General features: G+C 33.9%; 1 pseudogene; it reads right to left on the bottom strand.

The window, feature by feature from the left end:
* Positions 1–32,664: 32,664 nt before the first annotated feature.
* On the bottom strand, positions 32,665–96,420 carry LOC110646525 (nucleoside diphosphate kinase III, chloroplastic/mitochondrial-like; annotated as a pseudogene).
* Between the last annotated feature and the right edge of the window lie 47,759 nt (positions 96,421–144,179).

Below are 144,179 nucleotides of genomic sequence, written 5' to 3'. Positions count from 1 at the left end.
TAACAAGCCATAAGTTGAATTGTGTTGCTCCAATTGGTGTGAGGCTTATTGGAGATGAAATTAGGGTCATAATGCTACATTTTTTTTATGAAGAAACCTTGCCCAAAAACTAACCATAAGTTGGTCTAAAATTGGGTTGAATCCGGAATTGGTACCCCGTTTTTGGGCATAATTGACTAAATAAACAGTACATATTCAAATGATTATAATATTGTGTAGAGAGGTCCAAATGACCTGATTTTTGAACCATTGGAAAGCTTAGACATAGTAGAACAACTTTCATGAAGAACATAAACCCAAATTATAACCATAACCTATTCAAATTGCTAATCAAAATTAGGAACCAAAATTTGCCCAGAAAATTTAGAAATAACTAATCCGGCCAGTTATGGTAAAAATGCCATAACTTGAGCTACAAAACTCCAAATGGAGTTATTCAAAAAGGGAATTAAATTAGACACATTAAGGAACAACTTTGATTTAGAAAGTTTAGTCAAATTTTCACTGTAGATTGATCCAATGGAATAGTAAATATTGATGACCAAATCTGAAATTTTGAGATTAATTCTAATAGGCTTTGAATTGTAATCGGCAACCAACGCCAACAAATTTGAGACCCAAAATGTGCTATGACCATGTGTTTAGAAATGATATACCTATTAATTATGAAAAAGTCAAAATTTTGAATAAATAGTAATGTGAATAGTAACCACAAATATACCAAATACAAAGAACTTAACTCTTAGGAGAATTTATAAATAAAATTAAGTATGCAAAAATTGAATTGTTGGATTTATTATTAGAAATGGTTCGAAAGGGTATTAAAACACTTTAATTATGTGTTTTAGTTGGAAAGGAGCCCTCCGAGGAAGCAGGAAGAGTGGACTAAGTCAAAGCAACCATAAGAGGTTTGTGCACAACAAACTTAAATTCTTTGTTTCTACTTAAAATTTCTTGAAATAAATGTTGTGAATAATTTTGTTTGTTATGACTTTGAAAATTTTATTTCAAAAATAGTGTGTTGCCTACTTTGTAAATGAAAAATTGGAATGAAATATGATTTGTGAATTGTATGAAATATTTGAATAAAATGATTTGTATTGGATTTTGAATTCACACTTGGCATGGAAAATCTATTGTGTTCTTCCTCCATCTATGGAGTTGAGATTGAATATATTCTTCCCTCTCTAGCTTGTCAGTTGAGGTTGAGATCGAATGAGTACTCATATAGCTAGCTAGCCACCTCCCTCATTAATTTCGGTTAGTGAGGTTATATATTGCTTTATCGTGGTGTACAATACGGCATTGATTGTGAAATTTTGTGTCATGACCTAAGTTGTGTATTTATTGACAACACTATTATTTATCATTTGTTTTGATAAATTGTTGCGAAAAATCTTGACTTCAACTTGAAAACTGTGGTTGTGAAAATTTTTAAATTTTTGTTATTAATGAATGATTATATTTTTGTGACTTTTAAATTTATTGTTATGCGCTACTGAGTAAAATTTACTCAGCGATAGCTTTTCTTGCTGTCGCAGATAGGGAGAAGGATAAAGCAGCAGAGTGAGCTGCTATAGCTGCAGGGAACATATTTTGGGATCTTTTACGGGTATAATATTTATACCCTTGTGCTGTCACACCTTACCCCTCTGTAAGGCATAATATGATCCCGTAGAATACCTAATGAACTACTAAACTTCATCTACTGATAATTTATTAAGTACACTACAAGGGATTTTAAAACCATTTTCTTATATTTTGAAAGTGGTGAACATTTTGGTAGGAATTAAAATCATTTATTCAAAGCTTAAAAACTAGTAAAAATTTTTATCCATTTTTATTTTTCCGCAAGTTTTATAAAAATTTCGGCAGAGTGCCGTCTGTATTTTGAGAAAACAGTTCTTCAAATACCTGAGAAAAACACTTCCAATAAATTTTCCACAACTCCCAACCTCCAAATAATCTCAAGTCAACACAATTCAATTCATTCCACAATTCAACAAAAAATTTATCAACTTAAAATGTTTCATAACTTCATTCACAGTGCATATAGTATGAAATTCACAAATACAAATCTTAATTTATCAAAAAAAAAATCCAAAAATAATATCATTACAATTTATTATACAATTGCTCAACTTTACATTGATACATAAAGCATTACAATGTTTACATCAAATAATTACAAGGGTATAAATAAATACCCATACAAAAGATCAGCGAAGGTTTTTCCAGTTCAGCAGCTCACTCTGCTGCTTTTTCCTTGCTCTTATCTGCGACAGCAAAATAAGCTATCGCTGAGTATAAAAATACTCAGTGGTGCACAATAAAAATTTGAAATACAATACATAAAATATTCATTGATAAAACACAAGTTAAATATTGCACAATTACATTTCACAAATTATCAAAACTCATTATAGCACAATTTTGGTCAAATAATTTAATAAACATAGTGTTGCCAATTCATACACAACTTAAGCGATGACACAAAATTTCTGATCAATGCCGTGTTGTACACCATGACAAAGCGATCTACATCCCCACTAATTGAAATTAATGAGAGAGGTGGCTAGCTAGCTAATGAGTACTCATCCGATCTACAACCTCAACTGGTAAACCAGAGAGGGAAGAAAAATAATCGATCTCAAACCCATAAATGGGGGAATAATATGGTACTGTCATGCTAAGTGTGAATTCGAAATTAATTTGAACAAATTTATTCAAATATTGCATACAAAAATCAAATCAATTTCCAAAGTTACATTTTCATTCACAAAGTGGCAACACAAAAGTTCTTAAACTCATAATGCATACTAAATCCATTTTTCAATGATAAAATGCTTAAATAGGGTTTATTGTGCACAAACCTGACGTGAGTCGCCTCTAGGCCTTGACTCAGTCTCTTAGACTGATCGAGCCTTTTTCAGCTGAAACACACAGTTTCACAGTGTTTCAGTACCATAACTTAGCATAAATCCAAAAATAAATTCAAATTCACTTTTATTTAGCTTATATATGCTAAACTTGACGTTCTTTAAAATTTGTGTTTTGGGGTTACTATTCACTACACTATTCAAGTCAATTTATTTACTTTCTAAGGCTTAATAGGTATGGGAATTCCAACTTCACCCACATACCACATTTTGGTCACTAAATTTGTTGGTTTTGGTTGTTTTCTCAAAACTTAGGTCTTTTAGTCAAAATTACAATTTTTCAGTTTTGGTGTCTTATGTTGCACTGTTCTATTGGTCAATTTGCTGTTAGAATTTGGCAAAATTTTCTTCATAGAAAATGTTCCCTATTGTCTTAAATTTATTCTCCTTTTTGAATCACTCCAATTAGAGTTTTGTAGCTCAAGTTATAGCCATTTGAATCATGGCTGCCGGATTGGACTTAACCCAGATTTCTGGGCACCAAATTGGTTCTGGCAGTTTTAGGTCACCAATTTTGGGTGGCCAAATGACTTAGTTAAGGGCATAATTTGGGTTTGTGTTCTTCATGAAAGTTTTAGGTCTATATCTCAACTGTTCACTAGTAAAATTTCAGGTCATTTAGACCTGCCTAGCCCAAGTTATGGCTAAATGAATAAACACTGTTCATTTGATCATTTTTGTACAGGTCAGACTGCAAAAATCCAGATTTGGTCAATTTGTTCACTAGGTTTTGATCACTTTTTGGGCATGATTCCTAAATGAAAATTGTGTCATTTTGTGTCTATTTTTATTCCCAATTGGTCTCATACCAATTGGAATTGTAAATTTTCAGTTTTGGTCCCTCAAAGGGACCTTGGTCCTACTACCTGTAGCATGACCATTTTCAATCCGAATTCAAACTCACTTCCAACACTTCCAACACATCTCAATTGGTCACAAATGACCATTTTTCATCTAAAACAAAGTCAATTACACCATTTGACCAATTCTCACATTTTTTTCTTCCAAACCCTAGGTGCCAAAACCCTAACTACACTAATTGTTACATTTAATTAAATCAAAGCCTACCTACATCATTCCTCAACTCAATTAAGCTTCCATACACTTTTAATTCCATAAAATTCATACATTACCATGGAAAAACCTAGTTGACTAAAATCTCTACCTAGGCCTCCAATACTTGTTTTCATTTCATTTTAATCATATTTCTAAGTTAATGCAACTATAAACACAATAATTAAACAAAAAAAATTGAAGTTTGAATTACTAACCTTATGCAGAATTTTCTCTCCCTTCAAATCTCTTCCTTTCTTTTTTCTTTCTTCTTCAAGCTTCTTTTTTAGTTGAGATAGCAAGTTTTTTTAAGGTTTAGGGTTAAACTTATGGGGCAAAACTAAGTTTTTCAAGCTTTAAAAGCATGTTAATGGTGGAACAATAGAGAAAGAGAGAGGTAGGGAGAGATGGACGTTTTTTAACTTTGAAGAAGAAGAATGAATTTTATTTTTTTTTCTTTTCTTTTATGTGTATTAGGAAGACCACAATTAAATTAAATAAATTTTTAATTATAATATTTATGGCATCATGCATGATGTCATCTCTTTTCACTTTTTCATTTTCTTTTTATTTATTTATTTATTTTTCAATTAATTATTTAATTTAATTCCCAATTCCTAATTTTTCTTTTCTCCAATTTTATTTGACAGTTAGGTCAGGATTCAGCTCTTGGGGTCAATTGACCAAATTGCCCCTCGCCAGTTCGACCCGGTTTGTAAATAATTCAATATTTCTTCTGGATCCCTGACCTAATTATTTGACTGGCTTAACAATTCTTTTTCGTGATTTTCTCTTTTCCACTGTGTTCACAATGGTCCTAAGGACTGCAGCATCACATTTTACGGTTCGAAATTTGAGTTTAAATTGACTTCACAACCCTTCCCGAGAAGGTCACCCATCGTTGTGACTTTCAGCTCGTTTAACTTCTTATGTTCTGTTTTTCTTATTTATACTTAACTAATTGACAATTACTAATTATTTGTGTTTATGGCTTATCTAGTTTTCTTAAGTGTGGTTCTAATCCCCATACTTGTTTGGATCGACACCGATCACCAGAACAGTGAAATTTACCAGGCTATGTAAATAGGGTGTTACATGTGCATTCCTTTTTGATGTAAAATATTTGTACATATCTGTTTATAGAACTAGTTGAGCAGTTGTACAATCAAAATTGTAATAATATTATTTTATTCTTTTTTTCTTGAATTGAGATTTTATTTTGTGAAATGATCTACACTCAATGATATTGAGATTGCTAGAAGTTGTGTTGGTTTGTATTGGATTGTGTTGAGATAATTGGAGTTGTGGATTTATTACATATTGGGAGTGTTTTTAATAGGTTTTGAAGAACTGTTTTCTCAGATTTTGGTCAGCACTCTGCCAAAATTTTTGTAAAATTTTCAAAATTCTAGATAAATCAAAATTTGAATTTGTGATATAACCTTTAATTAAAGGCTTTTTATCGATTATGCAACATTACCTTTCACTTTAAAATGAATAGAAATTTGTTTAAAATCCCTTGTAATATATTTAATGGGTTATCGATAGGCGAAGTTCGATAATTCATTAGGTATACTACGGAATTATGTTATGCCTTACAGAGGGGTAGGGTGTGACAATTGTAAAATTGCTTCTAAATCAAGATTGAATAAAAGCAACGAATTGAAGCAAAGATCATGAGAGACTCTACAATATAATTTTTATTTTCTTTATACTTTGTGAATCTCAATTCGTTGATTATGTTGGCTCAAGTTTAGGTATTTCTAAAATTTCTTAGTGTCTTTATTTTTACCTATTCTTGATCAAGGGAGAGTAAAATAAAATTTTTATTTTTGTGAAATGTAAAATTTGGTTTTAAAAATGTTTTTGTTGAAAAGTTTATTGAATTTGCTTTTCAATGATTCAAACAGATCTAAAATCTAAGTTTGAGACAAAAAGTTATGAGTTCGTTAAGTGTTTCTTGCCTTTTTATCCAGAAAGGACCTCGACAATCAAAGTAGAGGACTTTCGCAACCAAACTAAAACATTAGTTTTGGCACCCCAATGGAAGCCGAAGTAAGGGACTTCGGTAGCAATTTTGGGTTTTTATAAAATTGTAACACCCCAACATGCATAGTTCACTATATTTCACTGTTCTGGTGACCGATGTCAATTAGGATAATTAAGAGGATTAGAATCGTATTTAAGTCACCTAAAAAAGTCCTGAATAAAAATTAATAGTGATTACCAGAAGGTAAAGTATAAATAAGAAAAACAAAGCATAAAAGGTTAAATGAGCTGGGGGTCACAGCGATGGGTGACTGTACGGGGAAGTGACTGCGAGGTCAGCTGTAACCCTAATTTTGTACGGGGCATTGTGACACCGTAGTCCTAAGAATTATTGTGAAGCTAGTGGAAATGAGAAAACCACAGAAAAGAGTTGAAAATCAGGTCAAATAATTAGACTAGGGTTCCGGAAGAAATACATAATTATTGGTAAACCGGATCAGACCGTCGAGGGGCAAATTGATCAATTCACCCCTAGAGGTGATTCTTAGTCTAACTGTCCAATAAAATGTAAGAAATTAAAATTTTGAAATATAGATTTAAATTGAAGAAGTATGGAGAAAACAAAGAAAAAAGAAAAGAAAATAAAATAAGATTAATGACATCATCATGATGATGCCAAAATGAGATCATAAATAATTACCATTTACTTAATTATTTGACTAAGTCAAAATAAAGATAAATACACATAAAATAAAGAAAGAAAAAAATAATTTCATTTTGTCTTCTTCAACTCAAATTGCCGTCCCTCTCTCTTGGCTCTCTCTCTCTCTATACTTAAATTTTCACCATTGATGAGTAAGTTTAAGCTTTTAGAACTTGAATTTCTCCCACAATCCCTAAACTTGAACCTTAGAGAACTTCTAATTTACCCTAGAAAAGAAGAATTGAAGGAAGAAAATTGAAAGAATTGGAGGAAAAAGTGAGGATTCAAGAGCTTCATTTAAGGTTAGTGATTTAGCTTTCAATTGTATATTCAAATTCATGTTTAAGTAGTTGAATTACATTAGAATTTGAAGAAAATGAAACAAAATCAAGCATGTTAGAACCCTAAGGAATTTCGGCTGCCATGGTGGTTGTAGGAGTTGATGTCTTTTGGTTTGATAAAACATGTATACAAGTTTAAATAAGTGTGTAGGTATGAATTATGTACTTTAATTTCATCAATTAAACCAAGTAGAGAAATTAGGGTTCTTGGCCATTGTAAATTGGGAGAAAATTTGGAGATTTACGAAATTGAGACAAATTGACCTAATTGAGACTCAAAATGGTCAATTGGGATAAATTAGAGAGTGTTGGAATGGTGAGAAGTGAAATTAAATTCGGATTGGTAAGGGTCCAATTCTGGACAGCCAGACCAAGGTCAACTTAAAGGACCAAAATTGTAATTCTGCTACTCCAATTGGTGTGAGGCCAATTGGAGATGAAATTAGACACATAATGCCACAATTTTCATGTAGAAACCCTGTGACACCCCTTACCCGTGTACAGTATACCCGAGTAAGTAATGCCACACGGTGTACTGGCACACTCTAATATACCTTAATTAATTTATACCATGCTTGTGAATATAATTTATGAAATATAGTTTATTCTAGCCATTTATCAAAAGTATTATTTATTTGAGGTTCCGAAGATTTTAAAGAAAATCCGGCGGAGTACCGGCTAAAAATGGAGAAAACAGTTCTTCGGAACCTGTTAAAAACACTTCCAATATTTGTATTCCATCATCTCAAACTCCAATATCCAAAATCTCAACAATATTTCTTAATTTCGCTCAATAACCTTTTCATTTCTCAAACATCCATTTCTCATAATACTCATATACAAGCAATAAATAAATGCTCAAATTTTGCATTCATAGTCATGACTTTCATTATTTACATGAACATCAAAATATATTACATAAGTTCAAATACATATGAGAAAGTAAAAATTTGCTACACAATATCAAAATGACACCTAGTGTCCTACCAATGCAATCGCAGTTGAGGTGACAAGGACATTGTGCAGAGTGCAGGATGGACTCACCCACCGTGGTCTCTTGGGCTCTCGATCGGGATCTCGGAACCTCCGCGTGGCAAAAGCAACGCGCTAAGCAATAATGCTTAGTGGTGCAATAATATAATAAAAGAAAATAGCAAGAAAATAAATGTGTATAGAATGTGTATGCTTTCTTTGTTTGGTGTTGGTATATTCATTATTTCATTAACTTTGTTCACTTTTATTCATTTGTTTGCCCCAAGTAACCTACACTAGACGACTGGACTGGATAACGGTAACCGCACTGGGTACCTAGTACCTCGGCGTCACACCATCGGTCACATATACATCTCCGGTGCAAATGTAATAGCTAACAAGTCAGAATAGTATCAGGCACAAGGCCAAGTCTCAATACAAAGTCAGAATGGCTAAAAGCCATGAAATCACAGAATGGTATATCGCCATGTGCAGTACTGCTAACTGAACCCTATTGGCATGCCAAACTATCCAAACCAATCATGTTAGGTATACTAGGGCATTGGAAACTTTTAAATTCTTCAATTTGTGAATTTCATGTTTTGGTGTTACTATTCACCTCATTGGTCAATAAAAATGTTGACTTTTGGATAGAAAATATGTACATTGACTTTGGCACTCCCAACATACCACATTTTGTATTTAAAACTTGTTGGCATTAAGCGTTAATACCATTTCTAAACATTAAACCAAAGGAGCAGATTTTTCAGATTTTGTACCATAATTTTACTGTTCCATTTGGAACTGTTACAGTGAAAATTTGAGGAATTGGTAAACATAAAAGTTGTTCCTTATTTTGTCTAGTTGAATTTCCTTTTTTGAATCACTCCATTTGGAGTTTTGTAGCTCCAGATATGGTCCAAAAACCACAACTGGCCAGATTACCATTCTGCAGAAATTACCATATCTACAGTAACATGAACAGTGACTTCCACTACCATTTGGGTTAGGTTCTGGCCATAATTTGGGGTAGGTTCCTTCATGAAAGTTGTTTGTCTATGTCTTAACTTGTTGCTGTAAAAATTTCAGGTCAATTGACCATATCTACAGTGAGTTATGGCCAAATGAATAGTTACTGTTCATTTGGTCAATTCTGCAGAATCAGTTACAGGGTATCTGGATTGGGGCCAAGTTTTGGTCCTCTTGCTTTGGTCTTTTAGGCATGGTTTCTTCAGCAAAAATGTGCCATTATAAGCCTAGTTTCATGTCCAATTGGCCAAACACCAATTGGACTAACACAGCCAAAGTTATGGCTGTGTAATTGGACTGAAATTTCAGTCCATTGCTGCTGTCCTAGGGCAGCCTGCAACTTCACTTTGCAATCCTATTTTTCAGTCCATTTTATGGTCAACTTACCTAAAATGGTCATTAATTGACCATTAACATGTTCTCTAATAATTTCCTAAACCAAGTTTACATTTTGCTCACAAAACCCTAATTCAAATTCATGTTTTATACAATTTACCTTAGTTAGCTTTTAATTCATTATTCTTGTGTTTATAAACTTCCAACATAATTCTAGTTCACTTCAAGCTCATCAAAAACACTCCCTCCTATTCCATAGCTAGGGCAGCCGAAATTTATGTACTCATACACATGAGTTTTTGTTCATTTAAATTACAATTCTTACTAAGTTTCAAGTCCCAAACCATGAAAATAAAGAGTTTTGAGGATATAGATGCACTAACCTCTTGTAGGCAGATTTTTCCCAAGTTAAATCTTCACTTTCCTTCACTTTCTAGGCTGCCAAACACTTCCCCAAGAGGTGTGGTTAAGTTTTAATGAAGGGGTTTAGGGTTTAGTGATGGAAACAAAGGAGAAAGGGAGCTTGCTTGATTGAACATCAATGGAGGGAGGAAGGAAGAAGTTTCGGCTGCACTTGAGGAAAGAGGGATGGCTACTGGTTTTTTTGATGAATTTAGTCTTCATTTAGTCTTTTTATTAGTTAGTCAAATAATAGCTCAATTGTGATTGGTCATAATTTATAAATGACATCATCAAGATGTCATAAATGAGCTTTTCTTTGATTTTTCTTTTCTTTCCTCCACTACTCATTTTCAATTTAATTTCTAGTAATGTTTATTCATATTTTATGTCATATTAATTATTTACTCAACTGGACAAGTTGGCCAAAAATCACCTCTGAAGGCGAAATGACCAAAATGCCCTCCGTTTGGCTGAACGGGTCAAAATTGTCTGTACCGATTGAAAAAATTTTCTAGGTATTTTCTTGGCATTCTAATGCCATGGGAACCTCAATAACCCTTCTATGGAATCCCAAAAATTATTTTATAATTTTTCCCCCGGGTCTAAGGCTCCTCGTTGCGAGAACCGCAACTTCCCTCTGGTTACCCATCTCTTGTTAACATGCTATTTTAACTTGGTTGTATTTTATTTCTAAAATTTTTACTAAATTTTTCTTATTAATATTTGAGTTAATTATGATTCCCGACTTTAGTTTAAATATTTTTCCGGACGTTCTAGCTGTCCGGACCGACACCGGTCACCGGAACAGTAGAATGTACGGAGTTGGTACAGGGAGGGTGTTACAAACCCTACCCTAAAAATGACTTTAAGTTAGTGAACAATTAGGCCAAACCCGAATTAGGCACACTGCCACTGTACAGAAATGACTAAATAAACAGTGTTTGTTAATTTGGCCATAACTTGGTATAGGAAGGTCCAAATGATCTGAATTTTATACCGATGGAAAGATGAGACATAGCACTACAAATTTTATGAAGAACACAAACCTAATTTATGACCATAACCCATCTAAAAAGTGAGCCATAATCGGCATACCAAAACTGCTAGAATAGAATTGGTACCCAGAATTCTGGGTTAAAACCAATCTGGCTAGCCACTTTTAAATTAACATAACTTGAGCTACAAAACTCCAAATTGAGTGATTCAAAAAGAGAATTAAATCTAAGACAATAAGGAACAACTTTGATGAAGGAAGGTTGGCCAAATTCCCACTGTAACCAGAACAATGAAACAGTAGAAAACAGTGATCCAAAACTGAAAATTTAAAATTTCTCTTAGGATGCTTAGAAATTGAAATGACAACTAATGCCAACAAATTTGACACTCAAAATATGGTATATGAGTGTAATTGGAATTCACATACCTATTAAGAATGAAAAAGTCAACATTTTGACTTGAATAGTGCAATAAATAGTAACTCCAAATTTACCAAATTCAAAGAATTCCATTTTAAACAAGTTTAGGTGTACATCCAAGTATGCATGAAATTAACTGTTGGATTAATTATGAAACCTGATACTGAAATACTGTAAATTATGTGTTTCAATTGAAAAAGAGACTGAGAAGGAAGATAAGGAAAAGTGAGTCAAGGCCTAGAGGCGTCTCATTACAGGTTTGTGCACAATAAACTTTAATTTATCATTTTCTAATTGAAAACTTATTTAGCTATGCATTGTGAATTAATTGTACTAATTATGAGTTTCGAGAAATGCTGTGTTGCCATTTTATGAATGGAAATTTGAATTGGAAATTGATTTGTGTTTTGTGTGAAATGTTTGAATAACTTGATTTAAATTGGTTTTAGATTCACACTTAGCATGACAATATCATTATATTCCTCCTTCATTTACGGGGTTGAGATCGACTATATTCCTCCCTCTCTGGCTTGCCAGTTAAGGTTGAGATCGGATGAGTACTCATATAGCTAGCTAGCCACCTCCCTCATTGATTTCTATTAGTGGGGTTGAGATTGCTTTGTCGTGGTGTACAATACAGCATTGATCGAAAATTTTGTGTCATGACCTAAATTGTGTATGGATTAACAACACTATGATTTGTAAATTATTTGGCAAATGATATTATGAATGTTGATTTTAAATTTGTGAAATGTGATTGTGAAAGGTTTTGAATTGCTATTTATCAATGAATATTTTATTTCCAGCATCTTTAAATTTTTATTGTGCACCACTGAATAAATAATACTTAGCGATAGCTTTTATTTGCTATCGTAGATAAGGGAAAGGACAAAGTAGTAGAGTGAGCTGCTCTAGTGACCGGAGGACAATTTGAGGATTTTTGTACTAGTATTTGTTTATACCCTTGTAAATTAATTGATGTTAAATTTTGGTCATATGTATCATTTATTTTAATTGAGCAGTTGTACACTTAAGTCTGTAATAATATTATTTTTTGATTTTCTTTCTGTAAATTAAGACTTGCGTGTATAAATTAAATTCAATACAATGTTGATGAGTTTATTAAACTGTTTTAACAATGTTTGAATTGTGTATTTTGAATTGAGACTTAGTTGAACTGTGTGGATTTGAGACTATATTGGAGGTTGGGGTTGAGAAATAAAATTATTGGGAGTGCTTTCACAGGTTTTGAAAAACTGGTTTTTCCCAATTACAGACGGCACTCTGTCGAAATTTTTATAAAATTTGCGAAAACTTCAAAATTGATTGAAAATTTGATATGTGGTTTAACTTAAATTAAAAGTTTTTAATACCTGTCAAAATTGTTCACCACCTTTAAAAGGAAATAGAATCGTTTTAAAATCCCTTGTAGTATATTTAATGGGTTATCGGTCGGCGAAGCTAGGTAATTCATTAAGTATACTACGGGATCATGTTATGCCTTACGATGGGGTAAGGTGTAACATGTTTTTGTGGTATCAGAGCCTGGTTTTGAAATGAGCTTTGACTGTGAATTTGATTATTTCTTTGATAAGTACAACTGCAAAAGTGTCCTTAATTGATACATATGAGATATTTACATCATGAATGTGAACTAACGGAGGTAAACCTCCTTGTGTTTGTTATCAGGGAGTAGATAAATCAATTGAAATCAGAATGGAAGAAGGAGATCATTCCGTTGAACAATCTACTAAGGCTGAGGCACAAGGGGAAGCCCCAGCTCTCCAAAATGTGAGTGGGTCAGCCACTCCAACTCCTCCAATGCTGCAGTTTCCTGCTCAATTTGCTCAGCAGATGGCTACATTATTCCAATAAATGGCTGGCAATGTATCTACTCAAGCACTTGCAGCACAACCACAGCCCCCAGCTAGACAATATAAAAAATTAATGAAATTTGGGGGTACAGAATTCAAAGAAATTGTGGAACCACTGGAAACTGAGCAGTGGTTGAAAAGGATGGAACGGGTATTTAGGAAGCTGTAGTGTACAGAAGAACTTAAATTTGAATGGTGGAACTTAAATTCCTTGTTGCAAGGGGATGCCTATGAATGGTGGAAGACCATCCCCCACAGTCTGGTTGAACCTCTAGTCTTTACCTGGTCAGATTTCTTAAGGGAGTTTCGACAGAAATGGGTCCCTGACGCATATGTCGACATTAAACTATAAGAGTTTTTAAGTCTAAAGCAAGGGGACAGAACAATAGCAGAATATGAGAGAGACTTCTCTCAGCTGAGCCATTATACTGGAAGCCTGACTGCCACCCCCAGAGATCTATATAAGCGGTTTGAGGCCAGGTTAAGGCCTAACCTAAGAATGCAAGTTGTGGGGTTCCGACATCAGAACTTCTTAGAGTTGATCTCATACGCTCTGCAACTGGAAAGGATAGAAAAGGAAGGATCAGTTAAAAAGAGTACAAAAGAGAAAGAGAAAACCGAGAAGTCTACTAGTCAAGCACCTGATAGTGGTTCAGGAAAAAGGAAATATTTTAGGGGATCTAATTCACGCAAGTCGGGTAGAGGCAGATCTTCCGGATAGAGACTACCCCGATCTAGTCAGCAGACTCAGCAGACACCCAGAGGGGCATTATCGGTCTGTGTATGTGAGACCTATGGCAGAACACACAGTGGAGTATGCGATAGAGCCACAGGCGCATGTTTTAACTGTGGAGGGACTGGTCACTTCGCAAAGGATTGTACGAGTGCACGCCATTCTGGTCCATCTACTACATCTGAGGGATCAGCCCAAGCTTCTACACCGAGGAGTTCATCAGCAGTTTGCAGAGGCAGAGGCAGAGGTAGAGGTAGGGTTAGTACCCTAGGAAGTCAGAGTATAGTGAATCAACCAGAACAAGGTAGTGCACCAGCCAGAGTCTACACAATGAGACAGAAAGAAAAGGCTGAGACATTTGATATTGTGGCTGGTATATTCTCTATCTCTGATCAAGATGTATTTGTACTGTTTGATCCGAGTTCTACCCATTCGTATGTTAGTGCTAGTATCGTTGATTCTCTTGCTGTTCCTTGTGTAAAAATGGATTTTGAGGTGCTAGTAACTAGTCCACTCGTACATGAGGTCAGGGTCAACAGAATGTATAGGGATTGTCCTTTGGTGATCCAATTACACACCTTTCTGTCCAATTTGATAGAAATGCCCTTCAGAGATTATGATATTATCTTAGGCATGGATTAGTTAGCTAGGCATCATACCATGATTGACTGTAGACTGAAGACAGTCACTTTTGGTCTTCCTCAGTATGATGATGTGGTAATACATGGGGAGAGGCAGTTGTTGCCATCAAACCTTATTTCTGCTACACTTGCTAGAAAAATAATCAGAAAGGGGTGTGAAGCTTACTTAGCTCATGTGATAGACACCCAAGTAGAGAGTCCCGCAGTGAGGGATATTCCTACAATATGCGACTTTCCGAATGTGTTTCCTGAAGAATTACCAGGGTTCCCTCCGGAAAGGGAAGTACAGTTTGAAATAGAGGTTATGCCTAGTGTGGACCCAATCTCCATTACTCCATACAAAATGACACCTACTGAACTAAAGGAGTTGAAGGTGCAGTTGCAAGAGTTGCTTGATAAGGGCTTTATTCACCCTAGTGTGTCACCTTGGAGAGTACCAGTGTTGTTTATTAAGAAGAAAGATGGTACTCTCCGTCTGTGTATCAACTACAGGCAGTTGAATAAGGTAACAATAAAGAATAGATATCCATTGGCCCGCATAGATGATTTGTTTGATCAATTAAAGGGTGCAACTGTATTCTCCAAAATTGATTTGAGATCGGGCTATTACCAGTTGAGGGTGCAAGAGCAAGGTATTCCAAAAACTGCTTTTAGAACTCGATATGGCCACTATGAGTTTCTAGTTATGCCATTCGAGTTAACTAATACTCTAGTTGCTTTTATAGATCTGATGAATACTATCTTCAGACCATACCTTGACCAATTTGTGGTTGTGTTTATTGATGATATTTTAGTGTATTCAAGGAATGCAGAGGAGCATGATAGGCACTTGAGGATTGTTCTACAGTCCTTAAGTGAGAAACATCTGTATGCCAAATTGTCGAAATGTGAATTTTGGCTGAAAGAAATTGCTTTCTTGGAGCATATAGTATCAGTAGAGGGCATTAAGGTAGATCCTAGCAAGATTGAAACTATCCTTAATTAGAAGCCACCCCAGAATGTTACAGAAGTCCACAGTTTTTTGGGTTTAACTGGATACTACTGCCAGTTTGTAAAGGGATTGTATATGTTGGCATCTCCACTGACCAGACTACTTCGGAAAGATGTGAAATTTCAATGGACTGATAAATATCAGCAAAGTTTTGATGAATTGAAGAGATGCTTGACTGAAGCTCTAATCCTTACTTTACCTACACCGGGTAAAGAATATACAGTTTATAGTGATGCTTCTCACAATGGGTTAGGCTGTGTACTGATGCAAGATCGAAATGTCATTGCATATGCATCACGCCAGCTGAAACCACATGAGAGAAACTAGCCTACATATGACTTGGAGCTTGCTGCCATTGTTTTTGCTCTGAAGATCTAAAACATTATTTGTATGGAGAGAAGTGTTATATCTATATAGATCACAAGAGCTTAAAATATCTGGGCACTCAGAAAGAGCTAAATTTGAGACAGAGAAGGTGGTTAGAACTGATAAAGGATTATGACTGCTTAATAGATTATCAACCAAGGAAAGCTAATGTGGTTGCTGATGCTTTGAGCCATAAAACCATGACTAGTTTGAGAATTTCTCCTTTATCCATGGTGCATGAATTGAGGACTTTGCATGCTAGTTTGGTGGTTAATGATGAGGAACAAACAATAGTTATATGGCAGGTACAACTAGTGTTGATTGATCATATTAGAATGGCTGCACAAAATAATGAGAAATATCAAAAATTGATGAAGGAAGCTCGGGATGGCAAGAAACCTAAATTTTCTATGAAAGATGATGGCTTATTGCTACACCAGGGTAAAATGTGCATTCTTAATGATGTTGAATTGAGACAAATCATTATGAAGGAAGCACATGAGTCTCCTTTTGGTATGCACCCTGGTGGTGCTAGGATGTATAGGGGGGTAAAAGAACATTATTGGTGGAATGGAATGAAGAAGTATATAGTTGAGTACGAATCTAAATGCCTAACTGGTCAGCAAGTGAAGGCAAAACATCAAGTGCTAGTTGGTTTGCTACATCCATTGCTAGTGCCTGAGTGGAAATGGGAAAGGATAACAATGGATTTTGTGATGGGACTTCCGTGAACACAGAAGAACCATGATGCAGTATGGGTCATAGTGGACAGATTAAACAAATCTACTCACTTTCTACCAGTAAGGATGGACTACAGTCTGGACAGATTGGCTAAGTTGTATATTGATGAGATTGTGAGACTTCATGGGGTGCTAGTATCTATTGTGTCAGACAGAGATCCAAGGTTCACTTCTAAATTCTGGGGTAGTCTTCAGAGAGCCCTAAGAACTTCAATACAACATTTCACCCACAGACAGATGGCTAGTTTGAAAGGGTATTTCAGATACTGGAGGATATGCTGCAGGCTTGTGTAATTGAGTTTGAAGGTAGTTGGGATACACACTTGCCTTTGATTGAGTTTGCTTATAACAACAGCTACCAATCAAGCATTGGGATGCCTTCATATGAAGCTTTGTATGGCAGAAAGTGCAGAACTCCTCTGTGTTGTGATGAAGTGGGTAAAAGAAAAATGATTGGCCTAGAGATTATTCAGTAGATAGAGGAAAAGATCAGATTGATTAGAGATCGACTCAAGGCTGCATCAGACTGGCAGAGGTCCTATATTAACTTGAAAAGGAGAGACATTGAATACACAGTGGGTGATAAGGTACTCCTCAAGGTTTTCCCTTGGAAGAAAATTATGAGATTTGGCAGAAAGGGGAAACTAAGTCCTCATTTCATCGAACCATATGAGGTTCTGGAAAGAGTAGGTCCTTTGGTATATCGATTAGCACTATCTCCGAAGCTGAAAAAGATACATAATGTCTTTCATGTATCTATGTTGAGGAGGTATAGATCAAACCCCTTTCATGTGCTACTAATAGAAGAGATTGAGGTAAATCCAGACCTCACATATGAAGAAGAGCTTATTGAAATTCTGGCATATGAGGTGAAGCAACTGAGGAACAAGCAGATACCCCTAGCTAAGGTGTTGTAGAACCATCATTTAGGCCAAGAGGCTACTTGGGAACGAGAAGAGGATATGAGGAGGCAGCACCCACAGTTGTTCAGAGACTGATACCAGGTAAAATTTCAAGATGAAATTTATTTTAAGGGAGGAAGGGAAGGGGGGGGGGGGGGAGGAGAATTGTAACACCCCTACATGCATAGTTTAGTATATTTCACTGTTCCGGTGACCAGTGTCGGTCCAGACAATTAAGAGGATTAGAACCGTATTTAAGTCACCTAGAAAAGCCTTGAACAAAAATTAATAGTGATTACCAAAAGGTAAAGTATAAATAAGAAAAATAAAGCATAAAAGGTTAAATGAGCCGAGGGTCAAAGCGATAAGTGACCGTACTGGGAAGTGACTATGAGGTCAATTGTAACCCTAATTTCATATGGGGCATTGTGACACCGCAGTCCTAAAAATTATTACGAAGCTAGTGAAAATGAGAAAACCATAGAAAAGAGTTTAAAATAAGGTCAAATAATTAGATCAGGGCTCTGGAAGAAATACATAATTATTGGTAAACCGGATCAGACTGACGAGGGGTAAATTGGTCAATTCACCCCTAGAGGTGACTCTTGGCCTAACTATCCAATAAAATGTAAGAAATTAAAATTTTGAAATATAGATTTAAATTGAAAAAGTATGGAGAAAACAAAGGAAAAAGAAAAGAAAATAAAATAAGATTAATGACATCATCATGATGATGCCAAAATGAGATCATAAATAATTACCATTTACTTAATTATTTGAATAAGTCAAAATAAAGATAAATACACATAAAATAAAAAAAGATAAAAACAATTACATTTTGTCTTCTTCAACTCAAATTGCCGTCCCTCTCTCTTGGCTCTTTCTCTCTCTATACTCAAATTTCCACCATTGATGAGTAAGTTCAAGCTTTTAGAACTTGAATTTCTCCCACAATCCCTAACCTTGAACCTTAGAGAACTTCTAATTTACACTAGAAAAGAAGAATTGAAGGAAAAAAATTGAAAGAATTAGAGGAAAAAGTGAGGATTCAAGAGCTTCATTTAAGGTTAGCGATTTAGCTTTCAATTGTCTATTTAAATTCATGTTTAAGTAGTTGAATTACATTAGAATTTGAAAAAAATGAAACAAAATCAAGCATGTTAGAACCCTAAGGAATTTCGACTGCCATGGTGGTTGTAGGAGTTGATGTGTTTTGGTTTGATAAAACATGTATACAAGTTCAATTAAGTGTGTAGGTATGAATTATGTACTTTAATTTCATCAATTGAACTAAGTAGAGAAATTAGGGTTCTTGGCCATTGCAAACTAGGGGAAAATTTGGGGCTTTATGAAATTGAGACAAATTGACCTAATTGAGACTCAAAATGGTCAATTAGGATAAATTAGACAGTGTTGGAATGGTGAAAAGTGAAATTAAATTTGGATTGGTAAGGGTCCAATTCTGGATAGCTAGACCAAGGTCCACTTAAAGGACCAAAACTGTAATTCTGCTACTCTAATTGGTGTAAGGCTAATTGGAGATGAAATTAGACACATAATTCCACAATTATCATGCAGAAATCCTGCCCTAAAAATGACTTTAAGTTAGTGAACAATTAGGTCAAACTCGGATTAGGCACACTGCCACTTTACAGAAATGACTAAATAAATAGTGTTTGTTAATTTAGCCATAACTTGGTGTAGGAAGGTCCAAATGACCTAAATTTTATACCGATGGAAAGCTGAGACATAGCACTACAACGTTTATGAAGAACACAAACCCAAATTGTCACACCTTACCCCTCTATAAGGCATAACATGATCCCGTAGAATACCTAATGAACTACCGAACTTCACCTACCGATAACTCATTAAGTACCCTACAAGGGATTTTAAAACAATTTTCTTATTTTTGATAAGTGGTGAGCATTTCTAATAAGTATTTTAAACATGTAATTAAGTTGAAAGCTACTTGGAAATTTTAGCCCATTTTATTTTTCCACAAATTTTATAAAAATTTTGACAGAGTTCCCTCTGTATTTTGAGAAAATAGTTCTTCAAATACCTATAAAAAGCACTTCTAAAAATTTTCTCAACAGCTGCTTCAATTTCATACGCAATCTCAATCAAATTCTCAACACATTTTGTAACACCCTCCCTGTAGCAACTCCGTACATTCTACTGTTCCGGTGACCAGTGTCGGTCCAGACAGCTAGAATGTTCGGAAAAATATTTAAACTAAAGTGAGGAACCATAATTGACTCAAATATTAATAAAAAAAATTTAGAAAAAATTTTAGAAATAAAATACAACTAAGTTAAATGAGCCGGTGCCCTAGCGATGGGTAACCCAGAGGGAAGTTGCGGTTCTCGCAACTAGGAGCCCTAGACCCGGGGAAAAATTCATAAAATAATTTTTGGGACTCCAGAGAAGGGTCATTGAGGTTCCTATGGCATTAGAATGCCAAGAAAATATTTAGAAAAAATTTTCAATCAGTACAGATAATTTTGACCCGTTAAGCCAAACGGAGGGCATTTTGGTCATTTCGCCTTCAGAGGTGATTTTTGGCCGACTTGTCCAGTTAAGTAAATAATTAATATGACATAAAATATGAATAAACATTACTAAAAATTAAATTGAAATTGAGTAGTGATGAAAAGAAAAGAAAAATAAAAAAAGGCTCATTTATGACATAATGTGATGTCATTTAAAAAGCTACCACCAATCATATGTAAACAACGAAGTAACTAACTAATAAAAGAGATAAATGAAGACCAAAAAAATTAAAAAAACACAGCAGCCATCATCCTCCCCAACCAGCTGAAAACCTTGCCCTAGCCAAACCTCCATTAAAACCATCAAAAAGCTTCATTTCTCTCTTGTTTCCACTACTAAACCCTAAACCCCTTTCATTAAAACTAGTCCACTTATCTTGGGAAAGTGTTTGGCAGCCTAGAAAAGGAAAGAAAGTGAAGATTAAACTTGGAAAATTCTGCCCTACAAAAGGTTAGTGCATCTATATACCTAAAACTCTTTAATTTCATGATTAGGGACTTGAATTTAGTAAGAAATTGTAATTTAAATGGACAAAAACTCATGTGTATGTGTACATGAATTTCGGAAGCCCTAAGGAAGGAATGAGTTTGATTGTTTTAATGGATTTAGAATGAATTAGAGATTATGTTTAAGGTGTATATACACATATATAATGAATGAAAGTGTTTAATTAGGTGTATGGGTGAATTGAAATGGGAAATTAGGGTTTTGGGAGTGAAAAATTGGACTTGGCTTATGAAATGATTAATGGACATTCTAATGGTAAATTAGTGACAATTTGAGGCAAGTTAATCATAATTTGAAGTGAACTAAAGTGTTACAAACCCAATTGGTAGGCTGCCTAGTGACAGCAGCAATGAGGCTGTGAGTCCATCCTGTTTGGACTGCCATATCTTTGGCTGTGTAGGTCCAATTGGTGTTTGGCAAATTGGACATAAAACTAGACTTATAATGGCACAATTTTTCTGAAGAAACCATGTCCAAAAGACCAAAGCAAGTGGACCAAAAATTGGCCCCAATCCGGATACCCTGCAAACAGGTTCTGCAGAATGACCAAATGAACAGTAACTGTTCATTTGGCCATAACTCACTGTAGATATGGTCAATTGACCTGAAATTTTTACAGCAACAAGATAAGACATAGAAAAACAACTTTCATGAAGAAACCTACCCCAAATTATGGCCAGAAACCATCCAACAAGGCAGTGGCAATCACTGTTCATGGTACTGTAGATTTGGTAAATTCTGCAGATTTGAAATCCGGCCAGCTGTGGTTTTTGGACCATATCTGAAGCTACAAAACTCCAAATAGAGTGATTTAAAAAAAAGAAATTCAACTAGACAAAATAAGGAACAACTTTCATGTTTACCATTTCCTCAAATTCCCACTGCAACAGTGCCCAATGGAACAGTAAGTTGTTGGGCTACAAAAACTGAAAATTCTGCTTCCCTTGGTTTAAGCTTAGAAATGGTATTAATGCTTAATACCAACAAGTTTTGAATGCAAAATGTGGTATGTTGGGAGTGCCAAAACCAATGTACCTATTTTCTATCCAAAAGTCAACATTTTTGTTGACCAATGAGGTGAATAGTGACACCAAAACTTGAAATTCAAAAATTGAAGAATTTAAAAGTGTCAAATGCCCTAGTATACCTAACAAGATTGGTTTGGATAGTTTGGCATGCCAATAGGGTTCAGTTAGCAGTACTGCACATGGCATTATGCCATTCTGTGATTTTATGGCTTTTAGCCATTTTGATATTGTGTTGAGACTTGGCCTCGTGCCTAATATTATTTACAGCTTGTTAGCTATTCTGTTGCACACCGGGAGATGCATATGTGACCGATGGTGTGACGGCCCGAGGTACTAGATACCCGATGCGGTTACCCGTTTATCCGATCGTTCAAAGATAGGTTACTTGGGCAACCAAATGAATGAAAATGGACAAAGTTAAAGAAATAAATGAATATAACAGATACAAAACAAATAAGACATATACATTAAATACATATTTATTTTCTGCTATTTTCTTTTATTTTATTATTGCACCACTAAGCATCATTGCTTAGCGCGTTGCTTTGCCACGCGTAGGTTCCGAGATACCGATCGTGAGCCCGTGAGACCGCAGATCGGGTGAGTCCGTCCTGCAGCTCTGCGATGTCCGTGTCACCTCACCTTCTACAGTGCATTGGTAGGACACTAGGTTTCATTTTGGTGTTTTGTAACTAAATTTTTATTTTCTCATATGTATTTGGATTTATGTAATGTATTTTGATGTTCATGTAAATAATGAAAATGGTGTTGGTGAATGAAAAAAAATGACTGTGAACCTCTGGGAGCAGGACTCTGAATAGATCCCTCGGTAGTAGTAGGAACTGGACTATATCTCGGAGCACTAGTACAGTCTTTAGCTATATGGCCCTTGCTTCCGCAGTTAAAGCAGGCTCCAGTGGCCCAGTAGCACTCCCCCCCATGAATCTTGCCACAAGTCTCACAGGGCGGCAATGTGAACCCCTCGCCGATCACGACTGCACCTAGGGGGTCTCTTTCCGGAGAATCGGCCCCTACCAAATCTTCCACCTCGACACCTGCTGGGTCTGCTAAATTTCTTCTTTTTCCCAGAAGTCCCACCAGAACTCGGCTCTACAGACTTTTCCCCCTTGTCTTTCTCTGATTTCTCAGCTTTCTCTGATTTTTCTTTCACTGGAGTTGCTTCTGATTCTATTCTTTCCAACTCAAGTGCTTGAGACATGAGCTCTGAAAAATTGCTGTGTTGGAATCCCACAACTTGCATCCTTATGCTGGGCTTCAAACCCGTCTCAAATCTCTTGCATCTTGCCTTGCTGGTAGTAAGGAGACTCCCCGCATAGTGACTCAGGCAGGAGAACTCCGTCTCATACTCTGCCACCGATCGGTTCCCTTGTTTCAGACTAAAAAATTATTGCAGTTTCTGGTCAACATATGTATCTGGGATGTATTTCTGTCTGAATTCTCTGATGAAGTCATCCCAGGTCAACACTGGTGATTCAGCCAAGCTGTGGGGGATGGTCTTCCACCAATCATGTGCATCCCCTTCCAGTAGCGACATAGAGTACTCAAACTTCAGTTCATCTTGGCAATGTAGCTTCTTAAATACTCTGTCCATTCTTTCAAGCCATTGCCCTGCCTCTAAAGGGTCCACTGTACCCTTAAATTCTGCAACCCCATACTTCAGTAATTTATCATATTGTCTGGCTAGAGGCAGTGGTTGTGCCACAGGTGGTTGGGGTGGAGCTTGAACAGGCATACCCCCAGCCATTTGCTGAAACATTACAGCCATTTGCTGTGCGAATTATGCAAGGAACTGCGGCATTTGTGGGGCTGGTGCTGCTGACCCACTGACATTCTGCAAAGCTGGGGCTTCCCCTTGTGCCTCAGCTTCAACAGACTGCTCAACTGAGCGACCCCCTTCTTCCATAACAGTCTGGAGTAGGGTATCTCCTGAACAAATAACACATGGAGATTTCCCTCCGTTAGTTCATATTCATGATGTAATTCACTGTATGTAACAATTATGGACATTGAGTAGTTATACTTAACAAAGAAAAGACACAAATTCATAGGTTAAAACATACTTCAAAAACTTGCTCTAATACCACTAAAACATGTCACACCTTACCCCTCTATAAGGCATAACATGATCCCGTAGAATACCTAATGAACCACCGAACTTCACCTACTGATAACTCATTAAGTACCCTACAAGGGATTTTAAAACAATTTTCTTATTTTTGATAAGTGGTGAGCATTTCTAATAAGTATTTTAAACATGTAATTAAGTTAAAAGCTAGTTGGAAATTTTAGCCCATTTTATTTTTTCGTAAATTTTATAAAAATTTTGACAGAGTTCCCTCTGTATTTTGAGAAAACAGTTCTTCAAATACCTGTAAAAAGCACTTTTAAAAATTTTCTCAACAACTGCTTCAATTTCATACCAATCTCAATCAAGTTCTCAACACATTTATCAACTTTCAATTTCAAATCCACTATCCAATGATCATCAAAATATTAACAATCCATTTCATTCAAATTAAATAAAATAGATCCATTCATATTTCGTTAGAAACAAAACAATTTAAATAGATCATTACAAAATTTGCATTAAGAGAATTTCAAACTACAATATATATTACAACTTTATACAAATTTTATACAACTGCTCAAGACCCGTTTTTATATGTCCATACATTTATGTGCAATATATACATCAAAAGAAATATTTACAATTAGGGTATAAATTATACCCGAAGACTTTAGGCTGAATGATCCTCAATCATTAGCAGCTCAGTCTGCTGCTCCTCTAGTCTCTCAGACCATAAAGAATAAAGCTATCACGAGTACTAGGACTCAGTGGTGCACAACATACTAAAATAATCTTTATGCAAAAACAAAATTATATTTATTCAAAAATTTGACTAAACATGAGCATTAAACACAAAACATGAATTATGAGATTTTAATGCAAACCACGTTCATTTCGAAGTATCAAAACACATTTCATAAAACCCACAGTTAGATCATGCCATTCGAAACAAATAGAATCTCAATAGCCAGAGGCTAAAGAGAAATCACATCACAAGGCTAGCTAGCTCAAATATATGGATATCCATTCACATCCTCTTCTACTGGCACACCTCAACACTTCTCCAGAGAAGGAATCAAAATTCGAAACTAATTACCCCCACTAGTCGTGCTAGTGAGGTGTTCAAATATATGGTCATGACACTGTGGTTTCAAAACTTATCTTAACGATTTGCTAAACATTGCTATTTCAAATATACACAATAACTTTCACAGTTTAAATCAAAACATCATAAATAATGTCACAAATAAACTTTCAACAATTCCAAATCACAAGTAAAATACATATTTCGTTCACTTTATCAATGAATTTTAAAGCTTGGAGATGTTGTGCACAAATCTCAAGCGAGTCGTCCCTTAGCCTCGACTTGGTTCCTCGGGTTCCTTCCCGATATTCTTTTCAACTGAAACACAAAATTTTACAATGTTTCAGTACTAGAACTTAACACAAATCCAAAATAAATTTAGCTTCACATTTACTTAGTTCTAACGTGTTAAATTCGACGTTCTCGAAATTTTTGTGTTTCGAGTTACTATTCACTACACTATTCAAGTCAAATAGTTGACTTTCTAAGGCTTAATAGGTATGGGAACTCCAACTTCACCCACATACCACATTTTGGTCATTAAATTTGTTGGTTTTGGTCATTTTCTCAAAGCTTAGGTCTTTTAGGCAAAATTGCCAATTTTCAGTTTTGGAGTCCTAAGTTGCACTGTTTCATTGGCCCTTTTACTGTTGAAATTTGGCAAAATTTCCTTCATAGAAAATGTTCCTTATTGTCTTAAGTGTATTCTCATTTTTGAATCACGCCAATTAGAGTTTTGTAACTCAAGTTATAGCCAAAATACAATTACTGTTCACGTGCACTATTCATGCTGCAATTTAGGTTCTGGCAGATTTTTGATCCAACTTCATTCAATAATTTGATCAAGTTAAGTCCATAATTTGGTCTAATTTCCTTCATATGAAATTTTCTAATATGTCTTAGGTTTCCATCGGTTCAAGAATCGCCTAAATTGGAGTTTTCTAGAGAGAGTTATAGCCATTGGAACTTTACTGTTCAAATGGAAATATGCAGTTTTGCAGGTTCAGTAACTCAACTTTGCTCAATCATTTGATTAGGTTATTGGCATAATTTGGGTTGGTGTTCTTCATGAAAGTTTTAGATCTATATCTTATCTAATTACTGGTAAAATTTCAGGTCAGTTTGACCTTCCTAGCTCGAGTTATGACCAAATGAACAATTACTGTTCATTTGGTCAGTTTGCAATCTTGATGTACCGCTCTCATTTCACTTTGGTCAATTGGTTCACTAAGTTTTGGTCAGTTTTTGGCCATGCTTCCTTAATGAAAATTGTGCTATTTATGTCTATTTTCATCCCCAATTAGTGGAATATCAATTGGACTTGTAAAATTTCCGTTTTGATCCTTTAAAGTTGGCTTGGTCATGCTGCCAGCAGCATACCATTTGCCCTACGAATTTAACTTTCATTCTTACAATTTCCACACATCTCTTTTGGTCATTATTGACCATTTTTCATCTCACAATAGACCAAAGTCATCATTTAAGCATTTCTCCAAAATTTAGTTCACAAACCCTAACATTCAAACCCTAACTCATTCATCTCATGCATTTAACTACATTTAATGGTTTTAATGCTAATCATTCAACTAAGTAAGGTTTCTTAACTCATTCAAAACCCTCAAGCCATACAATTGATGTCCCCTCTTCAAGCTAGCCAAATTTCAGCAATGGTCCTTCCCCCATATTTTTATTTCATTTCATAAATTCTAAGCTCATTTCAACCACTAATTATGCATTTAAATGGAAAAATAAGGAGTTTAATATACTAACCTCAACTTAAAGCTTCAAATCTCTCTCTTAGCCCTTCTTTCCTCTTTTAGTCTTCTTCTCAAATTATAATAACAAGATCTAGGGAGTATTTTAAGGGAGTTATTAGGATCAAGTGGAGAAATTAAAGCTTGAGTGCAAGCTTTAATGGAAAATTTCCATGGAGGGAATATGGGGAAGATGGGGCGGCAAGATGGAAGGAAGAAGAAGTGATTTTTACTTTTTTTTTCTTTTATTTTCTCTATTTATTTTAGTTATGGAAGACCACAAAATTTCTAATTAATTAATTAAATTAATTAGTTTAGTTATGGCATCATGCATGAGGTCATGCATGATGTCATCACCTTTTTACTTTTTGATTTTTCCTTTTTTTTTTCTATTTTTCTATTAGTTCTTTAATTTAATTCTCGATTCCGAAATTTTCTTTTCTCCAATTTTATTTGACAGTTAGGTCAGGAGTCAGCTCTCGGGGTCAATTGACCAAATTGCCCCTCGCCGGTTCATCCTGGTTTGCAAATAATTCTATATTTCTTTCGGTTCCCTAACCTAATTATTTGACTGACTTAACAGTTCTTTTTCGTGATTTTCTCTTTTCCACTGTGTCCATAAGGGTCCTAAGGACCGCAACATCACTTTTTACGGTTCGAAATTTGAGTTTAAAATGACTTCGCAGTCGTTCCCGAGGAGGTCACCCATCGCTGTGACTCTCGGCTCGTTTAACTTCTAATGTTCTATTTTTCTTGTTTATACTTAACTAATTGAACATTACTAATTATTTGTGTTTATGGCTTCTCTAATTGTCTTAAGTGTGGTTCTAATCCCCTTAATTATCCGGACCGACACCGGTCACCGGAACAGTGAAATCTACCAGGCTATGCAAACGGGGTGTTACACAAATTCTGACCATAACCCATCCAAAAAGTGAGCCACAGTAGGCACACCAAAACTGCCAGAACAGAATTGGTACCCAGAATTTTGGGTTAAAACCAATCCAGCCAGCCACTTTTAAATTAACATAACTTGAGCTACAAAACTCTAAATAGAGTGATTCAAAAGAAATTAAAGCTAAGACAATAAGAAACAACTTTTTTGAAGGAAGGTTGGCCAAATTCCCATTGTAACCAGACCAATGGAACAGTAGAAAACAGTGATCAAAAACTGAAAATTTAAAATTTCTCTTAGGAGGCTTAGAAATTGAAATGGCAACTAATGCCAACAAATTTGACACTCAAAATGTGGTATGTGGGTGTAATTGGAATTCACATACCTATTAAGAATGAAAAAGTCAACATTTTGACTTGAATAGTATAATGAATAGTAACCCCAAATTTACCAAATTCAAAGAATTCCATTTTAAGCAAGTTTAGGTGTACATCTTAGTATGTATGAAATTAATAGTTGGATTAATTATGAAACGTGATATTGAAACATTGTAAATTGTGTGTTTCAGTTGAAAAAGAGACTAAGAAGAAAGATAAGGAAAAGTGAGTCAAGGCCTAGAGGTGACTCATTCCAGGTTTGTGCACAATAAACTTTAATTTATCGTTTTCTAATTGAAAACTTATTTAGCTATGCATTGTGAATTAATTGTACTAATTATGGGTTTCGAGAAATGTCGTGTTGCCATTTTATGAATGGAAATTTGAATTGGAAATTGATTTGTGTTTTGCGTGAAATGTTTAAATAACTTGATTTAAATTGGTTTCGGATTCACACTTAGCATGACAGTATCATTATATTCCTCCTCTGTTTACGGGGTTGAGATCGACTATATTCCTCCTTCTCTGGCTTGCCAGTTTAGGTTAAGATCGGATGAGTACTCATATAGCTAGCTAGCCACCTCCCTCATTAATTTCGATTAGTGGGGTTGAGATTGCTTTATCATGGTGTACAACACGGCATTGATCAGAAATTTTGTGTCATGACCTAAGTTATGTATGGATTGGCAACACTATGATTGATAAATTATTTGGCAAATGATATTATAAATGTTGATTTTAAATTAGTGAAATGTGATTGTGAAAGGTTTTGAATTGCTGTTTATCGATGAATAATTCATTAAGTATACTACGGGATCATGTTATGCCTTACGAAGGGGTAAGGTGTGACAACAATGGGGTTTTTAAGTGGTTAAATGGCTATAATTGCATTTAATGCACTCCTAATGATCATTTTCTTGACAAAACTATAAATAGAGATCATTTATGACTAAAAAGAAGTTATAACAACTAATTATTTAAGAATTTATTGAGTTTCAAAGGTTTCTTGAGAGCCTATTTTAAGCTGTATTTATTGTGTTCGAAGAGTGAGATTGAAGTTATTGAGTGCTTTTATTGTATCTAGAGTGTATTAGAGCATTAAATTGCTCGTGTGAAAAGGGATTTGTAAAAGAGCAAGGGTTTGCTCTAATGACTTGTAAGGGGTTTATTCATCACCCAAAGAAGAAGGATTGGTTGGGTTAACTCTTAAAGAGAGCCTTAAGGAGAGGACGTAGGCTTAGGATAATTGAACTTCTATAAATCGATTGTGTCTTCATTCTTTCCCTTCTTTCTTTCTTATGCTTATTTTTCATTAATCTCTCTTAGTCTCTAAAAATTTTAATTAGTACCCAATTCACCCCTCTTTTGGGTTGCTTAAGGGACAATAATAGGGAAATTGAAAGGGTATTAGGAATGAAAAAGAGTGTAAAAAATAATTATTTAGAGAATTTGAGAAAAATTGGAAGAGTATTGAGAATTAAAGTGTAGAGAATAATTGTGTAGAGAATTTGAGGTTTATATAAATAAATTAGGAGTAGGGTGAGGTATTTATTGATTTCTTTATATTTAAACTGTCTATTTGGTTCAATTCATAACCATTGGTGTAATCTGGTTTGGAACCATCAGTTCACGGTTCCTGAAAAATATGAACCTGAACCAAACTGTAAAAGGGCAATCTCAGTCCAGTTCGAAGCCGATTTCGGTTTGAAACTAAACTATGGCCATCCCTACATATATCCACCTGCCTTCAGGTCTGATCACTCGCCTGGCCAACCTTAGGCATTTATTTACCTGCCTACTAGGCTGATCACACGCCCGCCAACCTAAGGTGTATATTCATTGCCTCCCAGGTTGATCACTCACCCCACCAACCTAAGGAGTACATCTGCCTGGCTATAGGGTTGATCACTCGCCTAATCAACTTAAGGCGTATATCAGCCTCTCAAGAAGACTAAAGCATTTACCTACTTGCCTACTAGGCTGATTACTTACTGACCCAACTTAAGGCTTCTATTTGTCTGCCAAAGTGAGATCGCTCACCCATTCTTAAGGTGCATGTTTGCTACTCAAAGACAATCACTCGCCCATCCTTAAGGCACCTATCTACCTATCCAAAGATGATCATTCGCACTATTAATGACGTCTATATCTGCCTGCCCAATGGGCAAACTAATCACCCACTCAACCAAAGGCGTATATCGGCGTAAAAATTCAAGGCATTCATCCGCTAAATATTTTAAGGCATTAATCAGCTCCAAATTTCTAAGGCAATTATTCATCCAAAATTTCTAATGCGATCATTCAACCAAATTTTTTAAGGCATTTCACATTGTATAAAGGCTCTATCACATGGCCAAAGCTCTATCATATAGCGCACTGTTTAACATTGAACCTAAATATTCACATTCAAGCGGACTAATGATACAATATTAGCCCAAAATACTTGAATAATAGAATCCTAATCCAATACAAACATTATCTATTAAGGATAAGTTTCCCACTTTATTAGCGATTACAAATTCCATTCTAATTGGACTTCCTATAAGATAGGAGTCTACCTGATGCTTATATAAGGAGTTCAAGCCTCTACTGTTAGGTATTTTATTTTATCTAATCAATTCTATATTGTGCTTAGTACTATCATTGACTTAAGCATTGGAGAGGTTGCCCAAGCCAACCCATTTGGTATTCTCTCTCTTATCTTGCAAGTCTAGACTCACCACAAACAACTTCAGTTATCGTTAATTCTAACAAAAATGACTAAAATGCCTTTAACTCTATTTTCAATATGAAAACAATTTAGTATTTGAAGTTTTTTTTTATTAACAATTTTATCCCTGAGATTTCATTAGACTTACAACTTAGTCCCTCTAATTTTAAAAGTAAGCAATTTAGTTATTAAAATTTTAATAAACCAACAATTTGGTCTTTACTGTTAGAATCACCGTTAATCCCCTGTTAAATTTAGCAAAAATGACCAAATACCTTTAACTCTATTTTTAGTCCAAAAACAATTAAATTACTAAAGTTTTAGTTTATTAATTAACAATTTGCATCTAGATTTATATTTTATTTTATTTTTTATAAATATAACAATATAATATAATATATGAAAATATTATTTAAAATGATAAAGGAATAAATGGAATATTATTTGTACATGGTTATAATATTTAAGGATCAATTTGTAATATATATGGTAGATTTTATACTTAACCAATATTTTAAAGGACCTTAAGGTAATTAATTCATATTTTAATAATTATAAGTTAAATTAAAATTTTATAATTTAATGGAACCACATTCTAAAAATACATGAACTAAATTGTTAATAAAATTAAACCATAAGGACTAAATTATTTTCAAATTGAAAATAGAGTTAAAGGTGTTTTGATCAATTTTCTAAAATTAAAGCCAGCTTTATTGAATTCTAATAATGGTAACTAACTTGTAAGTTTATTAAAATGTCAAAAACTAAGTTCTTTCGTGCCTTTTTGCAGGAGGTGGTGGGAGGTTGCCTTGTATGCAGTGAAGGATGAGATTCATGTCTTTTTTTGCTTTGCCCTAAAGCAAAAAAAGACATGAATCTCATAAAGCACGTGAATGTTGGGACCTGCTTAATGTTTATTTCAGTGTTTCTTTTTCTACTTTTGCATATTTCCTTTCACAAGTGCTGAATTCTAGAGATGTTGATTTTGTGGCATTGATAAGTGTTGTCTTATGGAGCTTATGGAATAATAGAAACAAAAATTTTATGGCAAAGCAAAGAGAGTTATACCATGGAGATTGTTGCGTTAGCTAGTAGCTTTCTTGATGACTGGAAATTGGCTTGTGAGGATGTAATCCATTCATCATCGATTTTTGGGTTGGGTTCAAATTCAGTTGGTTGGAAGTTGCCACATGTTGGGAGACTCAAGTACAATATAGATGCTGCAACTTTTAGGAAGGAGGCGAAAGTTTCTTATGGTGTAGTCTAATATGATTCCTTGGGAGGTTTATCATGGGAATCTGTGGCTATTTCTTTGGGTTTTCTCATATGAGGGTAGCTTAAGCTCACAGTCTGCAGGAAGTCCTCTCATGGCTTTCATCTTCTCAGTGTCAAAATGTAGATTTGGAGATTGATTCAAAAGAAGTGTTTGATGTTGTGTCTTTGAGTGAGTAAAATTTGACAGAGTATGGTTAAGTTTTAGTTGATTGTAGGATTTTTATGAGACAAATTTAGAATGTGTCTCTGGGTTGGGTTAGAAGATTGCTCATTTTTTAGCTAGGGTGGCTTTGTTATATGCTAGTTCTTTGTGTTGGGAAGAGCCTTCGAGCTCTTTAATTTCTATTCTCGATTCTGATGTATTTCCAAGTTTTTCACTTGGCATTTTTGGTCCTAGATAAACTTTGATGTATTGGGTGACTAGCTGGCCTAGGTTTAGAGTGAACTTTTATGCTAAGTTTTTTCTTAATTTTTTAATAAAATTACTTTAAAAAAAAAAAAAGGTTTCAAACAATAGAGATGAACTTTGTTTAACTTTTTATAAAATATCCAAAATTTTATCCAAATTATTTTCATGGAAAATATATAAGGAGATTGGAACCAACTCACCATGCCATAATCACCAACTAAATCTGTAGAAATTATATCACTAACTAATTCAAAATATACTGTGAAATTTCATAAATCATTGTCATGCAACTCAAGCCTAATTTATTATTGTAAGGGAGCCCTGGTCCAAGATATTGAACAATATGGAGGTAGAGTAGTCATATGCTCTGAGTTAATGACAAAATGAGGTCAAATATATTATTAAATTTCAATTTTAGCCAATCGTTTGTAGCTAAGCAACATTTTTCTATCACCTCAGCAGAAACAATCTTATTTTAACAGTTATGATTCTCTCCCTCCCCACATGTGGCACCTAAATTGCTGAAGAAAAGTGAGAAAAAAACAATATGTTCATCAGTTGACTCCATAGATCCATTTCTCAGCATTGCTTGAATAACTAACCAATTCCCTCGGTTTGAACCACAAATTAATCTCATCCTTGGCAGTTTCAGGGCGATCACTTCCATGGATGATATTTTTACATGGAAAAAGAATAATAAGCTTACAGCGGTGGTACATAGACACAACACAGATAAAGCAAATATGGAATGTAATAACACAATTATAGGATAAAGTCAATTGCTAGATGGTAGATGCAGTTCAAGGTATGAAACTGCCTTCCTAGAGTCAATATCTAATCAACAAATAGACAAAACAAAAGCCAAGCAATGTAAGGAGGATTTCATATCATAAATTAAAGCAAAATAATGATTTTGATTAAATCCAAATTAATACCTTTTAACAACAATGGCTAGATAACCTCTGATAGTTCCAGGTTTTGATTTCTTGGGATCTGTGGCTCTAATGAGTTTCCTACCATATTTAATCACCCCTTCTCCTTCCCAGACCTACTTGAGTTAGATCAGTTCATAACTCAAAAGCACAAGCTAATAATTAAAATGAGAATTTAGGCTTTTCATACCATGGCAACAATAGGGCCTGAACTAAGGAAGTCACATAGACCATTGAAGAAGGGTCTTTCCTTCAGATCATGATAATGCTTCTTAGGAAAATCCTTTGAAGGAACAACTATCTTAATTACCACAAGCTTGAAACCTTTACATTGAAACTGAGATATGATTTCTGAAATCTGGAATAAAAGGTCACATCACATAAGATATGTCAAACAACACACTTGGTTAAAAATGAAATCTACAAGATATTAATATTAAAAGCCATCTAAACAACAAGTGATGATTATATGTGTGTGTGTGTGTGTGTATATATATATATAATTAAATTTTATTGTCTCCAATAAGCTAGACAATGGAGAAATGCTAAGGAAAGTAAAGGCCTCTCAAGTAATAAGTACAATTGAGATGCTTGTCCTACTAGCCCTCTCTGTACTCCATTAAGCTTGATTGCAATGAAAATGATCTCCATTTGAATAAAGAATAAAATATATTTTTTAACAAGAAGAAAATAAAAGAACTCCGCCTAAGTAGTTTGGGCTTAGTCAGTCTCAAGCCCCGGATAAAAGAGGAGGGTTGCGGTAGGTGACAACCAGCATAAAAAATTTCATCACATCTTATGATATGGATTCAAATGATATAAACGTTGGGGCGTCCTCTACTTACGACGATCTACATTGGAGCCCGAGTGTAGTGAGAAATATGTAAGGGTGTAGAGCGTTCACCGAAAGCGACGCGCCATACCGACACCTGGGTATGGTGTTAAATGAACAAGGCTTCCCGCATCATGGACAGGTGTGGATAAAGAAGTTAGTCCATAGGACAGATAGTAGCACAGATAGTAGAATAGAATACCAGATAGGCATAGAGAACAATAGAAGATATCATAGAAGGAAATCAATTAGGAAGGAACACGATAGGAGGGGAATCTGGGTTGGAACTTGGAATATTGGATCACTTACAGGAAAATTAATGGAGCTTGTGGATACCTTAGCAAGGAGAAGGGTAAATATTGCTTGCATTCAGGAGACTAAATGGGTAGGAGAGAAAAGTAAGAAAGTGGGTAATTCAGAGTACAAACTGTGGTTTACCGAAAAGGAGAGAAATAAGAACGGTGTGGGAATAATCATAGAAAGGACGTTGAAAGATACTGCAATAGCTGTGAAAAGAGTAAGAGATAGAATTATACTAGTAAAGCTAGTACTAGAAGGAGAAACAATAAATGTAGTTAGTGCTTATGCCCCACAAATATGACTAGATAGTGAGAGTAAACAAAGGTTTTGAGAAGATATGGATGATCTAATGCAAAGCATATCGAATGAAGAGAATGTTTTCATTGGTAGAGATTTGAATGGACATGCAGGAAGTGATAGGCAAGGCTATGAGAATGTTCATAGAGGTTTTGGATTTGGCAACCGAAATGAGAAGGGAAAAAGCATTCTGGATTTTGCTATGGCATACGACCTGATACTAACAAATACCTACTTTATAAAAAGATAGTCACATTTAGTGACTTTCAAAAGTGGCCAACATAGAAGCTAAATTGACTTCCTCTTAACCAGGAAGACAAATAGAGCTCTATGCAAGGATTGTAAGGTCATTCCAGGTAAGGCTTTAACAAGTCAACATCGGTTAGTGGTCTTGGATGTCAAGTTTAGGAACAATTCAAGTAAGGTTAGAAGAAATAGTGTAGCTCGAACAAAGTGATGGGAGTTCAAAAGAGTAAAGCAAGTGAAGTTTAAAAATGAGCTTTTCGAGTCCGAAGCATGGAAGCTGGATATGGAGGCCAATGATATATGGATACAGATGGCATCAAAGATTAGAGAAGTAGTTAGAAAAGTACTTGGAGAGTCTAGAGGACATGGACCACCCTCAAAAGAGAGATGGTGGTGGAATGAGAAAGTACAAAAGGCAGTGGAGAGAAAGAGAGAATGGTATACGAAATTACCTAAGTGTGATAATAATGAGGCATATGAATAGTACAAGATAGCAAAGAAAGAAGCAAAAAAGGCAATTAGTCAAGCAAGAGCGTACGCTTTGAAAAGTTATATGAGAAACTTGGAACTAAAGAAGGGGAGAAAGATATTTATAGATTAGCAAGGAGGAGAGAAAAGAAATGTCAAGATCTCAATCAAGTTAGGTGTATTAAGGATAAAGAAGGAAAAGTATTGGTGAAAGATGAGGACATTAAAGAAAGATGGAGAAATTATTTTCATGATCTCTTTAATAATAGTCAAAATGGTAATAGCATGAATATAGACTACAGAACAATAGAAAAGAATGTGAATTATAATAGAAGGATTAGATCTTTAGAAATAAAGGGAGCACTTAAGAGAACGAAAGTGGGTAAAGCCTGTGGACCCGATGGAATACCAATTGAAGTGTGGAAGTATTTGGGAGATATGGGAGTGGCATGGTTAACTAAATTATTTAATAAGATTCTAATTTCAAAGAAAATGCCTGATAAATGGAGGAGGAGTATTTTAGTACCTATTTTAAAAAATAAGGGAGACATACAGAGTTGCTCAAACTATAGGGGAATTAAACTCATGAGCCATACTATGAAGTTGTTGGAGAGACTTGTGGAACATTGACTACATCATGATACTTCTATCTCTCTCAATCAATTTGGCTTCATGCCTGGTCATTCAACTATGGAAGAGATTTTTCTCTTCAGAAGCTTAATGGAGAAATATAGAGATGCGAGGAAAGATTTACACATGATTTTTATCGATTTGGAGAAGGCTTATTTTAGTGTTCCAAGAGATATCTTATGGAGAGTGTTAGAACAAAATGGGGGTATCTATTAGGTACATACAAGTGTTAAAAGACATGTATGAAGGAGAAACTACTATTGTGCGCACAGTGGGAGGGAACACAAGAGATTTTCCTATCTCAGTTGGATTGCACCAAGGTTCAGCTGTAAGCCCTTACCTTTTTACATTAGTTTTAGATGAATTAATGAAACATATACAAGAGAGTATCACTTGGTGCATGATGTTTGCAAATGATATAGTTCTGATAGATGAGACGCAAAAAGGAATTAATAGAAAGCTAGAGCTTTGGAGAAGTACTCTAGAGTCAAAGGGCTTTAAGTTAAGTAGAACGAAGACAGAATACATGCATTGCAAGTTCAGTGATGTAACATCCCTAAGTGTATAGCCTGGTATATTTCACTATTCCAATGACTGATGTCGGTCTGGATAATTAACAAGATTAGAACTACATCTAAGACAACTAGATAAGCTCTGAACACAAATAATTGGTAATTGTCAATTAGTTAAGTATAAATAAGAAAAACAGAACATAATAAGTTAAATGAGCTGAGAGTCACAACGATGGGTGACCTTCTCAAGAAGGATTGCGAAGTTGATTTAAACTCAAATTTCGAATCGTAAAATGTGACGCTACGATCCTTAGGACTATTGTGAACACAGTGAAAAAGAGAAAATCATAAAAAAGAAATGTTAAGCTGGTCAAATAATTATGTCAGAGATCCGGAAGAAATATTAAATTATTTATAAACCGGGTCAAACTGGCAATTTGGTCAATTGACCCCTAGAGCTGAATTCTGACCTAACTGTCAAATAAAATCAGAGAAAAGAAAATTTCGAAATCGGGAATTAAATTAAAGAACTAATGGAAAAATAGAAAAAAAAGGAAAAAGAAAAAGTGGAAAAGTGATGACATCATGCATGACATCATGCATGATGCAATAAATATTATAATTAAAAAATTAATTTTGGATAATTGTGGTCGTCCTAAAGGATTAAAAATGCATAAAAGAAAGAAAAGAAAAAAAAAACAAAAAGTCTCCTTCCTCATCCATTCTTGCCGTCCCTCTCCCTTGGTCTCTCTCTCATTTTTCTTTCTTGAAACGTCCATGGAAGCTTAACTCAAGCTTCATAAACCCTAATCTAGCCATAATTTCCCTAAGGTTTCTTAAGTAAATCTTGTCCTTGAACCTTGATTCACCTATTGATAATAAAAAGGAAGAAGAAAGGAAGAAGTTTTGAAGGGAAAAAAATTCTGCATAAAGGTTAGTTGATTTCTCTTTTTGTATCTTTACATATATACTTAGACAACTTGATGGAGTGATGATTTGTTGAAAAAGGAAAAAAAATATCTTTAAGAACTATATGAAATTCGATCAGCTATGAGTGGTTAGGTTTGGTGTGCTTTAACCTAATTGAATATGAATTCTATGGTTAGTGAAGCCATATGTATGTTTAAAGTATTGAAATTGCTTGAATTGAAATAATTGTGTAATTAGGGTTTGGACTTAGGGTTTTGGAAGACAAAAATTAGAGAAATGGTAAAATGGTGTGTTTGACCTTGTTTGATCTGAAAAATGGTCATATGTGACCAATTGTGTTGTGTAGGAAGTGTTGGAATTGAGTTTAAATTTTGATTGGTTATGGGCATTCTACGCGCAGTAGGACCAAGGTCCCTTTCAGGGACCAAAAATGAAAATCTACCAACCCAATTGGTGTGAGGCCAATTGGGAATGAAACTAGACACAAAATGACACATTTTTCAATTAGGAATCATGCTCAGAAAGTGACTAAAACCTAGTTAACAAATTGACCAAATCCGGACTTAGGTATTTTGCCCTGTACAAAAATGACCAAATGAATAGTATTTGTTCATTTGGCCATAACTTGGGCTAAGTAGGTCTAAATGACCTGCAATTTTACCAGTAGAAAGCTGAGATATAGACCTAAAACTTTCATGAAGAACACAAACTCAAATTATGCCCTTAACCAAGTCATTTAGCCACCCAACATTGCTGACCTAAAGCGCGAACCAGTTTGGTGCCCGTAAAATCAGGTTAGGCCAATCCGGCAGCCATGTTCAAATGGCTATAACTTGAGCTACAAAACTCCAAATGGAGTGATTCAAAAAGGAGAATAAATTTAAGACAATAAGGAACAATTTCTATGAAGAAAACTTAGCCAAATTCTAACAGCAACATAACCAATGGAACAGTGTAATATAGGACACCAAAATTGAAAATTTGCAATTTTGCCTAAAGGACTTAAAATTTTAGAAAACAATCAAAACCAACAAGTTAGGTGACTAAAATGTGGTATGTGGGTAAAATTAGAATTTCCATACCTATTAAGCCTTAGAAAGTTAACAAATTGACTTGAATAGTGTAGTGAATAGTAACCCCGAAACGTAAATTTTAAAGAATGCCAAATTTAGCATATTAAAGCTAGGTAAAAGTAAATTTGAATTTATTTTTGGATTTATGATAAGTTATGATACTGAAGCACTGTGAAATTGTGTGTTTCAGTTGAAAAGAATACCGGGAAAGAACCCGAGGGATCGAGTCAAGGCCAAGAGGCGACTCGTATAAGGTTTGTGCACAACATAGAATTTCTGTAAATTTTCTTCTGCACATCGTTTTGAATGAATTGAAATATTGAATTGTGATATCATTGTCTTGAAATATTTATTATACGTTTAATTTAAATTATTGAAAGTTTAATTGTATATATTTGAAATGGCATCAAATTTTTGGTAAATTGTTAAGACAGTTTTGAAATCATAGTGTCATGACCATATATTTGAATACCTGACTAGCATGACTAGTGGGGGAAATTAGTTTCGAATTTTAATTCCTTCTCTGACTGAAGTGTTGAGGTGTGTGCCAGTAGAAGAATAAAAAGAATGGGTTCCCATATATTTGAGCTAGCTAGCCTTGTGATGCGACTTATCCTTAGCCTCTAGCTACTGAGATGATATTTGTTTCGAATGGCATGATATAACTATGTGTTTTTATAAAATTTGTTTTGAGACTTTTGAAATGAAATTGTTTGGATTAAAATCTTATAAATCATGGTTTGAATTTATATTTCATGTTCAGTTTAATTTTTGAATAAATATGATTTAAATTTCGTATAAAGATTATTTTAGTATGTTGTCCACTACTGAGTCCTAATACCCAGCGATGGCTATTATTATTGTCACAGATATAGAGACTAGAGGAGCAACAGAGTGAGCTGCTGAGGATTGAGGAGCTACCTACTCTGAAGTTTATCGAGTATATTTTATACCCTAATTGTAAAAATTATTTTGATGTATGTAATGTATGTAAATGTACGAAATGGTCATGAGCAGTTGTATAAAACTTGTAATAAATTTTAGTTTGGATTTTTCCTAATGTAAATTTTGGAATGATGTATGTAAATTATTTTATCTTTAATGAAATATGAATGGAAGTATTTTGTTTTAATTTGATGAAATTACTTAGTAGTATTTTTGATGATGTTGAATTTTGGAATTTGAGAAATGATGTTGAAATTGGTTGGGATGGATGTTGATTTGATGAAGTTGATGAGATAAATCATTGGAAGTGTTTTTTTACAGGTATTTGAAGAACTGTTTTCTCAAAGTACAGACAGCACTCTGCCAAAATATTTATAAAATTTGCAGAAAAATAAAATGGGACAAAAATCTTAACTAGTTTTCAAACTCTAATCAAATGTTTTAATACCAATTAGAAAATGCTCACCACTTATAAAAGTAAGAAAATTGTTTTAAAATCCCTTGTAGGGTACTTAATGAGTTATCGGTAGGTAAAGTTCGGTAGTTTATTAGGTATTCTACGGGATCATGTTATGCCTTACAGAGGGGTAAGGTGTGATAAGTGAAGGCCGAACTGGTGATAGGGAAGGGGTTAGTTTGAATGGAGTGATACTGTCCCAAAGTAATCACTTTAAATATCTCGGCTTAGTCCTTCAAGTAGATGGAGGATGTGAGGAGGATGTTAGTCATAGGATTAAAGCTGGATGGTTGAAGTGAAGACGTGCCATGGGAGTTTTATGTGATCGCAAGATTCCCAATAAGTTAAAAGGAAAATTTTACCATACAGCCATATGACCGACCATGTTATATGGTAGTGAGTGTTGGGCACTGAATGAGTCATATGTGTCTAAGATAAGAGTTGCAAAGATGAGAATGTTAAGGTGGATGAGTGACCATACTAGACTAGATAAAGTCCATAATGAGAGTATTAGAGAAAAGGTAGGAGTGGTACCAATTGAGGACAAGTTGAGAGAAGGGAGATTGAGGTGGTTTGATCATGTTAAGCGTAGACATACGGAGACTCTAGTTAGATAAGTAGAGCACATTAGGATAGAGAATAGAGAGAAAAGAAGGGGTAGACCTAAACTGAATTGGAGAAGAGTAGTACAACATGACCTAAAAGCATTACATATTCTCGAGGATTTAACCCAAAATCATTTAGAGTGGAGAAAGAGAATCCATATAGGTGACCCCAAATTTTTGAGATAAAGGCTTAGTTGAGTTGAGTTGTAGAACAACAAGAAAATAAAGGAAGAGAAGATGAATAGGGTTTGTTAATAGATCCAGAATCAAATGCTGATTAAAGTACCTTTGCAGCATGTGCCTCCTATTCTTGGAGCATATAAACTACAAAAATATAGAATAGGAAGAAAGGAAGAGTTAACATTAGAGATTTAAAAGCAAAAAATAAATAGATCCATCCACACTATTATATGGTCACTCCCCTCCACCCTATTTTATTATCACTGTATTCAAGAGATTTAGACACAATTATTTGTAAATCTAAACTAGGAATGGGGTTCTTTTATCATTATGGTAATCTTCAAAAGAAACATAAGATATTTAGAACCAATGCTAAAATTGGTCTAGAAGTTTCACAAGATTTTTGGGGATTCATGTGCAATGTTTCAAACAAATTTTGGGAAGCAAACAGAGATATTAACCGTATAAGTGTACTGTTCCAAACAATGTACCATAAAAGTGTTTTGTTTGATTTAATTACCAAAATGGTGCGAATGTTGCTGATGTGGAAAGGGATAGTAGAAAACTACACCAAAATGCTCGTATAACTAGCGTCAGAAAAGTGGATGCCAGTATAAGCAGCGTGTGGAGTGGTTTTGCAAAGAATCTCTGTGTCCTATCATGTCATCACCTAGGGATGCTATTATAAATAGCGAGTAGATCTAGGGGTGAGGTGCACTGACAGAATATCCTATCACATCATCAGCATGTAGAGGGCAGGAAGCCATTCATACTAGCGTCCGGCATGGAGAGGCGCGACATGCCATTCATACTAGCATTCGAAGTTCATTTCAAAATTATTCCCTTAGCCACATTCATTTTTCCTCACTAACCCTCAGCTCTCTCATTAACAGCAGGAAGAAATTTTTGAAAACCTTCAGTCTCTCATCCCTCTCTTCTCTCATCTTGGTGGAGCATCCTTCTCAAGGTCAAGCAGTTGGCGTGGAGCAGCCTTCCTGCTCGGTGGACCAGTAATGAGACAAGGATGTGTAATGTGGGCCAATAAGGAGAACTTCTAGTGTGGACCAGTGAGGGAAAAGGTGAAGTTTGTCTTTGGTTTAAAGAGCACAGAAATAGTTTGAAGAAGTGATTTTTAGTGTCAACTGTTCTAGGTACGTATTACACTTATTTAAAAAATTTTGCATGTAATATGCTAGTATGTTTTGAGTGTTTAATGTGTTATGTCTTATGAGGAAGGTTTTGTGAAACTTTTGTAGAGTGTAGTGTAATGTTTTCTAGTGTAATATTTTCATGTAGTAGAGGAAAAAATAATTATGTATTGTTAATATTTTCATATCAATTAATGTTATAATATTTATTTTATTGTTATAATATTTTATTAGGTTATAGGACATCATAGATACTGCTTAAGACACATCCTCAACAATTATAACACAAAGTTTAAAAATATTGATATGAAATAAGCTCTCCGAAAAGCAGGTTAGTTATGTAAGTTTAATAGTTATCGTAACTTTACTTGAACTTATCATTGTCAGATAATGTACAGAATTGACAGTGTTTTTTGTAACAGCCCACCAAATGTAGAAATTTTTTTTTTTTATGAGGCCATGAACACAATAAAGAGCAAGCATCCAGACATGTTTGAATGGGCCATAAAGATACCTTTGGACAAATGGACACGTTCTCATGATGGAGGGAAATGGTATGGCTCCATGATAACCAATACCATTGAGTCGATTAATAGAATGCTCAATGGGATCCGTGCATTACCAATAACTATAATGGTAGAGAATTTTTTTCTAGTGTGTTGAATATTTTGACATATGTAGGATGACGTTCTGTGAGCAATTGCAACTGGGCTTCAAATTTACATTGGCATGTCATAAACTTTTAATTGAAATTTTAAATGCAGCAAACTCACTTAATGTCTGGTTGTTTAACTATGATTGTGGTGAATTTGAAGTTTGGAATGGTGGATCTAGAAAGAAGCATATTATGAAACTTAATGACTGGATGTGCATGTGCGGGAAGTTTCAAGAGATATGCATTCCATGTTCTCATGTCATAATAGCATGCCAATCAATGTCAATTAATTATGAGCAATACATTTCAAATTATTGTACATTGGATTGAACACTTAAGCATTATGAGTGGCAATTTCATGCACTACGACATCATGATGATTGGCCGATAAATAATGATCCAATTCTTGTACCTGATCCTATACAGAAAAGGTCTAAAGGAAGACCAAAATTGTCAAGGAAGAAGAATGCAATGGATTGGAGGGTGAATGGAAAAGTTGGGGAGATGTCTACAATCCATTGTTCACTCTGTCGTGAACAAGAACACATAAAAACGAGTTGTCTCGTGTGAAAGACAACCATGAAATAATTATGTTAATCTTATCAAATACATTCTATTGAACAAATCCTCTAATTATTTTTAAATTACCATATATTGTTGCAAACTACTTTTATTTTTAATTATTCATTTTATGTGTATAAATGTAATAGAGATTAATGCATAGGAAGATGAATTGTGTCTCATCACATAAGAGTCATCCAAACACTTCAAATGAAAAAACCAATGAAAATATAGTAGACAAATATAGAGACCCTAATGGATGTGCATGGTATGGTCATAAAAGGGCATTTGTCAATTTAAAGTATTATGCATGTCTGTAACAAGAATTTGCAAACCACATATTTATAACTAAGCATTCAAAAAATACTTTAGATTTTAAAAAAGTTACAATTGCTCAACAGCATGAATGGGATATATTATGGGAGACACGTTGTGAATTAGAAGCATACTGTAGATTCACCATTTACCTATCCCAAAGGTTTGATCAATTGAGGTAGAAAGGAATTCAATCAAAGGTATCTAGAAACTTAAAGCACTATTGTGTGCTGAGAATGAGATAATGAATAATCGTCTTGAACTATTTCACAAACAATGAATGTCATTTATAAATATGGATGAAGTTAATAGAGTACCTGAAGCTACCTTAAAATTGAAAGATGATGAGATTTTTTATTTTAGTGATAGTGATGAGAGTGATTTTATGCATTATCTCCCACATTGTTTACCGCTTTGTTGCTAGTTTTAGTACAGTTCATGTTAACTTAATCTTTATATATTATCAGTGTAAGATAAATGTAATGCAATTTTAAATATGAATTGTTACCTTTTGATGTGTTTATTTTGCAATTATATTTTTTAGAATTAAAAGGAGTTCTTTACTATAAGGATGAATTAAAATAAAACAATTAACGAAAGGGGGGTGAAGGGTGAGAGAATTGACAAGTTGCTTGGGACAAGTAGTGTCCATCTATCATTTTTATTTTAATTTATCCTTATGATAAATAGCTCCATTTATTGCATAATTGAACACATTAGTTGCATTATTATGTGTTTCTTATTTATTTATTTGCGCTTCCTTTTGTTTTTGTGTTTGATAAAATCATGGCTTGTATAATGCTCACTCCAAAGAGGATTGTCAATCGATAACAATGGGAAAGAGTACATGCTGTGATTAAGAATTTGGTTAATCAACCAATGGAAGTAACAATCTCAATTACAAGGGATTACCTACTTTCCCTTATGAGGCATATGATAAGGGTTAACGGGCTAATTCAACAGATTATATGGGAAGGAGAGCTATTAACAAATAAAACTAGATATTTGGCTTTGAGATCAGCTTTTAGTTTTGTTCAAAACAAGGGTATACTCAATCGCGTCTGGCGAAAATTAGAAGCTAATCGTACCCCATCATATTTACTATTTCTTAAAGACTTTGTGAAATAGTATGCTAGTTGGGTCACCAGGAGGACTATGTGTCAGTCGACTCGTATACATATGCATGATAGTATTAGACATTCTCTAGTGAAGGCAATGTTACCTAAAATTGACTTCAAATTGGAGAAAGACCTTTTTGATGAGCTAATTAGATCATGTCCAGTAAATAAAATAGTCAGGATGACTTAGTTAATTATAATGCTATGAACAATATGTATTTATTTTGTTTATGTACTAAACAATGTTTTGCTTATATCTTTGTATTTACTATGTATTACAGACTTATAATTAATGCATGAATGAAAAAAATGTTAATTAATATAATTACTATATTACTTATTTTTATTGCAACTCATGTATTAATTCATGTACAAGAGATATATGTGTATTGTTTTAGTTGTGAAAATACACTTTAAAAATGTATATTTGCCATAATGAATAGGTACGACTAGACAACAACAATAAAGAAGATATTACATAATACTAGGGCTGATTGATCCACAGCTCCTGCGACTCTAGCCACAATACCATTTTGAAGGGATTTGGAATGGTACAATTGAGCATGAAGTGCTTACCTGCAGGAGGTAGGAGAACATCTTGCATTCTAGCATTGACGATCGAATAGTTCCTCATCTCCGAGAGTATAGATTTATTGGCATTGCCCAACTTGGATTTTTTTTCACTTGACTGGCACTTAATTAATGCCTTTATAGAGCGATGGTGATCAGAGACCCATACATCTATGATGCCAATTGGTGAGTGTACAATCACTCTCCAGGATGTTGGCATTATTTCGGTTTGCCAATAGATAGTTTTCCTATAACTGGGATGTCAAGGGCCAATTGGCCTGCACTTTGTGAGATATTATTGGGAGTTAGACCACCCTAGGGTATTATAAGAGGACATAAACTAAAATTATCATGGCTAGCTGATGAGTTTGGAGATATTCCACATCATGCAGATGACTTAACAGTGTTACGCCATGCACGAATTGAATTTTATTACATTACATCCAAATTTTTCTTTTCAACTAATAGGTGGAGTAAAGCTCAACAGATTACTAAAGTAACAACTCATGTACTACCATAACTTCAATACAACCTTGACCGGATGCGCCCTCAAGGTATAAACCATACTTCCATAATCATAGTTAAAATAATAATATGTTATATTTTCCTTATATTTATCCTCACTTAATGTTTAGTTGCAATTAACTTGCAGATTACATGGGAACCATATACTGATGAGTTATTGAATGAGCTTCTAGAAATCTATGTTCAAGGCCATCCAATTTGGAAGGCCCTTATGCCATTAGTTTACTTCCATATTGTTGAATGGCACCAGCCTGATAGGGTGCTTAGGCAGTTTGAATTGGTTCAATCTATTTCATCCCCACCGATGCAAATAGACGAGTTACTTGAGGTTACTTTTTGACTAAGTGAGAGTAAATGGAAGCACCATCATGCAACATATATTAATCATTGGAATAGGCAACAACAGTTTATTATTCAAGGACAACAAATGGTACAGGCACTCCACCATCATTCTGAATGTATGGAGTGGTACTGTCAAGTTGCGAGACGTTAGATCTCAATCAGTGGTGCTGCTATTGGTTCTGTGGTAATGATTTATAACATCTGTTATGTTATGCCCCAAATTTATAGATCGTATTCAATATATATTAGTAAGAAATTCAAATATTGAATATGGTATGTAAATTAGATTAAATGAGGGGTTAAATTAAAAGGAGGTAAAAGACACCTAAATATTGAAGTTTAGGGGAAAATTTGAAAATTTTCCAACTTAGCATATAATTGAGTTTAATTAAGATCCTTAAGTGTGATTACTTAAGTTAATTAGTCACTAAGTGAGGATAAATTACAAAGTCACATATGGTAAGATAAGATAAATATCTTAGATCACTTAAGTTAAAAAAAAAAAAAGAAATTTGTGTCTTCTTCTTCCCTTATCCAGTCGAACCACTTCTCTCTCTTTTCCTCTATTTTCTTTTATCCAAGCTCATATACAAACTCTAATTCATGAATCTAAGATAATGTTTTGTGATGGAATTGAAGGAATTAATGATTAACACATGAAATCAAAGTGAAAGAAAAGGAAGAGGTGAGCTGAATTCAAGTGGGCAGAATTATTGGTGTGGATACCCAAGACCATACGCTGAATTGGCTTGGGATTTTTGATAAAAAGTTATCGCAATTGGGAGTAAATTACTAGAACTAGGTTGAGGTATGTGCTTGTCTAAGCTTATTAGCCAAATTGTTACTTTATGAATCATTGAATGGTGACTGCCATGATTAGTGAATTCAGTGAGTAGTCTATACTAAATTATCTATAAGTTGAGTTATAGAGCTCTAATTGAGATGCAATTTAAACTAAAATTTTCGACTTACAATTTTTATATTTTGACCTGGACCTAATTTTTAGGTTAAGGTGGTTGAAATTTTAGAGCAATTTGGTATTTCAAAACTGGAATTTCAGGAATTCTAGCAAATCCAGTCCTGTGACCTTTGTGTAGTTAACAAGGTATAACTTCCTCCGTACACCTCTAATTGAGGTGCTACAGGATGCATTAAAAACTTAAGACATAGGCCTAAAATTTTGTTTTGAAGACCCTACACAAATTCTGGGTGTAAAGTGCTTGAATGTTGAGTGCAAACTTGAGTTGACAATCTGAAAACCTAGAATTTTCGGGATAATGCATCTATGAACAGTAGTTGGTAATTTAGCTATAACTCATACTATAGGCCTCCAAATTAGGTGATTCTTAAACTGTTGAAAACTTAAAACATGTAGGAATATATCTTATGAAGACTACTTTGATTGAATCTATCTTTAAAATGATCAAATTGGCCTATAAATAGGAACCATGAATCCTATCTATAGCCAGAACTAGTCAAGTAAAAATTGGATAATATGTAGAAATTAGAGCATAATGATCAAATTGGCCTACAAATAGAAACCATGAATCCTGTTCGTAGCCAGAACTGGTCAGGTAAAAACTGGACAGTATGTAGAAATTAGAACATAACTTGAGATCTAGACCTTGGAATGAGGTGATTCTTGATTTAAATGAAAGGTAAGACATTAGACCATAAATTGTATGAAGACCATATAAGCTAATTCTACGTTTAGAGTACCCAAAAATTTAATAGAAAATAGGGTACCAATGTAAGTGATCCTCCCAAAATGATAACTTGTCTTTTTGAATAGCTTGTAAATGAAGGGTTATAAATGAACTCCTACTCTAAATTGGATCAAACTAATTTTTAATGAAAGTTAAGACATAAATTGACATGTTTTTATGAAAGGAATTGGTCTTGAAAATGTCTTTCTCTAGGTCTAATTGTGGTTGCAAAATGAGTTAGGAAATTTGCCTTATTTGAAAGTGATTTGATTGATTCTAAATGCTATGTAATGGGGTGCTACTACTTTGCTAAATGAAATGATAAGTTATATAATTATGTTTTTGTTTGGAATATGCAAATGATTATGTGATGATAAGAATTGATGTTATGATAATGAGTGTCAATTATTTCTTGATATAAGAATATTGGAAATATGCATGACCATGTTATGAGATTGATAAGGCCCAAAATTCTATCTAGCTTGAAAATAGAAACCAGATAGTTTGGCATGCTAAATGGGAAGTAAGTTAGCAGATCTGCAAAATGAATTGAACCTATATCTTTGATGATTTAAAGACGGCATTTAAAAAACGGTGTCGCAATATACGCACTGATTCTAAAAAGGGCATGTAAGATGACACCTGAGAGAAGGTGTTACAGTAGTGAAAAGGACACGTAAGACAACATCCAAAAGAAGATGTTGCAGTACTAAAGAGAAAATATAAAACGACATCTGAAAGAAGGTGTCGTATTAAAATCCTAGTATCTAGTATAAGGAAAGTTATACTAAGAAAGAATTGGCTATTAAATGGAAATAATAAAATGACAAATATTCATGTCAAACAAGTTTCTCATTTATTTGTAAATTTGAATCTTACCTTGGTTAATAAATAACTTGTTTCTATATGCATATCTCATGAGCAAGATCAGTTGATTTCAATTAAATAGTTACAGTGGAATGCCTTATTCATTTTTGCAAAGTGGTTATGAATTGTTACTTGCTTGAAAATATTGTAATCCATTATTAAATGCATACAGTACGTATAGTTATAGATGACTATAGACGACTATTAAATGAGTCGTTTAAAGCTAGACATGCACCACTAAGCTATATGCTTAGCACGATGGGTTTTTACCTCGTGTAGGTACTGAAACCAAAGGTCCACAAAGAGTAGATCACTAGAGTCTGCATCAGAGAAGCAATATTTTGTCAAGAGTTTAATTAGAGTTTTCTTTCTTTACTTGTAAATGATTCTTTTTGTATAAGTTGTATAAGTAATTAATGATGAAAAGTTATATATGAGTAAATGACTTTGTTGTAAATATTGTATTTTGCTTAAACCACTTGTGAGAAATTTTTTTTTCTTAGTAAATGTGGATTGTTCATATGAAATCAAGATATAGTCCTTTTTATAGGTTGTGGAAATTAAAGGTAACGCTCCTACTTCAACTGTTATGTTACCAGATCGAGGGTGTTACAATTTTTGCTATAAGAGCCTAGGTTTAAGCAATTCTGGAACTAGATAAAGGAGATGTTAATAAGTCACATAGGGTATAATAAATCGGATTTGTGTGACTCTGATGCAAATCTACTCTCTTATTTATTGTATGGGATTAGGTATGGATCCCGCCTCGCAACGAGCCACACATGATGCTACTGAAAGTAATAGCCACACCAATGTGGGCAATAGAAACCCAGAAAATGTTCCTCCATAAGGCTTGGCTGGCCTATCTAATCGAGGCCAGAATGCTTTATTTCAATAAATGACTGACTTCTTTAGACACATGAAAGGGGCTATCCGATAGGCTCCACAGAGAAGCCATCCAAAAAAACTTAGGAAGTACGGGGTAGCGGATTTCTATGGCAAAAATGATGATGATCCCTCCACTACTAAATTCTGGTTGGAAAGGACAAAAAGAGTTCTACATTAGCTCCACTGCACACTATATCAGAGTTTAGAGTGTGCAATATCTCTGTTACAAGAAGAGGCATACCAGTAGTGGTTAACAGGGATTGATCATGCAGAGAAGGCATAGCCTCTATGGGACATTGTTGGGTTTCTTTTCTTAACTGAATTTAGAAAGAAATACATTAGTTGATAGTATTTGAAAAGTAAGAGGAGGGAGTTTATTCAGTTGAGGCGAAGATAATTATCAGTCACTGAGTATGAGAGAGAATTTATCAGACTCAGTAGATATGTTAAAGAGATAGTTACCACTGAGAAGATCAGGTGTAGGAGGTTTGAGGATGACTTGAATGATTACCCCAGACTCTAGCTCACTGGGATGTAGATAGATGACTTTTCTAGATTGGTGTCAGCTGCCTTAAACATTGAAAGAGTTAAGGCTGAAGAACAAAGCAGAAAGAATAAAGATTGGAAGAGGGGACAATCAAGCAACATCTCCTCCAGTAATAAGAAGATAAAGGGACCTCAGAGTCAGACAATAGCTTACAGTACTAGGCAGGGGATCCCATTTAGGCTTAACTCACAACAACAGGGTTCCACTGCTAGTTCACCAGCTGTTTCCTCTAGGAGACCAGCATTACTACAATGTGAGTATTGTGGCCATCCTTACCCAAGCAGTTGTAGGAAAATGACGAAGGCCTGTTTTAAATATGGGGCCACTGATCATTTCAAGAAGGATTGTCCTCAGTTAAAGGGTACTGATGCACCATGGACTCAGACACAAACATCCATGCATGGTACTTAGAGAGGCAGGAAGCCAGGCAGATCAAAACCAGCTGGGATGAGTTAGAGAAAGATATTAGAGATAGTTAACAGACCCCAGAAAAATAGAGCCCCAACCAGAGCATATGTAATGAAAGCTAGAGAGGATCAAGATGCTCCTGATGTGATAGTTGGTAAATTTCTATTATTTAATACTGAAGTGTATGCATTGATTGATTTGAGATCTACATATTCTTATATAAGCACCACTACAACAAGTGAAAAGGGTTTACATGCTGAATTATTGTCACATGATATATTGGTAACTCATCCTATAGGACATATTGTGACAATAAACAAGGTGTTTAGAGATTGCCCAATTAGGGTGCATGATAGGGAATTTCCTGCAGACTTTATATAATTGCCTTTCCATGAATTTGATGTTATCATGGGTATGGATTGGTTAGCTAAACATCAGGCTATGGTTGATTGCAAATTAAAAAGGATTGTGTTAAAAGCTTATGATAATTTTAATGTGGCTGTATATGGTGAGAGACAGAATTTATTATCAAATGTAATCTCGGCTATTACAGCCAATAAGCTAATTAGACAAGGGTGTGAGGCATTTTTAGTACATGTCATAGACACTAGAAAGGAGGGTTTGAATATTCAGGATATTTCTATAATCAATGAATTTCAAGATGTATTTCTTGAAGAATTACCTAGGCTACCACTAGATAGGGAGGTAGAATTCTCAATTGATGTGCTCCCTAGTATGGTACCAATATCAATAGCACCCTATAGAATGGCTCCCATTGAGTTGAAGGAGTTGAAATTGTAGCTTCAAGACTTACGTAACAAGGGGTTTATACGCCCTAGTGTGTCATCTTGGGGAGTGCCAGTACTGTTTATCAAAAAGAAAGATGGGACCCTTAGGTTGTGCATTGACTACAGGCAGTTAAATAAGGTGACAGTCAAGAATAAATATCCTTTACCCTGGATTGATGATTTATTTGATTAGTTAAAAAGGGCCAGGGTCTTCTCCAAAAATTGATTTGAGATCCAGGTATTACCAGTTGAAGGTTAAGGAACCTGATCCTAAGACTACATTCAGAACCAGATATGGCCACTATGAATTTTTAGTGATGCCATTTGGGCTAACGAGTGCCCTAGCTGCCTTCATGGACTTAATGAACCAAATTTTCAGACCCTATTTAGATCAGTTTACAGTTATTTTCATTGATGACATACTGGTCTATTCTAAAACAAAGGAAGAACATGCTCAACACTTTAGAATTATGTTATAGATTCTAAGGGACAAGCAGTTGTATGCTAAGTTAAGCAAGTATGATTTTTGGCTGAATGAAGTTTCCTTCCTAGGCCACATTGTATCCTCAGAGGGCATAAGGGTAGATCCTAAAGAGATAGAAGCTATTTTGGAATGGAAGACACCTAAGAATGTGACAAAAATCAAAAGTTTTCTGGGATTGGCTGGATACTACAGAAGATTTGTGAAGGGGTTTTCCATGATAGATTTACCAATGACCAAATTGCTATATAAAACTATCAAGTTTGAATGGGCAGATAAGTGTCAGGCTAGCTTTGATAAATTAAAAGCTATGCTTACAGAAGCTCCTGTGTTAATACAGCCTACATCGGGAAAGGATTTTGTGATTTATTGTAATGCCTCGTTAAATGGACTTGGCTGTGTGTTGATGCAAGAAGGAAAGGTGATAGCTTATGCTTCCAAAAGCCACATAAAAGAAATTATCCTACTCATGATTTGAAGCTAGTAGCCATCGTCTTCGCTTTGAAAATATAAAGGCATTACTTATATGAGGAAAATGCTACATTTATATAGATCATAAAAGTCTGAAATACCTACCTTCACAAAAAGAATTAAATCTGAGACAGAGGAGATGGATGGAATTACTTAAAGACTATGATTGTATTATAGATTACCATCCAGGAAAAGCCAATATAGTAGCTGATGCCCTCAGTTGGAAGTCATTGGTAGTTTTAAAGGTAATGAATGCTCATCTAAAGTTGACAAATGATGGTGTGAATGTGGCTGAACTGAGCATTAAATCCAGTTTGATTTAACAAGTGCAAGATACACAGAAAACAGATGAGAAGTTAATGACAATAGTTAGTAAATGGTCAGATGATAAGGAAGGTGGATATGTGATAAAAAGAGATGGTTATTTATATTACAAAGACAGGCTCTGTGTGCCGAATGTAAGTGATTTAAAGTAGAGCATCCTTAGAAAAGCACACACTGTTGCTTATGCTATACATTCGGGTAGTAACAAGTTGTATAAGGATCTGACGCTACATTACTGGTGGCCTGGTATGAAGGAAGACATAGCAGAGTATGTGTCTAAGTGCCTAACATGTTAGTAAGTGAAGGCTGAACATCAAATACCATCTGGTTTACTACAACAAATCTTTATACTAGAATGGAAATGGGAAAGGATTACCATAAACTTTGTTATAGGCCTCCCTCATACACAGAAAAAGCATGATTCAATATGGGTTATTGTGGATAGATTAACCAAGTCAGCTCATTTTCTTCTAGTTAGACAAGACTATTCACTAGATCGGCTTACTGAATTATACATCAGTGAGATAGTCAGATTGCATAAAGTGCCCATGTCTATCGTATCATATCAAGACCCATGGTTTACATCAAGATTTTGAAAAAGTTTTCATAAGGCCTTAGGTACTTGACTCCACTTCAGTACAATCTTCATCCTCAGACAGATAGATAATACGAAAGAGTTATAAAGGTGCTAGAGGATATGTTGAGAAGCTGTATTATTGAATTTGAAGAAAGTTGGGATAAATGCCTCCCACTGATAGAATTTGCTTATAACAATAGTTATCAGTTTAGCATCCATATGGAACCTTATGAAGCCTTATATGGTAGGAAGTGTAGAACTCCTTTATGTTGAACAAAATTGGGTGAAAAGAAGTTAGTGGGACCAGAACTTATGAAATAGACAGAGGATAAAGTAAAACTGATAAAGGATAGGCTAAAAGTAGTAATGGACAAACAAAAATCTTATGCTGATTTAAAGAGAAGGGATATAAAATATGAAGTGGGTGATAAAGTCTTCTTAAAAGTCTCACCATGGAAGAAAATTTTGAGATTTGGCAATAAGGGCAAGTTAAGTCCTAGGTTTATTGGTCCATATGAAATAATTGAACGTGCAGGTCTGGTAGCCTATAGACTAGCCTTACCACCAAAACTATCAAAGACACACAATGTCTTCCACGTCTTGATGTTAAGGAGATACAGATCATACCCAACCCATGTCATTCCTATGGAAACAATTCAAGTGCAAGTAGATTTAACCTATGAAGAGGAATCGATGGCAATTATAGCTCGTGAAGTGAAGGAATTGAGGAATAAGCAAGTTCCACTGGTTAAAAGTGCTATGGAGGAATTATGCAATTGAAAAAGCTACTTGGGAAAGCGAGGAAGTGATGAAACAACAGTATCCCCACTGTTTAATTAAGGTACAATCTCTAATTTTGAGGAAGAAATATCCTAAGAGGGGAAGAATTGTAATGCCCTAAATTTACAGATCGTATTCAGTATATTTTAGTAAGAAATTCAAATATTGAATATGGTATATAAATTATATTAAATGAGGGATTAAATTAAAATGTGGTTAAAGACACCTATGGACTTTGATACGAAGTTAATGAAGTTTGGTTAATTAAGATCCTTAAGTGTGATTAATTAAGTTAATTAGTCACTAAGTGAGGACAAATGGCATAGTTACATATGGCAAGATAAGATAAATATCTTAGAGCACTTAAGTTAAAAAAAAAAAAAAGAAATTTGTGTCTTCTTCTTCCCTCATCCAGCTGAACCACTTCTCTCTCTTTTCCTCCATTTTCTTTCATCTAACCTCATATGAAAATCCTAATTCATGAATCTAAGATGATGTTTTGTGATGGAATTGAAGGAATTGATGATCAACACATGAAATCAAAGTGAAAGAGAAGGAAGAATCAAGGATTGGTGAGCTGAATTTAAGTGGGCAGAATTATTGGTGTGGATAACCAAGACCATACACTGAATTGGCTTAGGATTTTTGATGAAAGCTTATTACAATTGGGAGAAAATTACTAGAACTAGATTGAGGTAAGTGCTTGTCTAAGCTTGTTAGTAAAATTATTACTTTATGAATCATTGAATGGTAATTGCCAGGATTATTGAATCCAGTGAGCAGTCTATACTGAATTTTCTATAAGTTGAGTTATAGAGCTCTAATTGAGATGTAATTTAATCCAAAATTTTCTTAAGACATAGACCTACAATTTTTATGTTTTGATCTAGACCTAATTTTTAGGGTAAAGTAGTTGAAATTTTAGAGTAAATTGGTATTGCAAAACTGGAATTTTAGGAATTCTAGCAAATCCAGTCCTGTGACATTTGTGTAGTAAATAGGGCATAACTTCCTCCGCACACCTCCAATTGAGGTGCTAGAAGATGCATTGAAAACTTAAGAAATAGGCCTAAATTTTACTTTAAAGACTCTGTATAAATTCTGGGAGTAAAGTACTTGATCATTGAGTGTAATCCTGAATTGAAAATCTGAAAACCTAGAACTTTCAGGACAATGCATTCATGAACAGTAGTTGGTAATTTAGCGATAACTCATAATATAGACCTCCAAATTAGGTGATTCTTAAACTGTTGAAAACTTAAAACATGTAGGAAGATATCTTATGAACATTACTTTGATTGAATCTATAACACTCTAACCCTATCTCCAGCTAGAGTAGTGTGTATATGCCCTCGAGACACACTGAAGAGTATATCTCAAGGGTTAACTTTCCCCTTAATAACACCTACTTTGATTAGCTTAGTTCCAATTTTGTATTAATTTAGAGAAAATAGTGGAGAATTTCAAGTTTCAAATTTTCTTTAAATCATAGGGAGTTTAAATTTGAGGTTTTTCCCCTTTATTTAGTATTTTTCAAATAGGGAAACCAAATTTCAAATTTCAAGACGAAATTTTGATAGAGTTTCCTTTAAAATTTTGAGGAATAAAAATTGACCTGTTAAATACCTGTCACGATCAACATATTATTCCAATACACATATGAAACCTAGGTGGTTTCATTCACATCCCATCTCACAACAGGCATAAGTCTTACAAATATCCCACAATTTAAAATACATCTCCTCTGCCTCAAGTCAAGCCCTTATGATCTATAAATATGTGACACCTCTCACTATAAAGATAGTGCCTCCAAATTTTAAGTGTGAATACTATTGCTACAAGCTCTAAATCATGAGTGGGATAATTGAGCTCATGTGGCTTGAGCTGTCTAGAGGCATATACTATCACCCTGCCATTCTGCATAAGTACACACCCTAGCCCATTGTGTTAAGCATCACTATATATTTCATAATCTACCCCTTCTGTAGCTAATGTAAGAATAGGGGCTTCAGTCAACAAGGCCTTTAACTTTTCAAAACTCTTCTGACATTTATCATTCCACACAAATTTTTTATTCTTCTTAAGTAACTTAGTGAGGGGTGAAGCAATGATTGAAAATCCGTTCACAAATCGCCTATAATATCCCACCAATCCTAAAAAGCGTCTAATCTCTATTGCATTCTTTGGTGGCTTCCACTCCAATATTGCCTTTATTTTGTCTGAGTCCACCTTTATTCCCTCAACTGATACAATATGCCTAAGGAATGCCACTTGCTTATGCCAAAATTCACATTTGGAGAATTTGGCATAAAACTTCTTTTCCCTCAAAGTTTGCAAAACAATTCTTAAATGTCGATCATGCACTCCTTAGACTTAGAATATACAAGAATATCATCAATAAACACCACCACAAATGAATTTAAGTAAGGTTGGAAAATCCTATTCATCAAGTCCATAAATGCAGCAGGTGCATTAGTCAACCTAAATGGCATGACAAGGAATTCATAGTGACCATATTATGTTATAAAAGAAATCTTTGCTACCTCCTGGTCCTTGACTCTCAATTGATAATACCTCGATCTTATATCAATTTTGGAGAAGACACTTGCACCCTTGAGTTGATCAAACAAATCATCAATTCTAGGTAAGGGATACCTATTCTTAACTGTGACTTTATTTAACTGCCGGTAATTGATGCATAATCTGAGACTACCGTCTTTCTTTTTAACAAAAAGAACACGTGCTCCCTAAGGTGAGGAGCTAGGCTTAATAAAGCCTTTATCAAGTAGCTCCTGTAATTGCACCTTCAACTCCTTCAGTTCTATGGGTGCCATTCTATAGGGTGTCATAGAAATGGGATTTATCCTAGGTAGAACTTCTATCTCAAATTCTACTTCCCGCTCTAGCGGTAGCCAAGGTAAGTCTTCTAGGAAAACATCCTCAAAATCACACATAGTGGGAATATCCTTGATGCTAGGACTTTCCACCTGTGTATCAACTGCATGAGCCAAATAAGCCATACATCCACTTTTCATCATCCGTTTAGCCTTAGCTGCGGAGATTACATTGAATGCCATATCATATCTCTGTCTAAACTCCTTTTGATCATCCCTTCTGCTATTGATCTCTTCCAATTCCTTTTTGTGATTCACCATTTCAGCAAAGGTGGCATTCTTTTCTGTAGCAATTAACTTCTGATGTTCCTTATCCAATCCATCCCTGAATCTTTTCATACATTTCTCCTCTGTATCAATCAGACTCCCACCATATCTACTCAGCCTAAGGAAGTCTTGTTCATATTCAGCTACAGTATGTCCCCTCTATTTTAAATCGATGAACTCCTTTAATTTGGCATCAACATATTCTGAAGAAACATAGTTTGCATAAAATGTAGTAAGAAAGTCATTCCAGGTGAGGACTGGTAATCTCACACCGCTGTTAGGAAGTGTCTTCCACCAATCATATGCTTCCCTTTGAAGCAGGTAAATAGCAAAATCAAATTTTTGTCTATCATCGCAATGCATAATGTCAAATACCCTTTCTAGTCTTTCAAGCCACCGCTCTTTTCTTAGGAATCTATCATGCCATGGAATTCTGGCACCTCATGTTGTCTAAACTCCTTATAACCTTTCTTTTCACGATCCTGAATTTGAGTGGCAAGCCTTCTTAGAAGTTCTATAATAGGATCAGTCGGGATTCCTTGTTGACCCTGATTGTTACCCTCTGGGTAGGGAGGTGCTACACTCTCTACCTCCTCATTCAGCTCATTCCGATCATTGCTAGCCATTGTGTTTGTTTAAGTACCTTTATTAAGAGAAGGACACACTCATTAGGTTCATTCAACCATAAATGAGTAAATATGGATGTAAACAAGTCTTTCAATTTCAAAGCAAATCAAATATTCAAATACTTTTACAAACATTCAATTTAATATCCCAACCTATTCCCAAGACATCTCCATATGTCTTGCCCTAGGACTTTATAACCTAAACTCTGATACCACTTTAGCATGTAACACCCTAACCCTATCTGCAGTTAGAGTAGTGTGTACATGCCCCCGAAACACACCCAAGAGTATATCTTAAGGGTTAACTTTCCCCTTAATATCACCTACTTTGATTAGCTTAGTTCTAATTATGTGTTAATTTAGAGAAAATAGTGGAGAATTTCAAGTTTCAAATTTTATTTAAATCATAGGGAATTTAAATTTGAGGTTTTTCCCATTTATTTAGTATTTCTTAAATAGGGAAACCAAATTTCGAATTTAAGATGAAATTTTGATAGAGTTTCCTTTAAAATTTTGAGAAATGAAAATTGACCTATTAAATACCTCTCACAATCAACATATTATTCCAATACACATATGAAACCTAGGAGGTTTCGTTCACATCCCATCTCATAATAGGCATAAGTCTTATAAATATCCCATAATTTAAAATACATCACATGCTTGAAATTTTCTAATGTTGGCATATGAAAACTTTAATTACATACAAGACTTGTTTTGTAACATCCATGTGCTTTATAACATTGTGATTTACATATTTAAAGGATTACATTACAACAAAAAATATCCTAGTACAATGTAATCATCTAAATGTGTACAAAAGAATGTGTATTCTCAAAACATGAACAAAAGTCTTCATTTGTCTCTACTCTCGGACCGAACCCTTATACTTGCTTGTATTACCTATGGAAAGTCCAAATAACTCTCCGCTAAGCAAACTTGCTTAGAGGTGCTATAATTTAAAGATAACACATCATGCCATAAGTGCTAAACATACATAGTCTCATAAAAATGTTTCTACTAGCTTTAGTTCAATGGTACTAAATGCACTTCCACACAAATAATGGAATATGACATAGTAATTAATCACATAAAACATTTATAACTATAATCCATAGTGTGTAATGAACAATTCTTTTTACATGCCTCTTTTCATTTATTTCATTAGCTCAATTAAAATGCCTAGATGATTCAAGTGACAAGTGATCATGTCATGCCATAAAACCAAGTAATCATATCATGGCATGAGGCCAAGTAATCATATCATGGCATGAAGCCAAGTAATCTTATCATGCTATGAAGCGAAGTAATTGTGCACAATTTCAAGCATTAACTAGTTAAGTTCCTCATTAAGCCACCTAGCTTTAAGCTTATAATGGGCATACATATTATGAATATTACATGAAATTCATTCAATCAAATCATGCTCACCAATTCCCTTTTTTGTTCACCACTCATATAGAATAACTATCTTAAAAATCACAAATTTCCCAACTCCAGTCAACTGGACAGCAGGAGCAGTCACTTTGAAATTTCATTAAAAATCATAGAAATAAGGTATCATCATCATATTCTCCAAAATTCAACTTTCACATGTTTTTTTCAATTTCCAATTTGAATCATCTCAAAATCAGGCTAAAACTCAAGTTATGAATGAAAATGTGCAAACTATTGTGGACTCCAGTCACAGTCAGAGTAGTAATAGGAAATGCTAGAATTTCACCATTCAGCCAACAAAATCAATTTTTTGTCATAACTACAAAGTTTTAGAGCATTCAATAAGCTTTCCAATGGTTCAAGAATCACCCTATTTCAAGTTCTGTAGCTCAAGTCATGAATTTTTAAAATCATGTATCCTGTTCTGGAAAATTTTCAGGTTAGTTTTTCACTTTTGGGCAACAAAAAGTTTTGCCCTAAAATCTCATTTTAATAGAGGAATTAGGGTTTTCACGAAACTACAAAGTTTTAGAGGATTCATCAAAGTTTTCATAGACATTAAGATCACCCAAATCCAAATTTCCTAGCTCAAGTTATTAATTTTCCAAATTGACTGTCCTGCAAACCCTAGTAGTAGTTTCAGCTTTCCAGCACTCCTTACAAGTTCCTAGCTACTTCTAATTTAGTATGACCAAGAAATCTCTACTTGACCAAGTTGACTGTCCTGCAAACCCTAGTAGTAGTTTCAGCTTTCTAGCACTCCTTACAAGTTCCTAGCTACTTCTAATTTAGCATGACCAAGAAATCTCTAATTGAACATGGCAAAAGACATGAGATATAACACTAACCTTGATGAAAACCAGCTACTACCCTTTCCTCTTCCAGTCTCCACAAAATTCCTCAAGCAATTGACTTCTTCAAGCTTGAATCTTCAAGTCCTCCTACTTCCCTTTGCTTATGCCTTCAAAATTTGTAGGATTTAGGGTCTTTGCTTGGGGGTTGTCTCTTCAAAATAAAGAGAATTGGCTATTAAAGAAGTAAGAAAAGAAGGAAGGAAAATGAGGGAAAGTGGTAGGCCAAGGTAAGGGATAAAGAAGATATATTTTTGTTTCTTTCTTTAAAAGCTTTGATGTGTTTTCAACCTTTGATTGGCTGCCCTCTTTTTTTTTTTTCATTTCCAATTTTCCCCTCAACTTAGTAATTTATTCAAGTCACTCCTTCCATCATTTACCTCAACTTATTAATTTGTTTCAAGCAAGTCCATTGGTCCATTCTTTCCTAATTTTCTCCTCATCTTTCTAACTTATTGGATTTAGTCTCCATAATTAAGTTCTAAATTCCACATAATTAATTATGCCATATTTTTATGATTATCCTTTTAAGGTAGATTTGAGGATGTTACAGAATCTGTCTTTAAAATGGTCAAATTGGCTTATAAATAGGAACCATGAATCCTATCTGTAGCCAGAACTGGTCAAGTAAAAATTGGACAGTATGTAGAAATTAGAGCATAACTTGAGATTTAAACCTTGGAATGGGGTGATTCTTGATTTAAATGAAAGGTAAGATAGTAGGCTATAAATTATATGGAGACCATAGGAGCTAATTCTACCTTCAGAGTACCCAAAAAATTAATAGAAAGTAAGGTACCAATATAGGTGTTCCTCCCGAAATGATAACTTATCTTTTTGAATAGTTTGTAAATGAAGGGTTATAAATGAACTCCTACATGTCTAAATTGGATCTAACTAATTTCTAATGAAAGTTAAGACATAAATTGACATATTTTATAAAAGGAATTGGTCTTGGGAATATCTTTCTCTAGGTCTAATTGTGGTTGCAAAATGAGTTGGGAAATCGCCCTATTTAAAAGTGATTTGATTGATTCTAAATGCTATGTAATGGGGTGCTACTATTTTGCTACATAAAATGATAAGTTATATAATTATATTCTTGTTTGGAATATGCAAATGATTATGTGATGATAAGAATTGATTTTATGATAATGAGTGTCAATTATTTCCTTATATAAGAATGTTGGAAATATGCATGATCATGTTATGAGATTGTTAAGGCCCAAAATTCCATCTAGCTTGAAAATAGAAACTAGATAGTTTGGCATGCCAAATAGGGAAGTAAGTTAGCAGATCTGCAAAACAAATTGAACCTATATCTTTGATGATTTAAAGACAGCATCTGAAAGATAGTGTCACAATATACATACAGATTCTAAAATGGGCATGTAAGATGATACTTGAGAGAAGGTATTGCAGTGATGAAACGGACACGTAAGACAACATCCAAAAGAAGATGTTATAGTAGTAAAGAGAAATTATAAGATGACATCTAAAAGAAGGTGTCGCATTAAAATCCCAATATCTGGTATAAGAAAAGTTATACTAGGAAGGAATTGGGCTATTAAATGGAAATAACAAAATGATCAATGTTCATGTTAAACAAGTTGCTCATTTGTTTGTAAATTTGGATCTTATCTTGGTTATTGAATAACTTGTTTCTATATGCATATCTCATGAGCAAGATTAGTTGATTTCAATTAAATAGTTATAGTGGAATGCCTTATTCATTTTTGCAAAGTGGTTATGAATTGTTACTTGCTTGAAATTATTATAATCAATTGTTAAATGCATATAGTATGTATAGTTATAGACGACTATTAAATGAGTTGTCTAAAGCTAGACATGCACCACTAAGCTACATACTTAGCACGATGGGTTTTTACCTCGTGCAGGTGCTGAAGCCGAGGGTCCACAGAGAGTAGATCACTAAAGTCTGCATCAGAGAAGCAGCATTTTGTCAAGATTTTAATTAGGGTTGGCTTTCTTTACTTATAAATGATTCTTTTTGTATAAGTTGTATAAGTAATTAATGATGAAAAGTTATATCTGAGTAAATGACTTTGTTGTAAATATTGTATTTTGCTTAAACCACTTGTGAGAATTTTTTTTTTCCTAAGTAAATGTGGTTTGTTCATATGAAATCAAGATATAGTCCTTATTATAGGTTGTGGAAATTATAGGTAACGCTCCCGGTTCAGCTGTTATGTTGCTGGATCGGGGGTTATTACATGTTACTTATTGTTATTCATATTATATAATTTTTAACATTAAGTATAATTTAATACATGTATGTTTATATTTACAGGAGGACAAAATCGAGGATTGTTTGCTAAAATTAGAGAACCTATTAACTAAAAATGTGCGCAAGATAAGCGTACATTGAAGAATATGATGAATGCTCTAGAGCAAGAAAGTCGGCTTTGCCAGATGCCACCTCTTCAACCTACTCCTCAGCCAGCAACTTTTATAGATGAATTAGAAGAGGACCAACTCGTTGAGCAGCCTAAGCCCTCACATATACGACATCGATCACGTCCTGCTCGACGTCGACAACAGCCACATCATCCACCCTTGCTGCTTGGTGATGTTTTGCCCCTACCTATTGCATTCCACCCTTACTGCCCATTTCTGAGCCTAATCCTTTTGTTCCAGTTCCCTCGCTGCCTGCACCATCTGATCCTGGTTCGTCCACAATATTCTAACCATATTCAGAGACTATCCCAACACAGTACACTGGTTAGGTGTTTGGACCGTCAATGCTTGGCCCAACAGCAACATGGATGCCCTTTCAATCTCAAATGCAGAGTGGTACCACGTTCGACTTCATTAAAAGTCAATAGCCGCAAACACCATTTAGCTGCTTTTTTGCTTCTTTTAGCAGACCATCTAGTATTGGGCCATCACACTATTTTTTCATTTAATTTCGTGGATATAGTTCAGAATAATACTTTGGACCATATCAGTCTGGTGCCTTCGGCTATATTCCTTCTGGTGTGGGACTATTTGGACACTATGACCAAAGTACTATGCATTATACTGTAGGTGGGGAATCATTAAGATGACAAGAAGGACAACCTACCAAACCACAAGATACACAAGGTGTCACACCTTACCCCTATGTAAGGCATAATATGATCCTGTAGTATACCCAATGAATTACCGAACTTCATTTACCGATAACCCATTAAATACACTACAAGGGATTTTAAAATAATTTTCTTACTTTTTGAAGGAGGTAAGCATTTTTAGCGGGTATTAAAACGTTTAATTGAAGTTTCAAAGTAAGGTAAAAATTTTGACCATTTGGATTTTTTCGTAAATTTTGTAAAAATTTCAGCAGAGTGCCGATTGAAATTGAGAAAAACCAAAAATTTAGACTTGTAGAAAAGCACTTCCAAAGGTTTTTCAATCACACCCCAACCTCCAAATATCTCAAACCAACATCAATAGCAACAATTCAATTCAAAATTCACAATTTCAAAATTATAAAATTGTCATCTCAAAACATTTCATAAATTCATGTACATTGCATTTTAAATATTTAATTTATATTCACAAGTTTAATTTTCAGACATAAAATCTCAAAAAAAAAAAAAGTATGATTACACATTTTGTAACACCCCTCACCCGATTACAGTGTAGCCGAGCGAAGTGTGCTACATTCGGTGCCGGAGCACCCTTCTTATCTTTATTATTTTAATATTTGATCTCGTTATATTTTAATATCAATTATTTTTCTACGGAGAAACCAGTGGAGTTTCCCCTATCTTATTATCACTTGACGTATTTCATTATTCACCTATTTAAAATTTTCAATAATATTTTACAATAAAAATATAATTCATGCTCATCATATTCATCTCACATTCAATTCTTGTAATTCAAATACTCATTTGTACAAATCTATTCATACTTAATTCATATGTAAACATTCTCAAATTACATAAGCAAAATTTTCAAATTTCCTTAATTTACATAATTTACAAAATAATTACATAATTTCATAATTTACATGATCTACAAATTAATTACAGTTCCATAATCTATATTTCAACATATAATTCATAGTTTACATTGCAAATAATAACTAATTATAATGTATAAAATACATAATATGATCTATATGGGCCCTATCTACATACATTGCTGAGGAGGTGGCAACCATGAACACTCTGCAGATTAGACTCCAAAATCTTTGTTTAGTATTTGCTGGGCTTTAACTTCAGTACCTGCGCGAGGAAACAAATCCATTGCTCTAAGCATTGCTGCTTAGTAGTACAATAATATAACAAGAAATAATGTATACAAATAAAAATAATTAGAGCATATTTTCTATACTCAAGAATTTTACTGGGTTCAAGTGAAATTTGCCATACAGTAAATTTTTCATCATTTATGTTGCTCTCTAGAATCTCTTCTGTCATAAGTTTACAATAATCATTTATATAATGTACAAATAAATCTAAATATTTAGTTTATATTTATTTTATTATGGAGGATGCATTTCTAATAATTACTTACGTTATGCTTATTTTGCTAGTCTTCCATTTACTCTCTTAATATTTTCTATGTGTTGTGGATCATTTCGTAATAATTAAATTCTTAATACTAGTTTAATACCTTTCGAATTTTTTTCACTGATTTATTTAGTTTCTAATATTTTTAACTTATTTCAATAATTTTTTTTTAATTCTCTACCCAGGTAACCTATGACAGGCTGACTAAACTGGATAACGGGTCGTTGGCACTGAACACCGCGGTGCCTCGGGCCGTCATACCATGGGACGCAGAATGTCAACCACGTATGCAGTCAGTATGGCTAAAAAGCCATGATAACACATAATCGGGCATAAAAGCCATGAATGTTGGCATAAAGCCATGAATGCGGGCATAAAGCCATAAGTGCGGGTATAAAGCCTTTCACAGTACTGCTAAAATAATACCCTATTGGCATGCCAATCTATCCAATCTAACACACGTGTCTAGGCAATACATAGGCACATAGTACCATTAAGAGTTTATATGTTTTATCATTTCATTATATTTTTTGGTTTTATTTTTATAGCATTCTAATTTTTTTTTATAATGGAAACATAATTTCTAAATTCACATTTCTAGGTAATTTATGCATTCATCGTAATATTCATACTAATTATAATTCACATTCATTTAATCTCATATACCATTCACATTCAAAACATCTTTCCTTTCTCTCTTGATGGAAACCTAAATCCCAAATGACAATTTTATCTCATTTATTCATTCAACAATCTATTCATGTAAAGTACATTTCATACTTCAAGTTGTATTGCTAATATAGTATAAACTCCATTGGTGTTGGGAGCATAAGTCTCAAAAATCCATCTAGGTTAATTTCATTTCATATTCAAGTGGTACCACTCATGTTTTATTAGACCTACTAGTAATGGGAATATAAATCTTAATTATATATTCACATAACTTAAATGTTCATTAAGTCATTTAGGTAAATTACTATTTCTATTCCAAGTATTCCATGAACATTTCATGGGTTCTAAACTTCATATCTTAATTTCTTCTACCAATTTAGTTCTTACACTTTGTGCCTTTGTATTACTATTCACATTACTATTCACTCAAATTATTGACTTTTTAATACATAATAAATTTATTGAACCTAAGTTCTCCAAGATACCAAATTTTGCATTTTATTTTTGTTGTTATTGATTTCCAATACCATCCCAAAGCTTATCTTATGTTATTCAAAATTTCAGATTTCATGCCCTAGGTTTACTGTTCCATTGGTCATTTGTACAGTAGGAATTTAATAAAATTTTCTTCAAGAAAGTTGTTCCTTATTGTGTCTAGTTACATTTATTTTTTTGAATCACCCCATTTGGAGTTTTGTAGCTCAAGTTATGGTCATTTTACCATAATTGGCCGAATTGACCTGTACCCATAATTTCTGGGCAATTTGGTTCTGCCAGATTTGGTGACCTAAGTTTAGTTGGCAATTTGACTTGGTTATGGTCAGAATTTGGATTTGTTTTCTTCATAAAAGTTGTAGGTCTATGTCTCAGCTTTCTTCTGGTAAAAGTTTAGACCAATTGAGCTTTTCTATACTGAGTTATGACCATTTGAATAAATACTGTTCATTTGGTCATTTTCCAGGGACAGCATGTTGGTCACCCGGATTAGGGTAATTTTTAGGTCAATTTGATTTGGTTTTCTGGGCAAAGTTTCTTCACCAAAGTTGTGCCATTATGTGTCTAGTTTCATGACCAATTGGCCTTACACCAATTGAACCTATACAACTCCAGTTATAGCTCAAAAAATACATTGGATTCAAAGGTCCGAATTTCCTGCATAAGAATCAACACTCCCAAATTCAATTCTCCCAACTCCACAAACTTCATTTGACATTTTTGGCACTTCTAATGGTCATTAAATCATCTCAACATCATCAAATTCCAAGCAATAATACAAAAACTAAGTTAGGTCAAAACCCTAACTTATAATTTTAATCCCAATCATACATCCATGCAATTTGATTTCTAATGCCTTAAACTCCATTAATCAACTTTACTAAATAAAAAAAAATCATCAAAACCATCAAATTCATTTACTTCCTAGGGCTGCCACAAATTGGAACTTCAACATATTCAAAATTCTCTTTTCTTTTCACGCCATTTCAACTTAATCAAGCATGCTTTTTATGCTTAGGAAAGATAAAGGGTATGGTTAGTGCACTAACCTCTTTAACCACTTTCTTGGCTTGTTGAAACCTTAGAATTTTTTTCACTTTCTTCAAATTCTTAGTAGCCAAACACTTCTCCTTGGTGTGGGTGTAATTTTTAGTGAAGGTGGTTAGGGCTTTTAGGGTGAGGAAGGGTGGAAATTCAAGCTTGAAAGCTTAAAAAATAGAAGAGGAACTCTTCCATGGTGGTGCGGCAACTTTGAGGAAGAAAGGAGCAAAATTTTTTTTTCAATTTTTGGTCTCATTTATCCTCTTTTATTACTTAATTAAGTGGTACTTAATTATGATTGGTGGATAGGTTTTTAATGACATCATATGATGTCATGATTAGGTATTTTCTTTCATTTTCTTTTCTTCTTTTCTTTACTCATTTTCAATTCAATTTTTAGCAATATTTATTCATATTTTAGATTATAATAATTATTTACTTAACTGGACAAGTCGGCAAAAAATTCTCTGATGGCGAAATGACCAAAATGCCCTCCATTTAGCTTAATAGACTAAAATTGTCTGTACCGATCTAAACATTTTTCTAAGTCTTTTCTTGGCATTCTAATGCTATAGAAATCTCAATAACTCTTCTCTGGAGTTTCAAAAATTATTTCATGAAATTTCTCCCGGGTTTAGGGCTTCTAGTTGCGAAGACCGTAACTTCCCACTGGGTTACTCATCGCTAGGGCACCGACTCATTTAACTTGGTTGTTTTTATTTCTAAAATTTTTCCTAAATTTTTCTTATTAATATTTGAGTTATTTATCATTCTTCACTCTAGTCTAAATATTTTTCCAAATGTTCTAGCTATTCAGACCGACACCGATCACCGGAGCAGTAGAATGTACGGAATAGCTAAAGTGAGGGTGTTACAATTCTTCCCCTCTAACAAAAATTTCGTCCTCGAAATTTACTGGATGTAGGTATCTGAGATTATTCCTTTAACTTTCTATTGCTCCCTCTGTCTACTCCTTTTATATATATACGGTATTACTTAGTCTTTTCGAATCTATCATTATACACTTAGACATATCATAAAGGAAGGATACTTTACCTCAATTTCACATTTGGGGCTTCTTGCTCCTCTCCGGCTTGGATGACAGTTGAAAGTGGTGTTACTGTTGCACTTGGTCCTTCCACGACCTCTGTTTGGGTCCGTGGTAAATTCCTCTTAGGATAATCTTTCAGACGATGGTCTATGGCCCCACATCTATAACAGGCTCCAGTCAATCCCCTACATTCACCTTTATGCCACTTGTTACAATGGCCACATTTTCTTGCTATTCCTGGTGCACTCACTATTAATGTTTCTGGTTGATCTCTTCTGGGTATAGGCCTGGGTCTAGATCTCCTACTTTGATCAGATGTCTGACTAAACTGTTCTCTCAGCCTCTTATTATTAGACTATCCAAATTTCCTCTTTTGCTGATCACCACTCCTCTTCTGTTCCTCTTCATGAACACAACTAATATATTTCTTTCTGAACTCTATTAGAAAGAATTTCTAAGTTACGTCGGCTGGTGGCACTACCTTGGTTATAACATCCCACCATCGATATGCAGCTTTTTGTACTAATGAAATTGCACACTCCAAACTTTGTTTTGGTGTGCAATGGAGCTACTGCAAGACTCTTTCAGTCCTTTCTAACTAATACTCAACCGCTGAAGAATCGTCTTCCTTTCTACCATTGAAATCTATAACCTCATACTTCCTAATTTTTCCTAGAGGTGATTTCCTCTAAGGCGGAGGTGGAATAACCCCAGTCATCTGTCGAAAGAATTCAGTCATCTGCTCAAACAAAACCTGTTGGGATTGTACAGGCACCTCTTGCACTGGTGGAGCAGGATCTCCCTGATTTCCATTATCACTCCTAGTCGAGATACGGCTTACTACTTCTTCTTCCACTGCCCTCTGCGATTCTGAATCCATACCTTAACCTAAAATAACAAAGAAAATAGATCTGCATTAGTGTCACCTCGACTCATTTGAATGCAATGCATGTTATGCACACTATCTCACTCTATCTATCTATGCCTAGGAATGCCTAAACCGTGCTCTGATACCAATAAATGTAACACTCCTCACCTGACTACAGTGTAGCCGAGCGAAGTGTGCTACATTCGATGCCAGAGCACCCTATCTTGTCTTACTTTATTATTTTAATAATTTGATCTCGTTATATTTTAATATCAATTATTTTTCTACAGAGAAACCAGCGGAGTTTCTCCTATCTTATTATCAGTTCACGTATTTCACTATTCACCTGCTTGAAATTTTCAATAATATTTTACAATAAAAATATTGTTCATGCTCATCATATTTATCTCATATTCAATTCTTGTAATTCACATACTCATTTGTACAAATCTATTCATACTCAATTCATATGTAAACATTCTCAAATTACATAAGCAAAATTTTCAAATTTCTTTGATTTACATAATTTACAAAATAATTACATAATTTCATAATTTACATGATCTACAAATTAATTACAGTTCCATAATCTATATTTCGACATACAATTCATAGTTTACATTACAAATAATAACTAATTATAATGTACAAAATACATAATATGATCTATATGGGCCCTATCTACATGCATCACTGAGGAGGTGACAACCTTGAACACTCTGTAGATCAGACTCCAAAATCTCTGTTTAGTATTCGCTGGGCTTTAACTTCAGCACCTGCACGAGGAAACAAATCCATCGCGCTAAGCATTGCTGCTTAGTGGTGCAATAATATAATAAGAAATAATGTATACAAATAAAAATAATTGGAGCATATTTTCTATACTCAAGAATTTTACTTGGTTCAAATGAAATTTGCCATACAGTATATTTTTTGTCATTTATGTTGCTCTCTAGAATCTCTTCTGTCATAAGTTTACAATAATTATTTATATAATGTACAAATAAATCTAAATGTTTAGTTTATGTTTATTTTATTATGGAGGATGCATTTCTAATAATTACTTACGTTATGCTTATTTTGCTAATCTTCCATTTACTCTCTTAATATTTTCTATGTATTGTGGATCATTTCGTAATAATTAAATTCTTAATACTAGTTTAATACCTTTCGGATTTTTCTCACTGATTTATTTAGTTTCTAATATTTTTAACTTATTTCAATAATTTTTTTTTTTATTCTCTGACCAGGTAACCTATGACAGGCTGACTAAACTGGATAACGGGTCGTTGGCACTGGACACCGCGGTGCCTTGGGCCGTCATACCATGGGACGTAGAACGTCAACCACGTATGCAGTCAGTATGGCTAAAAAGCCATGATAACACATAATCAGACATAAAAGCCATGAATGTTGGCATAAAGCCATGAATGCGGGCATAAAGTCATGAGTGCGAGCATAAAGCCTTTCGCAGTACTGCTAAAACAATACCCTATTGGCATACCAATCTATCCAATCTAACACACGTGTCTAGGCAATACATGGGCACATAGTATCATTAAGAGTTTATATGTTTCATCATTTTATTATATTTTTCGTTTTATTTTTATAGCATTCTAATTTTGTTTATAATGGAAACATAATTTCTAAATTCATATTTCTAGGTAATTTATGCATTCATCGTAATATTCATACTAATTACAATTCACATGCATTTAATCTCATGTACCATTCACATTCAAAACATCTTTCCTTTCTCTCTTGATGGGAACCTAAATCCCAAATGACACTTTTATCACATTTATTCATTCAACAATCTATTCATGTATAATACATTTCATACTTCAAGTTGTATCGCTAATATATTATGAACTCTATTGGTGTTGGAAGTATAAGTCTCAACAATCCATCTGGGTTAATTTCATTTAATATTCAAGTGGTATCACTCATGTTTTATTATACCTACTGAAAGAATGGAAGCATGAAAAACACAAGTTTATACCATTGAATTCAAAAATTTCACCTAAGGTCACATGCATCATGCAAGATTTATTTTTATCTATTTGATTTCAATGATAAACAACATATTAAAACTCTTTTAATATGTTTATGGATCTGTATTTGCCATTTAAGATTTTAAAATTAATCAGATTAATTTTAGAACCCTAGATTAAATCAAGAACGATTACACTAACCTCTTGATGCACTGCAGCGTATTTGCGCCTTTGAGATTCGTCTTCAGGACATCAAATGTTGTCCCTCTAGCTTGTCTACACCAAGAACACCTATGGCAGCCCTTGAACAGCTTCTAAAGCTTTTTCTATTAATTAGAAATTCAAGTTCTTCCTTTTAAGAGATTAGATATGTAAACAGGATACTAGAAATAATTTCTAGTATTTTTAATTCAAGAGATTGATGGCTAATCTCTTTGAATTGATGAGAGATGAAGAGGAAGAGAGGGAGAGCTTCAAAATGGCGTGACAAAGGAGTGTGGCTGCTGGTTGTGTTTTATTTTTCTCATAACAACACTTATATAGCTAGGTTAACACATTAAACCCTTGCCACATGTCAACCTTTGATTAGCTCTAGGTTTAAGTGATCCAATCACACTGTGCCAAGTGTCAAACCTATATTTAATCTTAATTTTAATCATCTTTCATGATTAAAAGACATTTGGCAAGCTTATGTGTAATGCCATGTGTCACCATCTCATGGTGCCACGTGTCACACTACGAAATGACCAAAATGCCATTATGCCTTAATTTTGAGTTCTTAACCCAAAATAATTATTTCTCTTCTTCTAATTAATTTATATCAAATATAAATTAATTAATTAATCTCTATTAATTAATTTCTCATTAATTAAAATCATATTTAAACACTTTAAATATAAATTTAACTTATACTATACATCAAATAATCTAGATTTGATTTCAAGTCATGCTAGGGACTTTGCAATCTAATTGCAAACCAAACCTATTTAATTAATCAATTAAACTCTTTAATTAATTAATTACATCATATTTAATTAGGTGATAACTTGTGTATGTGTGTGACTTACTAGGCTCATCACTAATTGGCAATGAGACATGATATCAACTCTTAATATCATCAGAACTCTTTCTTACCATAAATGATTTCTCTAAATCATTTTATGCACCTCATAGACCATGGTTAACACCTAGCATAGTATGCCATGGACACCTAATTAGTAATAAGGTTTACCTTAAATGAACCTATAATCATATGTTACCATGCACTAGAATCTCTCTGTTACAAAATCCCAACTCAAGCTGGAGTCATGGTTTATGTCAAACTCCATTTGCTATGAATATTATGTTCTCTTTTAATTCTAGTTCTTGATTAAAAAGATTTTCTCATCAGAAACTCTTTTCTGATTAAATCTATCTGTCCTGGCCAGGAACTTGAAACATCAAGAATAATTAAATGAACATAGGATTTTATCTCTATTTACTTAGAGGAACATATTCTATCTTGATTAATACCTACCTCCATATATAACTAGTAGGAGCCAACACATGCCCATATACCCATACACAGTACAAGTATGAAATCAGTATCAAACTCAAACTACTTATATACAAGATAACTGTGCTATCTCAAGTCTAAAGATTATATGCACTGATATGATTTATGACAAAACATTGACAAGAGTAAACTCCATGTGCTTGTCATAAGTGTCACTAGTTCGGCCTACTTATCATTTATAAGTGCCTATCATGTTTGCTATATGGCATTAGACTCACCATTCCATCTTATTTATATCTCATATAAATAACTTGGTAACAAATATGAATATAATCTTTCCGGATAAGTCATATCCTTATTATGAAGTATCCTTGATTGTGAACCTAGTTATGATACTTTGTACTAGAAATGCTGTCACTCATATTCTTAACAACTTAAGAATAGAATTTCTAACAAAATATCAATAGACCTTTTTTTATTACACATAAATATATTATGTAAATAAAAAAGTGAAAATGCCTTTTATTAATAAAAATATGTACAAGATACATACTAAATGATATGCTCTAGGGCATACTACTAACAATCTCCCACTAGCATTAGAGCCATTCATTACAATATCTTAGACCCATCTTCTTAAGATAACGGTCTAGCTGAGTCTGTGACATAGGCTTCGTGAATGGATCAACTGGATTTTCAGCTGATGCTATTTTCTGCATGGCTACATTGCCTTGCCCAACTATTTCTCTGATAATATGGTAGCGCCTTTCTATGTGTTTGGATTTTTGGTGAGACCTTAGTTCCTTAGCCTGTATGACTACTCTATTATTGTCACAGTGCAGTGGAACTGCTGACTCAACAGAAGGAACTACTGTAAGTTCTATCACGAACTTCTTTATCCAAACAACTTCCTTTGCAGCATCTGATGCAGCAATATACTCAGCCTCTGTAGTGGAATCTGCAGTCGTGCTCTGTTTGGAACTCTTTCAACTGACCACACCTCCATTACAAATGAACACATATCCAGAGGTAGACTTTCTATAATCGATATCTGATTGGAAATCAGAATTAGTATAACCATCCAATTGCAAGTCTCCACCTCCATAGATCAAGAATAAATCTTAGTTCTTCTCAAGTACTTAAGGATATTCTTGACAGCTATCCAGTGTTCCAAACCTGGATTGGATTGATACTTGCTAGTCAAACTAACAGCATATGCGATATCCGGCCTAGTACACAACATTGCATACATTAAACTTCCAATAGTCGAAGCATATGTAATCCTGGCCATCTTATCTCTTTCTTCAGGTGTCTTTGGAGACATCTCTTTAGAAAGATGGATACCATGTCTCATTGGTAACAATCCTCTCTTGGAATCAAGCATGTTAATCCAAGTATAGACTTTGGGATAAACCAATTATTCTTTTCGCTCTATCTCTATAGATGCGAATCCCAAGAATATAGGTTACCTCTCCTAAGTCTTTCATGGAGAATGTATTTAACAACCATACCTTTACAGTTGTCAACAAACCTGTGTCATTACTCATTAACAGTGTGTCATCCACATATAAGACAAGGAAAGTGATAGCACTGTCATTAACCTTCTTATATACACATGGCTCATCCTCATTTTTTATAAAACCAAGGGATTTAATGGCTTCATCAAAACGGATGTTCCAACTCCTAGAAGCTTGCTTCAACCCATAAATGGATCCCTTTAGCTTGCATACCTTGGAACCATCTTGGGATTCAAAACCCCTAGGTTGTTCCATAAAAATGTTTTCTTCAATGTATCCATTGAGAAAAGCTGTTTTGACATTCATCTGCCAAATCTCATAATCATAGTATGCAACTATTGCTTATAGAATCCTAATTGATTTAAGCATGGCAACAGGCGAGAAAGTCTCCTCATAGTCGATTCCTTGCCTTTGGCGAAACCCTTTCGCTACTAGCCTTGCCTTATAGGTCTCTACCTTTCCATCAGAACCGATTTTCTTCTTGAAAACCCATTTATTCCCTATAGGTACAATACCTTCAGGTGGGTCAATAAGATCCCAAACTTGATTCTTATACATGGAATCAATTTCAGATTTTATAGCATCAATCCATTTTGAAGAATCTTTATCTGATATAGCTTCTTCATAGGTAAGTGGATCATCTCCATGATCTACTTCTTCATGAGTAGACAAATCTTGTTCTTCTTCATGAAGGAAACCATATCTCACTGGTGGGTGAGATACCCTGGTTGTTCTACTAGGAACAGCTGTAGATGTTTCATCAACGGGTATAGGTTGACTAGATGGATCTATATCCATCTGATCTATTGATTGGTCAGAATTCTCCAATTCCAACTCTATTTGCCTTCCTTTGCCTCTTTCTTGAACAAATTGTTGTTCAAGAAATGTGGCATCTCTACTAATCACAACCTTTTGTGAAGTAGGCAAATAAAAATAATATCCAAAACTATCTTTTGGATATCCAACAAATCGACCTTTTTCTGATCTGGTTTCCAATTTATCAATGTTCAGCTTTTGATATAAGCTGGACAACCCTAAATCTTAACATGCTTAAAACTTGGTTTTCTTCCATGCCATATCTCATAAGGTGTGGAAGAAACTGATTTTGATATAATCCTATTCAGAATATACAAAGCTGATTCTAATGCAAATCCCCAAAAGGAGATTGGCATATCAGTATAGCTCATCATACTATGTACCATATCCAATAGGGTACGATTTCTCCTTTCAAATACGCCATTCAACTGTGGTGTTCCTGGAGGAGTCAGTTGGAAACAATGCCATGCTCTCTCAAGTATTCATCAAATTCAGTACTCAAATATTCTCCTCCACGATCTGATAGAAGAGCTTTAATACTCTTTCTGTTTGATTTTCTATTTCAGATTTAAATTCTTTGAACTTTTCAAAGGATTCATATTTGTATTTCATCAAATACAAATACCCAAACCTTGATTTATCATCAATAAAGGTAATAAAGTAATGAAAATCTCCTTTAACCATTTCCTTAAATGGATCACATACATCACTATGTATTAGCTCCAAAATATTTTCAGCCCTTAGCCCTTGTCCAACAAAGGGTGATCTAGTCATTTTTCCCTGAAGGCAAGATTCACAAGTTGGAGTAGGTTCAGAGCCCAATGAGGATAAAATCCCCATTTTCTCTAATTTTTGCAATCCTATCTTCTGCAACATGACCTAATCTTATGTGCCAATTATATTTTGAATTTTAAGTTGATTTTTCATCATGGCATTGCATTCTTTTAGATTGCTATACTCTAGACAGTGGAAACACTTTCCTGCTGGCAGTGGAAACACTTTCCTGCTGATAGTGGAAACACTTTCCTTTACCTTTGTCAACTTTGATCTTTGTTTTTCTGTTTGGCTATCTTCTTGGAAGGACCAGGAATCTGGGGTTTCTTTTTCTTATTGCGTTTTTCCTTGTTGAACTTTCCAGTAGAAGAAGATGCAATCAAAGATACCTCTTTTCCTTTATTGCCTGGCATATTCTTTTGGGCAATAACTAGCATGTTGAGTAAACCAGCTAAGGTGCATTCCTATTTAGTCATATGGAAATTTGTCACAAAATTCCCAAAAGACTCAAGAAGAGACTGAAGGATCAAATCCATCTGTAGTTGGAAATCCATGTTGAAGTCAAGATGTTCCAACTGCTCAATAAGCCAAATCATCTTGTGGACATGATCCCCAACATTCTGTCCCTCAGACATATTCATGCGGAACAGCTGCCTAGATATCTCATACCTAGCATTCCTACTGTGCTCACCATATAACTCTTGTAGGTGAAGGAGGACCTCACTTGCACTCTGCATGCTCTCATGCTGCTTCTGTAACTCATTACTCATGGAAGCAAGCATGTAACACTTAGCTCTCATATCATGCTCCTTCTAGTTGTTCAAAGTTTCATGTTCCTCTTGAGTGGCCTCTGGAGATAAGGGACCAGGAATATTTGAATGTAGAACATATCCTATATGTTCAAGGTTCAGGACAAGTTTCAAATTTCTTAGCCAATCAGAGAGATTAGGTCCTATCAACCTATTGCGATGAAGTATGCTTGCAAGGATATTGGATGGTGGTGGTTTTTCTATGCTCATTATTATCAGAAAATTAACTGTAGAAAATAACAAGATTAATTAGTAAATGTATCAAGTAATTAACCAAAATGATTATGGTCTTTTAATCAAATTGGTCCTCCCACTAACTTAGCGAATCCTACACTTCCAAAGTAGAAAACGGAAATCTTAGTTGGATGGATTTCTAGTAGGTGATTGAATTCTTATAATTCTATTGATCATCCTCAAGTATATCCATTATTGGAATTACAATAAACTATAAGTGAGCAACTCCTTACCCATCACATCTCATGTGAGGTTCAATCCTTTACCTAGCCCCTAATGCTCGAAATCTCAGGTACATCCATTATTGACTTATCTTGCGTTAGTTAAGTTGATCCCATTGAGCCAGTAATTATGCAAATAATTTTAATGTCCTCAGGTACATCCAATATTGGCCACCAAACCATTTATATATTTACAACATCTCATGCTTAACAATTATTCTTAAGAAAATCTCTTAAATTAATTGCATCTCATGCAACTATTTAAAATTTCTTAAAATAATTGCCCCAATGGAGGGCCCATGTTATAATTACTTTAATTATAGTATTTGCAACTTAATCATTTGTTTGGAAGATTTTATAGTCATCCTAATTACTATTTAAGTCTCACTTTGCACATTATCCATTTAGCATGCATATATCATATAATTGCATGCATTCCCATACATCTTATGCATTCATGGATAAGCAGTAAATATGGTATGATCATGGACTTTCTAAGGGATTCAATTCTGAGCCACCAAGAATTGAATCAGGGCATTCCTAGGTGCATTTCATTCATTCATTTTACAAGAGTTGCTGAAGGAGTACATAATCAACACTTGATCTTGAATTCCTCCCACTGGTCCCACCAATGCTCTTGACCTCCTTGAACTTCTTGCAATCTATTATTACATAGTAATCCTTGGCATACCAAGGCGAATTTACAAGAACTTAAATAAATGAAATTACAACAAAAAAATTATTACAAACTTAATAATACATGCCCAAAATAAATTAAAATAAATTAATTAATTTACAATCCCAAAGAAACATAAAAGAAATAAATCCAATCACATTGGTCTTTTATAGTCCATGATCATCCATCATGCATATAATTATTTAACAATTAAATAAAACATACATACTTATATTAAATTGAATATATCATATTCAACTTAAAAATCTAGATTTGAATATGATTTAAATAAATTTAAAAATTCAGATTTGAATCTCATTCAAATAAATTTAAAAATTCAGATTTGAATCACATTCAAACAACTTTAAAAATTCAGATTTGAATCACATTCAAACATTTCTTAAAAAATCAGATTTGAATCACATTCAAACATTTTTTAAAAAATTAGATCTGAATATTATTCAATCAACTTTAAAAATTCAGATTTGAATATGATTCAAACAACTTTAAAAATTCAAATTTGAATCACATTCAAACAACTTTTAAAATTCAGATTTGAATCACATTCAAATAATTTTTAAAATTCTGATTTGAATCATAATTTAATTGTGTGATTAAAATTACTAATTAAACACTTTAATTAGTCAAAGAATAGGCCTTAGATCATACAAAAATTGCAGAATTAAAAGCCAAACCTTGAACCACCCATGGAAGCCAAACCATGCGCACCATTGATGGTGTTTTTCAAGCATGCCGCCACACCTCCATTGCAACCAGCAATGGATAAATCATCTCATGATCAAAACACACAATTAAATCATATAATCAACAATCTAAATGGCAAATATAGTGGCTCTGATACCAATTAAAAGAACGGAAGCATGAAAAACACAAGTTTATATCATTAAATTCAAAAATTTCACCTAGGGTCACATGCATCATGCAAGATTTATTTTTATCTATTTGATTTCAATGATAAACAACATATTAAAACTCTTTTAATATGTTTTTGGATCTTTATTTACCATTTAAGATTTTAAAATTAATCAGATTAATTTTAGAACCCTAGATTAAATCAAAAACGATTACACTAACCTCTTGATGCACTGCAGCGTATTTGCGCCTTTGAGATTCATCTTCAGGACACCAAATGTTATCCCTCTAGTTGTCCACGCCAAGAAAACCTATGGCAGCCCTTGAACAGCTTCTAAAGCTTTTTCTATTAATTAGAAATTCAAGTTCTGCCTTTTAAGAGATTAGAGATGTAAATAGGACACTAGAAACAATTTCTAGTATTTTTAATTCAAGAGATTGATGGCTAATCTCTTTGAATTGATGAGAGATGAAGAGGAAGAGAGGGAGAGCTTCAAAATGGCATGACAAAGGAGTGTGGCTGCTAGTTGTTTTTTATTTTTCTCATAACAACACTTATATAGCTAGGTTAACACATTAAACCCTTGCCACATGTCACCCTTTGATTAGCTCTAGGTTTAAGTAACCTAATCACATTGTGCCAAGTGTCAAACCTATATTTAATCTTAATTTTAATCATCTTACATGATTAAAAGACATTTGGCAAACTTATGTGTAATGCCACGTGTCACAATCTCATGGTACCATGTGTCACACTGCGAAATGACCAAAATGCCCCTGTGCCTTAATTTTGAGTTCTTAACCCAAAATAATTGTTTCTCTTCTTCTAATTAATTTATATCAAATATAAATTAATTAATTAATCTTTATTAATTAATTTCTCATTAATTAAATTCATATTTAAACACTTTAAATATAAATTTAACTTATACTATACATCCAATAATCTAGATTTGGTTTCAAGTCATGATAGGGACTTTACAATCTAGTTGCAAACCAAACCTATTTAATTAATCAATTAAACTCTTTAATTAATTAATTAAATCATATTTAATTAGGTGATAACTTGTGTATGTGTGTGACTTACTAGGCTCATCACTAATTGGCAATGAGACATGATATCAACTCTTAATAGCATCAGAACTCTTTCTTACCATAAATGATTTCTCTAAATCATTTTATGCACCTCATAGACCATGGTTAACACCTAGGATAGCATGCCATGGACACCCAATTAGTAATAAGGTTTACCTTAAATGAACCTATAATCATATGTTACCATGCACTAGAATCTCTCTGTTACAAAATCCCAACTCAAGCTGGAGTCATGGTTTATGTCAAACTCCATTTGCTATGAATATTATGTTCTCTTTTAATTCCAGTTCTTGATTAAACAGATTTTCTCATCAGAAACTCTTTTCTGATTAAATTTATCTGTCCTGGCCAGGAACTTGAAACATCAAGAACAATTAAATAAACATAGGATTTTATCTCTATTTACTTAGAGGAACAGATTCCATCTTGATCAACACCTACCTCCATATATAACTAGTAGGAGACAACATATGCCCATATACCTATACACAGTACAAGTATAAAAGCAGTATCAAACTCAAACTACCGCTATACAAGATAACTGTGCTATCTAAAGTCTAAAGATTATATGTACTGATATGATTTATGACAAAACATTGACAAGAGTAAACTCCATGTGCTTGTCATAAGTGTCACTGGTTCGGCCTACTTATCATTTATAAGTGCCTATCATGTTTGCTATATAGCATGAGACTCACCATTCCATCTTATTTATATCTCATATAAATAACTTGGTAACAAACATGAATACAATCTTTCTGGATAAGTCATGTCCTTATTATGAAGTATACTCGATTGTGAACCTATTTATGATGCTTTGTACTAGAAATACTGTCACTCATATTTTTAACAACTTAAGAATAGAATTTCTAACAAAATATCAATGGACCTTTTCTATTACACATAAATATATTATGTAAACGAAAAAGTGGAAATGCCTTTTATTAATAAAAATATGTACAAGATATATACTAAATGATATGCTCTAGGGCATACTACTAACACCTACTAGTAATGGGAATACAAATCTTAATTATATATTCACATAACTTAAATGTTCATTAAGTCATTTAGGTAAATTACTATTTCTATTCCAAGTAATCCATGAACATTTCATGGATTCTAAATTTCATACCTTAATTTCCTCTACCAATTTAGTTCTTACACTTTGTGTCTTTGTACTACTATTGACATTATTATTCACTCAAATTATTGACTTTTTAATACATAATAAATTTATTAAACCTAAGTTCTCCAAGATACCACATTTTGCATTTTATTTTTGTTGGTATTTATTTCCAATACCATTCCAAAGCTTATCTTATGTTATTCAAAATTTTCAGGTTTCATACCCTAGGTTTACCGTTCCATTGATCATTTGTACAGTAGGAATTTGATAAAATTGTCTTCATGAAAGTTGTTCCTTATTGTGTCTAGTTACATTTCTTTTTTTGAATTACTCCATTTGGAGTTTTATAGCTCAAGTTATGTTCATTCTACCATAACTAGCCGAATTGACCTGTACCCATAATTTCTGGGCAATTTGGTTCTGCCAGATTTGGTGACCTAAGTTTAGTTGGCAATTTGACTTGGTTATGGTCAGAATTTGGATTTGTTTTCTTCATAAAAGTTGTAGGGCTATGTCTCAGCTTTCTTCTGGTAAAAGTTTAGACCAATTGAGCTTTTCTATACTGAGTTATGACCATTTGAATAAATACTGTTCATTTGGTCATTTTCCAGGGACAGCATGTTGGTCACCCGGATTAGGGTAATTTTTAGGTCAATTTGATTTGGTTTTCTGGGCAAAGTTTCTTCACCAAAGTTGTGCCATTATGTGTCTAGTTTCATGACCAATTGGCCTTGCACCAATTGAACCTATACAACTCCAGTTATAGCTCAAAAAATACATTGGATTCAAAGGTCCGAATTTCCTGCATAAGAATCAACACTCCCAAATTCAATTCTCCCAACTCCACAAACTTCATTTGACATTTTTGGCACTTCTAATGGTCATTAAATCATCTCAACATCATCAAATTCCAAGCAATAATACAAAAACTAAGTTAGGTCAAAACCCTAACTTATAATTTTAATCCCAATCATACATCCATGCAATTTGATTTCTAATGCCTTAAACTCCATTAATCAACTTTACTAAATAAAACAAAATCATCAAAACCATCAAATTCATTTACTTCCTAGGGCTGCCACAAATTGGAACTTCAACATATTCAAAATTCTCTTTTCTTTTCATGCCATTTCAACTTAATCAAGCATGCTTTTTATGCTTAGGAAAGATAAAGGGTATGGTTAGTGCACTAACCTCTTTAACCACTTTCTTGGCTTGTTGAAACCTTAGAATTTTTTTCACTTTCTTCAAATTCTTAGTAGCCAAACACTTCTCCTTGGTGTGGGTGTAATTTTTAGTGAAGGTGGTTAGGGCTTTTAGGGTGAGGAAGGGTGGAAATTCAAGCTTGAAAGCTTAAAAAATGGAAGAGGAACTCTTCCATGGTGGTGCGGCAACTTTGAGGAAGAAAGGAGCATAATATTTTTTTTCAATTTTTGGCCTCATTTATCCTCTTTTATTACTTAATTAAGTGGTACTTAATTGTGATTGGTGGATAGGTTTTTAATGACATCATATGATGTCATAATTAAGTATTTTCTTTCATTTTCTTTTCTTCTTTTCTCTACTCATTTTCAATTCAATTTTTAGCAATATTTATTCATATTTTAGATCATAATAATTATTTATTTAACTGGACAAGTCGGCCAAAAATCATCTCTGAAGGTGAAATGACCAAAATGCCCTCCGTTTGGCTTAATAGACTAAAATTGTCTGTACTAATCTAAAGATTTTTCTAAGGTTTTTCTTGGCATTCTAATGCCATAGAAATCTCAATGACTCTTCTCTGGAGTCTTAAAAATTATTTCATGAATTTTCTCCCTGGTTTAGGGCTTCTAGTTGAGAAGACCGTAACTTCCCACTAGGTTAGCCATCGCTAGAGCACCGGCTCATTTAACTTGGTTGTATTTTATTTCTAAAATTTTTCTTAAATTTTTCTTATTAATATTTGAGTTATTTATGATTCCTCACTCTAGTCTAAATATTTTTCCAAATGTTCTAGCTGTCCAGACTTACACCGGTCACCGGAATAGTAGAATGTACAGAATAGCTAAAGTGAGGGTGTTACACATTTAATGTACAACTGCTCAAACTACATATATACACATGAACAATATCATATTTATATCAACCAAATCACAAGGGGTATAAATATTATACCCATACAAAAATCTTCAAACTACGCTCCCCTATTACTGTAGCAGCTCACTCTACTACTATCCTTTTCCCTATTTGCGACAGCAAAATAAAGCCATCGTTGAGTAAATTTTACTCAGTAGTGCACAATAAAAATTTAAAGATATTTTACATAAAACATTCATTAACAAATCATAATTTAAATATTTCACAATTTCATTTCACAATTTCCAAAGCTCATTATAACACAAATTTTAGTCAAATAATTTAATAAACACAATGTTGCCAATCAATAACAAAACTTAGGCCATGACACAAAATTTTTTATCATGCCGTGTTGTACACCACGATAATGCAAACTCACCCCATTAATGGAAATCAATGAGGGAGGTGGCTAGCTAGCTATATGAGTACTCATCCAAACTCACTTTAGACTGGTAATCAAGAGAGGGAGAAAAATGATAAAATATCAAACTCAACCCCACAAGTGGAGGAGGAACCTAGTAAGGGACTGTCATGAAAAGTGTGAATAAAAAATAATTTTAAATCACAATATTTAAGTATTTCATGCAAACCACAAATCACATTTTATCTCAAATTTTCCATTTATAAAGGAGGCAACACAATAATTTTCAAATGAAATTCCCAAAGCCAAAACAATTAAAAACTATTCATATTACATACTAAATCAAATTTCAATAAGAAATACTTAAATAATTTTATTGTGCACAAACCTCGTAATTAGTCTTTCTTTATTTCACTCATGTCGATTCCTTTCCTCGGAAGGCCCTTTTTCCACTGAAGCACACAATTAAGATGTTTCAATATTTATCCAAATTATGTTTAACCATAATTTTAGCAATTGAAATTTGCATTTAAACTTTACTTATATAATCCCATAAATTGAGTTCTTTGTGTTCTTAATTATGATGGTTACTATTTATTTGACCATCGGGTCAAAATATTGACTTTTCCATACTAAATAGGTATAACAATTCTCACTACACGCACATACGACATTTTGAGTGCCTAATTTGTTAGTCTTGATTGTCATTTCAATTTCTAAGTCTCTTAAGAGAAAATTCAATTTTTCAGTTTTGGTGCCTTGTTTTGCACTATTCCATTGGTCTAGTTACTATGGAAATTTGGCTAAGTGTTTTTCATAAAAGTTGTTCCTTATTGTCTTAACTTTAATTCCCTTTTTGAATCACTCCATGTGGAGTTTTGTAGCCCAAGATATGGGCATTTTACTAAGGCTGGCCGGATAGGTTCAACCCAGACTTTCTGGGCATTTTATTGATTCTGGCAATTTCAGTGACCCAAAATTGGGTGGCAAAATGACTTTGTTATGGGCTGAATTAGGGTTGGTGTTCTTCATGAAAGTTGTAGTGCTATACCATAGCTTTCTAATGCCACAAAAATCAAGTCATTTGGACCTACCTTGGCCAAGTTATGGCCAAATAAACAAACACTGTTCATTTGGACATTTTTATACAGTAGCAGTGCATAATATTCGAATTTAACCTAATTGTTTACTATCTTAATGTCATTTTCTGGGCATGGTCTCCAAATGAAAATTGTGTCTTTATATGTCTAATTTCATTCTCAATTGGCCTCAAACCAATTGGGTTGGTAAAATTTTAGTTTTGGTCCCTGAAAAGGACCTAGGTCAAACTACCAAATTGGGACCCTTCACAAATCCAAATTGCATTTCATTTCTATTCATTCAAACACATCACAATTGGTCACAATTGACCATTTCTGACCTCAGTTAAGGTCATTTGCATCAATTGACCATTTTCTCCAATTTTTCCTCCAACTTTAAGAACTCAAGAACCCTAATTCACACAATTTGTTTCAAACTATAAAATTAAAGTATATAAACATTGTTTACACATTAAATCCATTTTATCTACATCTTTAAGTGCATCAAAATCCTGCAATTTCTACTCCCATAAGGACTGGCCGAAATTCACAATTGGTCCCCCATAATTGTTTTTGTTTGGATTTCACTTTCATTTTAAGTTTAACTCATATACATAAGCATAATTTAACTACAATTTACAAGTTTAAATTACTAACCTTTACTTTGAAGTTCCAACTCTCAATTCTTCCACTTTTCTTCCTTCTTTTCTTGATCAAACTTCTTTTCAAGTTGCCAAAGTGAGGTTTATGTAGAGAATTTGAGGGATTTATGGTTAATTTGAGGGTTTAGAAAGCTTGAAATCAAGCTTTAATGGAGGAACAAAAACTAAAGAGAGAGATGTGGGAGTGGGAGTGGACGGCACAAGATGAAGAAGATGATATACCCATTTTTTTTTCTTTTAATTTGATATTTATCTAGCATTTTGACTTAGTCAAAAATTAGAGAAATTAAATTCCATTTTTGACATCATGGGTGATGTCATTAAGGTGATGTAATAAACCTATTTTCATTTCTTTTTCTTTTTCTTTTATTTTTCCATAGTTTTTTAATTTAATTCTAAATTCCAAAATTTTATTTCTCCGATTTTGTTGGACAGTTAGGTCAGGAGTCACCTCTAGGGGTGAATTGACCAATTTGCCCCTCACCGATTTGATCCGGTTTACAAATAATCCGGTATTTCTTTCGGAATTCTAACCTAATTATTTGACCTACTTATCAGCTCTTTTCTGTGATTTTCTCTTTTTCACTAGATTCGCAATAGTTAGGACCACGGTGTCACAATTTCCCGCTCAAAATTTGAGTTGGGAGTGACCTCACAGTCACTTCCCGGTAAGGTCACACATCGCTGTGACCATTGGCTCATTTAACTTTTTATGCTTTGTTTTTGTTATTTATGCTTAATTAACTGGTAATCACTATAAATTTTCATTAAGGATTTTTTTAGGTTTCTTAATTGTGATTCTAATCCCCTTAATTATCCTGACCTATACCGGTCACCGGAACAGTAAATTATACATAGCCATGCATATAGAGGTGTTACAATTCTCCCCCCTTTAAAAGAAATTTCGTCCGCAAAATTTTTCCCAATATCCATCCTAAAATAGTCATACATTTATTTTCTCATGTCTTTCATATATTTTCATGTAGCTTCATAATCTAAATAATGGTCTATAACACCTTAACTAAATGTATACATTTATTTCTCAGCTACTTCACCTCATGTGCTAAGATCTTTATGAGTTTCCCCATCATACGTTGAATTTAAATTCATTTCACTTTTTAGAGGTAAGCAATTCTGTGTGCTAATGAATCTACTCTTTCTAGGACTTTATGTGGTCCTATGGAGTGAGAACTTAATTTTTTTCCTTTCTATATAATCGTATAATCTTCTTTCCTTTAAGTTTATGTAAGACTTTTAACAATCTAATACAACATTTAATTTGTTTGTATAACACTAATCTTCTCTTACTATTATTCTGTCTAATATTTCAATTCATGTTTTCTTATAGAATGACCATTGTGGTCATATTAGAATTATTTATCTAATCATGGGTCCTTTGACCATTCTAGTCAATAATCTTGCTAATTTTCGTAACATTTCTTTATTACCTCTGAACCAACTGTTCAAATTTTTACTTTCATAATTCTTTTATCTATCGATATTCAATAATTTATCGTATTCTAGGAGATATCTTTCGCTAACAAACTCTTTCAAAACTAATTCTAAAAAGACTAGTCACTAACATATTAAAATTGATTTTTATACAAGGGATAGCAGGAAAGTAAGCAATGCTGGCACTAACATAAAAGTGTGCAGACCTCGGGTCAACCAATATATATATGTCTTAGTAAAACAAATTAAGAAAGTACCAATAACAATATCAGAAATCTCATCCTCTTCCCTCTACCGTATAGTGTATACTCTAGCCGAAGCATCACCTTGTTTTGGTTGATTCACAGTACTCTGACTTTTAGGTGTACTACCCCTACCTCTGCCTCTGACTCTACTAATTGATGGTGAACTCTTTAGAGTAGAAACTTAGGCTGATCCCTCTGAAGTAGTAAATGATCTAGAATGGCGTGACTTATACAATCCTTAGCAAAATGACCAGTCCCTCCACAATTAAAATATGCTCTTACGGCTCTATAACATACCCTATTATGTGGTTTACCACAAGTTTCACAAAGTCGATCCGACATCTTATTTCTGGGTGTCTGCTGAGTTTGCTGATCCGATCGGGGTGGTTTCTATCCAGAAGATCTACCTCTACCCGATTCACGTGAGCTAGATCCTCTAAAATGTTTTCTCTTTCCTGACCCACTATCAGGAACTTGATCAATAGTCTTTCTAGTCTTCTCTTTCTCTTCTATACCATTTTTAACTGTTCTTTCATTCTCAATTCTTTCTAGTTCCAGGGCTTACGATATTAGCTCTGAGAAATTCTGGTGTCGGAACCCCACAACTTGTATTCTTAGACTATGCCTTAACCCGGCCTCAAAACATTTACATATGTCTCTAGGAGTGGCAAGCAGGCTTCCTGCATAATGACTCAATCGAGAGAAGTCTCTTTCGTACTCTACTACTATTTTATCCTTTTGCTTTAAACTCAAAAACTCTTGCAGTTTCATGTCCACATATGTGTCGAGGACCCACTTTTGCCGAAATTCCCTAAAAAAATTTGACCATGTGAGGACTGAAAGGGACCTAGGTCAAACTGCCAGATTGGGACCCTTCACAAATCCGAATTGCATTTCATTTCTATTCATTCAAACACATCACAATTAGTCACAATTGACAATTTCTAACCTCAATTAAGGTCATTTGCATCAATTGACCATTTCCTCCAACTTCAAGAACTCATGAACCCTAATTCACACAATTTGTTTCAAACTATAAAATTAATGTCACACCTTACTCCTCTGTAAGACATAACATGATCCCGTAGAATACATAATGAACTACCGAACTTCACTTACCGATAACTCATTAAGTACCCTACAAGGGATTTTAAAATAATTTTCTTCTTTTTGATAAGTGGTGAGCATTTTCTAATAAGTATTTAAAACATTTAATTGAAATTAAAAACTAGTTAAAACTTTTGGCCCATTTTATTTTTCTGCAAATTTTATAAAAATTATGATAGAGTTCCGTTTATACTTCGAGAAAACAGTTCTTCAAATACCTGTAAAAAGCACTTCTAAAAATGTTTTCTCAACAACTGCTTTAATTTCTCAATCATTTCAATCAATTTCTTAAGTTCAAAATTCAATAATCCTCAAAATACTAGCAATACATTTCATTCAAATTAAATAAAATAGTTTCACTCATATTTCATTAAAGACAAAATAATTTATACATATCCTTACAAATTTACATCAAAAGAAACACAAACTAAACTTTATTACAAACTTCATACAAAATTTTGTACAAGCTGCTCAAGACCCATTTTACATGTCCATACATTTATGTATAATACATACATCAAAATAAATATTTACAGGCAGGATATAAATTATACCCGATAACTTCAAGCTGAATGATCTTTAATCCTTAGTAGCTCAGTCTGCTGCTCTTCTAGTCTCTGTATCTACGGCAGCAATAGAAGCTATCGCTGAGTACTAGGACTCAGTGGTGCACAACATACTAAAATAATCTTTATGCAAAATATAAATCACATTTATTCAAAAATTTGACTAAACATGAGCATTAAACACAAAACATGAATTATGAGATTTTAATGCAAACCAAGTTCATTTCGAAGTATCAAAACACATTTCATAAAACCCACAGTTAGATCATGCTATTCGAAACAAATAGAATCTCAATAGCCAGAGGCTAAAAAGAAATCACATCATAAGGCTAGCTAGCTCAAATATATGGATATCCATTCACATCCTCTTCTACTGGCACACCTCAACACTTCTCCAGAGAAGGAATCAAAATTCGAAACTAATTACCCCCACTAGTCGTGCTAGTGAGGTGTTCAAATATATGGTCATGACACTGTGGTTTCAAAACTTATCTTAACAATTTGCTAAACATTGTCATTTCAATATACATAATAACTTTCAACAATTTAAATCGAACATCATAAGAATGCCATAATCCAATATTTCACATTATTCAAAACAGTATGCAAAAGATGATTATAAAAAGTATACGTTGTGCACAAACCTCAAGCGAGTCGCCTCTTAGCCTTGACTCGGTTCCTCGGGTTCTTTCTCGGTATTCTTTTCAACTAAAACACATAATTTTACAGTGTTTCAGTACCATAACTTAGCATAAATCCAAAAATAAATTTAACTTCACTTTTACCTAGCTCTAACGTATTAAACTCGACGTTCCTTAAATTTTTGTGTTTTGAGTTACTATTCACTACACTATTCAAGTCAAATTGTTGACTTTCTAAGGCTTAATAGGTATGGGAATTCCAACTTCACTCACATACCACATTTTGGTCACTAAATTTGTTGGTTTTGGTTGTTTATTCAAATTCTAAGTCTTTAAGGCAAAATTGAAAATTTTCAGTTTTGGAGTCCTAATTTGCACTGTTCCATTGGTCACTTTACTATTGGAATTTGGCAAAACTTTCTTCATAGAAAATGTTCCCTAATGTCTTAAGTTTATTTTCCTTTTTGAATCACCTAAATTGGAGTTTTGTAGCTCATGTTATGAGCCCAAACACGATTACTGTTCATGTGTACTGTTCATACTGCATATTTTCAAGTTTGGTTAGTTTGTTCACTAGGTTTTGGTCACTTTTTGGGCATGCTTCCTAAATGAAAATTGTGTCATTTAGTGCCTATTTTCAGTCCCAATTGGTCCCATACCAATTGGACTTGTAAAATTTCATTTTTGGTCCCTCAAAGTTAATTTTTGGTCATGCTTCATACCCAATCCGAATTTGGCTTTGATTTAAACACTTCTAACACACTTAATTAGGTCACAAATGACCATTTCTTCCCTTAAACTATGTCAAAGACATCATTTAGTACTTCTTCACATTTTTGGTCTCTAAACCCTAATGTTCAAAACCCTAATTCACACTATCTTTGCATTTACTTGATTCCATGCCTTTAACCATAGTCATTCAACTAACTAAGGTTTATATACCCAATTAAATCCATCAAACCATGCAAATGTACTCCCATATACATGCTGGCTGAAAATCATTCATGGTCCCTCAACAAATTTTTATTTCATTTTAAGCATTTTTCTAAGTTAACTAAGTTATAAACACAAGTAATAAACTCATTTGCAACTTAAATCACTAACCTTTGTGTAGCAACTTCTAACTCCCCTTTTCTCCAATTTTCTTTCTTCTTTTCTTCTTTCTTTGATGACTAATCTTCTTCTTAAGTGATTAAATTTAGTTTTTATGGGAGAATTTGGGGTAAGGTAGAGTCAAATGGGTGTTTAAAAGCTTGTATTCAAGCTTTTATGGAGGAGTCAATGGTGGAATTTGGGAGAGCCATGGCTGCCGATTTTTTTGAGGTAGTAGAAGACCATTTTCTTTTTTAATTTTTATGTCTTTTAAGTCTTACTTTATGTATTTGAATGGGTCAAAAATTGTGGGAATTAAAATAATTAATTTTGACATCATTTTGATGTCATAAAGTGATGTAATTAGCTTTTTCTTTTCTTTTTTTTTCTTTTTTTATTTTTCTATTAGTTCTTTAATTTAATTTCCAACTCCGAAATTTTCTTTTCTCCGATTTTATTTGACAGTTAGGTTAGGAGTCAGCTCTCGGGGTCAATTGATCAAATTGCCCCTCGCCGGTTCAACCCGGTTTGCAAATAATTTAATATTTCTTCCAGCTCCCTGACCTAATTATTTGACTTGCTTAACAGTTCTTTTTCTTAATTTTCTCTTTTCCACTGTGTTCGTAATGGTCTTAAGGACCGCAGCGTCACATTTTACGGTTCAAAATTTGAGTTTAAATTGACTTCGCAGTCGTTCCCGAGAAGGTCGGCTCGTTTAACTTCTTATGTTCTGTTTTTCTTATTTATACTTAACTAATTGACAATTACTAATTATTTGTGTTTATGACTTCTCTAGTTGTCTTAAGTATGATTCTAATCCCCTTAATTATTCGGACCGACACCGGTCATCGAAATAGTGAAATATACCAGGCTATGCAATTAGGGGTGTTACAATTAAAGCATATAAACATTGTTTACACATTAAATCCATCTTATCTACATCTTTAAGTGCATCAAAATCATGCAATTTCTATGTAACACCCTCCCGGTAGCAACTCCATACATTCTACTGTTCCGGTGACTGGTGTCGGTCCGGACAGCTAGAACGTTCGGAAAAATATTTAAATTGAAGTGAGGAACCATAATTAACTCAAATATTAATAAGAAAAAATTTAGGAAAAATTTTAGAAATAAAATACAACCAAGTTAAATGAGCCGGTGCCCAAGCGATGGGTAACCCAGAGGGAAGTTGCGGTTCTCGCAACTAGGAGCCCTAGACCCGAGAGAAATTCATAAAATAATTTTTGGACTCCAGAGAAGGATCATTGAGGTTCCTATGGCATTAGAATGCCAAGAAAATATTTAGAAAAATTTTTCAATCAGTACAGACAATTTTGACCCGTTAAGCCAAACGGAGGGCATTTTGGTCATTTCGCCTTCAGAGGTGATTTTTGGCCGACTTGTCCAGTTAAGTAAATAATTAATATGACATAAAATATGAATAAACATTACTAAAAATTAAATTGAAAATGAGTAGTGAAGAAAAGAAAAGAAAATGAGAAAAAAGGCTCATTTATGACATCATGATGATGTTATTTAAAAGCTACAACCAATCACAATTGAACAACCATTTAACTAACTAATAAAAAGAGATAAACAAGACCAGAAAAAGACCAAAAGCTAGCAGCCATCTCCTTCCTACCAAACCAGCCGAAACCCATCCTTAGCCAAACCTCCATTGTTGCTCAAATTGAGCTTGAAATCTCCCAAAAACCAACCTTAAAATCCTAATATCCTTTCACAAAAAGTCATCCCCACATCACAAGGGAACTCTAGGCAGCCATAAGAAGTAGGAATTCTAAGGAGAATACAAGTCCAAGAAGTGCCACTTAAAGGTTAGTGCACCTATCTACTTAAAACCCTTATTTTCCATGTTAGGGACTTGAAATCAACATGAATTTGTGAATTAAATGAACCAAATTTGTGTGTATGCCTACCATGAATTTCGGCAGCCCTAAGGAAGGAACAATGATGGAGTGTTTTGATGGACTTAAAGTGGATTAGAGATCATGTTTAAAGCATGTATGCATGTGGTTAGTGAATGAGTTAGTAATTAAGGTATGTTGTGAAAATTTATAATGGAAACTAGGGTTTTGAGAGTAAAATGTGGACTTGGCTTATGAAATTGTTAAAGAACATTCTAATGGTCAATTAGTGACCATTTGAGGAAATTTGACCATAATTTGGACTGAAATATAGCATGGCAAAGTGAATGAGTATGCTGCCCAGTGAGTGCAGCAGGGTGGCTGTGATTCCAGCCCACTTGGACTGCCATATCTTTGGCTGTGTTGGTCCAATTGGTGTTTGGCCAATTGGACATGAAACTAAACTTATAATGGCACATTTTTGCTGAAGAAACCATACCCAAAAGACCAAAGCAAGAGGACCAAAAGTTGGCCCCAATCCGGGTACCTTGCAAGCCAATTCTGCAGAATGGCCAAATGAACAGTAACTGTTCATTTGGCCATAACTCGCTGTAGAAATGGTCAATTGACCTGAAATTTTTACAGCAACAAGTTAAGACATAGACAAACAACTTTTATGAAGAAACCTACCCCAAATTATGACCAGAACCTATCCAACAAGACAGTGGCAGTCACTGTTCATGGTACTATAGATTTGGTAATTCTGCAGTTTTTTCAATCCGGCCAGCTGTGGTTTTTGCACCATATCTGGAGCTAAAAAACTCCAAATGGAGTGATTCAAAAAAGGAAATTCAACTAGACAAAATAAGGAACAACTTTCATGTTTACCATTTCCTCAAATTCCCACTGCAACAGTGCTTAATGGAACAGTAAAGTTAGGCTTCAAAAACCGAAAATTCTGCCCTCTTGGTTTTAAGTTTAGAAATGGTATGGGTGCTCAATTCCAACAAGTTTTAAATGTAAAATGTGGTACATTGGGAGTGTTAAAACCAATGTACCTATTTTCTATCCAAAAGTCAACATTTTTGTTGACCAATGAAGTGAATAGTGACACCAAAACTTGAAATTCAAAAATTGAAGAATTCAAAAGTATCAAATGCCCTAGTATACCTAACAAGATTGGTTTGGATAGTTTGGCATGCCAATAGGATTCAATTAGCAGTACTGCATATGGCATTATGTCATTCTGTGATTTTATGGCTTTTAGCCATTTTGATATTGTGTTGAGACTTGGCCTCGTGCCTAATACTATTTACAGCTTGTTAGCTGTTCTGTTGCACACCGGGAGATGCATATGTGACCGATGGTGTGACGGCCCGAGGTACTAGATACCCAGTGCCAGTTTACCCGTTTATCCAGTCCAGTCGTCTAGTATAGGTTACTTGGGCAACCAAATGAATGAAAATGGACAAAGTTAAAGAAATAAATGAATATAAGAGATACAAAACAAATAAGACATATACATATTTATTTTCTGCTACTTTCTTTTATTTTATTATTGCAACACTAAGCATTATTGCTTAGCGCGTTGCTTTTGCCACGCGTAGGTTCTAGAGATACAGATCGTGAGCCCAGTAGACCGCAGACTGGGTGAGTCCATCCTGCAGTTCTGCACAGTGTCCGTGTCACCTCAACTTCTGCAGTGCATTGGTAGGACACTAGGTGTCATTTTGGTATTTTGTAACTAAATTTTTATTTTCTCATATGTAGTTGAACTTATGAAATGTATTTTGATGATCATGTAAATAATGAGAATTGTGTTTGTGAATGGAAAAGAGAATGTTTATTTGTGATTTATACTTGATTATCACATGTGATGGATGATTGAGAACTTAAATTGAAAATTGTTGAGATTATGATATTGAAGTTTGAGAATGATTGAATATGAATATTGGAAGTGTTTTTCACAGGTTCCGAAGAACTGTTTTCTCCATTTTTAGCCGATACTCTGCCGGATTTTCTACAAAATTTTCGGAACCTCAAATAAATAATAATTTTGATAAATGGCTTAAATAAATTATATTTCATAAATTATATTCAAAATTACGACAAAAATTAATTAAGGTAAAATAGAGTGTGCCGGTACACCGTGTGACATATCTTACCCGGATATACTGTAGACGGGTAAGGGGTGTCACATTCTACTCCCTTAAGGGCTAGCCGAAATTCACAATTGGTCCCCCATAATTGTTTTTGTTCGGATTTCACTTTCATTCTAAGTTTAATTCACATACATAAGCTTAATTTAACTATAATTTATAAGTTTAAATTACTAACCTTTACTTTGAAGTTCCAACTCTCAATTCTTCCACTTTTCTTCCTTTTTTTCTTGATCAAAATTCTTTTCAAGTTGCCAAAGTGAGGTTTATATGGAGAATTTTGGGGATTTATGGTTAATTTGAGGGTTTAGAAAGCTTGAAATCAAGCTTTAACGGAGGAACAAAAACTAAAGAGAGAGAAGTGGGAGTGGGAGTGGACAGCACAAGATGAAGAAGATGACACACCCTTTTTTTTTCTTTTAATTTGATATTTATCTAGCATTTTGACTTAGTAAAAAATTAGAGAAATTAAATTCCATTTTAGACATCATAGGTGATGTCATTAAGGTGATGTTATAAACCTATTTTCATTTCATTTTCTTTTTCCTTTATTTTTCCATAGTTCTTTAATTTAATTCTAAATTCTGAAATTTTCATTTCTCCGATTTTATTGGACAGTTAGGTCAGGAGTCACCTCTACAGGTGAATTGACCAATTTGCCCCTCACCGATTTGATCCAGTTTGCAAATAATCTGGTATTTCTTTCGGAGTCCTGACCTAGTTATTTGACCTACTTATCAGCTCTTTTCTGTGATTTTCTCTTTTCAACTAGATTCGGAATAGTTCTTAGGACTGCGGTGTCACAATTTCCCATTCAAAATTTGAGTTGGGAGTGACCTCGTAGTCACTTCCCGGTAAAGTCATTCATCACTGTGACCATCGGCTCATTTAACTTTTTATGCTTTGTTTTTCTTGTTTATACTTAATTAACTGGTAATCACTATAAATTTTCATTCAGGGTTTTCTAGGTGTCTTAATTTTGATTATAATCCCCCTTAATTGTCAAGACCGACACCGGTCACCGGAACAGTAAATTATATATAGTTATGCATATAGGGGTGTTACACAAGGTGATCCACAAGATTAGAAGGAAGGGGTATAACATCGAATTCTTCGACCGAGGCAATATATAAGGAGACTTGGCTGTGGCACTTAACTTTTTTTAATATTTGCCTTATTTTATATTTTTTATGTTCCAACTTTCAATTTTTTTTTTGTTATATTACATTTTTAATTGTTATGCTAATTTATATACTTGTCTCAACTTATATCTTCCCTTTTGCATTTTATATCTATAATTTTTGTTTATTGCTCATGCAATATGATGATGAAAATATTATAATTTAGTTTTTTTTTATCTATCAAACTAACATTTTTTTTAAAAAAATTACAATATAAATTTTATACTTTAATATTTTGTAATGTATAAAACTAACATATTTTTAAATGTACAAATTAAAAAATATGTTTTAAAAAAATAAACCAAAAAAAGTCCCAAGTAAGATGAATAAAACATAGTCATTCAAATATCATACATTAATATTTTTAATTTATAAACTAAGAATTTTTTTAATTTATAAAAAAAACATATTTTACAAAATAAATATAAAATTTCCAATACATTAATAAGCAATTAATCCTTTTAACATAATTTTTTTAAATCTTTAAATCTATTTTTTCTTTTTTTGCAATTTATAGACACAATTACATTTTACAAATGTTATATTACTACTCAAAAAATAAATGGATATTAAAAAATAAATGGGTATTAAAAAACAAATTCAAATACATATTTTTACAAAATAAACAAAAAGTTTTCAATAGGATAATACGTCTTTATTATTTTTAACATAAATATATTTTAATATGTTAATCTATAATTTTTTTTACAATGTATAAACATAATTACATTTCACAAATGTTATATTACTGCTAAAAAAATATATGGGTATTAAAAAAAAATAAATAGATATTAAAAAAATTCAAATTCAGCAGGATGCTATTATCATTAGCGTTTTGCTGGTAGGGACAGGAAAGAATTTTTCGAAACACTAAGATGCTATTTATATTCGCGTCCTGACGTTGGGACGCTGGTCATAATAGCGTCCCAGTGCACTAGCTTTCCCGGCCAGCTTTATTCGCACCATTTTGGTAATTAACTGAATCAAAATGTATATTGTTTGATACGGTCAATATCTCAAGCAAACAAGTCCATATTCTTTTCCTTGCCCAAAATTTATCCCATTACCTTATTGTAGAAGATGTCCTGGAAGCCACATTGCCGAAAACTTGAGCAAGGGAAAGGCTCCTCTTCGTTTTCCAATCCCAAATTCACAGATAAACTTTTATCTTTTCTCTGCTCAGATTTTACACTTAAATTAATGTCTCTCTTTCTCTCTCTCTCTCTCTCTCTCTCTCTCTCTCTCTCTCTCTCTCTCTCCTCTATGTTTCTCTCATAAAATGAAATGAAATACATACGCACATTGCCTTATATATTGCAATCTCAAGTGTCTGGAAGAATGATGAAAAAGATGCACAGAATCCACATGAAAGCAGAAAAAGAGAAGCTTTTGCTTTTAAAATAATCAAACCAGCAGCAGGAATTGCAAGAACTCCAGAAATCCATTGCCTAGAAGCATTAGCAGAAACAGTCCTTCCAAAAGCCGAAGCTAGACAAGGCGCTTTTCCACTGAATGCAACTGCCGCTGCTGCAGCTACAGTTCGCCCTTCTACAAATCAATAAGATACTCATTATTAGATCAAGATTCAAGACCAAAGTTCTGCAACATTAACTTCAACAACTAAAACCCAAAGAAACACAAATTCAAGCGCTGATGCTATCATTGGCCCAAAAGAACATTGATTTGAAAAAGAAAAGAAATCGAATTGTAAATAATTATAGATTATCAAATTCTAAATGGGGAAGCAAAAGGGAAAAAAGTGATTGAAAGACATAGAATTTCATAGTTCAGGAACCTCAAAAGTCACATCAAAGCTTAAACAAAAACAAATGAATCGCAAATGATTGAAAAGTAACAGCAGAGAAGAAGTGGGAGGTATTAGAAGCAGGGAGAAGAGACTAGACTGCTTTAGAGGCAGATCTGAAAATCTGAGAGCTCATGTTTTTGGAAGAAGAAAATTGAGGTGTGGAGATAGGGAGAGGTATATATATGAAAGTTGAGGAGCAAGAGCAACAGCTGATAAGAGCGAGAGACAGTGAACAGTGATCAGTTAAAGATATGCGTGCATGTTTTGTTTTACGGTCAGGTCAAACCCCATCCGAAATGTTAGAGATGATCCGTCAAATCTAACTAAAGACATGCGGCTCTCATTCAACGTGTATTTTTTTTTTTTAATTTAATAAAGGGCGCTGAATAATATTTTTTTTTACCCGTATAAATAAATAGTTTTAAATTATATAGATGAGACGACTTTAATTGCATATATCCCACACTCTATATTTTGAAGGTGAAAAATGACCGATCAATTTTTCCTTGATTGAATTTAAGCTGTGATTTGATAATTTGTAAAATATAAAATTTAATTATATTATATTGAATTATAGTCTATTAAATATAATTTTAAATTAAAACAATTTAATATTTGAGGATTTTTCTTATTATAAATAAAAATAAATAAAAAATTACAATTGTTATTATATTTCAAAATTAGATATATAATGAATAAATTTAATCATTTATTTTCCTTGGGTTCAAATTATTATAATTTTTTTTTCACTATTTATTTTTTTTAAGGTTTAGATATGTTTTTATAAAAAGAACTATTTTAACTTAAATATTAATTAAATTTCTTTAAAATATTTTGTAAAAAAAATTATAAAATAAAAAAATGATTGAGTGTAACCATAATCATAAGTATTATGTTCTGATTTTAGTCATTAATTAGAAGGGGTAACATGGACCTAGTGTTGCCTAGCCTGCTTTGGTCAATGGTTAACGATATCATTTATTTAGTATGTGTCATATTTAAATCCTTACTCTCTCAATCTCTCTTTTGAAAAAAAAGAAAAAAAAAACACGGGCCTAGTTTTGTGAAAAGAGGATGCTTCGCTTTGCTCTTTATCATGTAAAGTAATGGGGAAACATCCCCTTCTTCAACGCTTGATCTTGACGTGCTTGCTACTACTAATAGCAGTAGTTCCTTTGCCTTAGCAAGAATCCATTTGCTGTAAGAGAGAAACACATCGAGTTGATGAGAATACTAGATATTGCATTAAGAAAGGAGATGCATGAGACCTTCTTTACATTGTATCAAGTTCAAGATTATTAGATACCTTTTCTATTTTGTTTGATTTGTAAAATCTACCTACTATAAGGTGGAGATTTGAAGGATCATGAAATAATTTTACCCAATAATTTTTCTCTCAATAAAATTACTCAAGGGAATTGGTAATTGGCACTTGATTCATTGGGCCTTTTGCCTTTCCTTGTGTCTGATTTTCACTTTAGAAAAAGAAGAATTAACCAACTATGTTTTGCCCTTTTGACTCTAGCTTTATACTAAGCCATGATTTGAAAGTGTTATGCACCAGTTGCAAGACCAATTCATCAATAGGTGCAATAATTAGCAATTTGAAATTTTTTCTTAACCTAGAGTTTTATGCATCATTAAGCTATTAAAAAATGCATCATTTAGTTATATTAAATCATGCTTTAAATGCCAATCAAGCCTAATTGCCATTAGAAAATAATTTGCCCAAATTATACGAAGCTACGGTTTTGAAGATTAACTCACTCTTGAGATTCCCACCAAATCTGGGTAGTGAAGACTATCAATTGCTAGTCCTCCAGCTTGTCCACATAAACACTCGATCAAAGCTCCTTGATCAACCAAGAAACTCTTCTAAGTTCTTCAAATGGGGCAGCTAAGAAGAACGGAGAAAGTATATGTTGTATTTCAAGTTATTTCTAATTGGAAGTAAGGAGAAACAATTTCTCAAGGCTTAATTCAAGAGCAGTAACACTTAGTGCTCTTGATTTTGGTTTCAAGGATGAAGATGAAACTTAAGAAAGGGAAAGGAGAAGGTGGCTGGCTCACTTGGGAACAAGAAGACCAAATTAATTTTCTTCTTATCCCTTCGATAAATATCTCAATTTTTTGTTTAATACAAGTTAACAAATGGTAACTTCTAATCGGTTAATCAAAAGCTTTGTCCCAATCTCATTGATCCATTTGTCAACACTTAGTATTAATCAAGAAATTAAGATTTAATTAATCATCATTAATCATGCCATTTAATTAATTAATTAATCCTTAATTAATTAAATTTCTCCCAAGGTTGACTAAGTCAAACTTAATCCAAGTAAACATTTGACCAAGTCAACATGGTCAATATTCTTACTTTGACAAGTCAAATTTCATTTCTTCTTTAATTTAATTTCCAAGTTCATATTTCAACATTTTAAATAATAACTTGAATACTTCTAAGAATGAATTTAGTTTCAAGTCATGCTAGAAACTTTGTAATCTAATTGCAAACTAAAATTTATTAATTCAATTAATTAATTAAACTCTTTAATCAATTAATTAACTTAATTATACTTTGATCAATTGCTTTTATGTATGTGACTTATTATGCTCATTACTAATTAGCAATGAGAATAATATTAACTCCTTAATATTATTGGAATAATTTCAAACTCAAAAATGAAATTATGATTTCATTCAAATTCTCATAAACCATAGTTGACATCCAACATAATGTGCTATGACTATCCAATTAGTTGTAAATTATTTCTTCAATTCATGAACCTTGATCATACATGCCATACACTAGAATTCTTCCGTTACAAAGTCCTAATTCTAGCTAAAGTCATGGCTTATGTCAAACTCTAATTGCATCGAATCTTATGTTCTCTTTTAATTCTATATCACACTTTACCCCTTCGTAAGACATAACATGATCCCGTAGCATATCTAATAGATTACCGAACTTCATCTACCGTTAACCCATTAAATATACTACAAGGAATTTTAAACCCTTTTTCCTTTTAATTTAAAATGGTGGGTCATATTTCTTAATTATTAAAATCCTCAAATTGGAATTTATCTAAAAATCAAAATTATTGATTAATTTAAAATCTCCGCAATTTTTGTAAAAATTTTGGCAGAGTGCCGTCTATAATTTGGAAAAACAGTTCTTCCAAAAACCTGTAAAAGCACTCCCAATATTTTTATCTCAACCCTAAACTCCAATATAGTTCAATTCAACTCAATTTCAACAACACAATTCAAATTCAATTCAATACCATTCCTAGCAATTTATAAAACAAACCTCAACATAACTGAGCATTTCATAAATTGAAATAAGAGGTTTATATTACAACATTTTTACAGATCAAAATAATTTATAAACTTTATTATACAACTGCTCAAGACCAATTACAGTACATACATACAGTTCATGTACATTAAAATAAAAAGTTTACAAGGGGTATAATCTGTATACCCGCCAAAATCCAAAAGTACAGTCACTTCTAACCACAAGCAACCTATTCTGCTGCTTTATCTGTATCTTTACCTGTGACAGCAATGAAAAGCCATCGCTGAGCCAATGTCTCAGTGGTGCACAACATTAAGAGAATGATGATTTAAACAATAAATAAATGACAAGTAAACCAATTGATGTGTTAACACATAAAATCATGCTTAATTTCGAAAGATAGAAAATTTCTTAAAGAAATCAATTTTCACTTCATAATTCACCAAATAATATTTTTAACAAGTCACACAGCTTAAACATGACACCAATGTTCAATTCATCCCAATAGCCAATAGCTAATGAGGAATACCATAGCTAGCTAGCAAAATATATGAGTACTCATCTTATTCGTCCTCAACTGGCACACACCTCAACACTTCAGCCAGAGAGGGAATTTAAAACCAATTCATCCTACTAGGCAAGCTAGTGAGGAATTCAATCAATTAATCATGATCGTTGTGGTTTCAAATCATTTGAACAATTCCCAAGCATCAAAGCATTCAGCAATTGGCATTCAAATAAATTTCTCAACATTTAGGCCAACAGTACACAATTGGTTTTATTTACAATTCTCGATAGAAATAAAGTCATAATTTAATTTCATAGTTTGCTCAAAATAAAATTTCAATTGAAAATCAACAAGAAATTAATTGTTGTGCACAAACCTTTTATGAGTCGCCTCTTAGTCTTAACTCACTTTCTCTTTGTCCTTCCCATTGTCTTTTTCTACTGAAACACGCAATTTACAGTGTTTTCAGTACTTATCTAAATCATTTCTAATAAGAAATTTCAACAAATAAATTTTTGTAGAATTATTCAATCCACTACGATTTATAAATTCGGGTCCTTTACATTTTTGTTTATGGAAGTACTATTCACTGCACTATTCAAGTCAAAATGTTAACTTTTTCACCTTTAATAGGTATGTTAGTTCTAAATGCACTCATGTACCACATTTTGAGTGTCAAATTTGTTTGCATTGATTGCCACTCTAAATTCAAAGTTTCCTAAGAGAATTTGTAAATTTTCAGTTTTGGGTCACTCAATTTTATTGTTACATTAGACCCTCTAGAATAGAAATTTGGCTAACTTTCCTTCAATAAAGTTGTTCTTTAATGTCTTAACTTCAATTCCCTTTTTGAGTCACTCCATTTGGAGTTTTGTAGCTTAAGTTATGGCCATTTAACCATAACTGGCCGGATTGACCAATTCCATAATTCTGGGCAAAATTCTGGGTTCTGGCAGTTTTAATAACTCAAGTTTGGGTGGCAAATTGATTTGGTTTTGGTCAAAATTTGGGATTGTGTTCTTCATGAAAGTTATTCTACTATGTCATAGCTTTCCAATGATATAAAAATCAGGTCATTTGGACCTATCTACACCAAGTTATGACCATTTGAACAAGTACTGTTCATATGATCAGTTTTGTACAGGGGCAGTATGCCTAATCCGAATTTAACCTAATTTTACACTAGCTTATGGTCATTTTCAGGGTAGGGTATCTGCATAAAAATTGTTGCATTATATCTTAATTTTCATCTCCAATTGGCATCACACCAATTGCAGTAACAGAATTTCAATTTTGATCCTTTAAGTGGACCATGGTCAGGCTGTCCAGATTGGGCAGCACCACATTCATCTTTTCTACTCAATTCTAACCATTCAACACACCCCAAATGACAACAATTGGCCATTTTAAACCTCAATTAGGTCATTTGGCAGCAATTCTCAAAATCCCTAATTTTCTCCCCCCCCCCCCCCCCCCCCGCAATTTCCCTCAGTCAAGAACCCTAATTCCTCAAGTGTTTCCATTTATGAATTTAAAGTATACCAATCATGTTTAATTACTTAATTGAACTTGTATATAAGATTAAATGCATTAAAACACAACATTGCCCTCATGTCCTCATGGCTACCGAATTCCCACTATGTCCCTAACATGTTGTTTTTGTTTCATTTTCCTCAATTTTAATTTAATTCAAGTGCATATTCATGAATATGAAGGGAAATTAGGTAATTCATGACTAACCTCTTTGTGTAGCTCTTCCTTCTTCCAAATTTCTACCTTGTTCTTGAGTTTTTCCTTCTTCAATCTTCTTTCTGAGGTTCAATTTGAAGTTTTCTATACTTATTCTAAAGGATAGAGGGTGAAATTTAAGGTTTAAGAAGCTTGTAAAGGAGCTTTAATGGAGGAAAAATGAAAAATTTTTGAGAGAGAGGAGAGAGGAGATTTTGGCCCAAAGGAAGAAAAAGACTAACTAATTATTATTTTTTTTCTTTTTGTCTCTTTAAGTCATTAATTATCTCTAAGATTAATTAATGAAAAATTAAAATGATTTATTGAGTCATGCTTACCTCACATTGATGATGTCATAAAGTTTTATTTCTAATTTCTTTTCTTTTTCTTTTCATACATCTTCCCTCTTTTATTCTATATTTCAAAATCTTAATTTCCTATATTTTATTGGACATTTAGGTCATGAGTCACCCCTAAGGGTGAATTGTCCAAATTGCCCCTCACTAGTCTGATCCAATTTTTCAATAACATTGTATTTCTTCCTGAACTCTGACCTAGTTATTAATTCTTTTATGTGATTCTATCATTTTTCCTAGCTTCGCAATTATCCCTAGGCCTGCGGTGTCATAATGTCCCATACAAATTTAGGGTTTTGACTGAGCTCGCAGACACTTCCCGGTATGGCTCGGCTCATTTAACCTTTTATGCTTTGTTTTTTTTATTTGTATTTTACCTTCTGGTAATTACTATTAATTTTTGTTCAGGGCTTTTCTAGGTGCTATAAACATATGTCTAGACATCCTAACTGTCTAGACAGATATCGATCACCAGAACAGTAGAATGCATAGACTGCTTAATATAGGGGTGTTACAATTCTCTCCCCCTTAAAAGAAATTTTGTCGCGAAATTTTACCTGATTTTAGTCTCTGAATAGTTGTGGGTGTTGTCTCCTCATGTCCTCCTCACACTTCCAAGTAGCCTCCTGGCCTAAATGATGGTTCCACAGCACTTACATCAGAGGTATCTGCTTGTTTCTTAGCTGCTTCACCTCATATGCCAGAATTTTTATAGGTTCTTCCTCATATGTGAGGTATGTATTGACCTCAATCTCCTCAACAGGTAGAATATGAGATAGGTATGATCTATACCTCCTCAACATGGACACATAAAAGACATTATGTATCCTTTCTAGCTTTGGATGTAATGCCAATTGATATGTTAGAGGACCCACTCTTTCCAGAACTTCATATGGTCCATTGAAATGAGGACTTAGTTTCCCCTTTCTGCCAAATCTCATAATCCTCTTCCAAGGGAAAACCTTGAGAAATGCCTTATCACCCACTGTGTACTAAATGTCTGTAACACCCCTATTTGCATAGCCTGGTATATTTCACTGTTCCGGTGACCGGTGTCGATCCGGACAATTAAGGGGATTAGAACCACACTTAAGACAACTAGAGAAGCCATAAACACAAATAATTAGTAATGTTCAATTAGTTAAGTATAAATAAGAAAAACATAACAGAAGAAGTTAAACGAGCCGAGAGTCACAGCGATAGGTGACCTTCTCGAGAAGGACTGCAAAGTCTTTTTAAACTCAAATTTCGAATCATAAAATGTGATGCCGCGGTCCTTAGGACCCTTATAAACACAGTGAAAAAGAGAAAATCACGAAAAAGAACTGTTAAGCCAGTTAAATAATTAGGTCAGGGAGCCAGAAGAAATATGGAATTATTTACAAACCGGGTTGAACAGGCGAAGGGCAATTTGGTCAATTGACCCCGAGAGCTGACTCCTGACCTAATTGTCAAATAAAATCAGAGAAAAGAAAATTTCAGAATCGAGAATTAAATTAAAGAACTAATAAAAAAAAAAGAGAAAATGAAAAAGTTAAAAAGGTGTAGGAAGATGACATCATGCATGATATCATGCATGATGCCATAAGTCATATAATTAATAAATTAATTAAATGGATTTTTGAGTCTTCCATAAGGATAAAAAAAAAAAAGAAAAGAAAAGAAAAAAAAAAGTAAAAAGCCTCATCTTCCTCACCACTTACGTTTCTCTCTCCCTCACCATTGTAAACCTCCATTAAAGCTTGCTTCAAGCTTTCAAACCACCATTAAACCCCAAATCCTCCCATACTTGCTTCACAAAAACTTGATTTAATCACTTGAGAGGAAGATTGGTCATCAAAGAATTGAAGAAAATTGAGAGGAAGTGAAAGTTTAAAGACACCTAACAAGGTAAGTAATGCAAACTTCAAGTTTTTAGTTTAATTAGTGTATGTATAGCATCAAGAGCATAGAAATAAAATTAAAATAAAAAAAATATGTGTGAGGGACTAAACTGAAATTCGTCCAGCAGGGAGGGGAGAGTGATTTGCATGAGTTTGATTGAGTTAAACATGTTAAGATGCTTGAATGAGTTGAAAGATTGTGTTTATATGCTTTGAATTAATTAATTGCAATGGATTAGAGTGGTTAGGGTTTGAGACCTAGGGTTTTAAGGCAAAAGTTTGGAGAAATTTGTAAATGGTGTCTTTGACCTAATGTGAAGTGAAAAATGATCATTTGTGACCAAATGAGGTGTGTTAGAAGTGTTGGAATTAAAAGCCAATTCGGATTGGATAAGGTCATGTGCTGGCAGCATGATCAAAATGATCAAAATTCCCTTTGAGGGACAAAAATGAAATTTTACAAATCCAATGGATATGGGACCAATTGGGGATGAAAATAGGCACTAAATGACACAATTTTCATTTCGGAAGCATGCCCAAAAAGTGACTAAAACCTAGTGAACAAATTGATCAAAATTAAAAAATTGTAGGCTGCCACTGCACAAACTGGCCAAATGAACAGTGTTTGTTCATTTGGTCATAACTCGAGCTAGTAAGGTCTAAATGACCTGAAATTTTACCAGTGGTTAGATGAGATATAGATATAAAACTTTCATGAAGAACACAAACCCAAATTATGCCATTAACCAAATCAAATTACTGAACAAAATTGGGTCACTGAATCTGCAGACTGTAGATTTGCCATTTGAACAGTAAAGTTTCAATGGCTATAAATCTCTCTAGAAAACTCTGATTTAGGCGATTCTTGAACTGATGGAAACCTAAGACATAGTAGAACATTTCATATGAAGAAAATTAGACCAAATTATGGACTTAACTTGATCAAATTTTTGAACGAAATTGGATCAACAAATCTGTAGAACCAAAATTCTGCAGCATGAACAGTAAATGTAATTTGCTTATAACTTGAGCTACAAAACTCCAATTGGGGTGATTCAAAAAGGAGAATAAACTTAAGACAATAGGGAACATTTTCTATGAAGAAAGTTTTGCCAAATTCCAACAGTAAAAGGACCAATGAAACAGTGTAACTTAGGACTCCAAAACCAAAAATTTGGCAATTTTGCCTAAAAGACCTAAGTTTTGAGAAAATGACTAAAACCAACAAGTTTAGTGACCAAAATGTGGTATGTGGGTGAAGTTGGAGTTCCCATACCTATTAAGCCTTAGAAAGTCAACAATTTGACTTGAATAGTGTAGTGAATAGTAACCCAAAACACAAAATTTCGAGAACGTCGAGTTTAGCACGTTAGAGCTAGGTAAAGATAAGGCTAAATTTATTTTTGAATTTATGTTAAATTATGGTACTGAACATTGTAAAGTTGTGTGTTTTCGTTGAAAAGAATACCGGGAAGGAACCTGAGGAACCGAGTCAAGGCAAGAGGCGACTCGCTTGAGGTTTGTGCACAACGTATACTTTTTATAATCATCTTTTGCATACTGTTTTGAATAATGTGAAATATTGGATTATGGCATTCTTATGATATTTGATTTAAATTGTTGAAAGTTATTATGTATATTGAAATGACAATATTTAGCAAATTGTTAAGATAAGTTTTGAAACCACAGTGTCATGACCATATATTTGAATACCTCACTAGCACGACTAGTGGGGGTAATTAGTTTTGAAGTTTGATTCCTTCTCTCGAGAAGTGTTAAGGTTTGCCAGTAGAAGAGGATGTGAATGGATATCTATATATTTGAGCTAGCTAGCCTTGTGATGTGATTTCTCTTTAGCCTCTGGCTATTGAGATTCTATTTGTTTCGAATGGCATGATCTAACTGTGGGTTTTATGAAATGTGATTTGATACTTCAAAATGAAATTGTTTGGGATTAAAACCTCATAAATTATGTTTTGTGTTTAACTCGCATGCTCAGTTCAAATTTTGAATAAATGTGATTTAAGTTTTGCATAAAGATTATTTTAGTATGTTGTGCACCACTGAGTCCTAGTACTCAGCGATAGCTTTTATTGCTGTCGCAGATTTAGAGACTAGAGGAGCAAAGATCGAGTCAAGATTGAGAATCATTCAGCTTGAAGTCTTCGGGTACAATTTATACCCTAACTGTAAATATTTCTTTTGATATATATATTGCACATAAATGTATGGACATGTAAAAATGGGTCTTGAGCAGTTTGTATAAAATTTGTATAAAGTTGTAATATATATTGTAGTTTGAAATTCTCTTAATGTAAATTTTGTAATGATGTATCTAACTTGTTTTGTTTCTAATGAAATATGAATAGAACTATTTTATTTAATTTGAATGAAATGGATTGCTAGTATTTTGATGATCATTGGATAGTGGATTTGAAATTTGAAAGTTGATAAATGTGTTGAGAAATTGATTGAGATTGAGTATGAAATTGAAGCAGTTGTTGAGAAAAATTTTTAGAAGTGCTTTTTACAGGTATTTGAAGAACTGTTTTCTCAAAATACAGAGGGAACTCTATCAAAATTTTTATAAAATTTGCGTAAAAATAAAATGGGCTAAAAATATTAACTAGTTTTAATTTTAACTAAATGTTTTAAGTACTTATTAAAAAATGCTCACCACTTATCAAAAGTAAGAAAATTATTTTGAAATCCCTTGTAGGGTACTTAATGAGTTATCGGTAGGTGAAGTTCGGTAGTTCATTAGGTATTCTACAGGATCATGTTATGCCTTACAGAGGGGTAAGGTGTGACATGTTTTAGTGGTATCAGAGCAAATTTTTTGAAGTATGTTTTAACTTGAGAATTTGTGTCTTTCCTTGTTAAGTACAACTGCTCAATGTCCATATTTGTTACATACAGTGCATTACATCATAATATGAACTAACGAAGGGAAATCTCCATGTGTTACTTGATCAGGAGATACCCCACTTCAGACTGAAATGGAAGAAGGGGATCGCTCAGTTGAGCAGTCTGTTGAAGCTGAGGCACAAGGGGAAGCCCCAGCTTTACCGAATGTCAGTGGATCCATAGCACCAGCCCCGCAAATGCTGCAATTTCCTGCACAGTTCGCACAGCAGATGGTGGCAATGTTTCAACAAATGGCTGGGGGTATGCCTGTTTAAGCTCCACCCCAACCACCTATGGCATAACCACTGCCTCCAGCCAGACAGTATGATAAATTATTGAAGTATGGGGCTGCAGAATTTAAGGGTACAGTGGACCCTTTAGAGGTAGAGCAATGGCTTGAAAGAATGGACAGGGTGTTTAAGAATCTATGCTGCCCAGATAAACTGAAGTTTGAATATTCTGTGTCGCTACTGCAAGGGGATGCTTATGATTGGTGGAAGACCATCCCCCACAGCTTGGCTGAACCACTAGTGCTGACCTGGGATGACTTAATCAGAGAGTTCAGACAGAAATACATCCCATATGCATATGTTGATCAGAAATTGCAAGAATTTTTGAGTTTGAAACAAGGGAATCGATCAGTAGCAGAGTATGAGAGGGAGTTCTTCCGCCTGAGTCACTATGCGGGAAGTCTCCTTACTACCAACAAGGCTAGGTGCAAGAGATTTGAGACGGGTTTGAAGCCTAGCATAAGGATGCAAGTTATGGGATTTCGACACAGCAATTTCTCAGAGCTCATGTCTCAAGCACTTGAGTTGGAGAGAATAAAATCAAAAGCGACCCCAGTGAAAGAAAAATGAGAGAAAGCTGAAAAATCAGAGAAAGACAAAGGGGAAAAGTCAGTAGAGCCGAGTTCTGGTGGTACCTCTGGAAAGAAAAGAAGTTTAGTGGACCCAGCAAGGGTCGAGGTGGAAGATTTGGTAGGGGCCGATTCTCTGGACGGAGACCCCCTAGGTCTGGTCAACAGTCGAGCAGGGGTTCACATTCTGCTCGCCCCTGTGAAACTTTGGCAAGATTCATGGGGGGAGTGTTATTAGGCCACTGGAGCCTACTTTAACTGCAGAGGCAAGGGTCATTTAGCAAGAGACTGCACTAGTGCTCCGTCTCCGAGATATGGTCCAGCTTCTACTACTGCCGAGGGATCTATTCAGAGTTCTACTCCCAGAGGTTCACAGTTAGTTAGCAGAGGAAGAGGCAGAGGTAGAGGCACTGCTTTAGGCAGTCAGGGCACAGTTGGTCAGTCAGCACAAGGAAGTGCTTCAGTCAAGGTTTATTCAATGAGACAACGAGAAGAGGCTGAGACTTCTGATGTGGTAGCTGATACATTCTCTATCTCTGATCAAGAAGTATTTGTGTTGTTTGATCCGGGTTCAACCCATTCATATGTTAGTGCTAGCATAGTCAGTTCACTTGCTGTTCCATGTGTGCAAATGGATTTTGAAGTGCTAGTAACTAGTCCGTTAGGACAAGAGGTCCGGGTCAACAGAAATTATAGAGACTGTCCTTTGGTGATCCAAGGATATGTTTTCCTGTCAGACTTGATTGAAATGCCCTTCAGAGAGTATGATATCATCTTGGGCATGGATTGGTTAGCCAGGCATCACGCCATGATTGACTATAGACTGAAGACAGTCACTTTTGGTCTCCCTTTGTACGGTGATGTGGTAATACATGGGAAGAGGCATTTACTACCATCAAACATCATTTCGGCTGCACTAGCCAGAAGGATGATCAGAAAGGGGTGTGAAGCATACTTGGCACATGTGATAGACACCCAAGTGGGGAGTCCAGCACTAAGGGACATCCCTACTTTATGTGATTTTCAGGATGTATTTCCTGATGAATTACCAGGATTACCTCCAGAATGAGAGGTGCAGTTTGAGATTGATGTTATGCCTGATGTGGACCCAATCTCCATAACGCCATATAGAATGGCACCTGCAGAATTGAAAGAATTGAAAGTGTAGTTGCAAGAATTACTTGACAAGGGCTTTATCCGCCCTAGTGTGTCACCTTGGGGAGCGCCAGTGTTGTTTGTTAAGAAGAAGGATGGCACTCTCCGCTTGTGTATTGATTATCGGCAGTTGAATAAGGTGACAATAAAGAATAGATATCCATTGCCCCGTATTGATGACTTGTTTGATCAGTTGAGGGGTGCAGCTGTGTTCTCCAAAATTGACCTGAGATCAGGTTATTATCAGCTGAAAGTACAAGAGCAAAGTATTCCTAAAACTGCCTTCAGAACCCGCTATGGCCATTATGAGTACTTGGTCATGCCATTCGGGTTAACTAATGCTCCGGCTGCTTTTATGGATCTGATGAACACTATCTTCAGACCATACCTCGACCAGTTTGTTGTGGTATTCATAGATGATATATTGGTCTATTCGAGGAATGCAGAAGAGCATGATAGACATCTGCGGATTATACTGCAGACTTTGAGAGAGAAACAGCTATATGTCCAATTATCAAAGTGTGAATTTTGGCTGAAGGAGATATCCTTTTTGGGGCATGTAGTATCAAAAGAGGGCATTAAGGTAGATCCAAGTAAGATTGAAGCTGTCCTTAATTAGAGGCCACCCAGAAATGTCACAGAGATTCGCAGTTTTTTGGGTTTAGCTGGATACTACCGTCGATTTGTGAAGGGATTCTCCATGTTGGCATCTCCATTGACCAAGCTGCTTAGAAAAGATGTGAAATTTCAGTGGACGGATAAATGCCAACAGAGTTTTGATGAATTGAAAAGATGTTTGACTGAAGCTCCAGTCCTGACTTTACCTACTCTGGGTAAAGAATACACAGTTTATAGTGATGCTTCTCACAATGGGTTAGGCTGTGTATTGATGCAAGATTGAAATGTCATTGCTTATGCATCACGCCAGCTAAAACCGCATGAGAGGAATTATCCAACACATGATTTGGAGCTTGCAACTATTGTGTTTGCTCTTAAGATCTGGAGACATTATTTGTATGGGGAAAAGTGTTACATCTACACAGATCATAAGAGTTTGAAGTATTTGGGCACCCAGAAAGAATTGAATTTGAGACAGAGGAAATGGTTAGAGTTGATAAAAGACTATGATTGTCTAATAGACTATCGACCGGGGAAAGCTAATGTTGTAGCTGATGCCTTAAGTCGCAAGACTATGGCAAGTCTACGGGTTACTCCTTTGTCTTTGGTACATGAGTTAAGATTATTGCATGCCAGCTTAGAGATTAATGACGAGGGGCAGACAGCAGTTGCATGGCATGTACAACGGTGTTGATTGATCGATCGTAATGGTCGCCGTAATGATCGAGTATCGTGTCGTTGGAAGAAGTCCTACAGGCAAGAAACCGTAATTCTCAATAAGAGATGATGGTCTCATCGCTACACCAGGCGTAATGTGTGTTCCTAATGATGTTGATTTGAGGAAGATCATTTTGAAGGAAGCACATGAGTCTCCTTTTGCCATGCACCCTAGTGGCACAAAAATGTATGGAGGGCTAAAGGAGCATTACTGGTGGATGGGTATGAAAAGAGATGTGGCAGAGTTTGTTTCCAAATGCCTAACTTGTCAGCAAGTAAAGGCAGAGCATCAAGTACTCGCTGGGTTGTTACATCCACTACCAGTACCAGAGTGGAAATGGGAGAGAATAACGATGGATTTTGTGATGGGACTTCCGAGGACACAGAAGAGTCATGATGCAGTTTGGGTCATTGTTGACAGACTGACTAAATTTGCTCATTTTCTGCCAGTTCGGATGGACTACAGTTTAGAAAGATTGGCCAAGTTGTACATTGATGAGGTTGTGAGACTGCATGGAGTGCCAGTATCCATCGTATCAGACAGAGATCCTAGGTTCACTTTTAGATTCTGGGGTAGTCTTCAAAGAGCCCTAGGAACTAGATTGAACTTCAGTACTGCATTCCATCCACAGATAGATGGCCAGTCTAAGAGGGTAATTCAGATCTTGGAGGACATGCTACGGGCTTGTGTGATTGAGTTTGAGGGCAGTTGGGATACACACTTGCCTTTGATTGAGTTTGCTTACAATAACAGCTACCAATCAAGCATTGGGATGCCTCTATATGAAGCTTTGTATGGCAGAAAATGTAGAACCCCGTTGTGTTGGGATGACGTGCGTGAAAGAAAGATGAATGGGCCCGAAATTGTTCAACAAACTGAAGAGAAAATCAGGGTGATTCGAGATCGACTTAAGACTGCATCAGACCGTTAGAAGTCCTACATTGATCTGAAGAGAAGGGATATTGAGTATGCAGTGGGTGAGAAAGTTTTCCTCAAGGTTTCTCCTTGGAAGAGAATTATGAGATTCGGCAGAAAGGGGAAACTGAGTCCTCATTTCATTGGGCCATATGAGGTTCTGGAAAGAGTAGGTCCCTTGGCATATCGGTTGGCACTACCTCTAGAGTTGGAGAAGATACATAATATTTTCCATGTGTCTATGTTGAGGAGGTACCGATCAGACCCATCTCATGTACTACCAGTAGAGGAAATTGAAGTGAATCTAGACCTCACATATGAAGAAGAACCCATAGAGATTCTGGCTTATGAGGTGAAGCAGCTACGGAACAAACAGATACCATTGGTAAAAGTATTGTGGAACCATCATTCAGGCCAGGAGGCTACTTGGGAACGAGAGGAGGACATGAGGAGATAGCACCCACAGCTGTTTAGAGATTAATACCAAGTAAAATTTCGAGACAAAATTTATTTAAGGGGGGGAGAATTGTAACACCCCTATTTGCATAGCCTAGTATATTTCACTATTCCGGTAACCGGTGTCGGTCCGGACAATTAAGAGGATTAGAACCACACTTAAGACAACTAGAGAAGCCATAAACACAAATAATTAGTAATGTTCAATTAGTTAAGTATAAATAAGAATAACATAACAGAAGAAGTTAAACGAGCCGAGAGTCACAGCGATGGGTGACCTTCTCGGGAAGGACTGCGAAGTCTTTTTAAACTCAAATTTCGAACCGTAAAATGTGACGCCGCGGACCTTAGGACCCTTATAAACACAGTGGAAAAGAGAAAATCATGAAAAAGAACTGTTAAGCCAGTCAAATAATTAGGTCAAAGAGCCGAAAGAAATATGAAATTATTTGCAAACCGAGTTGAACCGGCGAAGGGCAATTTGGTCAATTGACCCCGAGAGCTGACTCCTGACCTAACTGTCAAATAAAATCAGAGAAAAGAAAATTTTGGAATCAATAATTAAATTAAAGAACTAATAGAGAAAAAAAAAAGAAGAGAAAATGAAAAAGTTAAAAAGGTGTAGGAAGATGACATCATGCATGATATCATGCATGATGCTATAAGTCATATAATTAATAAATTAATTAAATGGATTTTTGAGTCTTCCATATGGATAAAAACAAAAGAAAGGAAAAGAAAAAAAAAAAGTAAAAAGCCTCATCTTCCTCACCATTTACGTTTCTCTCTCCCTCACCATTGTAAACCTCCATTAAAGCTTGCTTCAAGCTTTGAAACCACCATTAAACCCCAAATCCTCCCATACTTGCTTCACAAAAACATGATTTAATCACTTGAGAGGAAGATTGGTCATCAAAGAATTGAAGAAAATTGAGAGGAAGTGAAAGTTTAAAGACACCTAACAAGGTAAGTAATGCAAACTTCAAGTTTTTAGTTTAATTAGTGTATGTATAGCATCAAGAGCATAGAAATAAACTTAAAATAAAAAAAATATGTGTGGGGGAATAAACTAAAATTCGTCCAGCAAGGAGGGGAGAGTGATTTGCATGAGTTTGATTGAGTTAAACATGTTAAGATGCTTGAATGAGTTGAAACATTGTGTTTATATGCTTTGAATTAGTTAATTGCAATGGATTATAGTGGTTAGGGTTTGAGACCTAGGGTTTTGAGGCAAAAGTTTGGAGAAATTTGTAAATGGTGTCTTTGACCTAATGTGAAGTGAAAAATGGTCATTTGTGACCAAATGAGGTGTGTTAGAAGTGTTGGAATTAAAAGCCAATTCGGATTGGATAAGGTCATGTGCTGGCAGCATGATCAAAATGATCAAAATTCCCTTTGAGGGACAAAAATGAAATTTTACAAATCCAATGGATATGGGACCAATTGGGGATGAAAATAGGCACTAAATGACATAATTTTCATTTCGGAAGCATGCCTAAAAAGTGACTAAAACCTAGTGAACAAATTGATCAAAATTGAAAAATTGCAGGCTGCCACTGCACAAACTGACCAAATGAACAGTGTTTGTTCATTTGGTCATAACTCGAGCTAGTAAGGTCTAAATGACCTGAAAGTTTACCAGTGGTTAGATGAGATATAGATCTAAAACTTTCATGAAGAACACAAACCCAAATTATGCCATTAACCAAATCAAATTACTGAGCAAAGTTGGGTCACTGAATCTACAGACTGTAGATTTGCCATTTGAACAGTAAAGTTTCAATGGCTATAACTCTCTCTAGAAAACTCTGATTTAGGTGATTCTTGAACCGATGGAAACCTAAGACATAGTAGAACATTTCATATGAACAAAATTAGACCAAATTATGGGCTTAACTTGATCAAAGTTCTGAACGAAGTTGGATCAATAAATCTGCAGAACCAAAATTCTGCAGCATGAATAGTAAATGTAATTTGCTTATAAATTGAGCTACAAAACTCCAATTGGGGTGATTCAAAAAGGAGAATAAACTTAAGACAATAGGGAACATTTTCTATGAAGAAAGTTTTGCCAAATTCCAACAGTAAAAGGACCAATAAAACAGTGCAACTTAGGACTCCAAAACCAAAAATTTGGCAATTTTGCCTAAAAGACCTAAGTTTTGAGAAAATGACTAAAACCAACAAGTTTAGTGACCAAAATGTGGTATGTGGGTGAAGTTGGAGTTCCCATACCTATTAAGCCTTAGAAAGTCAACAATTTGACTTGAATAGTGCAGTGAATAGTAACCCAAAACACAAAATTTCGAGAACATCGAGTTTAGCACGTTAGAGCTAGGTAAAAATAAGGCTAAATTTATTTTTGGATTTATGTTAAATTATAGTACTGAAACATTGTAAAGTTGTGTGTTTTAGTTGAGAAGAATACCAGGAAGGAACCCGAGGAACCGAGTCAAGGCCAAGAGGCGACTCGCTTGAGGTTTGTGCACAACGTATACTTTTTATAATCATCTTTTGCATACTGTTTTGAATAATGTGAAATATTGGATTATGACATTCTTATGATATTTGATTTAAATTGTTGAAAGTTATTATGTATATTGAAATGATAATGTTTAGCAAATTGTTAAGATAAGTTTTGAAACCACAGTGTCATGACCATATATTTGAACACCTCACTAGCACGACTAGTGGGGGTAATTAGTTTCGAATTTTGATTCCTTCTCTGGAGAAGTGTTGAGGTGTGCCAGTAGAAGAGGATGTGAATGGATATCCATATATTTGAGCTAGCTAGCCTTGTGATGTGATTTCTCTTTAGCCTCTGGCTATTGAGATTCTATTTGTTTCGAATGTCATGGTCTAACTGTGGGTTTTATGAAATGTGATTTGATACTTCAAAATGAAATTGTTTGGGATTAAAACCTCATAAATTATGTTTTGTGTTTAACTCGCATGCTTAGTTCAAATTTTGAATAAATGTGATTTAAGTTTTGCATAAAAATTATTTTAGTATGTTGTGCACCACTGAGTCCTAATACTCAGCGATAGCTTTTATTGCTGTCGCAGATTTAGAGACTAGAGGAGCAAAGATCGAAGTCAAGATTGAGGATCATTCAGCTTGAAGTCTTCGGGTATAATTTATACCCTAACTGTAAATATTTCTTTTGATGTATATATTGCACATAAATGTATGGACATGTAAAAATGGGTCTTGAGCAGTTTGTATAAAATTTGTATAAAATTGTAATATATATTGTAGTTTGAAATTTTCTTAATGTAAATTTTGCAATGATGTATCTAAGTTGTTTTGTTTCTAATGAAATATGAATGGAACTATTTTATTTAATTTGAATGAAATGGATTGCTAGTATTTTGATGATCATTGGATAGTGGATTTGAAATTTGAAAGTTGATAAATGTGTTGAGAAATTGATTGAGATTGAGTATGAAATTGAAGCAGTTGTTGAGAAAAATTTTTAGAAGTGCTTTTTACAGGTATTTGAAGAACTATTTTCTCAAAATACAAAAGGAACTCTATCAAAATTTTTATAAAATTTGCGTAAAAATAAAATGGGCCAAAAATATTAACTAGTTTTAATTTTAACTAAATGTTTTAAGTACTTATTAGAAAATGCTCACCACTTATCAAAAGTAAGAAAATTGTTTTAAAATCCCTTGTAGGGTACTTAATGAGTTATCGGTAGGTGAAGTTCGGTAGTTCATTAGGTATTCTACGGGATCATGTTATGCCTTACAGAGGGGTAAGGTGTGACAATGTCTCTCCTCTTCAAATCAATATCGGACTTCTGCCAGTCTGATGCAGCCTTGAGTCTATCTTTGATAAGTTTAATCTTTTCCTCGGTCTGCTAAACAATTTCTGGGCCAATCTGTTTTCTTTTACCCACTTCATCCCAACACAGAGGAGTTCTACACTTTCTGCCATACAAAGCTTCATATGGAGGCATCCCAATGCTTGATTGGTAGCTGTTGTTGTAAGCAAACTCAATCAAAGGAAAGTGTGTATCCCAACTACCTTCAAATTCAATCACACTAGCCCGTAGCATATCCTCCAAGATCTGAATTACCCTCTCAGACTGGCCATCTGTCCGTGGGTGGAATGCCATACTGAAGTTCAATCTAGTTCTTAGGGCTTTCTAAAAACTACCCCAGAATCTAGAAGTGAACCTTTGATCTCTGTCTAAGACAATTGACACTGGCACCCCATGTAGTCTCACAATCCCATTAATATACAGTTTAGCTAATCTCTCCATACTGTAGTCCATCCTCACTGGCAGAAAGTGAGTAGACTTGGTCAATCTGTCCACTATGACCCACACTGCATCATGATTCTTTTGGGTTCTTGGAAGTCCCATCACAAAATCCATCGTTATTATTTCCTATTTCTACTCAGGCACTGACAATGGATGTAACAAACCAGCTGGCACTTGGTGTTCTATCTTTACTTGCTAACAAGTCAGGCATTTAGATACAAAATCTCCAATCTCTTCCTTCATCCCATTCCACTAATAATGCTCTTTCAAAGTTCTATACATCTTGGTCCCACCAAGGTGCATAGCAAAAGGAGACTCATGTGCTTCCTTCATAATGAGTTGTCACAATTCTACATCATTAGGAACACACATTCTGCCTTAGTGTAGCAGTAGGCCATCATTATTTACTGTAAATCCAGGCTTCTTGCTATCCCGAGCTTCATCCATCAATTTCTGATGCTTTTCATCATTCTGTGCAGCCATCTTTATTTGATCAATCAACACTGGCTGTACATACCATGCAGCTACCATCTGTCCCTCATCATCTATCTCTAAACTAGCATGTAGTGCCCTCAACTCATGTACCATGGATAAAGGAGAAACTCTCAAACTAGCCATGGTTTTATGGCTCAGAGCATCGGCAACCACATTTCCTTTTCCTGGCTGGTAGTCTATTAAGCAGTCATAGTCCTTAATCAATTCTAGCCATCTTCTCTACCTCAAATTCAGCTCTTTTTGTGTACCCAAATACTTCAAGCTCTTGTGTTCTGTGTAGATATAACACTTCTCCCCATACAAATAATATCTCCAGATCTTCAGAGCAAACACAATGGTAGCAAGCTCCAAGTCATGTGTAGGGTAGTTTCTCTCATGTGGTTTTAACTGGTGTGATGCATAAGCAATGACATTTCGATCTTGTATCAATACACAGCCTAACCCATTGTAAGAAGCATCACTATAAACAGTGTATTCTTTACCCTGTGTAGGTAAAGTAAGGACTGGAGCTTTAGTCAGACATCCTTTTAATTCATCAAAACTCTGCTGACATTTATCAGTCCACTGAAATTTCATATCTTTCAGAAGCAGTTTAGTGAGTGGAGATGCCAACATAGAAAATCCCTTTACAAACCGACGGTAGTATCTAGCTAAACCCAGAAAACTGTGGACTTCAGTAACATTACTTGGTGGCTTTCGATTAAGGATAGCTTCTACCTTGCTAGGATCTACCTTAATCCCTTCAGCTGACATAATATGCCCTAAGAAAGAAATCTCTTTCAATCAAAATTCACATTTTGACAATTTGGCATACAACTGTTTCTCTCTTAAGGTCTGCAGTACAATTCTTAGGTGCCTATCATGTTCCTCTGCATTCCTCGAATATACCAAAATATCATCAATAAAAACAACCACAAATTGGTCGAGGTATGGTATGAAGAAAGTGTTCATCAGATCCATAAAAGCAGCTAGAGCATTAGTTAACCCGAATGGCATAACCAAAAACTCATAATGGGCATATCGAGTTCTAAAAGCAGTTTTTGGAATACTCTGCTCTTGCACCCTCAACTGATAATAGCTCGATCTTAAGTCAATTAGAGAACACAGTTACGCTCTTCAATTAGTCAAACAAGTCATCTATGTGGGGTAATGGATATTTGTTCTTTATTATCACCTTATTCAATTGCCTGTAGTCAATACACAAATGGAGAGTGCCATCTTTCTTCTTAACAAACAGCACTGGCACTCCCCAAGGTGACACACTAGGGCTATTAAAGCCCTTGTCAAGCAATTCTTACAACTGCACCTTCAACTCCTTTAATTTAACAGGTGCCATTCTATAAGGTGTAATGGAGATTGGGTCCACACCAGGCATAACATCTATTTCAAACTGCACCTCCCTTTCTGGAGGTAATCCTGGCAACTCATTAGGAAATACATCCGAAAAATCACATACTGTAAGGATGTCCCTCAATGCTAGACTCCCCACTTGGGTGTCTACCACATGTGCCAAATAAGCTTCACACCCCTTTGTGATCATTTTTTTAGCTAGTGCAGCTGAAATAATGTTTGATGGTAATAACTGCCTCTCCCCATATATTACCACATCACCATACTGAGGGAGACCAAAAGTGACTGTCTTCAGTCTACAGTCAATCATTGCATGATGCCTGGCTAACCAATCCATGCCTAAGATGATATCATAATCTCTGAAGTGCATTTCTATCAAGTCAGATAAAAAGGTGTGTCCTTGGATCACCAAAGGAAAATCTTTATACATTTTGTTGACCCTAACCTCTTGTCATAGTGGACTAGTTACTAGCACCTCAAAATCCATTTTTACACAAGGAACAGCAAGATAACCAACGATGTTAGCACTAACATAACAGTGGGTGGAACCCAGATCAAACAACATAAATACATCTTAATCAAAAGTTGAGAAGGTACCAGCCATAATATCAGATGTCTCAGCCTCTTCTCTCTGTCTCATCGTGTAGACTCTAGCTGGAGCACTACCTTGCTCTAACTGATTCACTATGCCCGATCGCTCAAGTCGCTTCTACCTGCCTCGCCTCTGCTAGCTGGTTGTGAACCTCTAGTGGCAGAACTCTGAACAGATCCCTCTGCTGTGGTAGTGAGTGGCCCAGATCTACGGGGACTGGTGCAATCCTTAGCAAAGTGTCTCGTGCTCCTGCAGTTATAACAGGCTCCCATGGCCTTGTAGCATATCCCACCATGATTTCTACTGCATGTTTCACATGGACGGGGAGGAAAGGAACTTCTGGTCGTCTGCTGACCAGATCGAGGGGGTCTCTGTCCCGAGAATCTTCCCCTACCAGACTTTTTACCACTATTTTGTCCCCTAAAGTTCTTTCTCTTTCCAGTATTACCATTAGAACTCTGATCCACTGACTTTCCACTTTTTCTTTTTCTGTCTTCTCTATTTTCTCTTTCTCTGGTGCCCCTTCTACTTCAATCCTTTCTAACTCAAGTGCTTAAGATATAAGTTCAGAGAAATTTTCATGCCAAAATCCAACTACTTGCATTCTCAAACTAGGCTTCACGCTAGTCTCAAATCATTTGCATCTTTCTCTGCTTGTAAAAAGTAAATTCCCAACATAATGTCTCAAACAGGAGAACTCCCTTTCATACTCAGCCACTGTTCTGTCCCCCTGTTTCAGACTTAAGAACTTTTACTTCATATCCACATAAGCATCTGGGATGTATTTCTGTCTGAAATCTCTGAAGAAGTCATCCCATGTCAGTGCTGGGGGTTCTACCAAACTGTGGGGGATGGTTTTCCATCAGTCGTATGCATCCCCTTGTGGAAGTGAAACTGAGTACTCAAACTTCAGCTCATCTGTGCAGTGTAGCTTCTTGAAAACTCTTTCCATTCTTTCTAACCACTGCTCTGCTTCTAACGAATCCACTGTCCCCTTTAATTCAGTAGCCCCATATTTAATCAACTTGTCATATTGCCTAGTTAGAGGCTGTGGTTATGCTGTTGGGGTTTGAATTGGGGCTTGGGTGGGTATACCTCCAGCCATTTGCTAAAACAGTGTAGCCATCTACTGAGCGAACTGAGCAGGAAACTGTGGCATTTGAGGTGCTGAAGCTGCTGACCCACTCACATTCTGGAGAGCTGGGGCTTCCCCTTGTGCCTCAGCTTCTAATGATTGCTCAACTGAGCGATCTCCTTCCTCCATATTCAAGTAGAGGGTATTCTATCTCCTGAACAAACAACATAAGGAAATTTTCCTCCGTTAGTTCATATTTATAATATAATACACTGTATGTATCAAACAATGACATTAAGCAATTGTAATATCAAAGAAAAATACACAAATTCACAGGTCAAAATATAATTTAAAAATTTGCTCTTACCACTAAAACATGTTACACTTTACCCTTTCGTAAGGCATAACATGATCCTATAGTATACCTGACAGATTGCCGAACTTCGCCTACCGTTAACCCATTAAATACACTATAAGAGATTTTAAACCCTTTTTCCTTTTAATTTAAAATAGTGGGTCATATTTCTTAATTATTAAAATCCTCAAATTGGAATTTATCTAAAAATCAAAATTATTGATTAATTTAAAATCTCTGCAATTTTTGTAAAAATTTCGGCAGAGTGCCATCTATAATTTGGAAAAACAGTTCTTCCAAAAACCTGTAAAAGCACTCCCAACTTTTTTATCTCAACCCCAAACTCCAATATAGTTCAATTCAACTCAATTTCAACAACACAATTCAAATTCAATTCAATACCATTCCCAGTAATTTATAAAAATAAACCTCAACATAACTGAGCATTTCATAAATTGAAATGAGAGGTTTATATTACAACATTTTTATAGATCAAAATAATTTACAAACTTTATTATACAACTACTCAAGACCAATTATAGTACATACATACAGTTCATGTACATTAAAATAAAAAGTTTACTAGGGGTATAATCTGTATACCCGGTAAAATCCAAAAGTGCAATCACTTCTAACCACAAGCAGCCTACTTTGTTACTTTATCTGTATCTCTACCTGCAACAGTAATGAAAAGCCATCGCTGAACCAATGTCTCAGTGGTGCACAACATTAAGAGAATGATAATTTAAACAATAAATAAATATAAAGTAAACCACTTGATGTGTTAACACATAAAATCATGCTTAATTTTAAAAGACAGAAAATTTCTTAAAGAAATCAATTTTCACTTCATAATTCACCAAATAATATTTTTAACAAGTCACACAGCTTAATCATGACACTAATGTTCAATTCATCCCAATAGCTAAAAGCTAATGAGGAATACCATAGCTAGCTAACAAAATATATTAGTACTCATCCTATTCATCCTCAACTGGCACACACCTCAACATTTCATCCATAGAGGGAATTCAAAACCAATTTATCCCACTAGGCAAGCTAGTGAGGAATTCAATCAATTAATCATGATCGCTGTGGTTTCAAATCATTTGAACAATTCCCAAGCATCAATGCATTCAGCAATTGGCATTCAAATAAATTTCTCAACATTTAGGCCAACAGTATACAATTGGCTTTATTCACAATTCTTTATAGAAATAAAGTCATAATTTAATTTCATAGTTTGCTCAAAATAAAATTTCAATTGAAAATCAATAAGAAATTAATTGTTGTGCACAAACCTTTTATGAGTCGCCTCTTGGCCTTTACTCACTTTTTCTTTGTCCTTCTTAGTGTCTTTTTCTACTGAAACACGCAATTTACAGTGTTTTCAGTATCCATTTAAATCATTTCTAATAAGAAATTTCAACAATTAAATTTTTACAGACTTATTCTACCAATTACGATTTATAAATTCGGGTCCTTTATATTTTTGTTTATAGAAGTACTATTCATTGTACTATTCAAGTTAAAATGTTGAATTTTTTAACTTTAATAGGTATGTTAGTCCTAAATACACTCATATACCACATTTTAAGTGTCAAATTTGTTGGCATTGATTGCCACTCGAAATTCAAATTTTCCTAGGAGAATTTGTAAATTTTCAATTTTGAGTGACTTACTGTTCCATTGGACCCTCTACAATGGAAATTTGGCTAACTTTCCTTCATCAAAGTTGTTCCTTAATGTCTTAACTTTAATTCACTTTTTAAATCACTCCATTTGGAGTTTTGTAGTTCAAGTTATGGCTATTTAACCATAACAGGCCGAATTGACCAATTCCAAAATTCTGGGCAAAATTCTGGGTTCTGGCAGTTTTGGTGGCTCAAGTTTGGGTGGCAAATTGATTTGGTTTTGGTCAAAATTTGGGATTGTGTTCTCCATGAAAGTTGTTCTACTCTATCATAGCATTCCAATGATATAAAAATTAGGTCATTTGGACCTGTCTACACCAAGGTATGACCATTTGAACAAGTACTGTTTGTATGATCAGTTTTGAACCGGGGCAGTGTGCCTAATCTGGATTTAACCTAATTTTACACTAGTTTATGGTCATTTTTAGGGTAGAGTTTCTGCATAAAAATTGTTGCATTATGTCTTAATTTTCATCTCCAATTAGCCTCACACCAATTGAAGTAACAGAATTTCAATTTTGGTCCTCTAAGTAGACCATCGTCAGGCTGTCCAAATTAGGCAGCACCACATTCACCATTTCTACTCAATTCTAACCATTCAACACACTCCAAATGACACCAATTAGCCATTTTAAACCTCAATTAGGTCATTTGCCAACAATTCTCAAAATCCCTAATTTTCCTCCAATTTCCCTAAGGTCAAGAACCCTAATTCCTCAAGTGTTTCCATTTATGAATTTAAAGTATACCAATCATGTTTACTTACTTAATTGAACTTGTATATAAGATTAATTGCATTAAAACACAACATTGCCCTTATGTCCTCAAGGCTGTCGAATTCCCACTATGTCCCTAACATGTTGTTTTTGTTTCATTTTCCTCAATTTTTAATTTAATTCAAGTGCATATTCATGAATATGAAGGGAAATTAGGTAATTCATGACTAACCTCTTTGTGTAGCTCTTCCTTCTTCCAATTTTTTACCTTTTTCTTGTGTTTTTCCTTCTTCAATCTTCTTCTTGAGGTTCAATTTGAAGTTTTCTATACTTATTCTAAAGGATTGAGGGTGAAATTTAAGGTTTAAGAAGCTTGCAAAGGAGCTTCAATGGAGGAAAAATGAAAAATTTTTGAGAGAGAGGAGAGAGGAGGTTTCGGCCTAAAGGAAAAAGAAGACTAACTAATTATTTTTTTTTTCTTTTTGTCTCCTTAAGTCATTAATTATCTCTAAGATTAATTAATGAAAAATTAAAATGATTTATTGAGTCATGGTTACCTCATATTGATGATGTCATAAAGTTTTATTTCTAATTTCTTTTCTTTTACTTTTCATACACCTTCCCTCTTTTATTCTATATTTCAAAATCTTAATTTCCTATATTTTATTGGACATTTAGGCCATGAGTCAACCCTAAGGGTGAATTGTCCAAATTGCCCCTCACCGGTCTGATCCAATTTTTCAATAACACTGTATTTCTTCCTGAACCCTGACCTAATTATCTGACCTAGTTATCAATTATTTTCTGTGATTCTCTCATTTTTCCTAGCTTCACAATTATCCCTAGGCCTACAGTGTCACAATGTCCCTTACAAATTTAGGGTTTTAACTGCGCTCACAGACACTTCCCGGTACGGTTACCCATCACTGTGACCCCGGCTCATTTAACCTTTTATGCTTTGTTTTTCTTATTTGTATTTTACCTTTTGGTAATTACTATTATTTTTTGTTCAGGGCCTTTCTAGGTGCTATAAACATATGTCTAGACATCCTGACTATCCGGACAGACACCGGTCACCGAAACAGTAGAATGCATAGACTGCTTAATATAGGGGTGTTACATTTCATTTCTTGACTAGTTAGACTTTCTTGTCAGAAACTCTTTCCTAGCTAAGTCTATGTGTCATGGCCAGGAACTTAAATAATCAAGAATAATTAAATGAATATAGGACTTTATTCCTATTTACTTAGGGTAACGTATCCCATCTTGACTAACACCTATCTTCATACATAACTAGTCAGAGCCAACACATGTCCATATACTCATACCTAGTACAAGTATGAAAGCAGTATCAAACTCAAACCGCCTATATATAAGATAGCTGTGTCATCTCAGGTCAAAGGATTATATCCACTAATGTGATCTTTATGACATTGCATTGACAAGAGTAAACTCTATGTGTATGTCATAAGTGTTACTGGTTTGGCCTACTCATCATATGAGTGCCCACTATGTCTGTTGTATGGCATGAGACTCACCAATCCAACTCATTAGCATCTCATACTAATTTATGAAAACAGACACGAATGGCAATCCTCCTGGATAAATTATGTCCTATGATGTATCCTAGATTGTGAACCAAAATTTTTGATACTTGTGTAAGAATGTTCTGTCATTCATATTCTTAATAACCTAAGAATAGAATACCTAACAAGATATTAAAGGACCTTTTCAATTAAACATAAATAATTTATATTAATAGAAAATAATATTTGCCTTTATTGAAGAATAAATATTTACAAGATATAAATAAATGATATACTCTAAGGCATATTACTAATAATCTCTCACTTGTACTAGAGCTATTCATTATAATATTTAAGACCCATCTTCTCAAGATACTGGTCTAACTGTGTTTATGTCATGGCTTTTGTGAATGGATCAGCTGGATCATTAAATGATGCTATTTTCTACATGGTTGCATCGCCACGCTCAACTATTTCTCTGATAATGTGGTAGCGCCTTTCTATGTGTTTGGATTTCTAGTGAGACCGTGGTTCCCTTGCTTGAATCAAAGCACCATTGTTCTCACAAAACAAAGGGATTGGTGATAAAATAAAGGGAACTACTCTAAGTTCTATTACGAACTTCTTTATCCAAACAGCTTCTTCTACAACATCCAATGTAGCAATATACTCAACCTCTATAGTGGAGTCAGCAGTTGTACTCTGTTTAAAACTTTTGCAACTAACTGCACCTCTATTACATATGAACACAAAACTGGAGATAGATTTTCTATCATCCACGTCTAATTGGAAATCAAAATCTGTAAGACCATCTAATTGGAGATCACCTCCTCCATATATCAAGATTAAATTCTTAGTTCTTTTTAAGTACTTAAGGATATTCTTGACCACAATCTAGTGTTCTAAACCTAGAATGGATTGAAACCTACCAGTCAAACTAACAGCATAAGCAATATTTGACCTAGTACACAACATTATATACATTAGACTTCTAATAGTCAAAGCATATGGAATTTTGGTCATTTTCTCTCTTTCTTTAGGTGTCTATGGAGACATTTTCTTAGAAAGGTAGATACTGTGTCTTACTGGTAGCAATCCTCTCTTGGAATCAATCATGTTAAACCTTTTTAATACTTTTTCCAAGTATAGACTTTGAGATAAACCTATCATTCTTTTCACTCTATCTCTATAGATGCGAATTCCTAGAATATAGGTTGTTTCTCCTAAGTCTTTCATGAAGAATGTATTCGACAACTAGATTTTTACAGTAGTTAATATACCAACATCATTACCTATTAATAATATGCCATCTATATACAAGACAAGAAAAGTGATTGCGCCCCCATTAACCTTCTTGTATACACATGGTTCATCTTCATTTTTGGTAAAATCAAAAGATTTAATGGCTTCATCAAAATGGATATTTCAACTTCTTGAAGCTTGCTTTAACCCATAAATGGATTTCTTTAGTTTGCATACTTTATAACCATCCTTGGATTTAAAACCCTTAGGTTGTTCTGTGCATATGTTTTCCTCAATATATCCATTGAGAAAAGTAGTTTTGACATTCATTTGTCAAATCTCATAATCATAGTATGCAGCTATAGATAATAAAATCTTAATGGATTTAAGCATGGCTATAATTGAGAAAGTCTCTTCGTAATCGATTCATTGCCTTTAGCGAATCCCTTTCGCAATTAATTGTGCTTTATAGGTCTCTACCTTTCCATCAGAACTAATTTTCTTCTTAGAAACCCATTTATTTCCTATTGGTACAATACCTTCAGAATGATCTACAAGATACCAAAATTGGTTCTTATACATGAAATCCATTTTAGATTTCATTGCCTCAATCCAATTTAAAGAGTCTATATCTGATATAGCTTTTTCATAGGTTGAAGGATCATCTCCATGATCTATTTCTTCATGAATAAATAACTCTTGCTCATTCTCATGAAGAAAACTATATCTCTCTGTTGGATGAGATATTCCTGTTGATCTGAGAGGAAGTGATGTGGATAAATCATCAATAGGTTTAAGCTGACTGGATGGATCTATATTCATTTGATTTGTTAGTTGATTGAAATTCTCTAATTTCAATTGTATCTACCACCCTTTGCTACCTTCTTGAATAAACTCTTTTTCAAAAAAAAAAAAATAGTATCTCGACTTATCACAATCCTTTGTGAGATAAGATGATAGAAATAATATCCAAAACTATCTTTTGGATATCCAACAAATCATTCCTTTTCAGATTTGGTTTTCAATTTATCAGTCTTCAGCTTTTTAATGTAAGCTGGATAACCCCAAATCTTAGCATGTTTAAGACTTGATTGTTTTCCATGCCATATCTCATATGGAGTAGAAGAGACTGATTTAAATGGAACTCAGTAACAATAGATAAAGCCATTTCTAATGCAAATCCCCATAAGGAGATTAGCAAATCTGTATAGCTTATCATACTACGTACCATATCTAATAGGGTACAATTTCTCCTTTTAGATACACTATTTAATTATAGCATTCCTGGAGGAGTTAATTGAGAAATAATGCCATATTCTTTTAAGAACTCATCAAATTAAGTACTCAAGAATTCTCCTCCTTGATCTGATCTTAAATTTTTAATACTTTTTCCTATTTGTTTTCTACTTTAGATTTAAATTCTTTGAACTTTTAAAAGGATTCATGCTTATATTTCATTAAATATAAATACCCATACTTAGATTTATCATCAGTAAGGGTAATGAAGTAGTGATAACCACCTCTTACCATTTTTTTAAATGGACTGCATACATCATTATGTACTAGCTCTTAACCCTTATCCAACAAAGGGAGATCTAGTCATTTTTCCTTGAAGACAGAATTCACAAGTTGGAGTAGGATCAAAACCCAATGAAGATAAAATCCCCATTTTCTCTAATTTTGCAATCCTATCTCCTGCAACATGACCTAATCTTAAGTGCCAAAGATGTTTTAGACTAGAGTTGGATTTAATTATGGCATTAAATTTATTTTGATTGCTTGCACTGGTTTTGTATTGATTATTATTATCCAAATAATAAAGACTATCATGTAAATAACCCATGCCAATAATTTTATTTCTAAAATAAACATTACAAACATCATTCATGAATTAAAATTCATATCTATTTTTACTCAAACTAGATACAAAAATGATGTTTTTAAAAGCATAAAGTACATATAATACATTATCTAAATACAAAATATGTTTAGATAAATACAAAGATTTAGACCCTATGGCTAAGGTTGCAACTGTTGCTTCATTGCCAAGTCCGAGTCTAACATCTTGTGCCTGCAAGCTACTACTACTTGCTGGTTCCTGCAATCAAAACATAAGTGAGAACTCGCATCAGTATCTAAAACTCAAGCTGTAAATGAACTAGGAGTATTATCTGAATCTAAATAACAAGAAATAGACATAACTTCATAAGGTTTATCCTTCTTCTCTTTTAGAGTAAATGCCTGTCTTTTTGACAATGGAAACATTTTCCCTTGTTAGAAACAACTTTAGATTCCTTCTTTTTTTGTGGCTTGGCTATTTAGCCTAAAGGTCCAGGAACAGAAGGTTTCTTTTTTTTTTTTTCTTGTTGCCTTTCTTTTTTTTGGACTTTCCAGTTGGAGAAGAAGCAACTAAAGCTATCTCTTTTCCTTTATTACGTGGTAAGTTCTTTTGGGCAATCACTAGTAGGTTCAACAACCCAGCCATGGTGCACTCATGTTTAGTCATGTGGAAATTTATAATAAAATTCCTAAATGACTAAGGGAGGGACTGAAGGATCAAATCCATTTGTAATTGAAAATCCATGTTAAAATCAAGATCTTCCAGCTGCTCAATGAGCTGGATCATTTTGTGAACATGGTCTCCAACATTCTGTCCCTTTGTCATCCTCATTCTAAATAGCTAATTTGATATCACATATCTTACATGCCTACTATGCTCACCATACATCTTTTGTAGGTAAGTGAGGATTTCATACGCACTTTGCATATTTTCATACTGTTTTTATAATTCATTTGTCATTGATGCCAACATGTAGCACCTTGCCCTTAAGTCATGCTCTTTCCACTTGTCCAAAGTATCAAGTTCGTCCTGTGAGGCCCTAATAGGTAAGAGACCAAGACCTTTTAAATCTAGAACATATTCAATACGTTCCAGATTAGGACAAGTTTTAAGTTTCTTAGCCAATCCGTGAAATTTGGTCCAGTCAGCCTATTATGGTCTAGTATGTTTGCTAACACCTTGGATGGTTGTGGTTGTGAGCTCATTTTTATCAGATTATAAACTGTAGAAAATAACAAGATTCAAATTAGTAAATTATATTAAGTAATTTACAAAAATGATTATGGCCTTTTAATCAAATTGGTCCTTCCACTAATTTAACGAGTCCTACACTTCCAAAGTAGGAAATGAAAATCCATGTTAGGTTAGATTTCTAGTGGGTGATTGAATTCTTATGGACTTGTCAATCATCATCAGGTACATCCATTCTTGGATTCATAACAATCTATAAGTAAGCAGCTCTTTGCCTATCACATCTTATGTGAGGCTCAATCAATTATTTAGCTCCTAATGCTCAAAACCTCAGGTACATCCATTTTTTATCTATATTGCATTAGTTAAGTTAAATCCACTGAGTCAGTAAATATGCAAACTTGAACCTCAATGACCTCAAGTGTATCCATTCTTGGCCATCAAAGTATTTACATACTTACAACATCTTATGCTTAATAATTACTTTAAGAAAATCTCTTAAACCAAATGCATTATCCCTATGTAACCATAGCTAACGATGCAAGTGTTTAAAATTTCTTAAATAATTACCTTAGTGGAGAGCCATGATGCAATTTCCAAAATTACACCATTACCAACTTAATCATTTTGTTGAAAGATTTCTTTGACTACCCTAATTACTATTCGGTCCCGCTTTGCACATTAACCATTTTTCATGCATATCTCATATACATCATGAAAATATATATCACATATATACATTCACACAATGTTAATGTAAAAAGGCATGATCATGGACTACTCTATGAGAATTCAATCCTAGCCACAAGGATTGAATTCAAGGCATTTTAGGCTAACGTCTATCTAATTGTAGCTTTATCACAATTCTCCAACTCTTGGAGTCTTGTGCTCTCACTGATCTCCATCAATGCTTGAACTCCACTTTTTCTTATAGAATCACCAAGCTAATTACATAAAGTACCCTTGGTATACCAAGGTGAAATTATAAAAGAATTAAGCATACACGCTCAAATAAATGAATGTACAACCTAAGAAACTATCACAATAACTTATGATACAATCCTTGTAAGAATTAAAATAATTATTGCAAGCACATAGAAATAAATAAGGAAGTAATCACATTGGTCTCCTAAAGTCCATGATCACCCATCATGCCAATTCATACATTCAACACTTGAACATATATGTTAATCCTAAATATCATATATTCAAAATTAACCTAATCACTCATGAATCACATTTATATTCATGTTATATTTAAATTTGAGACTTAGATTGAACAGTTTAATCACTAAGAAAAGTCATAAAAGTTGATGAAACACCTTGATCACATCATTAACCTAATGGACCTTCTACCTTGGCATAATAGAGCTTCACTCAAAATTTGTGATTTTTCTTGCTATTTAATGGTTTTAAACATCATCATATGCATGTTAAACACCATCAAACAAGTCAATCAAAAAGATAAAATTGTTTACAAAAGTGGTAATTTTGATCGAACCACAGGAAGAAGCAAGATTTTGCATTTCTTCAATTTTCACTTTAATTTAACTTGTGTTCAAGTCACAACTCATGCAACCTGACATTATCCCAAGCTACCTATAACATGATTAATGTTTCTAATGGCAAATTAGGGTGGCTCTAATACTAATTAAAAGTGTTTTGCACCAATTGCAAGACTAATTCATCAATAGGTGCAGGAATTAGCAATTTAAAATTATTTCTTAACCTATGGTTTCATACATCATGCAATCCCATTAAGCCATTGAAAAATACATCATTTAGTCATACTAAATTATGCTTCAAATGCTAATTAAGCCTAATTTCCATTAGAAAACAATTTCCCCAAATTATTCCAAGCAAGGGTTTGTAGATTAACTCACTCTTGAGGTGCAAAATCAATAATTCCCACCAAATCTGGGTAGTAAAGACTATCAATTACTAGTCCTCTGTCTTGTCCACATAAGCACTTGATCAACTAAGAAACTCTTCCAAGTTCTTCAAATGGGGTGGCTAAGAAAAAGGGAGAAAGAGTATGTTGTATTTCAAGTTATTTCTAATTAGAAGTAAGGAGAAACAATTTTTTAAGGCTTAATTCAAGGGTAGTAACACTTAGTGCTCTTGAATTTGGTTTCAAGGATGAAGATGAAACTTGAGAAAGGGAAGGAAGAAGGTGGCCAGCTCACTTGGGAAGAAGAAGACTAAATTAATTTTCTTCTTATCCCTTAGACAAATATTTCAATTTCTTGTTTAATACAAGTTAACAAATGGTGACTTCTAATTGGTTAATCAAAAGCTTTGTCCCAATCTCATTGTTCTATTTGTCAACGCTTAGTATTAATCAAGAAATCAAGATTTAATTAATCATCATTAATCATGCCATTTAATTAATTAATCAATCATTAATTAATTAAATTTCTCCCAAGGTTGACCAAGTCAAACTTAGTCCAAGTAAGCATTTGACCAAGTCAATATAGTCAATATTCTTACTTTGACAAGTTAAATTTTATTTCTTCTTTAATTTAATTTCTATGTTCATATTTAAACATTTTAAATATTAATTTAAATACAACCAAGAATGAATTTAGTTTTAAGTCATGCTAGAGACTTTGTAATCTAATTGCAAACTAAAATTTATTAATTCAATTAATTAATTAAACTCTTTAATCAATTAATTAAATTAATTATGCTTTGATCAATTACTTTTATGTGTGTGACTTACTAGGTTCATTACTAATTGGCAATGAGAATAATATTAACTCCTTAATATTATTGGAATTGCTCTAAACTCAAAAATAAATTTCAATTTCATTCAAGTTCTTATAAGCTATAGTTGACATCTAGCATAATGTGCTATGACTACCCAATTAGTTATGAATTATTTCTCCAACTCATGAACCTTGATCATACGTACCATACATTAGAATCTCTCCATTACAAAGTCCCAATTCTAGCTGGAGTCATGGTTTACATTAAACTCTAATTGCATCGAATCTTATGTTTTCTTTTAATTCCAATTCTTTATTAGTTAGACTTTTTTGTCAGAAACTCTTTTCTGGCTAAGTCTATATGTCTTGGCCAGGAACTTAAATCATCAAGAATAATTAAATGAATATAAGACTTTATCCCTATTTACTTAGGGTAATAAATCCCATCTTGACTAACACTTATCTTCATACATAGCTAGTCAGAGCTAACACATGCCCATATACTCATACCTAGTACAAGTATGAAAGCAGCATCAAACTCAAATCATCTATATATAAGATAATTATATCATCTCAGGTCAAGAGATTATATGCACTAGTATAATCTTTACAACATTGCATTGACAAGAGTAAACTTCATGTGTATGTTATAAGTGTCACTGGTTCAGCCTACTCATCATATGAGTGCCCACCATGTCTGTTGTATAGCATGAGACTCACCATTCCAACTCATTAGAATCTAATACTAATCTATGGAAATGAACATGAATGACAATCCTTCTGGATAAATCATGTTCTATGATATATCCTAGATTGTGAAGCAAAATTTATAATACTTGTGCAAGAATGTTCTGTCACTCATATTCTTAATAACTTAAGAAAAAACATCTAACAAGATATTAAAAGACCTTTTCAATTAAACATAAATCATTTATATTAATAGAAAAGAATATTTACCTTTGTTAAAGAATAAATATTTATAAGAGACAAATAAATGATATGCTCTAGGGCATATTACAAACATGATTAACATTGTCAAATTACCAATGTTTCACTTTCCCCACTCTTTAGTTGCATTTTGTGATTACAAGTGTGATTAGTTTAAGCCTTTTTTTTTTATTGTCAATTTTGTGTTTTCTTGTTTTGGTAGGTGTGAAAATGGAGTAGTAGAGGATATTGTTAAGGTGTGAAAATGGAGTAGTAGATGATATTGTTGAGGCCTTCTCATAGTACTTGATCTCCCTCATCGAGGCCTTACTCCCTCATCGAGGCCTTACTTGTTAACTTTGGTGTCTTTTCAATTGAAATTGGGAAATGGTGTCTAGGCGTACATCTCCTTTTATGCCATCAATAAGTTCCATTAAATGTTTCATAATCTTCACTATTGCCCATTCAATTGCTACTATTATTGAATTTGTGCCAATTGTCAACATTTCTTTGAATGACCAAGTCACGTATGCTCAAGATCTCTTTTATGCTATTTACAGTGGGGAAGTTAGACTTTGGATTTGTGAATCAGCATTGTTGGTAATGCAAAAAACGTTTCAAACCAAAAATCAAAATGAACCAATTTAATTAGGTTTTTTAAGTCATTCAATTTGATTATGTAACCATTATCGGTGCTAGAGCACTGGGAGACATAAGGCCATCAGAACTCATAACGAGTCTGATCTTGACCTTTCCTTTAACCCTTATTATATTATAACTTTGTAAATATTTGGGTGAGACTTGTTGATATTCTATTTATAACATCATTTCATTTATCATTTCCCCCAATTTACTAATAGATTCCATTTTCATTCATGGAGACATGCTGTAGGGTTTAGGCAAGACTTTCCATCCCATTCATTTACATTTTTCCTTTTAAAATTGGAATCAGTGTAAATGGGTCATTCCCTTTTTCATATTCACTTAGAAAATAATATTTTCTTATAAATTTATAAATATATGTAATAAAATCTTATTACAAAATGTAGCAGTAAGCACAGTACTAAAACAACCAAAATTATACATATCTCAAACTAGCTCCACAAAATAGTACAAAGTGTATAAAATTGATTTCATCAAACCTTAAAGTTTAATTATCCAAAATCTGTTGACTGTTGCATTACTCATGGCCCTGAAAGGGACAAATGGATAAGGGGAAATGAATATATAAACCCAGGGAGTAAAGAATTACATGGGGAATGAAAGTGTATTAATAAAATACATTTTAAGCACGTGAATGCATTATTTCCATGAAAGGTTTCACAACACAAACAAATCACAATAAGGTTGCTACATTACTAAAAGTTCTTCATCCCATTCTTTCATATCATGTATCCAATGTGCCTGGCCCATTAGAGAAGCTCCTTAGGACTTTCTCTTAACATTAGGATATTAGGGACACAATTCATATCTTACTTGAGGCTATTTTTGTAACCTTGGTATTCGATGTTAGAGACACAGAATTGCCTTACCCAACATAATGTCCCTTTCTTTCACATGTAAGCTTATAATGCATACATGTTCTTTCCTTTACTTTTCCTTTATCTTTTCCATTAAGAACCATTGGGTCATCCATAGCTACTCGCATAGCACAAATGTATAATATGCAACATCTTCGTGCATTTAAATACTATATGAGTGTAAATGCAGTTCCTATATGCAACATATTTAATCAAAGTAGTTAAATGATTCATGAGTGCAAATGCATGGAAAAACATAATTTAAGAAAACATTTTGTAATTTTTACTCACTTGGATAGTAATCCCTTTACTCTTGACACTTACTTCTAATTAAGTACCTTCCCTTTAGCTCTAATCCTTGAAATTCTATCCCCCAAGTTTATAAATAAAATTATGCAAAATATATTTAGTTATATGTTCTATTTGAATTAAATTATGCTTTAATTTTAAGATGCACAAAATCTTCAGTGGCTAATCCTATGCATCTTTGGCTCTCGAAGTTACAAGCATGGGTTGTCTACTATTTATGTAGTTTGGCCGCCGAACTTGCATTTTACGAATTACCCATTTTAGGCTTATCCTTGGTTTTACCTACTCAATCATCTAATTTTTCTTCCTCAAGGCTATCATCATTTTTTTCCTCACTTGAGTAAGCTTTTACAACAATGTCACTTATATTCCCTTAATTAATCATTTTATTCCATCCCAGTATAATTTAGTCCCTTTAAACCCTAATTTCAATTTCTATATTAAAACAATCCAACCTACTTAGGTTATTAATTAAATCTTGTAATTAAAAGGAAAAGTATGGACAAAAGGATACTTACTTTTTTACTTCTAGGGTTTCTTGTTTCTAAATTTTGTTCCCTTGTCCATGATTTCTCTTTATTGTGTTCTCTAACATTATTAGGTTTAGGACGTATTTTGGTTTTTCTTATCTAGAAGGGTTTGGATAGGAAAAGAAGTAGAAAATGGAGAAAGGGAAGGAAAGAAAAGGAAATAGGGAATAAAAAGGTTCTAGAGTATGTAGAGAAATGGGTTTCAAAAAAATCTAAGATTCTCTCCCTTTTTATATTTTGTCTCTCCATGATCATTAACCAAAGTTGGGCTTTTAGGCAACTAATGACACCTCACCACTGAACACTATAGAATCTTTAACCCTATTACTATTCCTGTTAGTATTTTAGTTACTCTCTTTACCTTATCATTAATTTTTCTAGCTTCTTCATTACCTAACTTAGAGAGAACATACCATCTCCTCAGAGCATATTCTGTTATGTCATAGTGAGGGGAATTACAGGTTAGTAATTTTAGGAGTTTTTTATTTTTGGTTTTCAGTTCGGTTTGGTTAATTAACTAAAAAACCATAAATAAATCGCACTGGATTGAAACTTTATTTATTTTGTTTTCATTAAACCTAAGTTCATTTCATAAAACCCTACCCAATAATTACACCACCCCTTGCCTTCATTAAATCGTCCTTGTTCGCCTCCCTTTTTATTTCTTTTTATCTCTATTCCTCATCTATTCTTTGCCAATTCTTCTTCATTTTTTTTCCCTTTCATTCTTGATCACCCACAATTACGGACCACCCACAATGATCTCGATAGTCGATTATCTTCTTTCCTTATCGTCATCTTCCACCCAACAACTAACAACTCTCCTTTTCTTTATGTGTATCCTCTCATCTTACTCTCTACATCTGTGTGATTTGAAGACCATTGGCATTATTGTGTTGCTTTAAAGGCATGGTTGTGTTAGTTTGATCTCACTGTTCATGAGAGAGGGTCACTCGTTCATAGATTTTGCATTCACGGCCACTATCCATCACATGTGACTTTCAATCTTGGTTTGGGTTTAGTAATCTGAATTTGTTTGATGGTAAATTAATAATATTTTATTAATGTGATGTTTATGAGTTTAAATTTACAAGATTTGATTATTGTATATTTGGATTTGTTTGTGTTTAAATTGATAAGGTAACGTGGTGTTTGGGTGGTTTGAATTGAAAAGATTTTATTATTGTAAATTTGGATTTAATCGTGTTAAATTGATAAGGTTTATTATTGAGTTTTGGGTGGGTTTAAATTGATAACGTTTGATTAATATAAATTTGGATTTATTAAATTATTTGTTCATAGACCCTTGAAATTTTGCTTTTGGCCCATGTATTATGATTTATGAAGAAGATGCCCAAACTGATGAACGAAACCGGACAGTTCAATTTTATTCGATTTTACACATAGTTTGGTTTTGGCTTGTTTTTACTTTTGGCTTTTTGATTCTATAATTTTTTAGTTTGACTTAGAACCGAATTGATCAATTGCACATCTCTAATTCATAGTTTATCCCCAAAAGGTCCAAGGTCTCAATCATCAGAGGAACTGAGGGAGTTAGCTCATGATTTAGCTTGTTAAAGGATCAATCGTTGATTTTGCCTATAAGCATCTCTTTTTACATTTTGTTATGTTAAATTTTTAAAAAGCCATGGCGTTTGAGTAATTACGTCAATGAAATCTTGAACCTAGTTACTTCATTGCCTTGTGTTGCTTTTGTATCATTTGGAAGATCACATAATGAAATCTATGTCTTCTAAGGATGAGGAATTTATTGATTTCCTTTAGATATGTCTACACTTTTTTTTTATCAAATGTTTTCTTGTTGTATCTCAGTTTGGGGTTTGTTGGAGGATATTCTTGGGTTCCTTTTTAACTAGTTTTCCCCTCTTATTTTTCTTTGATTATTAATAAAATTAGTTTAACTTATCAAAAAAAAAAAAAAGGAACCAAAAGGAAAATGCCAAAAATGAGTAATGTCACTTTTTCTACCTCCAATGACATGTAGGCTTTGAAAATGTCATAAAGAAAATTATGAAAAAAGGTTATTATGTTTCACATATGATTATAAAGCTATAAATGGAGTGAGGCATATACTACTTATAAGGATTGTCCTTATGGGGCTGCATTATTCCATAGTAGTTGAAAAGGTAAACCAAAAGGGTAAAATTTTTTTATTAGTTTTTTTTTTTTATCATTTTCATGTTGTTAAATTTTAGGGTAATTTATAACTAAATCCTTAAGATATGACAAAAACCATAGTTCAGTCCCTGGTTTATATTTGAGTAATGATTGGGTCCTTACCTTCTATTAAAATCAGAAGAAATTTTTTGTTAGTTAATCATTGACTCTACAAGACAATTGATAAATTTTTGTAATGGCAAAATTACCCTTAAGAAGGCAAGAATGGTCCCCTAATTTCCCTCCACATGTTACCTTATAAGTAGGTAATATTCTTCTCCAATTAAATAAAGAATCACTTTCATTTTAAAATAGAAGGAGTTATAATCTTCATCTTCTCGGTAGATTTCAAATCCGAGCATCAATGTTAAAGTAAGCCCTTTGGTCCCTAATATGCGTGATTAAAGTTGTAATTTATGGCATAGGGTTTGCATGATTAAAGTTGACATTATGCATCTTCTTCATCTCCTTCATTTCATTTTTGTAGGAAAATGTTAGCTACAAGTGGGTTATGCAACACCCCTTGTTGGGAGGAAAGGTAACTGAAAATAAATTGCAAGTGTGAAAAAATGGCAATTATTTAAATATATGAAACTAAAAAGAATAAGATGTAAGTAGTATGCCCTAGAGCATATCATTTTGTATGTATCTTGTACATATTTTATTAATAAAAGGCAATTTTACTTTTTCGTTTATGTGATTTATTTATGTGTAATTGAAAAGATCCATTGATATTTTATCATAAATTCTATTCTTAAGTTGTTAAGAATATAAGTGACAGTATTTCTAGAACAAAGTATCATAAATTGTTTCACAATTGAGGATACTTCATAAAGGACATGACTTATTCAGAAATATTGTAATCATGTTTGTTCCCAAAGTATTAATATGAGATATAAATAAGTCATAGTAGTGAGTCTTATGCCACATAACAAATATGATAGGCACTTATACATGATAAGTAGGCCGAACCAGTGACGTCTATGACAAGCACATGGAGTTTACTCTTGTCAATGCATTGTCATATATCATATTAGTGCATATAATCTTCAAACCTGAGATAACATAGTTATCTTGTATATAGGTGGTTTGAGTTTGATACTGCTTTCATACTTGTACTATGTATGGGAATATGGGCATGTGTTGGCTCCTACTAGTTATATATGGAGATAGGTGTTGATCAAAATGAAATCCGTTACCCTAAGTAAATAGGGATGAAATCCTATGTTCATTTAATTATTCTTGATGATTTAAGTTCCTGGCCAGGATAGATAGATTTAGTCAGGAAAGAGTTTCTAACAAGAAAATCTAATTAATCAAGAATTAGAATTAAAAGAGAACATAATGTTCATAGCGAATGGAGTTTGACATTAACTATGACTCCAGCTGGAATTGGGATTTTCTAACGGAGAGATTCTAGTGCATGGTAACATATGATTAAAGGTTCATTTAAGGTATTCCTTATTACTGATTGGGTGGCCATGACATGCTATGCTAGGTGTCAACCATGGTCTATGATATGCCTAAAATGATTTAGAGAAATCATTTAAGGTAAGAAAGAGTTCTAATGATATTATGGGATAATATCATTTATTATTGCCAAAAAGTAATGAGCCTAGTAAGTCACACATCTACACAAGTTCATCACCAAGTAAAATATGATTTAATTGATTAATTAAAGAGTTTAATTAATTAATTAATTAGGTTTGATTTACAATAAGGTTGCAAAGTCCCTAGCATGACTTAAAACTAAATCTAGATTATTGGATGTATAATATAAATTAAATTTATATTTCAAGAGTTTGAATATGAATTTAATTGTGAGATTAATATATATATATATATATATATATATTAATTTGAAGAAGAGAAAATATAATTTTGAGTTGAGAACTCAAAATTACATATAAGGGCAAAAGGTTAATTTCATATGGTAACACATGGCACCATGAGATGGTGACACGTAGCACCCATATAATTGAGCCACTTGTCTTCCCATGATGGAAGACTATCTTATGATGATTTATTCTTAGCTTGACACTTGTCTTAATATGATTAAGACAATAAGAAAGCAAGATTAAATGAGAAATTGATAAGTGGCAAGGAAATAAGTGTTGACTTTTGTATATAAGGGAAAAGGAAGAAAGAGAATTAATCTTCTTCCTCTTCTTCCCTTTTGGACTGTAACTCTCCTTCTCTCTCTCTTCTTTCATTCTTCTTCCATTAACAAGTAAGAAAAAGCTTGTTTTCTCCTTGAATCAATTTGCTAAAAAGAGTTTCTAGTGTACCCACATCCATTAAACCTTCACCAAAAGCAAAACCTTAAGTCTTTAGTGGTTAGCAAGCTTCAAGAGAGGATTGGGCCTGTGATTTGGTGATCCTTGGTGAGCTTGTGGTGGACAAGCTAGAGGAGCTACAATTGAAGCTCCTGGAAACTCCCAAAGGGAATTAAGAAGGTTGATTCAGTGCCTTGGAGGCTAGTTGAACTTCATCCCTCTTTTAATTAGAATTTAATGTGATTAAATAATAAACACTAATCCTTAATGGCAAATGAACTAATAAAGTATGCTAAAAGATGTTTTGGCATGCCCATGGGCATAGAAGGTTGGATAGGTTCATAAGCTACTGTGGTATGCTAGTATGTAACCCTAGATAAAATTTTGTAATTCAACCTACTAATGGCCCAAACCCACGCTTCCCAAGCCTTCATAAGAATTCTTTGTATTATTCTTGTCATGAAAATATATGTGGTTCCTTTCTTAGTTCCTATAAGTAGCTTTCCAACGAGTGCAAAAATTGTTGAAAATGGTACCGGGCAAAGGAACTTTGGTAGAGAACTTGCTAATTTGAAGGATGACATGCTAACATTAAGGAGGAAAATTGAAGGTTAACTTTAAAGATGGAAAGGGTTGATGCATGTGTTGGATACATGAAGATGTTGATTGGGTTATTTGTGGGTTTGAAAACATTTATTTTCCTTCTCATATTGCTACTACTTGCTTCAAAATTTGGGTAATGGTGTTGAAAATGATTAACATTTTGTGGGGCATTTGTAAAGCTATTGTAGCGACAAGTTAGCACTTTTTGTAGGATATTAGTTTATGTTTTGCAAGTTTTGTTTGTAAAAGTGTTATCAACAGTTAAAGTTGTCTCAATATAAGGTTTATTACATAGTGAATGCCCCTTTGTTTTTTGTTGTAAATATTATATGTTTCCTTGTGTAGGGGTGTAAATGAGCAAAATCGTGCCTTAAAGAGCTCAAACTTGGTTTGTTAGATTTTTATTAAGCTTGAGCTCGAATTTGGAGCTTGAGCTCAGCTCACAATTAGTTTGTTTATCAAGTTCACGGGCTTGGCTCATATTTAGCTCATTGATCATGCTTGTGAGATCAACTCATATTTAGCTTGTGAACTCAAGCTCAAATTTAAAGCTCAAGCTCAACTCGCAATTAACTTATTTATCAAGTTCCGAACTCGGCTCATATTTAGCTCGTTTATTAACCTCGTGAGCTCGACTCATATTTAGCTTGTGAGCTTGGCTCATATTTAGCTCGTGAGCTCGAGCTCGACTCATCTGGGTTAATTGGTCAAATTACAAAATAATAATAATAATAATAATAATAATAATAATAATAATAATAATAATTATTATTATTATTATTATTATTATTATTATTATTATTATTATTATTATTATTATTTAAAACTCATAACTTTTATATAACTATATTATATATTTTTAATTATACTTTTAATTTATAGTTACATTATTTTTTAGTCACAATTATATGTGATTCGTATAATTATTTTTTATTTATTTCATTAAATTTTACATGTAATTTATTTTTTTATGAATGACTTACGATATTTAAATTTTTATAATTTATACATGCATAACATTTTATGCAATTTATTTATATATAACTTAATTAATCACAATAAGTTACACTTTCTCACTTATATAATAAATTTTAAAATTTTAGTAAACTTATTCATTTAATTTTGTAAATAAAAAAATTACCATATTATATTACAGTCTAGCTGGTGTGCCACGTAGGTTGGGCACACTCCCCAAATTCAATTCAAAATCTGGAAAAATTTTTTGAAACTTTTGAAAATTGAACTATTTTGTCAAAATTAAAATCTTTTGACTGAAACGCAAAAATTTTAAAAGACTTGGATTTGTTTCTATAATTAGGCATTTTCTTAATCATTTTCTTTATCATAGGGGCAATCTTGTCATTTCACAAATGACCAGTAACAAATTGGGTCTCATTTTAATAGAAGCACCATTTTGTGAAAGGTAGTAAAATTTAAGAACCAAATTGTTATCCAAACTTAAATTAGAGACTGACCTGTGGGTTTTATTTATCTTATGGGCTTATTTGTAAATTACCCTATTAATTATGTTCCATTTTACGGTACGAATATGTAACATCCTCCCGATAGCAATTCCGCACAGTCTACTGTTCCGGTGACCAGTGTCGGTCTGGACAGCTAGAACTTCTGGAAAAATATTTAAACTAAAGTGAGGAACCAAAATTTACTCAAATATTAATAAGAAAAATTTAGTAAAAATTTTAGAAATAAAATACAACCAAGTCAAATGAGCCGGTGCCCAAGCGAAGGGTAACCAGAGGGAAGTTGCGGTTCTCGCAACGAGGAGCCCTAGACCCAGGAAAAATTTCATAAAATAATTTTTGGGACTCCAGAGAAGGGTCATTGAGGTTCCTATGGCATTAGAATGCCAAGAAAATATTTAAAAAAAATTTTCAATCGGTACAGACAATTTTGACCCGTTAAGCCAAACGGAGGGCATTTTGGTCATTTCGCCTTCAGAGGTGATTTTTGGCCGACTTGTCCAGTTAAGTAAATAATTAATATGACATAAAATATGAAGAAATATTGCTAAAAATTAAATTGAAATGTGGTAGAGAAGAGAAGAAATGAAAATGAAAGAAAATGCTAATTATGACATCATATGATGTCATTTAAATTTCCTCCACCAATCACAATTTGTTAAACTTATTAAAAGAGATAAAAGAGACCAAAAATATGAAAAACCAATCTGCATCTTCAACCTTGGGCAGCCTAAAAAACGTTGAGAGAGAGAGAGAGAGAGAAGAGGTTCCACCATTAAAGCTCCTTTAAGCTTCATTTCTCTCTTGTTTCCACTACTAAACCCTAACCCCTTTCATTAAACCTTGACCATATCACTTGGGGAAGCTTTTGGCAGCCAAGAAGAAGAAGGAAAGTGAAGTTTTAGCTTGAAGAAATCTGCCCTACAAGAGGTTAAAGTGAGGTTAGTGCTATCCTTTCACTCTCACTCCTTTAATCCTTGTTAAAGCATCATTTTAAGTTAAGAAATTGTAAGAGTTTGAAGTAAGTTATATGTGTTAGGGCATCTTTAATTTTTGGCAGCCCTAAGGAAGGATGAGGTTGATTGTTTTAATGAATTTAGAATGGATAGAAATGATGTTTAAGGTATGAATATGCATGGATGTTGAATTAGTGTGCTAATTGAGGTTTATGGATAATTTAAATTGGACATTAGGGTTTTGAGAAGTAAAACTTGGATTTAGCTTATGGAATTGTGAAAGAACATTATAAGGGTCAATTAGTGACCATTTTAGGTATGTTGACCATGAATTGGACTGAAAAATAGTATAGCCAAGTGAATGTGTAGGCTGCCTTGTTAGTGCAGCGAGGGACTGAAAATTCAGTCCACTTGCACTGCCATAACTTTGGCTGTGTAGGTCCAATTGGTGTTTGGATAATTGGACATAAAACTAGGCTTATAATGACACATTTTTGCTGAAGAAACCATGCCCAAAAGACTAAAGCAAGTGGACCAAAACTTGGCCCCAATCCGGACACCCTGCAACAGCCCCTGCAGAAATGACCAAATGAACAGTAACTGTTCATTTGGCCATAACTCACTGTAGATTTGGTCAATTGACCTGAAATTTTTACAGCAACAAGTTAAGACATAGACAAACAACTTTCATGAAGAAACCTACCCCAAATTATGACCAGAACCTAACCCAAATGGCAGTCACAGTTACTGTTCAAACCTGCAACTCTGCAGATTTTCATTTGAGCAGCAATGTTTGGAGGACTATAACTCTCTCTAGAAAACTCGGATTTAGGCGATTCTTGAACCGATGGAAACCTAAGGTATGGTAGAACATTTCATAAGAAGAAAGTTAGACCAAATTATGAACTTAACTTGATCAAATTACTGACCAAAGTTGGACCAAAAATCTGCCAGACCCAAAATCTCAGCATGAACAGTGCACGTGAACAGTAAACTTATTTTGGCCATAACTTGAGCTACAAAACTCCAAATGGAGTGATTCAAAAAAAGAAATTCAACTAGACAAAATAAGGAACATTTTCTATGAAGGAAGTTTTGTCAAATTCCAACAGTAAATCGACCAATGAAACAGTGCAACTTCGGAGCACCAAAACCGAAAATTGGCAATTTTGCCAAAATGACCTAAGCTTTGAGAAAGTGACCAAAACCAACAAGTTTTAAATGAAAAATGTAGTATGTTTGAAGTGCCAAAGTCAATGTACATATTTTCTATGCAAAAGTCAACATTTTAGTTGACTAATGAAGTGAATAGTGACATGAAAACTTGAAATAAGCTTGGAAATGGATTTGGTAATTGATTCCAACAAGTTTTAAATGCAAAATGTGGTACATCGGGAGTGTTAAAACCAATGTACCTATTGTTTATGCAAAAGTCAACATTTTAGTTGACTAATGAAATGAATAGTGACACCAAAACTTGAAATTCAAAATTTGAAATTAGAAATGCATCTAGGGGACTTTAAATTGCAATTGGCAATTAATACTAGCAAATGTAAAACTCAAAATGTGGGATCTTGGTGTAATAAGAATTAATATATTCATTAAGTATAAAAAGGTCAACATTTTGGTTGACTAGTAAGGTGAATAGTAATCAAAATGATTAGTAAATTAAGATGAAAACCTAGAACCAATTCTAAGCTTAAATGCTTAGAATTGTATGACAAATGTAGACTATGCATCCTAGTCAAAATTGTTAAAAAGGAATTAAGGCCATAAATTTGAAATCCATGAAATGTTTATGGATTACTTGAAACATGAAAAATAAGTCACCTAATTGATGTGAATAGATAGTTAGGGCTTATGTGCCCATCACAAATGGAATTCATAAAATATTAGAAACTCAACTTGAAATATAAAATTTGTAATTACATAAGTAGATTCTTGAATGTATAAATGAGAAAGGAAAAATGTTTTGAATACAATGGTACATGTGAACAATTGTTTGGAATTGCGATCAATATGAATAACATAATGAATGGATAAATAAACCATATTAATGTATGAATGAGACATTAGTTCTCATTATTGTAAAGAGGAGAAGTATTTTGAGTACAATGGTATAAAAGAATAATTGATGTGAATTGTGATCATATAAATGATCAAATGAATGTATGAATTATGATTGAAATTTATCATGAAAAAAATGAAGTCATAAAGCACAATATATTAACATTTTAAAATATCAAATGCCCTAGTATACCTAACAAGATTGGTTTGGATAGTTTGGCATGCCAATAGGGTATTGTGTTAGCGATCGCGAAAGGCTTTATGCTGTATTCATGGCTTTATGCCCGTATTCATGGCTTTTATGCCGTATTCATGGCTTTTATGCCCGATTATGTGATATCATGGCTTTTTAGCCATACCGATCGTGATACGTGATAGACGTTCTGCGTCCCATGGTATGACGGCCCGAGGCACCGCAGTGTCCAGTGCCAACGACCCGTTATCCAGTCCAGTCGTCTAGTATAGGTAACTTGGGCAATCAATTAAAGTATTATTCAATTCAGGCAGCTAAGTTAATTTAAGTATAATGAAAATCCAGTACAATTAAATTAAGTATTGAATGAATAAGCAAAAGAGATTAGCAAAAGAAACATAACAA

The sequence above is a fragment of the Hevea brasiliensis genome, chromosome 9 (genome assembly GCF_030052815.1).
Source record: "Hevea brasiliensis isolate MT/VB/25A 57/8 chromosome 9, ASM3005281v1, whole genome shotgun sequence".
NCBI classification, from domain to species: Eukaryota; Viridiplantae; Streptophyta; class Magnoliopsida; order Malpighiales; family Euphorbiaceae; genus Hevea; species Hevea brasiliensis.
This window is presented reverse-complemented; position numbering and strand designations above follow the sequence as displayed.